We start from the raw sequence: 144,179 nt of genomic DNA, 5'->3' as shown, positions 1-144,179 counted from the left end.
TTGTATTCGCTTATTTTTCAGTTTCTGTATGTCTCCTTTCCTCCCTTCTCTTAGATTGAGCAACTGTTTTTTTTAATATTTCACTTAAATTCCTTTCTACTATACCATTCTGTATCTATTTTGTTATTGCTTTTGGGATAATTCTATGCATCCTTAATTTATCAGAGTATAGAGTTGATATTTTAATGCTTTATGCAAAATGTAAGCACCTTGAAACAATAGTACTTCACTCACTTCAAATTTTTTGTGCTACAGCCATATTTTTCACATCTACATATTTTATAAACTTAACCATAAAATGTTATATTTTTACATTAAATTATCAGTTGAATATTAAAGTAATAAGAGAAGAAACACAAAGTTAGTCTCTCTCATTTATCCAATGTATTTATCTATCTAGTGTCTGGGATTCTGTCCTTTGACAAGTTCCATCTGATGTCATATGCCTCTATCTGAATATTTCCCATAGCAGTTTTTGTGGTGCAGGTTTTTTTGGTGACAAATTATTTTACCTTTAATTTTCTGAAAATATTTTCAGTTTACTTTCATTTTTAAAGGCATTTGGCTGAATATAGCATTTTTGTTTTTTGTTTGCTTTTTTGTTTCTCCTATACATGCCTTAAAGACATTGGTCCATTGTGTGCCAGCATTTATTTTTCCTAATTCTTGAGAATTCCACTGTTATTTTAATCATTATTCTTCTATATATAATGTGTCACTTTTTCTTTGGCTGCTTTCAAGATATTTATTTTTATCTCTTCTTAAGAAATTTAATTATAATATGTCTAGGTGTGATTTTACTTTCATTTAGCCCACTTTAGGATTTCTAAGCTACATATATCTGTATATTTGTGTTTTCCTTCATGTCTTGGGCATTGTTGTCATTATTTCTTCAAAAAATATAAACACTTCTTCTCTTTCTCATATTTTCTCTCTCCTCTCCTGGGACTCTAATTACACATATATTAGACCTACTGGTTACTGACATCCAACTTATTCACTTTTTTCAGTCTGTTTTTCTCTCTGTATTTTATATTGGATACTTTCTATTTATCTATTTCCAACGTCATGGAACCTTCTTCTGTCATCTTGTTAGTCACATTCAATAAATTTTAATTTTAATTTCTTAAGCTTCAATTTTGTTGTTTTAAATATTTCTTTTTTTTTTTTTTAACTTATTAAGATTTTCTTTTCTTTTGGGTGTTTGAACATTTTTACAATAATTGCTTTAAAATCTTTCCTGCTAATTTCTATCTCTGGTTTATACTAAGACCTGCATTTATTTATTTCCTACTGTCTATGAGTCATATTTTCCTATTCCATCACATATCCAGTCATTTTTATGGCTTACTGGACATTTTGGATGATATATTGCTGACTCTTGGTTGTTCTATCTTCACTGAAGAGAACTGATTTCTGCACAAATAGACAGCAAGACTTTTGGTTGTTCACCTTTAACTTGTAGTCTTAAATTTAGAGCTTTAGAGTGAGTCTGTTTCAGTTTTGCCCTTACTCTTCCATTGAACCATAGATTTGTAATTCAGTCTTCACTTGTTAAGTAAAGTTCTTCACTGGAAAGACTGATGTTTCCCAAGAACCTCTATGTTGACGATATTCAAACTGCTAAATGTATCCCTCATGTTAAGTAGCTGCTAAATTTCTATTCGACTTATTTATGCTTTGAGATGTGGCTTTCCACTGAGCTCCATGACATCTCATTTAGGAATTAGCCAAAGATATGATGGGAGGTTATAAATAGGTTTGGATCGTTCCTTAATTTTTGGTGAACTAAGCTATTCAAAAAGAAGATTGATTAGACTTTAACATATGGTTTTTAAGGATTTGTTTTATAAGAATTTCAGGGAATATTTTCCCCTTATATGCAGAAAAGTATATATGTATATATAACATATTATTTATAAATAGTTCCTACACACTTATGTCATTGTCTAAAATATTCATCATATTTGAAGAAAATCCTGTGGAAATTCAATTTCTAATTTTTTAATAAAAATGACTATTAATAAATAAGGAAATATAATTGCAAGAGTGTATGGATATTTTGTATATGTAAAATAATCTAAAATGTCTATATGTAAAATAATACATCTATAAGAATATTGTTTTTATTTTTCAAGTTCTTGTTTCGATATTGTATATTTCCAACCAGTAACCTTGGACTGTTTGGTAGCTAAAATGTTGATACTGATTGACTCCCCACATTCAAATGGCTTACCTCAAGTATCCTTTCCTTTTTTTTTTTTTTTTCATTTTAAAGCTCTTTATTGGAATATAATTGCTTTACATTGTTGTGCCAGTTTTTGCTGTACAACAAAGATAATCATCTGTTTTTATACATATATCCCCATATCCCCTCCCTCCTGTGACTCCCTCCCAACCTCCCTACCCCATTCCTTTAAGTCATCACCCATCATCTAGTTGATCTTCCTGTTTTATGCAGCAGTTTCCTACTAGCTATCTGTTTTACATTTCTCAATAGACGCTGTGGAGGTCAGATGCATTTTCCTATTAACACAGACACACACACACACACAGAATTTTTATTCTTATAGTCCTAGATAAAACCACAATTTTTTCCATCTGTAATTAGATATTAGTTCAAATAGTGCTATGAAGACTGGTAAGCTTCCTGGGAAGGCCCCATTTAACCTCTAAACTATAGCACCTTGAATGCATTTCTGCATCCCTGGTCTGGGAAAGCAGTTCTCACATTTATGATATTCATGAGCATCCCCTGGTCTGGGTAGGTCATCTTTAAGAAGAGAGGAAAAATGTTGCAGACTTTCATTGGTAATAAAGGCTATTAATTACTTGCATGTCCCAGGCTCCCTATTTTTCTTCTGTTTCCATTAAATAATATACCCTTTTCCTTTCTGCTGTATTAATCTGTTTATTCTTTTAAAAGTTAATCTAATTTCTCAGAGAGTATTTCTTTTTTGGCCTTTCTGCCTCTAAGGTGTGAAACTCTTTTGAATTTCTCTAAAGGTTTTTATTTGTTATGAGGTAGTGTTAGGTTAAAAAAAAGAAAGGAGGAGAGAGGGAGAGAGAGAAAAATAAAAGAAGAGAATGAAGCATTTGCTACAGAAGTAATAGTATGGGAAATCTAAACTCCAGAAGTATTGAGAAGGAGAGGCATCTCTTTGACTACTTGCTTTTGTGGCTACTAATGATGTGTAAGAAAGTTATATAATGGTGCCCAAAGGTATTCCAAAAAACAAAAGTCAAGACTAATCCACTTTTCTAAAATATTTAAATTATTTTACAACATCCATTTTGGTTATGTTCTCTCTTAAGGTCCTACAATAATTACTGTTAGCAAAGCCCAAAAAGCTGGTAAATTTTTGAAGCCTCCAGACAAGATATATTTTATTTTAAAAATTAACAAAAGCAAGATATGGTAGAAATAAGAAAATAAAGAGAGCTATGTAATAGCAACAAGATGAAATCAGGAAACATAAAAAATAAATAAAAATAACACTAGTAATAATAATAAAGATAATTAGCAGAGCCAATGTAAATGGTGCATTGTAAAAGAAACCTCCCTTCAAACTGTATGAATAGAAAATAAAAAGCTGAAAAGTTAGGCAAATCACCAATTTCAAAAGGAGATTTACCAGCTCATGAAATTACAACAAACTAACCAACCAAAGCCAATTAATAAAGTCTATTAAGATTTGTTTCAGGCAAATAATTTTAATGATTTTTATAAACTCATGATACATATGTAATGTTTCCTCACTCCCTAAATATGGAACAATTTCTAATGCTCTGATTCTTACATTCAGACATCATTTCTACTTGTGTGAACTTGCATTTATAAACTTTTCTTAGAGAAGTCTGTTAGTCATAAATATTTATTTTATTATCTTTTCTTTAAAAATTACTTAATATCTATGGCATTAGACTCTTTATATTCTATGATAGACTTGAGCCAGTGAAGAATTAGATAGTGTTCAAATTATATTATAGTACGTATTTATTTATCACCTTGGTTCTTTAAAGCACAAAATAATGAAAATATTTCTTAGATATCACTTTCTAATGTATACAACAGTTTTTGTTTATTATTTCTCCTTGGAGTTCTGGATAGTTATATCAATTAATATATATCTGTAAATGGATAACTCAAGTTATGGAAAGAAAAAGATTCCCTGAAGTATTGAATAAATACATTTTCAATATTCTCCTGTAAATTTTCTCCATTTTGGCTTCAGCTCATCTCTACACTCATTTCTGGAAGTCCCTCACATATGCCCTTTTTTCCTCTTGTGTGTTTAATAGAACACAGTCAGAGGAGAATGTACTTGAATTTCATTAGAAGATGATTGATCAATAATTCTCTCTTTCTGCAGTATAATCTATTTAAAAACAGATACATGAGTTTGGTTTTGGGTGTATCCAATTCTTTACATGAACTAAATACCTAAACTTTAAGTAAGTGCAGTCCTCCTCCCCTGGGTAACCAAATGCTGCAAATAAATATTTTGAATTAAAACTTGGGCCACAATCAGAATAAAAAAAAGGCAATAACTATCATACAGAATTGATTTTTAGTTTAGGTAATATATAGTATGTACAGTAATGAATATAACTTCTGGATATTTAATAAATGCTATTTTTCTCATACCAGCATCCCCCACTATCTCTTAGAGTATTTTAAATTCATAATCTATAAACATAACCACCGAGCTTCCTTACATGAGAGGCTTTGTGAAAATCATGACTGTATAATCCACACTCTTAGTTTTTTAGCCAACTTTTTCCCATTATATACAAATCATTCTTTTTACTGCATTTCTGCCTGAATTGTCTTATATTTTTAGATAGTGGGATTTTTATTTCCATAATCCCATTATACTGACACTTTTTAATTGATTTTAAATCTGATTATAATGTGCTTTTTCAAAAACACAAGAAAACAATTGTTTCCTCAAAATTATTGATGCAAGACTAAGAGTAATCAAATAATGGAATTAATGACATCACTCCAATGACTTTAAGATAATCATTTGAAATATCATGCATTCAATGTTTAAAAGCTATGATAGAAGATAAAATTGACTACCAAATTAGAAAAGCTTTTGCACAGGGAAGGAAATCATCAATAAAAAAAAAGCCAGCTAAATGAGACAAGATATTTGCAGATGATATATCCAATAACAGTTAATATCCAAAATATATAAAGAACTCACACAACTCATAAAAAAAATCTGATTGAAATATGACCAGAGGGCCTAAATAAACATTTTTCTAAGGAAGACAAACAGATAATCAACAGACACATGTAAAGATGCTCAGTACCTCTGATCATCAGGGAAATGCAAATCAAAACCACAAAGAGATATCACCTCACATCTGTCAGAATGGCTATTATCAAAAAGACAGCAAATGACAAGCGTTGCCCAGGATGTGGAGAAAAGGGAACACTCATACACTGTTGGTGGGGATGTAAATTGGTGCAGCTGCTATGGAAAACAGTATGGAGTTTCCTTAAAAGACTAAAAGAACTAGCATATGATCCAGCAATTCCACTTCTGAGTGCTTTTCTGAAGAAAATAAAAACACCAATTTAAAAAGATACATGTACCCCTATGTTCATTGTAGCATTATTTACAATAGCCAATATATAGCTACAACTTAAGTGTTCATTGATAGATGAATTGGTAAAGATGATATGGTATATATATACAATGGAATATTACTCAGCCTTAAAAAGAAGAAATCTTGTCATCTGCAACAAGGAGGGGCCTAGAGGGTATTATGCTAAGTGAAATACTTCAGACAAAGAAAGACAAATGCCATACAATTTCACTTACATGTGGAAACTTAAAGCAAACAAACAAGTGATCAACAAAACAAAATAGGAATATAGAAATAGACTCACAGATACAGAAGCCAAACTGGTGGTTGCCAGAGAGGATGGGAGTGGAGGGTTGGGCTAAATAGGTGAAGGAGATTAAGAGTTACAAATTTCCTGTTATAAAATAAATGCCATGGGTATGTAATGTACACTATAGGGAATATAGTTGATAATATTGCAATAACTTTGGTGATAGATGGTTACTAGGCTTATCATGGTGAGCAAATTGTAATGTACATAAATGTTGAATCCCTATATTGTACACCTGAAACTGATATATTGTTATGTTCACTATACTTCCATTTAAAAAATGTCCAATGCTTTACAATCAGTTTCTTTCTTGGTTATCCAAACTGAGGCATCTGTATCTAACATAATATCAATCATAGCAAAATATGCAATGAGAATACACTCTTGTGCTTTTTAACTTATAGATTTGTGAGTTCTAGAATGTAGTTATGGGTAAGAGTGGCTGTCTCTGTCTTAAATCAAGCCACTCACATCTATAGCTACAGTCCCTGGGTAACAAGTGTTACCAGCACTAACTGGAGCACTTGCAATAACGGCCTCATCTAAGAGGATTAGTTCACGTGGTTCTCTGTAAGGTACTGTTCAGAAATTCGGTTTCTTGTGTGACAATTAGCATAAGTATACATTATGTGTGATACACAGTGTGGATTTCTCATAGTATGTACCTACACACACCTTGTGTATGCAAATACACAATGTGTGTACCTAGGGAAATACAAGAAATTTTCTGTGAAAGATGTCACACAGGCCCTCACACTCCAGCCCAGATAGCTGAAACTTGTATTTGTCTATTACACTTTTTCTCTTTTTGAATTCATTTGTCATTTAGTTATAGCTATAGACTGAATATTTGTGTTTTTCAAAATTCATAGGTTGAGAACCTTCCCCATGGTGATGTTATTTGGAGGTGGCTTCTAGGGAAGGTGATTAGGTCATGAGAGCAGCTCCCTCCTGAATGGGATTAGTGCCCTTATAAAAGAGCCTGCAGAGAGTTCCTTCCCTGTTTCTGCCATGTGAGGACACAGCCAAAAGACAGCCATCTATTAATCAGGAATTGGGCTGTCATCAGACACCAAATCTTCCCAATGTTTTGACCTAGGACTTCCCAGTCTTAATAACTATGAACAATAAATTTCTACTGTTTATAAGCCACCAAGTCTATTGTATTTCATCAGAGCAGCTCCAATGGACTGAGAGAGTTATGATTAAGATCTAAATGGGGCTTCCCTGGTGGCACAGTGGTTAAGAATTCACCTGCCAATGTAGGGGACACAGGTTTGATCCCTGGGCCAGGAAGATCCCACGTGCCACAGAGCAACTAAACCCAGGTGCTGCAACTACTGAAGCCCGCATGCCTAAAGCCTGTGTTCCACAATAAGAGAAGCCACTGCAATGAGAAATGCATGCACTGCAATGAAGAGTAGACCCTGCTCACCACAACTAGAGAAAGCCTGTGTGCAGCAATGAAGACCCAATGTGGCAAAAAAAATAAAATAAATAAATAATAAAATTTAAAAATACACTAAAATAAAATGCTTAAATGTTAAAAAAAAAAAAAAAGATCTAAATGAAAACAGGCAGCTGAACTTTTCCTTTTGACCCTGTCCCTTATGTGCACGTGTTTTGTTTATTTGTTTTTACCCCCAAATAAATTTCAAATTCAGCTCTGAAGAAAAAATTATTCTTACTTGGTTGTTCATCAATGTTTATTGCAACAAATTCAAACTCTGCTAAATATAGCTCTTTCTTGCTTGCTCCTCTGCATCCACTTTCCCACTTGCCAGCCCTGCTTTTGACCCAGGGCAATGACACACGTTGGTGATATCTATAGGATCCCATGCCATCTGGCTTCTGGTTGAGTTGCACCAACTGTGAGCCCCAGTAGGAAATTTGAAGGATGATAGAAAGATAGACCAGGAAAACTATCCTCAGGCTCTCTCTCAGTAGGGTCAACACAGGTTGGCTGTATTCCTTGACTACAATTGACACATTCTTAAAGCCGCTTCTTTCCTGTATAATCCATAACCCCACCCCTCCTTAATTTTTCCATTTCTGCTAGTACTGGAATCTGGAACATTTACGTTTCCACTACAGCTCACTCATGCCTTTATAACATATCCTTATATAAATAAAACCTCTTTAGATTATCTTAATTTGCATATGTCATCTGCCTGCAGTTGGGAATCTGACTGATACATTTTCAGTCATCAAACACATCTTTTACTTATTATGTTCTTAACAAGCTTGAAATATAAGAGAATTTTAATAGTCACCCAATAACTTTCTCTAAGACACCACCTGTTACTGTGTTAACATTCACAAAGATACAAATAATTCCAGTTCCCAGGAGAAGCCACAGGATAAATCATAGACTACTATAAAAATAACTTGGGTTTATTACTTATAAACAAAGCATTTTTCAAGAAGTAATTTCAAAATTGATAATTTGATTTATGCCACAGAAATACTCTACTGAATGTTAGAAGATGGTTAAGTGTTCTAACTCCACATAAATGCATCATTTAACTCCACATAATTGCATCTAAAAATGTTTAAACAGTTAAAATGTTTCTTATTAATTACTGTTTCCTATATTCAGACAAATGAGGAGGTTGCACTATTTCTAAATTTCTGTTACATTGCTTTCTACATAGTAAGATTAAATTTAGATGTTGTCCTTAAAAATAAACAATGCAGAATAAAGAAAGCAGGAAAACCATGTTTAAAATACATTTTGTTTCATTTTCATGATATGTAACAGTCATTATGGAATTGGAATTAGTAAAACCTGGATGAAAAACTAAATTAATTAGAAAAGAATATTAGTTTTTTAGATGAAACCTGAGTGTATTATTTACTTCACTTTCACTGGGTTATGTTTTCCAAACTGGGACCTGTTTTACTACTTTATCAATTTCCCTTTCCTAGTTCCACCTTGTTAATCACTCAGTTTGTAAAGTGTAAGCTGACTGGGTCTGGGTGTTGATATATTTCCAGGGTTGGTATATTTCCCTAATGAGGCCAAGGATCTATGCCCAGTCCCAATAGGAGCCACTTAAGTCTCACACAGAAAAAAATAACTACATAATGTACCTTTAATATCAATACTAACTGGAAAAAATCAATTTATTCCTATATAAGCTTACCTTCAGGTTTGCTTGAGTAACTAGTCTCCATTCCAATAATAATAATAATGATGATGATGATGATAATTTTAGTTTACCATTTTCCTGAACATAGGACTTCATCCTAAGCTCTCTCAAATGGAGTTTGCTCATTTTCAACATCCCACAAAAGTAGGGGTCAGGAAGAAGTGTAAGCAGCCTCTTTGACCCCTGCTGCCATGATGCTCTTCCTAAATCATGACTTCTTCACACTTATGTAAAGGAATCTGTGAATTTGTGGCTCATGCTAGCATGCTATGCATCATGTTCTCTTCAGGCTTTCTTTTACCTGTTTATTGTGAAATATCTTAAACTTATACTACATTTGAAAAAATGTTAAAAAGAAAATCTTTACAAATTTCATTCATATGCTAATTATGTATTTTACAAAATGTGTGTGTATGTATATACACACAAATACACACACATATGCATGATGGTAAGTTGTAAATGAGTTGCTCCTTTACATCCAAATAATTGTTTGTGTAATCATGTGCTTTTTTAAAAGGGCATACTCTTCAATAATCACAGTTCTATAACACATATCACAAAATGAACCTTGATAAAACAGTATGTAACATACAGATTTTATTTAACTTTCACCAGTTGTCCCACTAATGTTCTTTTTATCTGGTTCAGAATCACATAATACCATTCTTTGTCATCTTTCTTTAGACTTCTTTAAGAAGATAAAGACTCTCAATCTTTTTTTTTTTTGCTTGTTTTTCTGCATGATCTTCATACTTTTATTGAGATCCACTTTACTCATTCTCACTTATTAAGTCAGTGAGTACTGGGCTCAGACCTTCTTTGTTTGTACTGGCATCAAGCTGGGTAACTTGAGCATGACTAGACATCATCTCTAGTGCTCTTCACCTTCCTTAATTCACCCCCTTTAGCATGGCTACAGCATGGACCCAGTCAGCACCCAGAGTGTTCCCACTTGTAAAATACTAATGCTGTTATTCCATTCCTGAAGAGCAACGTTTTTGCTGCTATACTTATTGTCAAATGCCCAAAGAACTCAAATCTCTCTTGTGTTCTGCTAATCAGATTCTTCCTGTCTTCACTTTCTTCCATGTTCGATGAATATTTCATAGTATATCAATCCACCTATATCTTGTCAGTAGTCTAAGTTCCTTTGACTCATTCATTTCAGTGATCTCATTTGACATAAACACCCATTCAAGATTAACGAAATGTTTTTCGTCATGTTGCCTCTGTGATCAAAGCAGGCAGAATTGTGACACTGTAAATTTATGATCTCCAGATCGATTAAGTGATTAGTGCTTCCAGCCAGTCCTTCTTTCTCTTTTCCTTTTGAAGGAAATAGAAACTGGCCCCTGTGGGCAACCCAATATGAAAATTGGCCTGGCACAGTCAGAATCAGCAAAAGACCCTCCCCTTCCAATGCATACCACCCTCATTATTAACTGATCCCTGCTTCTTTGCCAGTGAAAAAAATTGCCATGCTTTAACATCCTTGCCCTTGGATAAAGGTGATTGAGATATCCAGTTATCAAAATAACATTGCTTCAAATGCAGAAATGATCACCTCTTTTTAAATCCTTTCTTAAGCCCTTCCCAACTTCTCTTTACTAAAATATTCCTTGTTCTTCCACGGAGTGTGTTTCACTTTACTGTAACAAACTAAGCAACCTAGACTTGTTTCAGTGCAAATCTGTTCTGAATGAGTTTCAGTTAGGGGGTTGTTGACACGTCCTTTACTCATTTTCTCTCCTACTTTTTTTTTCAACCTCCTTTGCTCATTTTAAACCTTCTTGCTTCTTTTCATTCCTGCCCTGTCACTTTTCCCTTCACTTTTGTCCAAAAGATGCCCTCCTACTACCCAAAGAAAATATAAAAGTCATTAGATAGTTATTTTTCCCTGGATGTGTCATGGAGAATGAGTTCAAGGGAGTTAAATTCGAGGTAAGAAAACTGGTTTACAGTTTCAAGCAGGAGGTGACAATAGTCTGGAGTAGGTCCCTAAGTGGATTGCAGAGAAATGGACAGAATTCAGGGATGGTGAGGAGGTACATTCATGAGACTGAAAGGCAATTGCTGCTTCCCTTAACTTTACTAAAGATTCACAGGTTTGAGATGGCTTGGAAGAGGCAATAAGTGTTAAAGTGAACAAGAGTATAGAGTTATATGACTACGACCCTGGAATGGACATTTGTTAACAAAGTAGACCCTTCTCATGGATGAAAGTGATGCTACTTTATGCAAAAATTGTGAGGCCTCCTAAGGCCTCTTTCCATAGTTGTGAAGAAGAAATAATCTACAAAGTATGTAGAAAGAGACAGAAAAAGAAAATATATAGTTTTTCTTCCCCTAAGTTGCACTAAATTGAATTTAGCTCATTCAGTGTGTTCCCAATGTATGTTATTTTACTATTTCCTGATTTTTGCATTTTAGATAATATACATTGTTTTCCTGTTGTGTAATATCATGTCTGTTTCCATTACCTACCCCCCTCCCCCACCACACACACACTTAACAGATAACAGAAATATACACAAAAATCCAAAGACTTTTCTGTGTGCAACTTTCAGTGGAAAAGTGTCTGTGAAAAGTGTGTCAAGCCTTGGATAATAAGTTACTCCTCCAGCATGGATAGGTGTTTGCATCTTTCAGGCACTGGGATACCATTAGTCCAAGACCATTTCAATTAAATTCATGGCTTGGTATTGTTTTGTCTTGTTTTTGAATAACATAGATAATATACATTTGTGTTGCAAATCCACATGAGGGCATGTTCATGAGGATAACTACACAAGGATAATTAATTTTACTCCATGACTATGTAGTAACATTTTCTTTGCCAATTCACTTAAGATCAGAGGTATGACTTTACTTCCAGAGGGGATACATCTGTGGGATCTCAGTTATAAGGGGGTTGTCTCCTATTTGACCTTCCTTTGGTTTGGAGACTTGCTCTTTATTCTCAGAAGCCTGTAAAGCAAAGAAAACCAGAGCCCAAACCAGGTTCTGTAACTTACCTGAAAGCAAACTTGGCTCTGGTGCTCTGCCCAACCTCTGTGGGTTTCCCATCCTATGAGGATTTCCCTCTATCCTTCTGAGTTTTTGGCTGATACCCCTATAACAGAAAGACAGATTAACAGAGAAAAACAGTTTATTAATGCATGCAGCCCACACCATGCAAAAGAAACCTGAACCAGAAATGATTCAAATGGTGGCTTAGAATTTCAGCTTATATAGCACCTTCAACAAAGAACAATAAATTTTAGAGAAATGGCAGGATAGAAGTGTTTGGCGTAAAGATAATAAATTGTGGATAGGTAACTAGGAAGATAAAGGTTAGTTTAACAGATTTTTTTGGAACAAATTTCTCAGCCCCAATACCCCATCTTTAGCAATGACAATATCTTCCTTTTCTTAGTACAAGTGAGACACTTTTCATATGGGAGTTTTATCTTTTACTTTCAGGAAGAAAAGGAGGGTCTTATGTTTGCAACTTTTAAGTGCCTTTAAATCAAAATAATCAATATGTCAAATTGGCATACTATGGGGGTGACATGCTCTGAACACCTGGACCATTTTACGTTATATTTTAGGCAAGCAAATACTCACCATCATGGAAAGTTTTCAATGTCTTTACAAAGAAATATGTGTATTCTTATTAATTTATATTGCTTTTTAGAAATATTGTGAGCAAGTATGTTTCTTCAAAATACATGTAAGTATATCCCTAGGCAGTTGTATATTAGAAATGGCAACCTCAATAGCACACTGATATTGTTGGAAAATAAATGAGACTTAGCCTTCAATAAATAGTGTAAATACTAGTTTTTCAGAATATATAATGCACAAATATTATAAAATTTAAAATATATTTATGTGTGTATATGTATACACATATGAAAAATATATACATATATTGTAGTAGTAATTCCAACTTACAAACAAATATTATATTCCAAAAAATAACTATACTGTGCACTTATTATTCATGATAATCATGCAATAGAGACATCAGTAAAATGTTGGTCCTAAATTATAAGCAAATCTTTCCAGAAAAGTCATCATTTTTGATAGCACAGCTATCTTTTAAATTGAATGTTTCTTGAATTAAAACTTAAAGAGTTTGTTTTCCTCATAAATGTTTAAAAATAATATTTTTGTTGTCACAATTTCTTCATAAGTATAAATCATGATATATACATAAAAATGAAATTGAGACATATAACCATATAACCCTGGTTTTATGGATTTATTTTGTTATTAAATGAAACCCTCTCTTTAGAATGTAATGGTCTGTGAATTCAGTCAATACAACACATTTATTCAAAGCAACACAATAAAGTTGATTCTCCAGATGACTGAAGAACTGACTCTTCTGGATGCTTTTAGCAAGTATTTAGGATCAATCATATAGGGCTGGGCTCAAAGGACTTTATATATATAAAAAATAAAAGTCAACCTGTTTGCAATATTAGTCACAAACCCATTTGTTTATTTGTTCACTTTATTTCACAATTATCATTTCATTCTTTCATAATTTCATTATATTTCAAACTCTTCTCATAAGTAAAAATTATCTGTCAACAAGTAAAACCTACCTTCTATATTCCTGGGTTTTAGATTATATTATGGAACTTATTGAGCAATTTAACTCCTTTGGATATTTATCTGTCAATGCTTAAATCAATACCAGAGATTATTTTTCCCAGTAGAAGCAAACCTTTTATTTATTCAGGGTATATAATTTTAAAAATAAAAATAAAAACAGTCTAGCTCCAGTATGTATTTTATACAGAATTTTTAAAAAATCTGCTAACCAATGGATAGAAAAATCCAATTTTTTAGCAATACATATCAGGTACATATCCTCTCTTAAAAAATAACAAAGTAGAAAAAAGGAAGGAAGGAAGAGGAGAGAAGGAGAGAAGGAAGGAAGCAGAAAAAAAAAAAGAAGTAAGGGTTTTATTTCTGGGGAAATGAACGCACAATTTGATGAAGAGTTTCTTACAAAATATGATTGCCCATAGAAAGTATTTTTATATTATAATTTTAAGATTTGAGGACTATATTAGAAAATTAAAATGAGGCACAAAGAGTTGAATACTTGAGTTTGTCATCTACTGTGTATTCACAGTTTCAATACTAAGAGAGAAAGATGTGGGGGATGAGGCAAATTTGAAACACTTTTCCATCCCTCAAAAGTATAGCAGAGGATATTTTTATATGTAGCCAGCAGTGAATAAAAATGACATGATGTACAAAACCCCTAAAAGAAAAATATTTCCAGTCCCATCTCCTACCACCCTGCCAGTCTTTGGCAAAAAATCAAAATAAATCCAACTATTTATTTGGAAATAGTTCCCCATGTCCCTTTAGAAACATGCTTTTGCCATGCTTTTTTGCATTACTTTAAGCAGTTTTCTGTACAGTTTTGGGAGGAATCAGTGAAGCTCAATATAAAACATAAATGAATATTTGTTGAACAAATGAATGAACAGCAAAGTTTTCAAAAATGTTTGTCTAATTTGAATAATGAATACTTAACCAGATAGAAGACGATGGGGGTAAAACATTTAAAGTAGAGAAAAATCATCCCCAGTTGAGCCATGCTTTCTTCTCTTCTTTGCACGCGTCAGGCACTCTCTTGTTTTGGAGATTTTGGACATGCTATACCTACTAACTGGAAAGGTTAAAAAACAGCATTTCCTCTTGGCTAATTTCAAGCATTTTTCAAATGTTACTGAGTGAGGCCACCTATCTGACACTATAACATTCTATCACAACATTCCTTATTTTGCTTGCTTGCTTTAGTTTTTCTCCTCAGCTCTTATCACCATTAAATTCTTATACAATTCACTTTTTTTCATTTGGTTTGATATTTGTTCTTCATCTCTGCAAGGCAAATATTTCTCTGTTTCTGTCTCTGTCTCTGTCTCTGTCTCTGTTACTGTCACTGTCTCTATCTCTGGCTCTCTTTTTTTACTGCTCCAGACACAGTCCCCTAAAAGAGAACCTAGACTCTGAATAAAAACTCAGTAGATGAAAGAACACATTTATTTTAGTAAAATATAAAACATAGAAAGCTCTCCATGTGATTATTGCATTTATGTCACTCAGGATATGCTAAGTTTTGCTGAATTAGCAAACAAATCCAAAATCTCATTTAATTAGCAAAATTAAGATCTGTATTAAATATCCAATACAGGTCTATGGGAAGTTCTGTCAACATAGTCACATAAGGCCTTAGACTAAAAGGAGTTTTATCAATACATTATCTTGGGCATGTTGGGGTGTTTGCTCCAAAATTAAGAACCAGTTGCTACACTATATACCCTGTAACATAAAAAATAAATAAATAAGTAAATAAATAAATAAATAAATAGGCATAGTTGTTCATTGGTACCTTTTGATAGAAGAAGTGACAAAACCAAATATACGTGTGCTATTTCCTCAGCCTGAGATGTCCTTTCCCAGATTTAACCAATTTACCAAGCGAACTGTTAGGCTTTCAGTTTTTGAATGGGATTCAGGAAAAAAAAAAGATTCCCATCAGTTTCAGAATGTAGCATGAGCTATTCTGCTGCTTTGACCAAATGATCCAGTGTATCTGATTCTATTTCAAGTTCCTCTGGAAGATAGGAAAGCTTTCTGAAACTTCTTACTGAAAGCAGTATCACAGCATAAGCCCAGAGAGCTTTAGAGAAGATTCTTGTTCTATTCTTGAGTAAAATATTCCCTTTTCTAAAAAGAGAAGTCAATTTACCACCAAGCCCTATGGAAACTGAGTGCTTTACAAGACCCATGAACCTGAACTACCTATCATTGTATGGATACAATCCCAAGTTTACAATAAATTTATGACATGTAGCAGGACTCTCTTTGATAGGAGGTTGGATTCTCAATGGTCCTGAAGGAACAAGTAGTTGCTTAAATGAGTGGTTAAGATTCCTATGAACTCTGCTTCAATTCTCCCTTTTTTTCAATATTTCCCATGATCTCATAGAAAGTTTGCTATAAGCAGCCTAACAAAAAACTAAAGAAAACAAAAACAAAAGCAAGTATATGTTTGTATATACTAACTGACCCCTCCCCCATCCCATCCTTTTACTTAACATTTGTCAGCAATATTTAACTTTGTGTTTTAGTATTTAGACAAAATATCAAAGGGATATTGAGACTGAGTTTAGTAAAGTAAAACACTGTTCAGATATGGGTAGAGGGACTTAAGGAACTATGTGCCCATGATTTTAGAGAGACAGTAAGCATATTGTCACTTGTACTAGGAATGAGCTGATAGTGTTAGGTAGAGGAATGACAGGGTTGTTGATGTTTAATAGCTTTAATATAGATAGACGTTTGTATGGGTTGACAAAGGGTCCAGCCATGCTACATAAAATGTTGGCAATTCAACATTATTTCTGTCACCTTTACCTTCTTTCCTGTATCATATGAGAGCAGTTTGAAAATGCATTTCCCAAAATCCCTTTCCAATATGTTCCCAAAATAGGAGCTGACAATGAAAAATTTAGAAGATAGAAGAGAAGGAAATCTTATTCTCTGGCAATAGCTATACACAGGCAGTTGAAATCCTAGGCTGTGGCTTCCAGAAGTTCTGAGGTTAATCCATTTTGGTGGTGCAAACATATAGAATCATTTTGACAGTTTCCCTGCAATTCTTATGAAATATCTTTTGCCAAAGAAGAATTAAGATGAGTGCTGATTTATATAACATTAGTTGTATAGTGATTATTGAAAAATCAGAAATGAAAATATCATATTATATGAATAATTTCTAAGTTCAGATAATTGAAAATAATTTTCACTCTAGTACCAAAACTAACTAAAAACAAGGAATATTTTACTATTGCAAACACATCTGTGTAGTCATATTAAAATCAGAATTTCATCTAATGTTTGTAAACATAAAAACACAATGAACACATCTGTTAATTAGGCTGAAGTCTGTAGTACTATCATTCAAGATTATTGTCCATAAAGTAATTAAAATCCCATAGATTCACCAGAACGGAAAGAAAAACAACATAAGAGTGGATTGACTCCAGGTATCTAAGGTAGGGAACTTATGAAGTGTGTAATACTAACATATTTGTGAAGTTTATAAACACTGTCCCTGAAAGAAATAAATATAATGGTAATTTTTCAAAAATTTCCAAAAACATTAAGCAATAATTTATATTAGATAGTTAAAAATATAACAGAAAATAATTTAAAGAGCTTATCTCTTTTTATTGACTTTACTGGCATTCTGTATAAAAATATCAATGTATATGCCAATTCATATGCATGCATATGTCTGGATCTATATTTATATTCACTATGTATACTCATTAAGAAAAAGAAAATCTATCATTTATTTTGGAGTATTTGGACTCTTTCTTTTTTTGTCTTAATTTAAAGCAAGACATTTAAATTTTTATTTAATATATGAGATATTTAGAACACAGAAATATACAACATACCAGGTTATTAAATACATTTACTTAGAAAAATAAGTAAATAAAATTGGTGAAAATACATAAAAATGATGCCATGCAATCTGTAAATACATTGGACCATTGGACAGATAGGCAAATGCAGGGAATCTCAGCTTACCAGGAGGACACTTTTCAGCAGAAACTACCATGGAGCCAGTGGCTGGGTAGGAAAACCTGAACTATAATTGACAAATTGCTGGAGGTTCACCATGGACAGTCTAAGAGATAAAAACTTCATGGGGGGCTTCCTAGGTGGCACAGTGGTTAAGAATCCGCCTGCCAATGCAGGGGACACGAGTTCGATCCCTGCTCCAGGAAGATCCCACATGCCGTGGAGCAACTAAGCCCATGTGCCACAATTATTGAGCCTGTGCTTTAGAGCCCGTGAGCCACAACTATTGAGCCTATGTGCCACAACTACTGAAGCCCATGCGCCTAGAGCCAACACTCCACAACAAGAGAAGCCACGGCAATGAGGACCCCGTGCACCACAACAAAGAGTAGCCCCCGCTCGCTGCAACTAGAGAAAGCCCGAGTGTAGCAATGAAGACCCAACACAGACAATAAAAATAAATAAAATAAAAATAAAATAAATTAAAAAAAAAAAAAAAAAAACTTCACGGGGACCCAGTCATGGCAGGGGAGCCTGCAATATTGTGAAATTTATCTCTGGCAGCTCAACCAGATTACCACGATAAATATTGGGGTCATATCTCCCAGGGCTTCCTGCAAGAGGAGGCAAAAAACCATTTTTAAGTACTCCAGTGCACTATGTTCTTAACAAGCCCTGCCCTCATGTAAAACTAGTTATTCAGAGCCCAACCTGCTTCAGGTATTATCAGAGCCTAACTGAACTGGGGATGGGAAATACCCAACTACAGCCCACTCTAGTCATCTTGTCCCAGCTAAGCAGGGAGAAAAAACCTGAGAAACACCTATGAAGTTCATGGTCCAGTGGCAGTTCACTAAAAGACTGAGATCTAATAATAGGATTAAAGAATGCTTCCCTGTCCCCATACCTCATCATCCCATACCTAAAGGCCTATTCATAGCAGTTCCTTTTACCTGGTACATCATTTCCAGCTATCAAGAAAAAAATTACAAGGCATACCAAAAGGCAAAAACCACAATTTGAAAAGACAAAGCAAGCATCAGAAACAGACATGGCAGAGTTGTTGGAATTATCAGATTGAGAATTTAAGACATCTATGATACTACACTAAGAGTTCTAATGGATAAAGTGGGAAGTATGCAAGAACAGTTGCACAATGTAAGCAGAGAGATGGAAATCCTAAGAAAAAAACAAACAGAAATGCTAGAGATAAAAAACACTGACAAAAACAAAGGATGCCATCAATGGGCATATTAGTAGACTGAACACCTGCTGAGGAAAGAATCTCTGAGCTAAAGAAATATATCAACAGAATCCTTAAAAATCAAAAAGCAATGAAAAGAGATTAGAAATTAAATAAATGTAATATGATGCATAAACATTAGTTATAAACTGGATATCATCATTGAAATACAAGATTTGGCAAGGGTTGGGAAGGTAGAAAGAGTTCTTGTAAATTAACTATGAAAAGGAGAAACAGAAATAATAGAATACTCTTAGAAGAAATTATAAATATTTTCAATATTTTCCTATAAAAAAGCTATGGTCCTTTCATAGGTAAATTCTTTCAAAATATTTATGGTATAAAAATTTCAGTGTCATTAAATTATTTCAGATTTTATAGACTTCCTATTGATTTTATGAAGCCAATGTAGAATAAACAATGACAAAGCTAATACATGGTTACGTTTATTATCAATACAATTCAATAATATCAATGAATGAATATGAAATAAAATATTAAAATAAATAGTAAATAAAAATAAAAATTCTAGGAGTAGAATCCAGCAGATTTTTTAAAGAAAAATACTTTATAATCAATAAGGATTTATTCCAGCCATGGGAAGAATTTTCATTAGTAAAAATAAAATGAATATCCTTGTCTATATAAATATTTGAATGTGGAAAACAATATGCTATGTCAAAAGACATTTATAAGGTATTTTGGCACTTTTTAGTACTAATTTCTAATTACTATATTACTGTAGCATACGGTGATAAAGAGTAAATTTTCTTGGCATTATATATCTATCCAGCTACCATCTTTCTATAAATTTTCTAGTGGCTGTAGGCATTGAGTTCAATAACAAAATAACAAGATGCCTGAGTTTCAGGAACAAAATTAGATACCTATTTCAAACATTATTGTTTAATATTCTCAGAGAATGTTGAACTACCCTGTAGAAATTATTGGAATTAATAAGAAAGCTTAAGTAAAGGCTGATTAACATCTAATTATTTAATTAACCACTGATAATTATTGGTTTAATATATAACTGAAGAAAACATATTCACTATAATTATCAAAATCATTTAAAAAATCTAGGAATAATGTATCACATTTGTGAAGAGGAACAGACAGAACTTTTCCTAAGGCATATAAAAAGGTATTGAGGGTAAAGGCAGCACCTTGCCCTATAAAGGGGAGCATCAGTATGTAAATATGACAATTTTGCACTTGATTTGTGCTCAAATACACTTATAATTAAAGACAAGTGTTTTTAAATGGGAAAGGTAATCCCAAAGTTTATTTTGAAGAATGAACTAGAGACATTTCATTGTAAGTATTTACTAAGGGGGGGGGGTCAAATTTCTTCTTTATTTGAAGTAACAGATGAGATTTAAAATTTTTTCTTGAAGTGCAAAATCCTATATTTGTCACACAACTTTGAAAAGAAAAAAAATTTGAAAGACATACTACCTAACCTCAAGATTCATTATAAAACTGTAATAAATAAGGCAGTTTGGTATTAGTGTCAATATAGAAAAATAAATCAATGGAACAGAAAAGATAGTCCAGAAATACAGCCTCATATAAAAGCTCAATTGACTTTTGCTAAACATGCAAAGTCATTTCAGTGGACAAATGATATTCTTTCAAATAAATAGTGCTAGACTCTTTGGATACACGTACACAGAAAAACTTCAACCTATACCCCATAAAATGTTAAAAAATCAAATCAAATTGATTATAAACTAAAAAGGTAAAACCTAACTTTATAAAATTTCTAGAATACAATATGATGAGGAGATCTCTGTAAAGTTAGAATAGCCAAAAATTTCTCAGCTAGAATATCAAAGCATGATCTATCAAAGAAAAATATGATAAATTGAACTTCATTACAAGTAAGAACTTCTGCTCCTTGACAGACACTATTGAGAGAATGAAATACCAAGTGATAGACTGGGAAAAATATTTACAGATCAAATACCTGATAAATAAAACATGAATGCAGCATATATAAAGAACTCTCAATAATAATGACTCAACAACCCAATTTAAAAGATTTGCAAAATTTGGGTACATACAAGTCACCAAAGAAGATAGACAATTGGCAAATAAGCACATCTACAGATGCTTAACATTGTTAATCATTATAAAATGCAAACTAAACTCATTTAAAAGCATTAAAATCCTATTAAAGTGTCTAAATTTAAGATTGATAATATCAAATGCCAATGATGATATGGAGCAACTGGAACTATCAAAAACTGCAGGTTGAACTTTGAAAGGGAATAACCACTTTGAAAAACAGTTTAGCAGTTTCTTAAATAGGTAAATATCCCCTACCATGTGACCTAGCTGTTCTATTATTCCTTACTTATCTAAGAGGAAGAAAAGCTAACGTCCATACTCAGATTTGTAAACAAATGTTCATAATAGCTTTATTCATAATAGCCCCAAACTAGAAACAATACAATTGTCTACCAATAGGTGAATGCACATTATAATATTAAAATAAAATGCTACTCTGTAAAAACAATAAAAAAATAATTAACTACCTAGGTGAGCGTGGATAAATCTCAATGATACTGAGTGAAAAAAAAAAAAAAAAAAGCAAAAATTACATACTGTGATCTCTCTTACATAAAATTTCAGAAAATACAAGCTAATCTATTGTGACAGAAAGGAGATGAATGGTTTCCAGTGGGTTGGTGGGGCAATTAGGGGTAAGAGAAAAGATTGTAAAGGGCCATGAGAAATATTTGGAGCTGTTGAATAGGCTAATTTGATAATTGTGGTAATGGTTTTGCAGGCCAACACTTAACAAATTTTATATTTTAAATACACAAAATGTATCATTATATCTCAAAAAACTATTAATAGTAGTAACAATAAAAATAAAATTATTATTACTACTATTATCATTATGTAATATACATACGCCTTCCTAAAACAGCACCAATCTAAAACTCATGAAAAATGAGATTGAGAAATTTGACTTCATAAAATTTAAAACTTTGGTGGTTCTCATATTTCTCCCCAGTGAAGGCTCTATAGATGGAGTCACCCAGGGATGATTGCCAAGTGATGGAGAAGGAAACTCGGGGACATGATCCCTTTTATGTTTGACAGTTATAACTGAAGCCTCTGGGAATAACGATGTGTGCTCTCACACATACACACACACACTCACATACATGCACACACAGAGATGCACTTCAAACCCAAAAGCCAAATTTTAAAATACTTACGCACTTCATTACAGCTAATTTAGTTGGTGTGAAAGAGAACTTAAAAATCAACTTAAAAAATGAAAAAGCCAGGAGACATTGTTAAAGCACATTAAGTGGGAAGTGCTCAGGAACTTAACATAAATGACCTTTAAGTGTATACATGTGTTTTTAGATTTAAAATATAAAGAGCCTGGAAGTTATTATTCTCATCCTTAAAACAAAATAAAAACTGAACCAACTAAAAGTCAGTGAATTTTCTTAGATTCATCAGAGGTTTGAAGTTTCAAGGCAAAATTCCACTACAAAATCTGGAGAGACAAGTGAATCCTGAGAGTCACAGCTGAGATGATCTTACCTGAATCAGAAGTTGCTAGAGACATAAACTGATAGGACCACTTACATGGTGATTTAATGACTTGCTGGAGGCTGAGTGTGGACTAATTTTACAATAAGAAACTCTTGGTCCCAAGCTAGGGTTCCCCTAACACTATCTTGGATTTTTACCTTCAAGAATCCCACCAGATTCTCACATTGAAGGTCTGAGAAAACTTCCCTCACATTTCCAGCAAGTGGAGGGCAAAAGTAATCATTTTGAAACAGTCCTAGAACATTATCCATAACAAATGACAACACTCCTAGGCAACTACTTTATCAGAACAATATCTAATATATTGAATATCTGAATATCTGAATTAGTAGAAGGACAGCTAGCCAATTCCCATCCCTCTAGCATTGCTGTCTCAGCTGAGAGGAGGGAAAATAAGTTAAAAAAACATTTCTGATGGTTTCCAGTCCAGCATGTAAAGAACTTAAAAGTCTTCACTCCCATTCACCAAAGAGAAAAGTTGAAAAACTGAAAATCAACATTTTTATGATTCTTCAGGAAATGGAGATCACAATGCAACCCTCCACCCCAAATTGGAGAGACAACAGGCAGATACAGGGAATGATAATTTACCAGAGAAGAATCCCCAGCACAGAAATCTCCATGGAAACCAGTATGGAGCAGGAATACCTAATCTATAATTGATGAATTGTTGGAGGTCCAATGTGAATAAATTTGAGAGGTACAAACTCTATAGGGCATTCAGTTTTAGATGGGTTCCTCAGACTTTTGTGAGTTTTACCTCCAGGAGCCCTACCAGGTTCTTATAGTGAAGATCAGAGAAAAATGCCCTTTTGCTTCCAGCATAGGGAGGAGGAAAGTAGCCATTTTGATGTAAGTCTGGAGCATTTTGTTCTTTTCTTAAGAAGACCTGCCTTCAAAAGAAGTTATTTTATCAGAATCCAAGCAACTGGGTTTTTTCCAGAGCCTAAACAACCTGGAGGAAGGGCAATACACAACTCCAGCCCCATCTAGCCTTCTTATCTCAAAGAAGGAGGGGAAGTACTTCTAAAGATCAAAGCCCAAGGGCACAAGCTCTTTAAAAGGAGAGACCTAATCAGAGGACTATAGTGTGCTTTCCCTCCCCTACAAAATACCACCACATCAACAGTGCTCCCATATAACAACAGGGGGATACAACTGAAAGAACTGCACATTTCAGACCTTATTTGAGAAGAACTCTCTAGGGAAACCCAAATATGACAGGGGAGACAAAGATAAGGGCACAAGAGGAAATTTTAGCCTCTGACAGCTGCACTATAACAAAGGATAAAAACAGCTAACCTCTAGCTAAGTAAACACAAACCTCACACTAAAGTCCTATGTACCTTGTTCCTTTTACACAATATGTCACATTTAAATTTCAACTAAAATTTACGAGGCAGGCTAAAGACAAACAAAGTACACTTTGAAGAGACAGAGCAAGCATGAGAACCAGATATAGATGTGACAGAAATGTTAGAATTATCAGACCAAGGATTTAAAATAACTTTTATTAATATCTAAGTGCTCTAATGATAAAAGTGGACACCACATGAGAAAGGATGGGTATGTGAGCAGAGCGGAGACACTAAGAAAGAATCTAAAGGAAAGGTTCTGAGTCAAAAAAAAAAAAAATGCAACAGAAATGAAGAATTGTAATTACTACTTCAGTTACCTAACAGGCTTTGTGTAATGCCTTTTGTATGAAATTTTGTCTGATCTGAGAATTTCATATTCATTCTACACATCACTTTTGTTTTGGAGTAAAATCAAAGAGTTGTAGAGATTTCAATATTATTTTACTTTGTTTACAAGTCTTAGGGTTACTAGTTAACATTCTAACATAAAATAACATAAAACTAAAATAAAATTTAGAATTCTCTTCATACATATATACATTTTCTCTATGTCAAGTGTTAATAGTTTACATTGGCTCTAATTTTGAGTCAGAGACTTTATCTGGCTCTGTGACTACAAGAAAAAGGTCTCCATGCCAAAGTTGTGATCAACTTTATAGATGCAAGAGAATTATGGAAATGCATCATGCAAAATGCCTACTTGCAAAAATTATTCCATGACCTTGTGCTTAGACTGAGTTTTAAATAATTCAGTGATGTATTGAATGAATAAATTTGTATTGCTTGTTACTCTAAACAGTCATGCATTCACTTTTCCTTGCCATTTTTAATAATGCCTAGTTTTCTAATATTCGTGAAATATTGCATTTCAATTAAATTACATAGGTTTTGAGAAAATAGTTTGCCCTAAGCTGTTTAGTGTTGACACCAACTGTCATTTGCTTTTTCTTTGGTACAATGCCCAAGGAGGCTTTGAGTACAACTAATGCAAAGCGCTGTCACTCTTTAATGAGATACTTTTTGATCATGTATAACACAATGCTGTCTGAGGAATAGAATAATAAACTCAAACAATACTTTGTTTATGAGGGATAAGATATATCAAAATATGCAGAGAGGTTCAAAATAAACTTTTGCTACTGTAGTGGAAATTATAAGTGTGTACTGTTCTAACTCTCCTGAATTCCAAATGTATGTATGCAAACACATGACATTCTCTCAAACTCTTCCTTTGTCTCTTACATTGCCTATCTTCATGGCACATAAATAAATAGACAAGGAGAACAAGTGGATTTTGGGATGACTAGGTTAATTTAGTTTTTAAAATCTATAGGCTCACATGCAGCTTTTATCTTTTACTAACCTGTTGAATCTGCTCTGTATTTCATAACATTAAAGCTTCAAATAGTTTTGTGGTTCTCTGGCCATTTCTTAGTGAATCAGGACATTAGTTCTGGGGGAGAAAAACATTCTATAACTAGAAATAGCAGAAATAATCATTTTGGTTATTAGGGTTGGTACTTTTAACCTGTTATCCTATTTTAATTATATTACACATATTTAATAACAGCTTATTTTGGTAGTAGCATATTTTGGTCAGTTTTTGTCATAATGAAATGGTAATTGCCTTCCCTTTAAAAAGAGCAATATAAAATTGAAATATGTGATGCTTTACACTTGGAATAGCATGAATTAACAGTATATACATATTAATAAGCACTTTCAGGTTGTCTTTTTAATTTGTTTCATATGTTCTATATGATACCATTGGGTTGATAGCTTTGGATCATTTCACATTAAAATTATTGGCATTTTCATAACAAAACATTCCTTTCAGGTATCCTCTCATTCACCTAAGCTCTCTTCTTCTATAAAGGCAGGTGGTTTCAGGCAGCTGGGATTTGATGCCACAAAAGAATTTTAAATCTACTCCATTACAGAAGGCTTAGAAAAAGACACAGTCAGAATCTGCCACAGGAATTTTGGAAAGCATTTTCATTTTTACAAAAAGCAAGGGAAAATAATCCTATTCATCTTTTCTCTTGAATTCACTTGATCTGCACTGTCGAAGCCATGAAAAATAAGGTAAATTCAAGCAGCCCAAACTACCAACTATCACTCACTATCTTTTGTGTAAATGATTAATAGACTAATGTACAATAGTATAGCCAAATATAGTACAAAATAGTATCTATAAAATGCTTAGAATTTTTTTCAAGGAGATTTTTTAAAGATTATTTCATTAATGTAAGATTTTCCTCAGCTTCTATGCAAAAAGACGTCTCTAGCCCATAAGTAGGCAGACTTCTAAGGTGGCCTCTGGGACTCCTCTCCTCTGGGGTAGCTGCTCTGCATAATTTCCTCTTCTTGAGGATGAAGGCAACCTATGACTATAATGGGATAAAAGTTCCTTTGATTACTATCACTTATGGCAAAAACGATGGTATAGTAACCCCCATTAATACATCACAGACTCCTGTCCATTACACCAGACAGGAGACAGATTATTCTGTCTTTAAAGAAGTAAGCCACCATGTGGTGAGAGAGTCAAGTAGCTAGGTTTAGGAACTTTCATCAGGTTGTTAGAAAAAAAAAAAAAAAATGGAAACTTCATTCCTACAAGTGTAGAGAAATGATTTTGCCAAAAACTAAATGAACTTGAGGAACACAAACATTAAATGAGATCACAGCCCCAGCCAACACTTTGATGTACTTCTGGAAAGACTTTCAGCAAAGCACCAGCTAACCCATGCCCCATTTCCTTACCTTCCAGAGTAGTGAGATAAATATGTGTTGTTTTAAGTGCTGTGTTTGTAGTGATTTGCTAGTCTGTAATAGAAAATTAATACAGCATACAAGGATTTTACATTTGAACAGATTTCAAAAATCATTACAAATATCTTTGAGAGTATTTTTCAATTTAAGCATGTGTATACATGCATATATATATGCATATATAAATGCACATATATACATGCTTACACTAACACACATGCATGTACACACACACACCATGAATATATGTCTCTAAATGATATGGGGAGATATATAGCCCTAATGAAATGAAAGTTTGAAACTGCTCAATACTATATAGCTCATTCAAAATCAAGGTAGAATACAAAATAGGAAGAATTGTGTACATAAGGAGTTCATTACCAACTTCTAACGCAGAAAATCAGTGTTGCTGATTATATATCTTTAAATTTCCATTTTAACACAGAAATGAGATACTTAATTGAATAAAACATAATTGTCTTAGAACAATGTGATTTTTTAATTTCAAATTTAAAATATTTTTGAAAAGCCAAATAATTATATTAAGTTCTAAAATGTAAAAAAATACATTAAAATAAAAACTATCATTTTGGAACATTAATAAACAGGGATAAACATTGTAGTGCATTAAAATTAGTTTCTAAAAATCTGTTTCTAGTATCTTTATTATTTTATGCAGAGTTCTTTACTATCTTTTCTATAGTAATTTTTTTACACTTTTAATATAACGATGAGATATAACTTAAATGCACATAATGTTACTTAGTTTAAATCTATATTTTAATGTACACAAATCCATTGAAATATAAAGGTCTATTTACATTTATATACATATTTTTCCAAGTCCCCTAAATCATGAGATAAGATTTGGGAGAAGGAAAGCAATTAAGTATAACTAGAGTCTCTTTTTGATAGGAATGATATTTTGAGACAACAACAAAAAAAATAAAGCACTGAAACAGAGATCAAAGGTGTCTATGATAATACCTTATTATAATAAATATTCAGTTGAAAACAAAAGTAGTTTAAATATACAAAACTTCTAAGTAGTGTCTTTTTTTCTTAGAACAGCTTTATGTGTGATTACAATGTACAACTAGCCAAACATTTCTTAGTATTATTTCTCAGTTATTATGCTGTTTCCTTTTCACAGGCCTCCAAATTGTGGATAAAGACCAGTATAGATGGGTCATTCCACTATCATAAGAAAAACGTAAATATTCTGATGCATATATATTAAGTTTGCCTAATAAAACTGTAAGAACATATCTTATTCTTGTGTACTTTTTTATAATAATGTGAATTCCAAAATGAGTTTCTAATAAAATGTGTTTTACATGTATCACCAATATCATTGATTCTTATATTCTCAGTTAAAAATAATAGTGTTCTCTTCCACTAGTGTCAGGTTAAAGTATATTGTTCTCCCTATTTATGAGCCAATAAAAACTAATCTAAGGTATTGTTTACCATGCATTTGGAGGTTCCAAGGAGAAAATGCAAACAGATTTTGTTTGTCAATTCTAAAACTTGCACCAAAGTTTAGCATTGGGTGAATTTCTTCAACTAAAGATTTGGGTTTATTCTGTAAATGGGCTAAAATAAAATGATCTGTAAATTGGGCTAAAAGGAAAGGATCTGAAATGTTAATTATAGGTTTAGGTTGGATATTCTTAATGGATCCATTTCTTATTAGGAAAGATTCTGGTATAAATTATTCCTTTAATAAAATACATGTTTTCCAACCAAAGAACATAAAGGAATTTAAAATAAATATAGGGAAAGCAACTGATTTAAATATCAGGTTATATAGAAAAAGTAAAACTTTATTTAAGATGAGTTCAATTTAAAAGCCCTACTTCTTGGCCTAACCTTTGTTTCTGGAACAACCATAGTTACTAAATAGAAGCCAAAATTCAATAACAGGGCAATTCTAAACTAATTTGAAATTAAGCATTTTATGATTTAAAATTTCAATGGTCAAAGAGAATAGAATAATTTCCACAGATGTTTGTATTTGTTATCAATTTCACTTGATATACGTGGTGAGCTTTTAGTGCCTCATTTTACCTACATCACATCATTTGATAGTATTTTGCAGAGAACTTTGCTTAAGAGAGTCTTGGTCTGTTATAGATAAGATTCTCTAAAATACATTTTTACCAACATGCCTCAAAATTGAGGAATAGTAAGCCGATGGCTAAACTCTTACTAATTCTTATTTATTAGACTTTTGGTTTTACCATAGGAAAGAAATTATTAGATGCCATTTTATTAAATTCTTTAAGAAAATCTAAAATTCACAGACTGTCAAAATATGTTTTTGGTATTATTGCTAACAATTTGCTTAAATACACATAATGATACTTAGTTTAAATCTATATTTTATGGATACCTCCAATTCTGGTTGGAGCATAGAGAATTCTTAGGTCAGTGGAAATACTTTGCATTATACCATAATGATGCAAATATGTCATTATACATTTGTCCAAATCCATAGAATGTACAACACCAAGACTGAACCTCAATGCAAACTATGGACTTTGGGTGATTACAAGGAGTCAACGTAGGTGCACCAATTATAAGAAATGTACCATTCTGGTAGGAGATGTCAATAATGGCAGAGGCTATGCATGTGTGGGAGCACAAGGTATATGGGAAATCTCTTAACTTTGCTGTGAACCTAAAACTGCTCTAAAAAATAAAGTCTTAAATTAAAAAAATATGTAATCACTGTATATAATTGTATTTTGCAGTAGATCATTGCTCTAGATAGAGCAGAGTGTTTTCAATATCAGCATATGATTAGTTGTGGAATAGGTTGCAGTCTGTGTTCTCTAGAAAAGGCTATTGATGACCATTTGATTTTGAAACAGCTTATAAAATAGTCTTGTGTACATCCAGAAACATACTAAGAAACATGCGCACACACATTCCTGACATATATAAGCATATAATTACTCTCATCAGGTAAATTCACTAATCACACACATTAAGAGCAAATAATTAATATGCTGATCTCATTACCATTCATGGGTTAAACACCAAAGAGAAACGTTGGTGAATGAATTTGTGTTACTTAAATATATTTTGTTAAATATACTCATTTGTGTGTAACAGATTTCATCACTTGTTATGAGGACTGGTAATGTCCAAAAGAAATTAGAAATATGAAATTCTACAACTAATTCTCAAATTTAGTGTTTATTTCATTTCACAGAAATCACTGTTTTTGGCCAAAACTATTACAGATTGAAAGGCGGTACTTTATAGACATAGATTATGAACAGAAAATATTTTAAGTATTTTACTGTTTACTATTTTAAAATTAACAATCAGGTTTATTTCCTGGATAATTATGTTTTATACTTTTATTATACAGTAATTTGTGGCAAATGTTAGAAGTACAATTTTGATTTCTCTCTCATGTTATATCTCACTTTACATACAACAATACCAAAGAGTATTAAGTAACATTGATTGTTAATTTTAAAACGACATAAGATTTTCCTATCCACACATATTTTACCATCAATAATGAATGATCCTTGGCAATTACCCACAATTTACCCTGTACTTGACTTTAAAATTTTCAGGTCTAAAAGCAAAAGCTATTTACCTTCAAATATATAGGATATGATCATGTGGAAATATAAATTATATTATGCCATAATTTTCTTTCTTTAAATATTATCAGATGATGTGAAACTAAACTAGAACAACAAAGTATGGGCCAACTTAACATTTAATTTAGAAGTGAGAAATTTAACCTAAAGTAACAAATAAAAGATAGTCTAATAAAATTGGCCTTAACGGGTTTTGAATTTCTCATCTGTCCAAAGAGAATTTTTAATAAAGCAAAGACAGAATAATATAAACTGTACTACAAAGACTAAATGAACCTTCTGATTATATTCATGTTCTATCTTGCCTTTATTTGAGGTAGCTAGTGTATTTTTCTTCATGTTAAAAACACCAATGATTATTCAGATTTTTAGAGTTTTGAAAGTGCCTGGCTAATCTTATATTCTTTTAGAGCTGAGCTTATCTTACATCTTTTCATGTGTTTGTTGGCCATCTGTATGTCTTCTTTGGAGAAATGTCTATTTAGGTTTTCCCCTCAGTTTTTGATTGGGTTGTTTGTTTTTTTGATAGTGAGCTGCATGAGATGTTTGTATATTTTGCAGATTAGTCCTTTGTCAGTTGCCTCATTTGCAAATATTTTCTCACAATTTGAGGGTTGTCTTTTCATCTCATTTATGGTTTCCTTTGCTGTGCAAAAGCTTTCAAGTTTAATTAGGTCCCATTTGTTTATTTTTGTTTTTATTATCATTACTCTAGGAGGTGGGTCAAAAAAGATCTTGCTGTGATGTATGTCAAAGAGTGTTCTGCCTATGTTTTCCTCTGAGTTTTACAGTTTCTTGCTTTATATCCAGGTCTTTAATCCATTTTTGAGTTTATTTTTCTGTATGGGGTTAGGAAGTGTTCTAATTCCATTCTTTTACATGTAGCTGTCCAGTTTTCCCAACACCACTTATTGAAGAGGCTGTTTTTTCTCCATTGTGTATTCTTGCCTCCTTCATCATAGAGTAGGTGACCATAGGTTTGTGGGTTTATCTCTGGGCCCTCTATCCTGTTCCATTGGTCTATATTTCTGTTCTTGTTCCAATACCATACTGTCTTGGTTTTTGTAGCTTTGTGGTATAGTCTGAAGTCAGGCAGTCTGATTCCTCCAGCTCCATTTTTCTTTCTCAAGATTGCTTTGGCTATTCAGGGTCTTTTGTGTTTCCATACAAGTTGTAGAATTTTACGTTCTAGTTCTGTGAAAAATGCCATTGGTAATTTGATAGGGATTGCATCAAATCTGTAAATTGTTTTGGGTAGTATAGTCATTTTCACAATGTTGATTCCTCCAATCCAAGAACATGGTATATCTCTCCATCTGTTTATGTCATCTTTGATTTCTTTCATTAGTGTCTTATAATTTTCTGCATGCAAGTATTTTTCCTCCTTAGGTTAGTTTTATTCCTAAGTATTTTTTTTCTTTTTGTTGCAATAGTGAATGGGATTGTTTCCTTAATTTCTCTTTCTGATCTTTCATTGTTAGTGCATAGGAATGCAAGATATTTCTGTGTATTAATTTTGTATCCTGAGACTTTACTAAATTCGTTGATTAACCCTAGTAGTTTTCTGGTGGCATCTTTAGAATTTTCTATGTATAGTATCATCTCATCTGCAAACAGTGAGAGTTTTACTTATTTTCCAATTTGTATTTCTTTTATTTCTTTTTCTTCTCTGATTTCCATGGCTATGATGAGGTTCTCATGCCATCAGAATTCAGTGTGAGTAAAAATATATAGTAACTATGATTAGCTATTTAGTACTTATGAAAACTATCAAACTAGTTAAAATTCTGAAATGGCTTTCGGCAGCCAAGTATTAGAGGGTCCCAAATTCAGATGCTTTGCTCCCATCTCTCCTCACCACACTGCTCAGAATTATCGTACAAAACTCACCTTAAATCTTTCCTTTAAATAACACTTCTTCTGAATACCACTGCCCAAGACCTGCCCCAGAGCTGATCACTCCCTCTTGTTTTCCACACTTTAGTTTATAGCCCTGCTGTTCTCTTATAAAAGTTATTACAAAGAATTCTATCTTTTCAAGCATATCTGCTTCTTTTATTAAGCACTGCTCTATTAAGAACAGGAATGGTGTTTTATTTAATTCTATATCCTTGGCAAATCTCTCATTTTGCCAAGTTGAGATTTCACTACTATGTGTTTTGAGGAAACAAACAAAAAAAAAGAGGTTATATAGATCAATTTATGAGGCAAAACATGACTATAATTACCATTTTATTTATCAGCATGCTTTTGGATTTCATAATTTACTGTTAATGGTGGTAACTTATCTTACAATTCAATTACAGTGAAATGCAGTATGTTTTCGATGTTTATATTCATGCCCCTGTTTGACAATAATATGACCCTTATTCAAGCATTTTAATTTAATTTTGACTGCCATATCTCAGTAATTCTAACAGTAAACCATTAAATGGATGAGCCTTTGTAGAGTAACATAATGAAGAACACAATCTAGACTTAAATAAACAGCTTTCTTGACAGGGGTTGGAGTGATGAGTTTTCATCTCCTACAATTTCTCAGATAGTAACCTTACTTCCTATTTACCAAGTTCTTAGCCTGCAAATAACAGAGCTTTGTCAATAGAAAGCTAGCATATAATGAAAAAAGATGGAAACAAAGGAATAATATATAGCAAATAAAAGAATGCCTTCTAATTATACTGGATGTCAGGACACTAAAACTGCCTTTATCAGCAGGCTTCTCCCCATTACATATTAAGTTGACAGCTCTGTATTTCATTAAACATGGCAACCTACTCTCTAGGTTTTATTGTTCCTTCTATGCAGCTTATGTGCAGGTCTCTGTTCAGGATCTTCTCTGCTATCCTTTAAACAGCAGTGTTCCCACAGAAGCATCTTTCTAGGTTAAAATTAAAAGAATACACCAATTTTACTGATATTATCTAATAGTTTATTTTAGTGCTTTTGATTTGTGTAATAATGGAATTTCTTTGAAAATCTTCACAATAATTTCATTTTCAATTCATGACATATTTAGTTCAACTATATAAATGAAATAATTTTATAACATTCATGTATGATTTAAGTATACATGAACATCAATTCTTATTTTAAAAGTGAATTTTGCCATTTTCTTTTACACCAATAAATTTAATAAAAGATTATTGTCTGTTCATGTTTCAAATTTCTATTAATGACATATATTTAGTAATGTAAGAAAATATTTGTATTTGTTTGGGATATTCTTTCATCTTTATTTACGGATTTGAGAAAACAAATAGCTTGCTTAAAATATTTCTCAAAAACTGTTTTTTAAACAATGCAATGAGATAAATTTCTAATGTAACTGTATATAGCTTATTTGAGAAACTTGGGAAAAAATAACAGGAAGTCTACATCAATTTTTTATTCATGACATCATCCAATATGTCGACTGCCATTCACTGATAATGTCACTAATAACTCTGTTACCTACCATTGGCTTCCATTCAGGCTGTTATTACTTATTCTCACATTCTGCAACCACTTATTATATAATTCAGTGGAGGGTAACCAACACATTTGAAAGCTTTCCCTTTCACCCCACCCCTTGATTGACAGAATTCCTGGTTTCTATTAGGAGTGTACTCATTTGAATGTAAAGTATTCTGTAACATCCAATTACTTGCATAAAAAATTTAAAACAAACAAGAATCAATGCAATTTTGTCCTAGTTTCAACTGACAAGTGCTGGATGTTGCACACATTGAGGAAATTCTCAGAGGACTTTTTGCAAGTGTGACTATTTTTAAAGTATTTAGAAATATGCATCATCAACAAAAAACCAAAAGAAATATTTTAAAAGAAGTATCAATAACAGTGGCATCTTGGATTATTTGATTTTAAGGCTTGAAGGTAAACATAATTCAAATGATAGACAGATGAATTTATGCCTCCAGCTCTACCTCTGAACACTGAACTGCATTTTTTTGAACATGGCAGAAAAGTGTTAGATGCCTACTGGTTATACAGTTAAATAACATAATCTATATTCACAGCTTGCAGATAGGAGAGCTAGATCATAGAAACCATTCACTTTCTAGTATTTTGTTTTTGCAGTTCTTTTACGTTGCAGTTTATGAAATATGCAGCACTTTTCATTCTAGCAAGCAAGGGGTTCATTGAAAATAACTGCAACCTATGCTGTATTGCTAAAACAACAAAGGGCAAATCTTAAATGTTAAAATAATGTACATATTCACAATTTTTGTATGGTTGCAGAAGGAACTAAAGATTGTTACAGCTCCTTTTGTCAAAATTATATTAACTAAAATGTTAGAATTGGACCCTCAATAGCAGTAGATTGTATGGTTTTTAAAGCTCAGAAATGTAATGAAAATAAGCTGAAAATTTTTTGGTTTGGGAAGAACATAGTCAATAAAGTAGTATAATTCTCTACACGAGCTGTGTTTGAACATAGGATTTATTACACATTTAACCATTTGGACAGTCTTCAAAAATCTGGTGGTACATTGGGTGAAGCAGCAGTGACTGAGTTTCATAACTGATTAATTGAACTGCAGAAAATGACCAAGGCTTAACTTCCAATGTAGTTTGCCAATGGGGTATGAGGTAACACAAAGAACAATTGGATATATTACAAAAATATTATTAAAGAAAATATACCCAGAGTCCTTAAGTATTTCAATTGGTGCCTTCGAGACCATAACTTGGGGAACTCCCTGGTGGTCCAGTGGTTAGGACTCCACGCTCTCATTGCCAAGGGCTGGGGCTCAATCCTTGGTGTGGGAACTAAGATCGCACAAGCTGTGTGGTGTGGCCAAAAATAAATAAGTTAATGAACCATAACTTGCCTGATTTCAGATTATTGAAATAGGTTATTTTCATGTTGGTTAAACCACAGACCCCTCTCTAGCCACGTGTGTGCTTGTTTCTGTGTGTATAAAACAATGAAGGACAACTGTGATAAAGTCATCACACCCTTTAACTAGTAATTAATACTCTGAAGAAGGAACTAAAACTGAATTCTTTCATCTGTGGAAGTAGAAAGGCATACTTAATTATCACTGACCCGTTACCATCTAGGTTGTCTATGAGTTGCCGGAGTTCACTATGTTGTCCAGAAATGTTTGTGAAATTCCTCTCTCTGTGCTCCTTATTTGGAGAGCCCTCTAGTCACCATGATCATCATGGAAAAAGAGCTCAGATTTATAATTCTATCAATTTCCACTGTTAGGTAGAGCTAGGTTGTCAAGTGCCAATTCCTTCCTACTTAGGTATCAAATCGTAATTTGTGAACAGTTTATTTTCAAACCTTGAAACCTTAATTAGTCAAAAGATCTAAATGTGGAATACATGAAAAACAGAATTGGGAGCTCATAATTTTGTTTATTTCTTATCGTTTTGCTAGGATATCCTCCTTACCAATGAGGTTCTCTCTGCCAGGCACAGAATAATTGGAAATTAGCTTTTGCCGTTTGTTTATTCATCCTGAATTTTTAAAGAAGTTCAAAATGACATAAAATATATACATATTGTGCTCAAGTCATGTGCCAGTTGTGAAGCAAGGTGATTATGCAACAAAGTTAGAGGAAAGAAATAGTAGTGATATGTAACTTAATTTATACACAAATTATTTGAATATTTAAATTATTTAAAGTAAAGCTTTGGGTAAGTAAATAGTCACTGTTAAAAAATATTTTAGTTTAAAAAAATGAATATAATACAATTAGTTGATTTCTAAGTGCATTTACCTTGGAGAAAGAAAATCATAAGCTCAGTGCTTCAAACTTCCAGATTAAAGGGTTGAGTAAAGAACAAGAAAGCCTTTATGATCTGCTAAATAATCATTATTTCCTATAGCCCCAGGGCTGCTATTTCTGAAAACCAAACCCAGAATCTAATCCTGTGAGTGGCTGAATTACAACACCAATCAAATTTATAACTTCACGGGGTCTATTATTATAAAGATAGGACATCTATTGGGAAATAATGGGACCCTGGAAATTGGAATGGAGGCATATGGGCAGAATCTCATAAAGCTGGAGACACTGAATTCCCAAATTCCTTCTGATTCTTTGAGGAATGTAGTCTCTCTTTGTCTGAAAAATCTTTAACTGCCTTCCCTGAGGCAACCTGGTCATCTTCAAGATCTGTTCCTATGATTTATTACTGTCTCCAGACCTAGAACAGACTCAAGTACTACCATCTCCCAGAGAGAAAGGTAAATCATGACCTAGGAGAAGGCTTAATACATGCCCAAAATGGCAAGATTGTGTCAAATTACATCAGTGGAAGTGTGGAACAAATGTTTTGGAATGGATCCTAAGAGTATTGAGTTTGAATGAAAGAAATACAATCTTCCATCAGGATGTAGTCATTGACAGGGATACACTAAAGGCATTCTAGGTTTAATATGTTACCTAGGGCAAATGGGAATGGCTTTACCAGTTTGGTTTTTTGAGTGAAACCTATACTCAAAGGTAACTTATATTAAATGAAATTAAAGTGCTGGAAGTTCCTTGGTATACAATAAAGGATGTTATCCAGAGGATTAGAGATATTTGAATGTTAGAGTAGATTTATCATGCAACACCTCCAAACTATGTCTCTTGGAAAGGTCCAGAGACTATTGCTTTATGAAGTTTTTGGCAAATATATTTGTATTTGTTCTTGTCTGTTAGCCAGAAATCATAGTGAAAAACTCTTGTCATTGAACTATCTGACTCCTTGAATTCAATTCAGGATCAACACCAAGATGGCAAGGGCCAAGAGGCAGTGCTTAATTGTTAAAGATAAGGTGGTCATGGTTACTTTAATGGTAAGTATGTACCCATAATAATTTGACCTACAGAAGTGGACATTAGGTAACAGATCATGATATCCTTAGAATGGAAACAGATGGGTATCTTACTGAACTTTCTTTGATTTATGTAAGTGGAAAAGCTCTAGAGCTGTTGAACAGAAGTGTAACTATGTCAACACAATGAAAGTCATAATCCCTCAAAATACTCCCAGACTGAAGGCAGTTCACAGCACAGAGATTCTTGAATGAATAGGAAGTCTAGTCCTCTTGAGGAAGTACCCAACTACACTGACAAAAATTTCTAAATCTTTTTTCAGCCTTTCCCTGAGGGATCTGACATAACTTACCAGTATATTTGTGTACTGGGGAAGGGAAAATAATCAGAATATTTGGGGATACCCGATGCTGGTTCTAAACTGAATTCCCAAACGTCACTGTAGTCTCTCAGTTAGAGTAGAGGTTTACAGAAGTCAGGCAATCAAAAAAGTTTGGTTTGGGTCCAGCTTACTGTGGGACCCTGAATGCAATCTGTGGTTATTTCTCAATTTTGTAATGCATAATTGAAATAAATATACCCAGAAACTGACAGAGTTCCCTGATCCACCAAGTGAAAACTATTGTCAGTAAAGGCCAGTTAGAAGTCTCGTACCTTCCTCTATTAATGAAAACAGTCAATCAAAGGTAATACTGTGCTGCTGTAGGGATTACAAAGGTTGTGCTACAATCAAGATGCAGAGGAGGGCTTGTGCAGAAATCAGATGGACTTGGAGAATGAGAGTTTCAGGATTGGACCAAATTACACTTTATGAGGCAGGCTTTTTTACTTCCTGCTTTCTAGTTCTGTAAAGCTGTTTCATTTATGACAAACTTCCAAGGTGGTTTTTTATTTTTGCATAGATGTGAACTCACCATATGATTTTGCTGAAAACAACTGCGGTTGGAACCGTTGACTGCAATTAAAAGAACCCCACTTAAAGAACATTCTAACAGAAAGTACTTCTTTGCTCCCTTATGAACCTTCTCCATGTTCTCATGACAGGATCAAATGATAACCCCTTTGCTTAACGATGTGGATACCTTCTCTATTTGTGTGTCAGATTGTATTGCCTCTGAGATTTAATTTTTATCCTTGAGATATGTGTACATTTTCATAGAGACACATATAAACACATACACACAAAAACAAATGCAAAATTGTTTGTGGTTTCTCTCAAGAAGATACTAGAATGTGGTGGGAAGGACAAGCGAGCATTTCATCATCTCAAACTGATGGAGCATTCTCAAAGGTGACGACAAGTACTAGGTCATATGTCAGAGTGGACTACTGAAGCTCAACTCCCTATGATCCCAAAGGTGATATTCTTATTTGCGTTTTTTTCACATGGCTAAAAACATTTGGTTCACAGTTGTTAAGAGTTAAACAAAGGAAAGGAGGTTAAAAAGCAGTCTCTCCTGAGAGAGAAGGAAAGAAAGAGTAAAGAACATCTTGGCAAAGTGTAATGAGGAAGTGGGAGCCCAGGGGAAAAACTAGCTTCCCCAAATGAGACAGCAAGAAAACCTGCCAGAGACACACAGGGAAAACATGCCAAGATAACATATTTTCTCTGAGGGAAACAGAGTCTGTGAGGAAAAACAAATTGAAATTGGGGAAATAACTAAAAATAAAATCTGAAGAAGTAAGAATACAACAGGTAATGAGCACAAGACAGAGGAGAGCAAAAAAGGTAAGATTTCATTTATATACAAAACAGGTGGTTGCCTTTATTTGAACACATGTGATAAGGATTTTTCTTCTAAAAAATATTGTTAACAAAAAGATTTAACTATTCATGTGTATAATTTCAGTATTCTCATTACATAATGAGTTACTGATGATGAGGATAACAAAATATCTATTATTAATCATAAATCTGCATTAGACTTAAGATTCAGATAGCAGCAACAAAAAGTCCCATTAGTGATTTGCCTGTTGCAATGCACTTTTTGTGTGTGGAATATGGTCTTAACATTATGAGATCAGTTTATTTCTGATTATTTAACAAGATCATCTCATTACTTTAAAGCAAACTATAGAAACAAATTAATAATTCGAGAAAAAAGAAACTTATTCCCACATTATACAGGATAAAATATAGTGTGAAAACTCTAATATCCAGCATTTTTTAAAAAAATGCAAAGTTGTACATAGAGTTGTGCTTTCAAAATGACAAAACTAAATTCCTACAAAATATGGGAACTTTTTCTTAAAACACAATAGAACAATCAACCAAGACAGTGGAGACCACAGTTGTTTCCCCCAAATGAATTATTACTCTTGTAGATTCTTTATAACTGAATAGATAATTTCACCAAAATATATTTTATTAATACAGGGCAATAGTAATTTTTCACTTCACTTTTATGAGAATTGGCAAAGTCATGTAAGCTCCATTAAAATGTTTAGAGGAATAGGTTTTATAAAGACAATTTTACTATGATTTTCCTACAGAATCTAATGATTAATGCAGCATTTAAAAATGATAACCCAATAAACATTTAGAAAGATACAGAGAAGTGATCTTGCTGAAATTTAAGTTACAAGCTAATAAATATGTAATAAAATCTGAAAATTATACATTTTTCTATTTAATAAAAATTATATTGATTTTAAAATATTAAATAGTAACATATTTTCATATTTATTAGAAAATGAGCAACTTTTTTCAGCTGAAACTCAAAAATATGTCTATATTTTATATTTATGTATAACCACAACAGTGGGAGAAACATGAAGCATTCAAGTATGAACTCATTTCAATAATGTTCAGGCTATTGATTAAATAAATAGAGGATTACTGCTGAAACATATCAAAAAGCGACCATCCTTTAAAAATTATACTTCTTTTCCAATATATTATCTGAAATGACAAAGTGCTTTTGAAATACTAACATCCTTATGCATTATGATCCGGGTTAGGTCAAGCAATGTAACAGGCAACAAATGTATCACTGCAATGCCACATTGAAAAATGTGTGAAAAGAAATATGACAAAAGTTATTCAGCAACTTCTTTTTTTCCAGTTTCTGGGTCATTTATTTGTTCTCTGACAATATCAGGGGTAAGACAAATATTCATCACTTCTTTTTTTTTTTGTTTGAAAAAATATAATGTTGAAAAGCTTTCTTTCCTAACAATTTAATTTATATCACAAGTAGCTGTGGAAATTCCAAAGCCCTTATCATTTTCTACAGCCTTTACATTTCTGCCACTGAGCTGAATGTAATTAATGATACACCAGCATTTTCAGGTTAAAAGTTTTAGAAAATGGGTCAATGTTATAAGCTTTTTATTTCTGGACTAGATTTCTTATTGCCATACATACCTGCTGGTTTTTTAACATAAAAAATTTAAGAAAATAAAACTAACATAGATTTAAAATAGCCTGGATAAAATTAGCTAACGTTGTACATTTTATCTTTACTATGCAAGATATATTTTTTCTCATACATATTATGAAGAACAGTCTTACTGGTTGTTATGAACTGAACTGTGTCCCCAAAATTCATATGGTGAAACCCCAAGCTCCAGTAAAAAGGTAATTAAGCTAAAGTGAGACCTTTAGTCTGGGTCTAATTCAATATGACTTGTGTCCTTATAAGAAGAGGAAATGAGGATGTGCAGATAGAGACAGCAGGCTGTGAACCACAGAGAAGAGGCCATGTGAGTACACAGCTAGAGGGAGTGCATCTACAAGCCAAGGAGGGGGTCTCAGGGGAAACCAAAGGTGCTGTCACCTTGATCTCAGTTGTTTAGCCTCCAGAACTGTGAGGAAATAAATTTCTATTTTTTTAAGCCACCCAGACTGTGGTATTTTGTTGTGACAGCCCTGTTAAGCTAATATACCTGTGGAAGCAGTTTATTTTTTATTTATCCATTTTAATTTGCCTTCCTCAGCCAGCAGAAGAAGTTTTTCCTACAATGAATCACTTTAAGGTAAACTTACTCATCACATTTGATACATTGAGAGTGAGTGAGTGAGTGAGTGAGTAAGTTAGTTGACAAACTCTAGGCTATAACATTGCATTAAACTGGGAAAAATAATAGTCTTACTTAGGTTCAGCATGGGAAAAGCAGAGCCTACATAATGGTTTCCGATGACTATCTTCTTCAACCAGTTAAGTTCTAAAGAATCACTGTCTAACCTAGTAAACTTTAGGGAGCAATAGATGTAATAAAGATACTTAGTTTTTTTGTTAAATTATCCTTAATTTTAGAGCTTTCAATCTCTTTGTAACAGAATGATAGAATGGCATAGGAACAAACATAATACAATTGAAATGCATGCAATCACATTGTACTAAATTGATACCCACTATTGTGCCCTACTGTAATTTTTATATATTGATACATAATTTGTTAGGCAAATCTAGTTTATTTATGATGTTAGAAATGTTTGGGTGCAATTCAATTATAGAAAATAAAATAAGAGCAATGCATCACTTGGTGCTACAAAAAAGATTTGGTGTTAAAATATTATTCATCAGGTGCTCTGTGATGACCTCGATGGATGGGATGGGAGCGGGTTGGGAGAAAGGTCTTAAGAAGGAGGGGATGTATGTATACATTTAGCTGTTTTACTTTGTGTACAGCAGAAACTAACACAATTTTGTAAAGCAATATTTATTTAAAAAAAAAAAAAAGGAGAGAGACCCAAGAGATCTGGGTCAAAGATTATTTTCTAATGAGCTATGTGACCTCGAGGAATTCACTTAATCTTATTGGCTTTGTATCTATAGAAATGAGGTAATTAGCAATAATTATTCTCAAATCCATACAGCCTTAAGATGCTATGATCATCAGATGTGGAATATTAAAGTTAGATGAATTTTTTCATGTATAGATATAAAATTTCAAGGTTTTTTTTTTCTTAACTAGAATTTTAAAACCACGTGTTTATGTTGTTTGTATTGTTCAAATATTAAATATATTCACTGGTTTCTTAGGACATGTTTCAAAAGGAACCTGTGAAGATTTTGACCATCACTGTCTTCTAGCATTGGAGGAGACCATCGGGAGAGCAATAGCAGTAACTGATGCTAAGCTTATGCCAGACTGGAAATTAAGTAGAGAATGATGTTAATAATTAATAACTTCCTAGGGATGTGTGCTGAATAAGATCATCTATGACAACACTAGTATACCTGTCACAGTTTAAATGCAGTAACTAAAAAAAATGTGTTAGACACCTACTATGTAGGGGTTGAGGTTCACTATTGGTGTACACTCTATGGGTTTTGACAATTACATAATATACACATAACCACTATTATAATGTCATACAGAAGACTTTCATTGCCCTAATAATCTTCTGTATTATTCCAATTAATCTCTCCTTTCCCCCTAAATATTTTCAACCACTGATATTTTTACTGTCTTCATAATTTTAGTTTTTTGATAATGTTATATCAGTGGAATCATACAGTATTTAGCCTTTTCAATTGGCTTCTTTCACTTAGTATTATTAACATGCATTTAAGGTTCTTCCATGTCTTTTCATGGCTTGGTAGCTCATTTCTTTTAGCATTGAATAATATTGCATTGTCTGGGTGTATATTTATCTATTCACCTACTGAAGGCCATGTTGGCTGTTTCCAAGTTTTGGCAATTATGAATAAGACTATTATAAATAATCATGCAGATTTTTGATGGTCATAAGTTTCCAAGTCACCTAAATACCAAAGATTATGATTGATGGATCATACAGTAAAGATATGTTTGGTTTGTAAGAAACTACCAAATGGTGTTCCAAAATAGCTGTACTATTTTGCATTTCCATCAGCAATTTAGGAGAGTTCCTGTTGTTCCATGTCCTCTCCATCATTTGGTGTTATCAGTGCCCAGGTTTTGGCCATTCTAATTGGTGTATAGTAGTAGTATGTCACTGTGGTTTTATTTTGCAACATTTCTGATGAAGTGGAGAATATTTCCAAATGATTTTTTGCCATTTGTATATCATTTTTCATTGGTGCCTGTTCAGATTTTGGGGCCATTTTGAATTGGGTTATTTTCTTACTGTTGACTTTTTTTTTTAAGAACTTTTATTGAGATACAGTTAACAGACAATAAACAGCATATATTTAGAGTGTACAATTTGGAATCCCAATCTCCCAATTCATTCCCCCCCAACCTTCCCCGCTTTCCCCACGTGGTGTCCATATGTTTGTTCTCTATATCTGTGTCTCTATTTCTGCCTTGCATTTCCTCTTTCATAGTTGTTAGCATTTGCCTTATGTATTGGAGGTGCTCCTATATTGGGTGCATATATATTTATAACTGTTATCTCCTCTTCTTGGATGGATCCCTTGATCTTTATGTAATGTCCTTTCTTGTCTCTTGTAACATTTTTTATTTTAAAGTCTATTTTATCTGATATGAGTATTGCTACTCCAGCTTTCTTTTGATTTTCATTTGCATGGAATATCTTTTTCCATCCCCTCACTTTCCATCTGTATGTGTCCCTAGGTCTGAAGTGGGTCTCTTGTAGGCAACATATATATATGGGTCTTGTTTTTGTATCCATTCAGCCAGTCTGTGTCTTTTGGTTGGTGCATTCAGTCCATTTACATTCAAGGTAATTATTGACATGTATGTTCCTATTACCATTTTCTTAATTGTTTTGTTTTTATTTTTGTCTTCTTCATCTCTCATGTTTCCCACTTAGAGAAGTTCCTTTAGCATTTGTTGTAGGGCTGGTTTGGTGGTGCTGAATTCTCTTAGCTGTTGCTTGTCTGGAAAGCTTTTGATTTCTTCATCAAATCTGAATGAGATCCTTGCTGGGTAGAGTATTCTTGGCTGTAGGTTCTTCCCTTTCATCACTTTAAATGTATCATGACACTCCCTTCTGGCTTGCAGAGTTTCTGCTGAGAAATCAGCTGTTACCCTTATGGGAGTTCCCTTGTATGTTATTTGTCGTTTTTCCCTTGTTGCTTTTAATAACATTTCTCTGTCTTTAATTTTTGTCAACTTGACTAATATATGTCTTGGTGGGTTTCTCCTTGGGTTTATCCTGCCTGGGACTCTCTGAACTTCCTGGACTTGGATGGCTATTTCCTTTCCCATGTTAGGGACGTTTTCAACTATACTCTCTTCCAGTATTTTCTCAGGTCCTTTCTCTCTCTTGTCTCCTTCTGGGACCCCTATAATGCGAATGTTGGTGCATTTAACATTGTCTAAGAGGTCTCTTAGGCTGTCTTCAGTTCTTTTCATTCTTTTTTCTTTATTCTTTTCCGCATCAGTGGTTATCACCATTCTGTCTTCCAGGTCACTTATTCACCCTTCTGCCTCCCTTAATCTGCTATTGGTTCCTTCTAGTGTATTTTTCATTTCAGTTATTGTGTTGCATATCTCTGTTTGTTTGCTCTTTAATTCTTCTAGGTCTTTGGTAAACTTTTCAATCTTTGCATCCAGTCTTTTTTCAAAATCCTGGATCATCGTCACCATCATTATTCTGAATTCTTTTTCTGTAAGGGTGCCTATCTCCTCTTCATTTAGTTGTTTTTCTGAGGTTTTATCCTGTCCCTTCATCTGGCACAAAGTCCTCTGCTTTTTCATTTTCTCTGTCTTTCTGTGGCTATGGTTTTCAGTTCCACAAGATGAAATATGACTGATACTGTTTGATACTGCTGTCTGCCCACTTGTGGAGGAAGCTATCTAGGAGGCTCATGCTTGCTTCCTGATGGGAGGGACTGATGGTGGGAAAGGCTCCTTACTGTTGACTTTTAAGTGATCTTTGTATATTTTGGGTAATGGTCCTTTATCATATGTGTCTTTTGTAAATATTTTCTCCCAATATGTGAATTACTTTCTCATTTTGCTGACAGTATCTTTCACAGAGCAGACATTTATCATTTTAATGAAGTCCCACTTATTGGTGATTCCTCTCATGGATTGTGTTGTTGTTATTGTATCTAGAAAATAAATTACCATATCAAAAGTCATCTAAATTTTCTCTTATGTTATCTTCTAGGAGTTATACAGTTTTGTATTTTACATTTAGGTCTATGATCCACTTTAAGCTAATTTTTGTGAAGGCTATGAAGTTTGTATCTAGATTCATTTTTTTGAGTGTGGTTGTTCAATTGTTCCAGCACCATTTACTGAAGAACAATCTTTGTTCCATTGTACTGCCTTTTCTCCTTTGTCAAAGATCAGTTCAGTATATTTATGGAGGGTCTATCTCTGGTGTTTCTATTCTGTTTCATTGATATATCAATTATTTGACAATAACATAGTTTCTTGATTACTGTAGCTTCACATTAAGTCTTGAAGTCAGGTAACATCAGTCATCCAACTTTGCTCTTGTCTTTCAATATCATATTGGCTATCTTGAGTTTTTGCTGCTCCACATAAAATTTAGAATCTGTTTGTTAATATCCACTAAATAACTTTGTAGGATTTTGATTAAGATTGCACTGAATCTATAGATCAAGTTGGAAAGAGCTAATACTTTGACATATTGAATCTTTTGATCCTTAAATATGGAATATCTCTCCATTTATTTAGTTCTCTCATTCATTTAATCAGAGTTTTGTACTTTTCTTTATATACACTTTATACATATTCTGTTATATTTATATTCATTTTTGTGATGTAATGTAAGTCATAATTTGCTTTTAATTTCAAATACCACTTGTTCATTGCTAGTATATAGAAAAGCAGTTAACTTTTATGACCCTTTCATAAACTTTTATTATGCAAACTTAATCACTTTTCAGTTCCAGGAGTTTGTTTTTTGGGGTTTTTTTTTTGTCAATTCTTTCTGATTTTCCATATAGAAACCACATCATCTGTGAACAAAGACAGTTTTATTTCTTTTTTCCCAATGTGTATACTTTCTTCTTTCTTTTTCTTATCTTATTGTATTTGCTATGTCTTTTACAACTTTTTGAAAAGGAGTGGACGAAAGAAACATCCTTGCCTTTTTACTAATTTTTGTATTTTTTAATTTTGAAGAATGACATGAACATACTCCTGAAAAAAGTCTAATATCCATACAAAATACAAATTTTACACAGACTCTCACAATGTTTATGAGCCTGCTATCCAGAGGAAGAGCTTTATCAAGAGTTTATAATCAAAATACTTCAAAATATTGTAAGAGTGACTCTAATTTTGCAGGTTTTTGAAGGAATATTTTTGTCTCCAAAAATGATTTGTTAACTGAAAATTTTAAATACCTGAATAAAAGTAATTGATAATTACAATCACTGTGTTAAAATATAGGAACATGTTCTGATACATTTTATGGATTTAGAGCAACAATCAGCTTTGCATGTGTGTAAAAATGCTTGTGTTGCTATTTGGATGGTGTTACATTTCTAAAGGTGAGTTATTAGAACTAGTAGAACAGAATCTATGTAGACCTAAAGCTTCATTACAATTATCCCATTTTGGTGGAAATTACTTATATTAATATTTTCATTTGTATTATCATAGTGAACTTCATCATTATAGCATTCAATTAAAGAAAATAAAGGGCTGATAAACTATGGAAAAATTTCACCCTTAAAATACAATTTTAAGAAGTTCACATGGCAAAATGCTAGTTAATGAGGAAAAAAAACAGTTTCTATCAATTAGAGAAAATCTGAGGAATACTCTTCTGTCATTTGCTGTGACCTATCTCTACAGACAGTGTCTTATCAATTTAGACTCTCAGAGTGTGAACAATCTTTTTAAAACCTCAATCAACAGCTGGGCATGACCACTGTAAACATAAAACTCAATATTAAAAATTATGTTTATTGAGGTAAGCTCAACTTTATCATTATAATGTTTGAAAATATTTTATTTTGAGGTATTTTAAAAGCTAAATATTTAATATCCTGCCTAATATATATATTTAGTTAATCCAACAGAATTATGAGAAGAGAAATTTTCACCTGGCCCTATGTTGATGTTCAAATTTCTTTATAAGGAAACTCTCCTGCACTGTTGGTGGGAATGTAAATTGGTACAGGCACAATGGAAAACAGTTTGGAGGTTCCTTACAAAACTAAAAATAGAACTACCATATGACCCAGCAATCCCACTACTGAGCATATACCCTGAGAAAACCATGATCCAAAAAGATACATGTAACATAATTGTCATTGCAGCACTATTTACAACAGCCAGGACATGGAAGCAACTAAATGCCCATCAACAGATAACTGGATAAAGAAGATGTGGCACATATATACAATGGAGTATTACTCAACCATAAAAATAAATGAAATTGCGTTATTTGTGGTGAGGTGGATGGACCTAGAGTCTGTCATACAGAGCGAAGTAAGCCAAAAAGAGAAAAACAAATACCATATGCTAATGCATATATATGGAATCTAAAAAAATGGTACTGATGAACCCAGTGGCAGGGCAAGAATAAAGATGCAGGTGTAGAGAACGGACTTGAGGACACTGAGGTGGGGGGGGGGAAGCTGGGGCGAAATGAGAGAGTAGCACTGACATATATACACTACCAAATGTGAAATAGCTAGTGGGAAGCTGCTGTATAACAAAGGGAGATCAACTCAATGATGGGTGATGACCCAGAGAGCTGGGATAGGGAAGGTGGGAGGGAGTCGCAGGAGGGAGGGGATATGGGGATATATGTATAAATACAGCTGATTCCCTTTGTTGTACAGCAGAAACGCACAACAGTGTAAAGCAATTATACTGCAATAAAGATATAAAAAAAAAGAGAAAAATAAAGAAAAAATTAAAAACAATTTCTTTATAGTTTAGCTAAGGTTGCTATAAAATTACTATTGTTTTAATCTGTGCGTATTTCACAAAAATGATTGGGAAACACTGGAGAAATTAAGAGCACTGAAACTGTGCTTACCATTGATATGAGTGATAATGCTAGCACCACCATTATTGTCACATCTTATTTCAACCACTGTAAGTTCATAAACACACATAATCAAAAGGCAGATTAAAATCAATAATAATGTACTTTTAAAAATATATTTTGCATATAATCCTCCAGATTTTAAATAAATTAATATGCTAAGGAAAACTTTTCTTTACACGTTATTTTGTAACTTTTTGTATATAATGTATCATGTTGATATTTTATACCAAAAAATGTACTTATACAAAATAAAGGTAATGGTAACTAAAGTCTACATCTGCATCATATAGATGTGCTAAAGTCCATATGTGATCATTTCCTATTGGATATTATGTCTGTTTCCAGAATTACTTTTGTAAATGATCCTATGAAATATCTTAGATCTATACTTTTATGCACATTCATATTTATTTTGGGGATTAGAGAGTGTGCTAGTTTTTATGACTTTTGACAAAGATTTGGTAATTGCTCTCTGGGCTTTGTAATGTTTTAATTTACTGGAATAATCAGGTTCAACATATGGCTTCGTGCTCACAGATGCACAATAAATGACATTTGTAAGTTCTATTATATCTGAGAAGTCTTAAAGCATAAGTAAGTTGTCATTCCAGAGTCAGTATTCCTATGCACTTTTCATGTAACAGTGATTCCCTATAAATAAAAATTTTCTTATCCTCACAAAAACCTTTTTGTATAAGAAATCACAAATTGATATTGTAACTATAATATTTTGTTCAAGGTTATGAAATTGCAATGTATTTTAAAACACTGATCTCAGGTTTAAGGCTGTAATCAGGAGTTTAGAAAACCAGATGCTCTTTCTGTTCAGTAAGAATATAATTGACAGTTAACTTGGAATCTTGTACTTCTGCTAGATTGTTTTTCAAAATCTACAGGGATAATGAGTACGAGAGAAACAATGCCAATTACCTGCGATTTGCAATATCACTAACAGAGAAAATGTAGCAAGAGTTTGAAAACTTGAAAAAAAAAAAAAAAAGCATACGAACTTACCAGAGGAAATCTTTGCTAAGTGGCCTTCACTTTAAAAAGATCAATGGGAATTGTGAGAGTGTGTGAAGAAAAGATTCTTGAAGCATATCTTTAGGTCAGAATTAACATTAGTTCTCTCTGTGATGACACAGATAATTGGAGAAAAATATTTCAAGCAACAGACCCCTGAAGTTGTGTCATTTTCATTTTCTTTAGAAGACACTTATAAGATATGTGCATCCAGTGAAAACATCTACACATGCTAGAAGGGAAAAATAACTTACCAAAATGATAACTATCTATCATAATGACAGAACCTTATTATCAGGAAGGCATCAGGTGAACTTCCAAGAATGTTTTTAATCCCTATCCCAAAAGGTGAAGGAAATAATTTCATAAGGACATCTTCAAAGGACACTGTAACAATTATCTGGAATCTGCTTTTATTTCCCATCTTTCTGACATGTGTAATTACTCATTTCCACATACATGAAGAGTGTAATTACCTCAACATATTATTTTACACATTTTGCAAGTGAAAATCAAAATAATACAGATATGTTTTATCAGGAGAATGACAAATCAGTAGGTGTCTGTTATTAATTTTGAAGATTAGTTACGAAGAATCAGCAAATAAAACAAAAATAAAAGCAAACTCTTTAAAAGTAACAAAGTTGCTTCAGCAGAAATACCACTCACATGTATTTCAGGCATAAAGTGTCTCTCCTTTAGGAGGGACTAATAGACAAATCAGTCTGCACAAGTCCCAATTAGACCACACATGCTAAAGTGTGGTCCTTTGATTGTCCATGTGCCCAAACTAATTCAAAGTAAATAGGAAATTTGAGCTTATTAACAAATAATAAGAGAAAACAGGACATGAGTTGATATTTACAGCAGACATGCTCGACTTCATTGCAAATATACTTATCACTAAAGTTTTAGTAGCCTTAACATACTGATGAAGCTCCATTCTCAATATTTTATATCATTGCCATGATGAATGAAAAAACATACATCAACTTATCCACAGAAAATATTTTGTTTTACAATGTAGAAAAGCTATTTTAAAGATAGAATCACTTTTACATGATTCCTGTCAATATTCTCAAATTTAAAAGAAACATAGAATGGCTTAAATGTTAAAACTCTTTAGGTGAACAAAACAAATACCAATTTAAAGTGTGAAATGATTATTATAAAAATGATGAGGTGGAGGTGGAGGGATTAAAAAATTATGTCAAATTGGTATTATAATATTTTTTGGTAAAAATAAATAAATAAAATAAAAAAAAATAATTTATGGGAACTTCCCTGGTGGCCCAGGGTTAAGAATCTGCCTGCCAATGCAGGGGACATTGGTTCAAGCCCCAGTCCAGGAAGATCCCACATGCCACAGAGTGACTAAGCCTGTGCACCACAACCACTGAGCCTGTGCTCTAAAGCCCACAAGTGACAACTACTGAGCCCACATGCCACAACTACTGAAGTCCGTGCACCTAGAGCCCATGCTCCACAACAAGAGAAGCCACCACAATGAGAAGCCTGCATACCACAAGGAAGAGTAGCCCTTGCTTACTGTAACTAGAGCAACACCACATGCAGCAACAGAGACCAAACACAACCAAAAATAAAAATAAATAAGTATTAAAAAAAGCATTTATGCCAAAGATACTATTACAATTGAGCAAGAAAAAAGAAAAAGATGATGTAAAGAAAATATCAAGAGGTTTTACAGACTGTTAACATTAGTGATGAGAGATGCCTTAGCTTGAATCTGCATACCAAATATTTAAATATATATATGTATATATATATCACAGGATTAGATATTAAACACATTAAGATGACTCCTAAGTAACTGTAATCTCACTATTTGGTGGTCAAACTTCATGGCATTTTTCATTTATGTGCCAATATTTGTGGTTGTTCTACTTGTCTATATTTTCTTATCTTTCCATACGCAACTTGCTCTGCCTAAACTTCAACTTAAGCCTCACAGATTCCATGAACCTTACTTGACCATTTAAATTCTCATTACCTTTTTGCCAATCTTCATAATGTGTAATCCACCAGCAAAATTTTGCTTTAGTGCTATACTTTCATTTTGCATTGTACATCATATGCATTTGTATCCTAAAATGGATATTTTTACTGAACACTACTTTAAGGAAGTTTAAAGTATATGTAGAAATTGTACCAGGTTGGGTTCTGCAAAAGCAAATATGAAGCTAGTGTTTGGGGTGCAAATTATTTATTAAGGACTCAACACTATCCCAGAGCTGAGCATCAGTTCCTTTCTTGACTGGCAGCTTCATCTACAGGTATAATGCAGAAATGTATACAAATCATAAGAATACTTCTGGCTGCACTGCCTCAAAATAAACACACCATTCCTGTATTTCATCTGACTTTTTCTAGTTGGTTGTGGAGCAAGCATTAGTCAACTTCAAGAGGTTTCAATTCAGTGACTCCAGTCATATATATGTTGGACATGAGAAGGCTGGACATAGATCCCACATTTTCTAAGAAAAATCTCCATTTTGAGTAGGGTGTCAGCTTTAGGATTATGTAAATAAAGAGCTGAGGAATAAAAGATATTCTCACCTAGCTGGAAAAGTTAATTAAATCAACACAGGCAATACCAACTGGATTATATTATATTCTACCCTATGTTTTTATCTTGTACATACCAATTAAATCTAAGTGCCAGGGCCAAAAAAAATCACATCAGAGGCTGAGAGCAATTAATTAGTTGGTATTACTTTAAAATGCCTAAACAGCACAATAAGATCTCTAGATAGTCCTCAAGGAAGCTAACTAATGTTTTATTACACATTAAGCAAGTCAGTAATGAGAGATGTAAGATCCAAAATAATATAGAGCAGACTAAGATTAAAGCATTGGAATAAAGAATTGGGACAAAAATGGTGCCTAGTTGTAAAGTAATTTCCCTTTAGTAACAAAAAAATATATAATATTGGAAGATATTTACTTTTACTTTCATAAATCTATAATGTGTAGAAAATTGCACTAATCACTGAAGGGACATGAACACTGGCTGACCCTCAAGCTGGACCCGGGCAATTGGAGGCATCTCACTCCCTAGGCTCTGTATAAACATTTAAGATTCTGGCGGGCCAGTGCAGGGCTCTTTCTCATTTAGCGGCCACTCAAGTCTGATGTGTAAGTTCCCTTCCTTATTAAAGCTGCCACCTGTGCATGTGGGCTGTTTTCACATTATACCTAGGAAGCTCCCAAGTTTGCCACTGAACTGTCATGAGCAAAACTCATTAACAATTCCCAGGAAATAAAAACAGATGCTGAGTAATAAAGTCTAACCTTTTTTTACCTTTGTGCTTAGTCTAAGTGCACTTGCTCATAGGGTGCCCCTCGCAGAGGCCTTGCAGCCGGCTCCTCAAACCAGTTCCTAGTGCGAAGTGGCTGCACCAACATCTCAGTTCAGTGGGCCGGCCGAGTGCAGAGATGCTGCACCCTTACCGCGGGATCTGGAGCTTGAGCAGCACAGCTGTAGGATCTCGCGAGAATTCTCTCCCCCCACCCCCACCCCCCGACCCGCTGTCGAGACCTTAATAAGCAGCCTGGTCCATGGCCTGTGGGGGAGAGACTGTGCTAGAGCAAGAGCTCGTATCTCTCCACGCTTTCATCAAAGAATAAAGCTGATCATTCTCTGTGAGAACCCTGAGGAAACTTAATTTAGGAAATTTTCCTTAGAGAGCATCTGTGCTTGTTTTTTCATTTTGCCCTAAAAGACCACCGTCTCAGAGCCTCTCATATATTAATTAATGTGTGGATTCCTGGATGACAGAGATCAGGACATTTCTGTCAGGATCCTATGTGAGTGTAACAAAATGGTTATACATTTTGAAAGGAGTTTTCCTCATTTGATGATCAGTTGAAGCGGAAAAATGTTCTCCTTGTCTTCCTTGCTAAGGTAAGTAGATTTTTTTTCTAACTCAGGCTTCCCCTTAAGACGTATCATTTTGGGAATCCTGGCTTTATTTAGGGATCTCGTTTCCAATTCTCCATCGTCAACAGGTCAAGGTCTTATCTATTGTTTCCATATTGCTGTGTAAACCCCAAATTAAATCCTACCCAGCACTCAATTTTATTTACTCTTTATAAATGGCTCATGTGATTTTCCTCAACATTTTTGTAGCTCCAACATATATTTAATATGATATATGTTGCATATTTCCTAGAATTATAGATGTTTTGTAGCAGCACAATTTTCACACCACACAGCTTTTTTTTCTTTTTTTGCTCTGATGCATTTCTTGTTAAATGCAGACTTCTATTTTTAAAAAAGCAAGAAGAAGAAGGAGAAGAAAAAGGAAAAAAAAATGTCCACCTATGAGCTTAATGCCCCACCCCCAAATAATTTGTTCCAAAAGTCACTGTCTGCTGTTCACTAAACAAGTTTGTGTCTCTACTTTTGTTTTTGAATTTCATAGTAAGCAGAAGATTTGAGTTGAGCTTCAGCAAGTCCTCTTATTATGGGAATTTCACCAGTTATTCAATTCTATTTAATGATATGAAACTTCCATTTTATAACATGAAACATAGAATCAAAATGAGACGGATGTTTCTTTATCTTCTAAAATAAACATTTTCCACAGAGAACAAAAACCATTTAGATTACAAAAAATGAAAATATAAGAATTTTCAAGGATAATCTATGTTTCATTAACCAACTCACTCAGAAAGGTATTGCAAAAATAATATATGGATATAAATTCTTCTCTGTGTTTCACTAGAAAAGAAAGATGCCTGCAGGACCTTTTCAATTAATTTCCATATTTGATATCCTATAAATGTAAGATGAATTGCTATAAAAAATGCAAGGTATGTGGGTGAGCTTTTATATAAATGTATCAATGATGGATTAAACAAATCTAATATGAAAATATGACAACTCCTCCAGGCTCACGGTGTGCTGAATTGGATTGTCCAGAGAACAGCTAGAAATGTATATGAAAAATAAAAAATATATCTCAAAGAACTAAATTGAAAGCCATTTTGTTTGAAAAAGAATTATTACACAGAAGTGAAAAAGATTATCACTATAAAGAACTTTCAAGAATGAGCTTCAAGGAGAAGTGACTCTCTTTCAGGGAAAAAAAAAATCAAGGAAAAAGAAAACACAACACTCAGGCTTTCTTCCCTTTTCAATCATAATCCAAAATGCCAAGGATATATATTCTTTTCCTACTGGTTTTATGTATGTATGCTATATCTATTTCTATAACTATATATATACACATAAATGTGTATAAATACATACATACATATGTATACATATATATGCCATTTATATTTCTAAATTTACAAGTAGTTCATAAATATACTGATTTTCTATAAGTGCATATGTAAATGTAAACCGTAAATGTAATATGTCCTTGGATGGTTATATTGATAGCTGTAAAAGCTATTTTTAATGGAAAAGTTTAGTTTTAAAAGGCCAGCTTAGAAAAAAACAGAACTGAGAGGTATAAGAAAAATATGCAGGAACAATTTTATTTCTCTCAGTGGAAGAATTCCTCTTCTGAAATTCATATGCTTTTATCTGTCTCTGGCTCATATTATTCAGAAGTTCTCACTACTGTGTATAAGATTCTCCCTCCAATGCTGTGTACAGTAAACATTATCAATAATAGTTTCTGAAGTTAGAGTGTTATGACTCTCTCTTTCTGCTTCCTGCAGCAGCATCTCAGTCTAAGGAGCTTAAACCTAATGGCAGCATCAGTGCAAGGGGTTGCACCTCCCTGCAGCAGGTGCCGTGATGCCTCACCCCCTGCAGAGGCCAATAGGCTTGGCCTTGCCCTCTGGTTATGAAATGCACAGTCTGCTCTCTCCTCACTCCAACCCTAGATATTTCTTAAAAGTAGAGTACATTTTTAATGAACTCATAGATTTTCTGTTCCAATTGCTGTGTTTTTTGTTCATGTCCTCTGGTCCATTTATTGTACTTTCTAATACAGGGTATAATTTATCTGTAGGTGGAAACACTATTGTCCCTCTTGATTTCTGTCTTCCCTCTGCTTCCATTTGTTCATAACTTCTCCTAAATTCTGAGTGAAATTCTAAAACCTGACCTCGAAATCTTAAACTGGGTTTTTTTTGTATTGTTGGTATTATTCTGTTTCTCTTTTCAATGTACAAACTTCTGCTTCTTTGATATTATGTTTTCATTGATCTCTATTGCAGACTTGGCAACTTTGTATTTCATTATAATATTTCCTTGTCCCAATATAAAGGATGAGTTTCTGTTTCTAAATAGAATATATATTTTAATGTACATTATGTATACAGACATGTTTTCATAATATACATAACATTACGCAATGAACATTGAATTCCTTCTATTTATATTCATTACCTCTGCACACAGTTTATAGCTTTGTATAAAGTATAGAATAACCAACAGATTAAAATAAGTCCTTTTGATAGATATGAATTTTCCATTTATTTTTAAACTTATAATTTCATCAAATCTAGAGTCTAGAAAACTACACTTTGTGACAATTGTGGGAGGTAATGTGGAACAGGTAAACTTGAACAGACTTTGTTGGTTTTTACTAAGTCTTTGAAAGAATTGAAACAAGTATGACTTTTCCTTTTATAAGGTATATGAAAAACAAAATAACTCCATGCTGGTATATTTTGTTACAGTCTGGAGTGATTTTTCTATTTGTATTTTATTATCTACCTATATTATTGGAAAAAGTGTCCCTCTGGTCTTTAAAAGACAACATTAAAGGAAGCTTCCTTCAAGAAAAGTGCTTCTCTTATTCTCTGGGAGTTCTCTGAATTTCTCATTTGATTAGAAAAAAGAATTTGTCCAGTTTGCTTTCATTTGTTCAAAAAAGATGTACTGTAATTTCCATTTATAAGCCTCTCTAAATAAGTCAGGCTGGTTATAGTCAGTGTATGGAAATATATTTGAAAATTACATTAGAAAAAGAAACAAGAAAAGATGTTACAATTCTATGTACCAAAGACTTTTTTTTTTTTTTTTTTGGTCAGCAAAGTGTTTGTTTTAAGTGAAGTATTTCAGTAATTTTATTTTTATAGAAGGATTTATATACTTAAAAAATTTACTCCTTATTTAAAATTATTTTCCAGAACTTTGTATGTGTGTAGAATTTAACATACTCTTTATCATATGACTTTGAATATTATAAATTAATGCTGAAATAGTACAATATTTGGAAGACACATTCAAATTTTTTTCTTATTTTCTTATCACAACAATGAATAATCCTTGATTTCTGAAATATAAAATTATATTATGTTTAATCAAAAACATATCTCTGTTTTCAGTAAAACTGCATACAAAAAAATATAAATTTTCTACCAGTGATTAATTATGTAAGAAAAATAACTTTTGGGACAATGTACTATTATGTGGAATTTACTCTCAAATATAGATAGCAAAATTCAATCAGTGATATTTTTCTCAGTATGAATCTACATTTATAGTCTCTGTGATAAAGTCAAAAAACCACATTACAATAACTAAGGATTTAAGTTAAATGTACACAAACAAATATTAATACATTCTAAATTGCCATGCTAGGATCTTCTGCCTATAATGGTAATTTTATTATTATTATTATTATTTTACTTTTCCCTAGCATATATTTAAGTCACTTTATTTGAGAGGATTGGCTAACATCAAATAAAACTTGCCAAATATTTCTGGTCACATATTTCTCCTCCTCCTTTTGAATTTCATTATACTCCCTAATCCTTTCCCAATGAACCATCAAAACTTTGTTATGTCTATTCTAGTATTTAGTAAATCTATTGAGGTTTTCTTGTATGAGGCAAAGATAAATAAGGGGAGGTAATAATTGAAGTGGCTATTTAAAATTAAACTGGGGTTCCAAATGGTGAGGAAAAATGGTAATTAATATATCATATCTTGGTGTCCAATAAGATATGAAAACAATACCACATTGACTTGCAAATCTTATTCTTCTCTAAGATAGCTTAGCTTCATAATAACATGTGCAATTTTATTGTAAAAAAACTCACTAAGGGTATTTTAGTTCATAAAGAAGTTGATTGAAAAATAACTCAATATAAAATAAAACTATGAAATGGTCATGAATATATACAGGGAGTGTAGTGGAATGTAATTTGATTATTAAATGTTCAATATTTCACTTATATTTAGGTATTAGTTTCAACTGTCACTATTATAAATAAAACTTTTAACTTTATATTTTGGGAGCATGGCGTAGTAAATATCCAAAGGGCTGGAAAGACAGGAAAAGCATCAGTGTCCAAGAATGATCAGAAAACTTCAGTTTAGGAACATAAGTAAACTGCAGCAAATGCTAAACCCTCCCCAGTGGTTTGTTTTATTTAACATAATATCAAAGTTACAAAAAAGTTGTAAGTATATTGCAAAAAAAGTATCTTATGTCCTTTTCCCAGGTACACAAATTGTTTACATCTTAGATTATTTGCAGTATTATACTATCATTTTATTACCTCAAAGTGTATATTCTAAGAGGATATTCTCATAAATAATCACAGAACAATTAACATTAGAAAATTAATATTGATACACCATTATTATCTAATCTATATAGTCCATCAAATGAGGTGAAATTCAGGATTAAAGAAAGGAACAAAGTTAACAACTAATTTGCAGGAAGACGGATTATGAATATCTACAAATGAAATAATCTGGTACCTATAATCTTAAAATATTGTATTTGAAAAAATAAGAAGATTAATAAACAGAAACATAATAATGGTAAAATATTTTAATTCACTCCTCTCAGACAATGACAAGGTTAAAAGAAGAACAACAAAAACAAAAAATATATAGGAAGCGTAAAATAAGAATTTGTGAATTAAAGGTGATTGCTTATGTGTGAATTCTGAGTCCTGAAATTAGAGGATCACTTTCTGTTGAGTGTCCATGGAATATAAACTAAAATTGACTCAAAAAGAACCTAAAAACACACCATACAAAGAGTAGAAATGAGACAAGTACTATTCTCTAATAACAGTGCAAGAAAGAAGAATTGATAAAATCTGAAAATAAAATGTAGTGCAAAACACAGAAAGATTCATAGGAAATTGAGTTGCTACTTGTATCTAAATATATTGACAATTGCAATGAAACATAGTTTTCCATGAAAATATAGTTGCTACAATCTACCCTGGAAATGAAATAATAATATACATGTTGATGCATACAAAAGAATCAGAGAAACCTGTCATTGAGTTATCCCCCAAGAAAACACTTGGTAAACTCAAACAGTTTCATATAGCTATACCAACAGAGTTGTAAAGAACAGATAATTCTAATACTAAACTATTCTAGAACATAGAATAGAAAGGATAATTTTTCAAATGTTTATTAAGTGTATAACATATTGATAATAAAGCCTGACACAAATTGCACCAATAAAATCTACATGCCAATCTGAATTATGAATTTGGCACAAATTTTAAATAAAATGTTAACAAATAGAATCTAAAAATAATTAAGAAGAATAACACACCGTCACAGAAGTTCATTCCTGAAAAGTTAACCATCATTAAATATTAGAGCATATTCATATAATTTATCACATTTATACATCTAGGATAAAAATCATATATATATATATATGTGTGTGTGTGTGTGTGTGTGTGCTGAAATACCATTCAATGAAATTTAAATCCCTATTATAAATTGCAACTTTGAAGCTCTATTTTTCTCCCCCACATATCACCGTATGCTTTTCTTTTTCATTTTTTTGCCATCTTATCTGGCATTGCTGTGATGAGTCCCTGAAAAATAGAGCAATATATATTTATCCATTTAAAATTGGGTCCTGGGGATAGGATTAAGATGGCAGAGTAGGAAGAGGTGAGCTCACTCCCGCTTGCAAGAGCACTGGAATTACAATTAACTGAACAATCATCAACAGAAAGACACTGGAACTCACCAAAAGAGACACCCCACATCCAGGGACAAAGGAGAAGCCACAATGAGATGGTAGGAGGGGTGCAATCGTGTTAAAATGAAATCCCATAAATGCTGGGTGGGTGACTCACAAACTGGAGAACAGTTATACTGCAGAAGACCACCCACTAAACTGAGGGTTCTGAGCTCCACATCAGGCTTCCCAACCTGGGAGTACAGCAACGGGAGGAGGAATCCCCAGAGAATCAGACTTTGAAAGCCAGTGGGATTTGATTGCAGGACCTCCACAGGACTGGGGGAAACAGAGACTCCACTCTTGGAGGACACACAAAAAAGTGTGCTCACCAGGACCCAGGGGGAAGGAGCAGTGACCCCATAGGAGACTGAACCAGACCTACCTGCTGGTGTCGGAGGGTTGCCTGCAGAGGTGGGGGGGGCAGCTGTGGCTCACTGAGGAGACAGGGGCACTGGCAGCAGGGGTTTTGGGAATTGCTTATTGGTGTGAGCCCTCCCAGAGTCTGCCATTAGCCCCACCAAAGAGCCTGTGGGCTCCAGCCCTAGGTGGCCTCAGGCCAAACAACCAACAAGGTGTGAACACAGCCCTACCCATCAGCAGACAAGGAGATTAAAGTGTTACTGAGCTCCACCCACCAAATCAGATTAAAGCCTTACTGAGCTCCACCCACCCAGCCCTGCTCACCATCAGTCCCTCCCATCAGGAAGCACACACGAGGCTCCTAGATAGCTTCCTCCACAAGAGGGCAGACAGCAGTATCAAGCAGTGTCAGCAGTATTTAGTCTTGCAGAACTGAAAACCACAGCCACAGATAGAGAAAATGAAAAAGCAGAGGGCTTTGTGCCAGATGAAGGGACAGGATAAAACCTCAGAAAAACAACTAAATGAAGAGGAGATAGGCACCCTTACAGAAAAAGAATTCAGAATAATGATAGTGAAGAGAATTCAAGACTTTGAAAAAAGATTGGATGCAAAGATTGAAAAGTTTACCAAGACCTAGAAGAATTAAAGAGCAAACAAACAGAGATATGCAACACAATCCTTGAAATGAAAAATACACTAGAAGGAACCAATAGCAGATTAACTGAGGCAGAAGGGAGAATAAGTGACCTGGAAGACAGAATGCTGATAATCCATGATGCGGAAAAGAATAAAGAAAAAAGAATGAAAAGAACTGAAGACAGCCTAAGAGACCTCTTAGACAATGTTAAATGCACCAACATTCGCATTATAGGGGTCCCAGAAGGAGACGAGAGAGAGAAAGGACCTGAGAAAATATTGGAAGAGATTATAGTTGAAAACGTCCCTAACATGGGAAAGGAAATAGCCATCCAAGTCCAGGAAGTTCAGAGAGTCCCAGGCAGGATAAACCCAAGGAGAAACCCACCAAGACATATATTAGTCAAGTTGACAAAAATGAAAGACAGAGAAATGTTATTAAAAGCAGCAAGGGAAAGACGACAAATAGCATACAAGGGAACTCCCATAAGGGTAACAGCTGATTTCTCAGCAGAAACCCTGCAAGCCAGAAGGGAGTGGCATGATATACTTAAAGTGATGAAAGGGAAGAACCTACAGCCAAGAATACTTTACCCAGCAAGGATCTCATTCAGATTTGATGAAGAAATCAAAAGCTTTCCAGACAAGCAACAGCTAAGAGAATTCAGCACCACCAAACCAGCCCTACAACAAATGCTAAAGGAACTTCTCTAAGCAGGAAACATAAGAGAAGAAAAGGACCTACAAAAACAACAACAAAACAATTAAGAAAATGGTAATAGGAACATACATGTCAATAATTACCTTGAATGTAAATGGACTGAATGCACCAACCAAAAGACACAGACTGGCTGAATGGATACAAAAATGAGACCCATATATATGCTGTCTACAAGAGACCCACTTCAGACCTAGGGACACATACAGACTGAAAGTGAGGGGATGAAAAAAGATATTCCATGCAAATGGAAATCAAAAGAAAGCTGGAGTAGCAATACTCATATCAGATAAAATAGACTTTAAAATAAAAAATGTTACAAGAGACAAGAAAAGATATTACATAAAGATCAAGGGATCCATCCAAGAAGAGGAGATAACAGTTATAAATATATATGCACCCAATATAGGAGCACCTCCAATACATAAGGCAAATGCTAACAACTATGAAAGAGGAAATGCAAGGCAGAAATAGAGACACAGGGTTAGAGAACAAACACATGGACACCACGTGGGGAAAGCGGGGAAGGTTGGTGGGGAATGAACTGGGAGATTGGGATACCAAATTGTGTACTCTAAATATATGCTGTTTATTGTCTGTTAACTGTATCTCAATAAAAGTTCTTTAAAAAGTAAAATAAAATTAAAATAAAACAAAAAATAAAATAAAATAAAATAAATAAAATAAAATAAAATAAAATAAAATAATAAAATAAAATAAAATAAAATTGGGTCCTGAATCTGCTTTGAGTTGATTTTTTTAATATAGTGTAAGATAGAATCCAAATTCATGCTTTGGCTTGTGGATATCCAGTTTTCCCAACACCATTTGTTGAAGAGACTGTCCTTTCCCTATTGTGTATTCTTGGAACCCATGTGGAAGATCCTTTGACCATATATGTGTGGGTTTATTCCCAGGATCTCCATTCTGTTCCATTGGTCTATACATCTGTCTTTATGCCAATTCCATACTGTTTTAATTATGGTGGTTTTACAATACTTCTTCAAATCAGGAAATGTAATGTCTCCAGCTTTGTTCTTCTTTTTCAAAATTGCTTTTGTCATTCTGAGTCTTTTGTGGTTCCATAAGAATTTTAGAATTTTTTTTTTCTGTATTTATAAAAGAAAAGGGCATTGGAGTTTTGACAGGCTTAGCACTGAATCTGTAGATCACATTGTCTAAGCATATTTGGGCTGCTATAACAAGATACCATAGATTGGGTGGCTGATAAACAACATATTTACTTCTCACAGTTCTGGAGGCTAGAAGTTCAATATCAGTGTGCATGGTCCAATTCTTGTGAGGGCCCTCGTCAGGCTGCTGGGGTAAGGAAACTACCTTGTGCCATTTTAATAAGGGCATTAATTCCATTCATGAGGGCTCCACCCTCATGACCTAATCACCTCCTAAAGGCCCCATACTATCACTTTGAGGATTAGGTTCCAAAATACGAATTTTGAGGGAACACAAACATTCAGAACATAACACTTGCTAAACAAAATCTAAGGTTGACAAAATAAGGGTTTATGTCAAAATATCTTGTAAATAACAGAAGCACATATTAACATAATTAATTATTTAACACAGAAATATTTATTGTCTGCATACAAAAATACCTATTAATATCCTATACATATTTCTCTACTTTGAGGGAAGATCTACAGTTAATTTGAAAAGCACTTCTGCTTTACTTTTTTTTTTGGAATGCACCCAAAATTGCACTATCATGATTAATTAAATTAGTTCACATTTGCAAGAGCCTCTGAATAGAACTGGTTGTCACACAGATATAATAATATATCAACTGTTTGAAAGACTCAAAGTCAATGTTAACATTCATTTCCTTTCTTCCTTCTGTTAAAAATTTTTTTCACCCTAAGCAACAAAATTGTATAGAGGTACAATTTTATTGGAAATCTTTATATTATATATAAAATTCAAACAAATCAAAGCAAAGTTTTAGTGTTTGTTGTCTGGAGATTATCTCTAATTCTTTTCCTCAAAATAATCAAGATAGTTTTTTCCAGCAGTTTTAATGACAAAATTGTGTTCTAAAGATGTCTATAAAATGTATCTCCTTTTATTAATACATTTGCACATTTTAACATATATTTTAGATCTTTACTTTTTTCCTTTTCTATTCTAAAAATATTTATGATGACAAATTAAAATTGTAATGGAGTAATCATGGTTCAGGCATACAAAAATGGAGTTGGGTGGCCGTTATGGACGGTCTCAGATGTATCTCCACCCCACTGAGAAATCGAACATTCTTTGAACTGTAGGACACCACCAGATGTATTCAGAACCACATCTACCAGCTGCAACATTTTGGTCTCAAATGCTCCATCTACTAACCATGCAACCATTTTGGACCCCAACCAATCCTTACCTAACAAGCACCCTTACTTCTTGCCAGCTCCAATTGTAATTTTGATAACTCATGTGACTAACTGTAATCTTGTGGGTTTTGCCTTTATAAGTCTCCCCCATTTTTCAGCCCAACAGAATACAATTCAAGTGCTTCTTGAATCTGAGTCTCCTGTGCTGCAGTCTTAACAAACTTCCCCAAAACACCTTTTTATTTCTCGCAGGTTTCCCTTTCTAAAATTGTGGTTAATGTTTATATTGTTTCCCCACCTAAATTTTAAGCTTCTGGACCCCAAAATCATCCTTATACTTTTCTAGATCCCCTAATTCATGGAATGGGTATTCATTAAATTCAATATTAGTTTAGAGATGTTCAAATAGCATTCCATCAAAATTAAATATAAAAAGGAAATAACATTATCTCCTGACTTTAAGATGTTCTGATTTGAGCTTCAAAACTTTAAAAATCTTGCTTACATTAAAATAGCATTAAGAATACATTTATCAAGTTGCATTATTAAATTCAAAATGAGAATGAAACAGCTTCTTAAATTTCTTTTAAAAAATCAGTTATCAAATACTGCTTATTCTGTATAATGTCAGATAGCTTGTAGGTTACTAATATTTCCACTAAAGGAAGCCTATCTAAATATGTATGTTTCAGTTTTCCTGTCTGTGATGCTTCCTATCTCATGAGTGTGTGTGTATCAGTGAGTATAGCTGCTCACAGCTGGAAATTTACTGAGCCTTTGATAGCTACCCAGCAACTGAAAGAAGAGAGAGAGAGAACTTGTCAGTTACTTCACTTGTATCCTCAACCAAATGGTCTGTCTCTAGTCATTAAATTATTCTTTATGGCTTCACTACTATATTTATTTCAACCAAGAAAGTTAATCCCAGAATAACTTCTATGTGCTTTATAGCTGTGGAATGAACTCAGCAATTTTGCCGTTTTTTTAAACACAATGCATGAGTATAAAATGTGTTTACTTTTTATTGATAACAGTTATACTGTTAAGTTAAATAGCATAACATTAAACATGCTAATTACCATTTATTTAAAATAATAAAAATCAAATAATTCTTCAAAATTTTATATTTTAAGGACTTTGTAAATTTGTAGTAATGTCCCAGCCCCAACTTAGAAATTCCTTTCACTTATACTAAAAAAATACCATGTCAAAAAAAAAAAGAAAAGAAAAACCCAGCTCCATAATCACTCCTGTGGATATAGAGTCAATAAATAGATACTTCACCCCAGAATTTCATAAACTTTCTCAAGATGACTTATTCTATAGAAATCTTTGTTCATTACCTCATTATGAGTAAGTAAAGAAGTAAGTTCCCTGGCTTAAAACAAATGCAAGCTTATCTAACTGAGAAACCATATTTCTGACCTTCAAAGGAATATCTGTGTTTACACCAAAAAAAGAAAAAGGAGCAATTTTGAGAATAAATGAGAACAAGTACACTAATATCTAAGTGAGAAATGTTTTTTAAAAGCTACAAAACAAGCAAATGACATTTCACCTGTTTGTTTTTGGACTGTAGGTTGAATTTCTCCAGTAATGATATAAAAATGTCAGAGACACTTGATGCCATAGTGAAGCAAGCTAATCAGGACTGTCCTGGAATGATGCAGAGTTATCTCTTGCCTTTGAAAGATCACAAGGTATTCCATATCAATACCAAATTAGCTATTGGGATAACTGGAAAGAATAAAAAAATTAAAACAAATTAATATATATATATATTTTTTCACAATCCCCTGTATTTTCCTAAAAACTTGCATTTTACATTATAATTCTTAGATGCTCAATTAATCCATCTCAACGGTGCAGTATATATGGACTCAAATGTTTTGTGGACATAAAAGGACACTACTGAGTTCCATGCAATACCCGTTGCCATTTTTTCGTGGCCATGTGCTGCCCTTAGCCTACCATAGCTTACTGAAGTGCTTCTCACATCCTGGAAATGTCAGTTTTAATTTTTTGAAGAATTCAACAGTAATCACCAAACAGTAAAATTATGACTGTAAATAGTACCAAAGAAGTTAATAATCAAGTAAACTATCAAGCAATTTGTTTTCACATTTTTTTTGCTGAACAGTTTATGTCAAAACCTTGATCATCTCAATATTACTTAATGAAGCATATGTTGAATATACATATATTATGTGTGCCAGGCTCACTAATCTCATTAAATAGTGACTCTCAAACAGTATTCCCAAGAAGGCCATTTCACTTGGTGCCTTTTACACCAAAAGCAACTCAATCATGATCTAGAAAACAATTAATGATGTGAGTAAATATCTCACCCAGACATATCTTGCAATAATAGCTATACATTTTATCTTGTGGAATTGGGAAATTATATATATATATATATAGTGTGTGGTATTAAAGCAATTTAAAAATTGCATTTCCATCATCAAGAATTTGTCCAAGAATAATGAGAGGAACTGACAAAATTCATCCAGAGGAAGCAAGAAAATGTAAATGAATTAGCAAAACTTTTTTTAAGCCAGATTGACATGAACATGTTAATGACTGTGTTCTGACTATTAGAGATTTCATTATAATTTATATCCTCAATTTGGAATCTTGCAAGCTGAGAGAGCTATAGCATTTTGGTTTAACAGTGAAAGTTCTGTAAGCAGTCTTTCCAGCTTTGTACCCCACACATTTCACATATTGAATGTGTACATATGTACAAGTTAGCTAAGTTTTCTGCACCTCAATAAAATGGATCAATAAAATTGGTCCTAATGCATGCAATAATTTAAGATTCTATCCTAAAACAAATCAAGTGTATTTTATTTAAATAATACATTTTTCCTAATTTATCTTATAGGAGCTTTTTTTTCCTAATTATAAAGGATAATATATTCTTACTGATAAATGTAGGCAGATTGGAGATAATAAAAGGAAGCTAATCTTTTCAGAAAACATCAGCTATACTTTAGATATATTTCATTTGCCCTTTCAAAAAACCTCTAAGATAGATATTAATAATAATTGAAATATTAATTATATTTACTGGCTCTTACTGTGTTTAACTTTACTAAGTATTTATGCATCACTATAAGAAGTCCTTATAACACAACTGTTGGGTAGGTATTATTATTCACATTTAAAGATAAGAAAACTGTGTGTGAGAGGGTTTATATTCTTTGCTGAAGCTAATTCAGCTCATAAGGCATGAATCAAAGATTCCAAGCCCTTTCTGTTTGGATCCAAAACACCCCACGCTAAACACCATGTGCTTTTGAAGAAAATCAGGTTAATTGTCTTGTTCAAAAGTGAACAGCTTGACAGTTACAGAGTTAGAGCTAATATTCTTGGCTCCACATATGGTGATTAAGTATAATTTCATAGAAAAATGAAAACAACCAGTTCTTGTATATTGCTATAAACCAAAACTAGGTAATAAAATACCAAAGGGCAACATGTGAATACTGTTTAAATATAATTTTTGTTTCATCTCTTCTATTTTGGATGTAGGATAAATTGTCTGATTCTTTTTCCATGTGTTTCTGCAGAGGACTTAGGACAGAAAGTCTCTTTTCTTACATGTGTTTCTCTGAACCTTCAGGTGGACTGATTGCACTTTGGTTTTCATGGCTAATAGAGATCCTCCACCCCTTTCCAGAGTTATGACTGTGGTTACAGAAGAAGTTGCTTTCCACCATGCAGTTGGCCAGGAAGTCCAATCTTCTGCTAAATCCCTGTGCTTAGTGCTCTCATCTTCTGCATGTGTGGAAAAAGTATGGTGTTGAGAAGGGTAGACTGGGTGCATGTTTGAGAAATTTCTCAACTTGTTGTCAAGCATTCTTAACTTTGAGGTACTCAATGTTGGACATCTTGTGAGGTTTTCCAAAAGGAAGAGGTAGTAAGTCATTCAGCATTTTGGTAGTGTAACTTAAGTCAGCCATCAACCCTGAGTTCTCAGGCTCCAGTTACTCCATCTCTGAATCCACATGTTCAATAACAAGGAGCTTGAAGACTAATGTTTTTTAATCTCTCTCTCTCCCTTTAAATAACTGTAATAGGTGAAAGACTTTTTTAAAAAATTTGCTGAATTTATTCCAATTTTAAAATACATTTTTTGATTTTCCCATAATCCTATAGCCTTGTTTTCCTGCAGGTACTTAGGCACATACTCTAGCTGCTAAACAGCCTGTATTATAAGAGAAAAATGATCAGACAGTTCGTGTGCAGTTCTGCCAAGGAACTTTGGACAATCCTGTGAAAGAAGTCCAGGAAAGTTGTTGGCCACATGCCACATTACAATGCTTCCTAAATCTATTAATGTATGGCCTTGCTAAACTGTCAGTAACAGAGCAAAATAAAATAAAGCTAATATTGTTCCATTCTCATGGGATCACTTATGTAAGTTATAACAAGGAAAGTGGACAAACCATGAAGTCTGTGGTCTTATATCCCATATAGTATCATGAGAAATTCTTTAGGCTTTATATGTTGTAATATCTTATAAATTAAGAAAAGGGGGGCCTTCCATTTCCAATATTATGAGAGTCGGGAGACTTGAAATTACTCTCTCTTTGACAACTAAAAGGTTTAAATGAAGTGTATTTTTAAATGATAAGCTGGCAAAATAGTAAATACTTTTCAGACAAAATAAATAAAATAGGCAAAACAGTGAAGTCAGGAACTAAGAAAGATTAGCAGCTGATTTGATCTGAAGGCATTTGCAAAATTAGTGAACTTGAAATTATTTATCATAAATGTATGTGCTCAGTGGTGAGTACAGTACTTCACTTAAATTTGGGGACTACAAACATGCCCAAATCACAAAATTAAAGTGGTCTGACAAACTCAAAGCTGATAATTTTATTTAGCAAATTAAAATACAAAAATCCTTTGAAACAAATCCTGTTTGGATTTGAAGTAAATTCAAAGCCTTTTGAAGGATGCACCTCAGAAACATCTGTAAACCAGGCAAATACTAAATTAACAGATAGAGCTATATTGGGAGATGCAGTCTGCCATGGGCTTGAGCATCCCTGCACATCCTTTTAAATGTGCCAGAGTGCATGACATATGTCTTCTTATACCAAGCAGTTTCTGTAGGTACAGAGGCAGCAAGGTAGGTGAAGACAACCACAGCAGGACTTTCCTGTAGCTTCTTACTTCCTGGAGGCAGGGATGGAGAGAAGATACTGGGCTGGGTTGTTTGCAATTTGTAGGATGTTTGCTGTTTGCTCAAAAGGTACTAAGCCCTTGGCTTTGGGTACCAGATCAGTAATGCAAACCACAGCATGTGAAAACATTATATTATCCTAAGTCATGTCACCCTGAAGAAGCTAAGGTTTAAAAAAGTGATCATACCCTCAGATACTGCTGTTGGTATGAGTATTAAATGGTCCTTTATTTCTTACAAGGAGTCTTCTTCCAGCATCCATGAGATTGTGACAGAAAAAAAAAAAAATTGTGGCAGGCTAATTTGTTAGATTGCAGGTAAGGTAAAAATCTCAGACCCCTTCATAGTTCTTAGCAGTCATCTGCATGCTGCTGACAAGAGGTAGAAAGTGTTTTTAAAATAAACTCTATTGTTGTTGTACCAGGGGCACACTGTGATGGTAACAGGTATTCCAATATAGCCCAATCAACTGTGTGTCTTCCTGCACACTTACCTCACTCCACGAATCATGAAGTTGAGTTTTAATTTCGGTTGTGTCAGTGATGGCCTTAATGGCTGGAAACAGAAATTTCATTCTAGTAACTCCAAGGAAGGCATTCAGAAGGTCAGTCAGTTTTCAAATCTTTAATGTGGAAAACCAGCCAACAAGATCTGAGGAACCCCAAGTGCCTTAGGAAAAGACTAAGATGCAAAATAATTGAGGCATGCAGCCTCAACTGAGCTCCCAGAAAATCCAAAGCCAGTACCAACTTCCAGGATGTAAGTGAGTCACCTGAACTGGTTTCTATCAAGTTTTACTGATCCCAGTTTGACTGTTTCCATTAACAGCACTAAGAGCAGAGAAACCATGAATCCATCCATTCCCTAAAAGTAAATCTTATATAAAGATGTATCTATTCCTATGGCATTGTACTCTAAGATAAAACAATATTACTCTAATTTATGTATTTATATTTAATAAACTATTTTAAAGAGTTTTATGATGATAGAAAAAAATGTGTAGAAAGGACAAGGAGTTCCCACAGGCACCCTCTTCCCTTCATAGAGTTTCTCCTGTTGTTAACATCGTGCGTTAGTGTGGCATGTTTGTAACAATTGAAGAACTAATACTGATGTGTTATTATTAACTAAAGATCATAGCTTGCATTAGGATTCACCTTATATGTTGTACAGTTATATGTTTTGACAAATGTGTAATGTCATGTATCTACAATTACAGTATTATTTATAATAGTTTCACTGCTCTAAGAAACCCTGTGTTCCACCTCTCCCTTCAGCCAAAGCCTTGGCAACTGCTGGTTTTTTACTGTCTCTATAGTTTTGCATTTCTAGACTATCATATAGTTGAAATTAAGAGTATGTACCCTTTTCAAACTGGCTCCTTTCACATTGTAATATACATGTAAGTTTCCCTCGTGTCTCCCCATGGTTTGATAGTTCATTTCTGTTTATCACTAAATATTACTCCACTCTATGATTATCACTAAATATTACTCCATTCTATGAATATTTATCTATTCACTTATTAAAGGGCATTTTACATGCTTCCAAATTTTGGCAATTATGAATAAGGCTACTAAAAAGATTTGTGTGCAGGTCACTGCATAGACATTTTTAAACTTATTTGAATAAATATCAATACCTAGTAGTCTTAATCCTGGATTGTATGGTAAGCATCCACCGAGATTTATAAGAGATAGCCAAAGAAGTTTCCAAAGTTGCTGTAACCATTTTTCATTCCCACCAGCAATGGGTGAGAGTTCCTGGTGCTTCTCACCCAAATCCAAAGAGTTGTCTTGCACAAATATAATAAAGAGGAGAAACTCTAGATCTGGGCCCGTGTTTAAGGGGAATAGGAATGAAGGGAAAGGTAAAAACAGCACACAACTCAAGACCAAGTCCTGCAGTAGGGCAGTGGCTTTAATTAGAAAGAGGAGCATTGCATTTTGAGAATATGTAATATCAATTTTAGCAGTGATGTTATGGAAATAAGACACATTGAATAAATCTTGTTATATCAATATACTGGATCAGAAATGTAGTCATATTGTAATCATTCTTTGACATTACTGAGATTCAAGTACGCAGAGCTTAAGAAAAAATAGTTTCTAAAGTTCAGATAACTTTCTCCTGGGACTCGCAAATTATCATCAATAGATGGAGTGAATTAATAGTCTGATATATTTTCACATTTAGATTATTTAAAGAATAAATTTATACTTTCTAGTAAGCAATTTATGTATTATATACCGCCTATAAGAGTTTTTAATAGTTGTTCATGCTCGCATATAATGAATATTAATGGCTACACACAGAAAGTAGTCTATAGGTAGAGTGAACCATTAATTAGTTTAAATGATAAGCTTTTAAATTGAAAAAAAGATTTACCTCCAAAAAATGTGAAAATAATTTTGTTCAGAAGGAAAGTCATTTCTTAAGGTAACATCTATCTTTTTCTCCTTTATTAGATTTCTCTACTTTCAATATCTTTTGAACCAATAAACAATGAATTATTCTAGGATTTATAATTTCAATATAAAAGCAAGTATAGTCAACAGATTTGTTTCATTTGTACTTATTAAGGCAATTGTAACAGTATATTGATGCTGCTAGATAGAAATTTAATACTTCTAATAATGAAGTGCCAAAATTAAGTAGCAGGTAGAAAATTAAGGCAGAAGAATTTGAATTCACAATTGGAAGGTAAATGAGCAAAAGTTTGCAAATCATTAAAGTTTTTAATTTCTTTTCAAATTTATCTCAGTTTTAGTCTTTTTAGATTTCAATGAGTTTCAATTTAATGTGGTATCTATTGAAGTAATGAGATTTATAGAGGAGATGTATTGTCACTTTTCATAGTTGTACTGAAATATATTCCAGTATGAGAATGATTCCTGCTAAACATTAAAACGTTGACCAAATGAACTGTTTGGTTCTCAGAATAAATGACAGTTCACAGATCATTCATTACAATTTCAGGGTGGCAAATAGAAATTAAAATGATTTCAAACTAAGCAATAATTTGAAAGACTTGGAAAAAGTTATTAGCACTATATATTGGAAGAGGAGCAGAAAAAAAATGGTGAATTCAATACAATTTTACAAGTATAATTTCCATAAGCTAGTGCAGTAAAGTTTTATGAAAAAGAAGCATTTACTGATTTTTCTTGCTATTTTATTATTGAGTTATAATATTTACTGTTACATCATGAATTTAGATGAGACCAACAGAAATATGACAAATGGTAATTTTCTCCCATTTAAAAAAATGTACCTGTATTTCTTCCCCTTATTAAACTTGGAATCACTAAAATGATAACTTGCCCATGAATTATCCAATGAGCTCTTTTTTATAATAATATTCCTGGGAATATATTCCTTTTTTCCTCTTCCTTACCTACATTTCATGAGTCATTCTGTCATTTATGTGCAACATTTGGTGTACAGCTATTGCTCCTTTACAAAACCAGTGTTGAATAAATGCAAGAATGAGTTTATGCTGTAAGCTCTACCTTAGATGCTTAATGGGGAAAATAAAATGTAAACTACACCATATACGTAAGTGTGATTTAGAACTAAGTAAGGCTGGTGATCTCCAGACATCCCTCCCACCTATCTCTCATTCCCCCTGAGCCATTAGGCACCTGGCAAAGTTTTCTTATTGGGAAACTACTGCCTCTCAGGCCTGGACTATTGCAGGTGACTTATTCCTGGTCTACTTAACAATATTTTCTTTGTAGAGGTGCAGACTGCATCACCTACTTTCAAAGCCAAATATGTTGAACAATAAATATTGAGATTTCCTGATAAAAATATGCCAGTATTTTCAAAAGATGTATCCATTATTTCCCTTGAGTATAGATAGTTCATTAAGATTCTCCACAATTTCTATACTTGCAAATGCTCAATTAAATCTTGATTGAAGTACAGTTTCCTCTTGCTTTGTATAGAAAAGACTTTGTTCTTCTATGTTCCCTTTTCCTTAAATTTTAAGAGCCTAGTTTATTCAAGCTCTACTCTTCTACTTTGTATCCAAACTAGCTAAGTGAGGAAAATGTCTTTTGATAGTTAGCTTCTACAGAACTCCAAAACTTTTTTCCTCGCTTGCCTGTTTTACACTAGCTTATACATTTGTATTCCATTTTAACTTAATCTTTATACAAGATTCAAAACATTTCTTTTCTGGAATATAATCATTGTATAATTTGTTTCTTCATGGATTGTCAACAATTATATGAAGAGACATTATAACCTTAATTTCTTTGAAATATGATGATTTCCACATTTCTATTATATACCTTGATTACCTTAGGCATTCAATATCAATTACTCTCTCTAAATTTCTAAGTACACATGTTGTAGTTTTCAATCTTTATTAATATCTGGATTGATGAATCTTTGCTTAATTCCATTTACTTGTTCCAATCTTAGATCAATTTTGAAGACCAACAAACCAGTAATTTTGCAGTACCATTAACCAATTACCTCAACTCAAGCTATTTAGTACAATGTAAGTGTAAATAATATTTCTAAAGTATCTCTTTCTATCAATTAAATAAATCCATGTTGCCTAACCAGACAACACTACTGCCTACATGCTTTCTACATGCTCACCCCTCTGTAATACTCTTCCACCTAAGTAAATTTATCTTAAATGTTAAGATTCAGATTACATCCATCTTGTCCATTAATTTTGTATTTCATGAGCATGAAAGTAAATTGTTCCTAGGATAAGAAAATTGAAAGGTAATCATATTTGTATATCAGTATTACAAACTCTCTTTTACTTGTAGGCATTTGTATCTTGCTTTTGTGTATTGTTCCTGGCATAGTCTTTGCCCATTCCTTCACAAGCCTAAATCTTGCTCATCTCTCAAGACAGAGTTTATGTGTTACCTTCCATTCTGTTTAGATTGGAGAGCTTCTCTTTACACTTCCAAGCCATTCTGTGGGTATTTTCCTCTTTGTTTTTACAGTGTTTCATGATGATCTATTTACTGCCTTATCTTTCCCACTAGAATGAATTTCCTACCTACCAAGTACTGTTTGTTGGTACTGTTTGTTGTTGTTGTACTGGGCCTGTTACTCCACATGCATCAAACAAATGTGTGTGGAATAAAGTCATCTCTGGAAATGTCTTAGTGCTTCCATAGCATTTTAAGCTCTCAAAAGAAAAAAAACTCCCTGATATACTAAGATAATATAAAGATGCAAGCTTTGTAGTAAACAGCATGCGGTAGAAACCTGGCTCTGTATTACAAAATGTGTCACCTTTGACAACTAATAGCATATTTGCTATCTTCATAATCCCCATCTTCAAAATAATTATTCTATTTACCCAAATTGCTATAAGCATGAGAAATAATACAAGTAAAAGCATAATACAGTGAACAAATTTTATACTATTAATAGCTACAGTATCTGTAGTAGCAATAATTGGAAATTTTTGTTTCCTACACATTGCCTTAGAAAGTAAAAAAAAAAAAAAATACTGTAAGGTCTAGTAAATAGCTAGACATTTGACATCAGTTTGGGCTAAATGAATAAACAAATTTTATATATTAAGATCAATCCAACCTGAAATAATACAGGTAGGACAGAGATTTATATGGGAAGTATGTAAAATGTTTCAACATAGAGATGGAAAAACTTAAGGCCATTCATGAGCATGTGTTAAATATGTGCTGTGTGACCGGGTCTGAGCTATGTCCTGGAGAATGGGGTGGGTGCAGGAGTGCAGGGGACACATTTACCTCATTGCAGTTACAACACATTAGAAAGATATACGTTCAATAACTGCATTGATGTTATTTAAACATAGTTATGCTTAACAATATAAAAGAAAAGGGAACAGTTTTATAAAAGAGGGAAAAAAGGGAGGTAGCCTCTAGTCAGCAGTCAGGGAAATCTTTTCTCGTGGAACATGAGCTGAAACTTGTGGTGCGATGGGAGTTGGCTCGGTGACTGGAAAAATAGTCTCTGTGTAGTGGAAAGTGCATGGGGAGGCAACCCCACCATCAGAAAAGCAGTTACCCAAGATTTAGTGTGCCTTCCTAAAAATAGTCCAAGTTCTTGGGACCCCTGGGAGCCTGTAGTGTCTCCTGGGTAAGGACTGACTAACATGACTTCCATGTGTCTCTTCCCTGGGGTACTTGTGGATCTTCTTGGTCATGGGTCCTTCCTATGTTCCAAAGAACTCTGGATGTCCTGCTTATGGAGTTAGTTCAGTAGCCTGTGACTGGTCCAGGTACTAGGAGGACTACCTGCTGAACAAATTACTCTGTTCTGTACAGAATTTTTTTACCAGATGGTGTGACAGTGAGGTCCAGACTATACCAATCAGTTGATTTTGGGTAGCTCAAATTGTTTACATAGGAAAGGGTCCCATAAGAAATTGAGCTGGACATATTCTAGGGACAGCCCTGTCTAGAGGTCCAAAGGGAAGATGTAGATTAATGCATTGGAGGAACTAAAGAAGGTGTGGCTGGAACATGGCATTAAAAACATTCAATAATGCATAAGTGAATCGGGTTGAAAAATGTTTAAACTAATTTCTATAATTTTATTTTTTCTGATGGAATATTAAGTTAGACTAAGTGCCCTTTAATTGATTCAGGGCTTACAGGATTCTCACAAAAAGTTAAACATAAAAGTTTACATCTATAGATTCTAAAATAGATGCAGAAAGGCCTAAATTTATTCTTTCACACTGGAAAAAAATACATAATCTTATTAACAGCTAAATCTTTATGAAAAATATACTCAGATACTTTTAATTAAATGAAGAGATGTTTGCTGAAAAAAATGTTGAAAATGGTTTGAAATGACCAAGAAGACCTTAATGGTACTCTAAGTTTGACTACACTTCAAGTAAGCTTCTTCCTTACTCTAGGTCTCTGACCTCCCTTTTCTTAGAGAACTTACAGAAATTGTAATTTCTTTCTCTGCTCTTTAGATATGTAAATCTTCTCCCAGACTCTTGCAAGATTTACAACTCAAGAATATCTTTCTCAAGGACCTGGGAGCTACTCCTTTAAAATGTAGTGATCAAGGAAGATAATGCCCCAAACTTCTATTTTCTGTAGAAGGGTAGAGACCTAACGTTAGCAAACACCTTATTCCCAAGTCATAAAAATACCTCCTGTCATGGAGATATGAAAAAGTTTAGTTTTCTGTTGGGTGAAGCCAAGTAGCAAACACAGCCGGTGATTTCCCTTCCACTCCAGCCTCACTATGGAAAACAGTCTGAATGTTTCTCAAAATTTCAAATTAGAAGTACCATGTGATCCAGCAATTCTTACCAGCTTTTGTTACAACAGGGTCGAGCCTGAGTTCTGCCCCCTCCTCCCCAACTTTTTACAATAGCCTTGAGTGAAGTCTTCCTTACCTCTTTCACATTGTCTGGTACCGCTTTCACATTGACAGGAAGGATGGCATTTTCTAAACATTTTTCAAGAGTTTTCTATTATTGAAAGGTCAAATTGAGTAATTTCAATCGCAAATGACTATGTGGTGGTACTTAATTCAGTACTGAAACTTTCCTAAGAGATTTTATTATCTATTTTTGAAAAATAATTCAATTAAAAAGCTAACATATTTTAGCACCTAATTTTATATGCTTTTATCTTGTATATTTTCCAAAGAAGAGACAGAGATAAAAAGAGAGGATGAGAAATAGAGAGACAGAGAGAGAGAGAGGGATGGGAGGAGGGAGAGAGAGAAGCAATCAATGTATTCTGTCATTCCTATAAATGTGTGCATCAAAGTGTCTTTGACATAGAGTCCTTTACAGTATTAACTTAAAAGTGACATTTTCCCCAATTAAAAAAAATGTGAATGTGCTTATAATAAACATAAGGCCTTTACCATCTCTTTTTTTTTTTTTTTTGGTATCAATTTAGCCTTCTAACGGTGTTACCCTTTTATGAATTCATGATGTGTTATTTACTGCTTCTAATTTTAAATTTTGACAGAAATTGTTGTGAGTTGAGCATGCATATATTTGAAATCAGGGTGTGAACAGTCAGTTGCCAGTTATAAGTTGACCTCAATTTAGAAGGCACATTATTTTTAACTTTAAAATTTCCATGGTGTATGACAGATCACTTACATATATAATTTTATCTGTAAGGCTTGGATACCAATTACGGTAAGGTTGAACATCAATTATATTTTTGTTTTGTGATAACTTGTGGTATAAGATATGAAAAATAGTTTTTTCCCATATTTTAATTTTTAATTGTGTAATTATCCCCAAATTTAAAATATCAAGAATGAAACTAACTCATTCTTAGCACTTCTTTTTTCTTCCATAAATTCAATTGCCTTTCTACTATTCATCATCTTCCTTCTTTAGCAAGAATGTGAAGAAAGAGGGAGAATTTGGAGATTTTCATGTGCATAAATATTAAAGTTAATGTCCTAATACATATAAAATCTTATTTTCACATGAAATTATGTAAGTAAACACATGTTTAATCTACTGAAGGCATTGATTTGCTTCATTTTTTATTTGTTATTTTTTTTCTTCTTCAGATCTTTATTAGAGTATAATTGCTTTACGTTTTACCAGTTTCCACTATACAACAAAGTGAATCAGCTGTATTTATACATATATCCCCATATCCCCTCTGTCTTGAGCCTGCCTCTCACCCTCCCTATCCCACCTCTCTAGGTCATCACCAAGCATCGAGCTGATCTCCCTGTGTTATGCAGCAGCTTCCCACAAGCCATCTATTTTACATTTGGTATAGTATATATGTCAATGTTACCCTCTCACTTTTTCCCAGCTTCCCCTTGCCACCCCTGCTCTGTGTCCTCAAGCCCATTCTCTATGTCTGCATCTTTATTCTTGCCCTGCCACTAGGTTCATCAGCACCTTTTCTTTTCAAGTCCATATATATATATATTAGCGTATGGTTTGCTTCTTTAAAAACAGTATCCAGTATCTGAGAGGGTAAGTAACTTGATCCTTTAATATAGCTTTCTATATTTAAAAATTTTAATTTCTCAAATACTGATTATTATGCTACAAAATGTGTGACTTGGTGAACATAAGTTATTTTGATAGTAATAATTGGCAAATCTCTAAACTTTAGAGTATAGGCAGTATTATTTTTAAACAACATTTAAAAGGCTCAACACATTCAAGTTTAATTGGGTATATTTTCTTTTGACTATTAAAGATTTGCCTACCCTCAGGTTTCTTATTATACTGAATTAAATTCAGATATAATGACCACTCACAGCCATTCATATATGCCTGGGTAAATGCTGCCAGGAATCATACTGCTGTAGTCAGGACTGCACTGCTGGGGCCAGCTGTTCCCAGGACTTTAAAGAAACATTCATAGAAAAAACCTTGTCATACATTCCAAAGAAAGCAGTAAAAATATTTTCATTTGGCTCTAGAGTAAACTTTATTGCCCATAACTAAAGCGAGGCCAGATTATTGCAATGTCTCTGCCTTCAGGAAGCAGGGTCTCTGGTGATTCCTCACTACCAGCTTCCAGTCTTTTATACCAGGTCATTCAAACTGCTGTATGATACCATGGCTCTGCTCCCTTCAGAGTATTTCCAACTTGGGGAGCCAAAGTGTAAGGGAAACAACATGTGAGCTGTCACATTCAAAAGTAAAGGAAAATAATTAGCATGGTTTTACTACTTAAGAGTATAAAATGTAGAACTATAAGAACTGGCTTAAAGTAACATGAAAATGTTAAGAATATGCACATGGCATTAAATAAGTACATTACATTCCCTTGCATGCTGATCATATTTCATTCAATCTCTGAATGTATCATTTTGAATATAATTATATGGGTTATTTTCCATCTTTGCCAAAACTGACATATTTTCTTGATTATCCATTTTAACCTAATAACTTATACAAGCTGTTACATATAAAATTACAGATATAGTCACCTTAGATTTTAAAGTAAAGAAACTATTGATGTTATTAATCATACAACATCATCAGCAGAGGGACACACATTTCACCCTATTGTTAGAACTCTTAATGTAGAATAATAAAGGATGCAAGAGAAATTGGGAGTGGAAAACTTGTTAAACTAAGGAAGTTGGCAGCTGTAGTTGCTGTGACATGTATTTCCTTTCTCTGCCATTCAGGTCACAATTTCTTTTGGCTTAGAATGAGATTAGAGATCTGATGTTATCTGAGATGATTTTAATTTCATTCCGTAGGAGAGTTAGGCATTTTTTTTGAAAGGTTGTTAAATTTGAATCGTTTCAGATGGCAAATCTTTAGATTATGTGTTTCCATAACTTTTGTCCTAATCTGTTAGAGGACTGACATGATATTTTTTATCTACTGCATCAACACACATACTCAGAGTAAAATGCATGGTATTTTAGTTTTTCTATTAAATTTGTGAGGCAAATTTTATTGAAATTTTGGAAATTAAAGACTAGATTTATACACTTTTCAAAATCTATTAAAAATGTGACAAGTTACATTTAAAAGAGAAAGTTACTTAAATTTCCCCATTACATTAAGCATGACTCTTGCATTCACTGTATGTTTCTTGAAAATAAGAGCCACATGTACATAAAGCCCATCAGCAAGTGACATTTCACTATTGGAAAGTATCTTAATATGTTCTGTAAAATTCTATAGCAGCTCTAGAAATATTTATTTTGTACATTATTTTTTCTTGAAGAACTTTTATTGAGATACAATTGACATATGATAAACTGCATATATTTAAAGTGTACAGTTTGATATTTTTTTTCTTATTAGTAATGTATATATGGCAATCCCAATCTCCCAGTTCACCCCCCCAACTCCCCCCACCCCCACTTTCCCCACTTGGTGTCCATATGTTATTTTGCATGTTTTTAAAAATAAATTATTAACTGATGGTCATAGTTTCAGGTAGTTTGTTTGGTATTACATGCTACTGAATCTTGAAACATAGGTAAGTACATAATAAATGGTTTATTGGTATATATTTTTTAAGAGTTCAGGGTGATCCTAAGACTAAAAGAATTGAGAACCTTTTTGTTTTAAAGTGAATCATACAGCAGTTCATTAGGGAGCATAAAAGAAACATCTCAACTAAATGACCATTCATCCACTCTTTTAACAAATAATATGTGTTAGGCCTGGGTACCCAACAGAAAACAAAACAGACAAAAGTTCATGCACTAATATAACTTCATTCCAGTTGGGGGTGATTGGTAATAAGTTACAACATAAGTAAGTGTGTGGTGTGTAAGGAGCAGGGATAAGTAATGCCGAGTGTTGCTGCAACTCGGCCTCTGTTCACCAGTGCTGAATAGAAATGCGGAGACAGAATTTTGGGTGAGATAGAAAAGAATAGCCTTATTGCTGTGCCAGGCAAAGTTGTGTGTCCCATCTTGGAAGGCATATAGTTTTCAAGGAACAGGGCATGGTCAGCTTGTGGACATTTCTTCTGATTTGTTGGTGGTGAGGTCGTCGGGAGTCAGCATCGCCAACTTTCTGGTTCCAACTGGTCTGGATTCTGTGTGCTTGTGGGCAGCACGCAGTTAACTTCTTCCACCTGGTGGAGGTTTCAGTATCTGCAAAACAGCTCAAAGGACATAGGCTCAGAATATTATCTAGAGCCTTTAAGGAAGAACTAAAGGCCCTTGACTTTGTTCAATGGCTAATGTATTATCATCTTGTCTTGCTTATTTTCCTTTCTTTCTGCCTTTTCTCACTTCTCTGAAAAAGCTTATTCTTTGACTAAAGTTTCTCTACAGACAAGAGGCAAGTGGAAGACATGAGTGAGGGGCCTATTCTGGGAAGTCCTCATAGGGTCCTGCTTCGTTAACACATGGGAAATGCAAAGTTATATGGTGTTTAGGAAATTGATGGTGATTTAGGAAAAAACTCATTCAAAGAAGAAGGGGATGTGAGCTCTGTGGCTGTCTGGAGGAAATGACCTGTCAAAAAGAGAAACAACAACAACAATAATTCTTGGGGATAAGAAGGTACTGCCCTCCATTTTTGGGGAAACTCAAAGAGGCCAGGGTAACTTGGCAGAATGCAGAGGGATGAAAGTAGTAGATATAATAAAAGAGATAACAAGTGACAATCCAGTAGTCCTTTTAAGAACTTGCATTTTACTCGGAGATGAGAAATTAATGAATGATATTTAACATAGACGTGACATGATACTACTTGCATTTTAACAGAATTACTCTAGTTGCTAATGTGATAACAGATGATATAGGTCAAAATTTGAAGCAGGCTGACTCAATAAAGAGATATTCAACAAATTGGCAAAAGTATTTGTCAGTTGTAATCAGGGTATAGTAGTGATGGTAGTATGACAAGGACATGGCCAGGGTCTGGCTACATTTTGAAGGTAGAATCAGCAGGAGTATCAATTTGAAAGAAAAAAATGTCAAGAATAGCTCCGTGGCTTTTTAGCTGATTTACAGGGTTGTATCAGTTAGGAAGGTGAAAGCTCCAGAAGATGTGGGTTGGGGGATACAAGAAGTTCAGGTTGGCACAACTTAGTGTGAGATACCTGTTAAATATTCATGGATATATCACACAGACAGGTGTATTTCAGGGAAGAGCTTCAGAGACAAATATTGTGGTTGATATTTAAAACTGAGGAAATAAATTTGATCAACTTACTGTTGATATTTAAAGGCAAAGAACTAAATTTGATCACCTATCAAGAGTGAATAGGAAGAAAAAAGAATTCCATGGACTGAACTCTTGGAAACTTCAATATTAAGATACCAGGGGAATGAAGAAGGACCAATCAATAAGATATACAGAGTGGCCAGTGAAAACCAAGAGAAACTGGTAACTGGAAGCTAAGTGACAGTCTTCTGAACAAGAAGTAGTGAACAACATTCTTTATTGCCTTAGAAAGCAGCTAATCCCATCACCTAAGAAAAGTTGATGAATTCATTTCAGGGCCTTGTTTTAAAGCAGTGGAAGTTTCAAGGATTTTTAGGTTTTCCAAGCCAGTATGTTATTCTTCAGGACATTTCTAATAAAGGAGAAGGGCATCATAATGTCTTTATAATAATTTTAAGATGTAGAAATATTATTCTCTAGTTTAATATCTCATTATAAACCCATGGAGGTTTTAAAGTAAAATTAACATATCCATACAGAAAGTTATCAAAAAGTCATTGCAATCATTGTGAAAAGGATACTGGATGAAACACATAAAATAGTATTAAACCAGAAGCACAAGTACAATACAAAATATTGTTTCTTTTTTATGCTAAAGTTAATGGTAAACCAAAACTATTTTACTATTATTAATATTACTACTGCTAAATACTTGGATTCATTAGCATATATAAGCATGAGTATATTACTTTAAGACAATACTCTTAAAATGTGGTTTTCTTTCTTAGTAAATGCTTTATATGGGAACATCTACTTTAGAGGGCAATCTGTTAGTATAAATTAAAATAAATACATGGATTCCATCATTTGGAATATACCATGGGTAGGTACAATTATAAAATACAGAGGTATATATACTGACGTTATTCACATTAGCAAAAAAGTGGGACCACCCTAAATATCTAGAGACTAGAGATTAATAATGAAAATGATGGCTATATTCATACTTTGGAGTAGTATATAAAGAGAATAAGCTAGCTAGATAAGTTAGTAGATTACTAAGATACCAATTAGTGGGGGAAATGTCTTACAAAATTATAGGTACGTTATATTACAATTTATGTTAAATATTTTTCCTTCAGGTTCATATAACCCTATGTGTGTTTTTGTAAAGATATGCAGATCATTGATAGATTTATTGGCCTTTGAAAGGAAGACTGGACGTTAGTAGTCCATTTTGAATGAGATTTTGAATGATTTTGGTTGAGCGTATGTTTATGCATTGCTAGTATGGTCAAACATTTAAAAATATAATGTACACTATCATATTCTGTATTTTTTTTGATAAATGATAGATTAGGAATTTTTTATTTCTTTGACTCCCCCATAATGACTAACACAGTGCTGTACATTTATTTTTTTTCTTTTTTTTCTTTGCCTCCCTCAACTCCCCCCCACCCTCCCTCGAGTCCCCCCCACCCTCCCCGTCCCAGTCCTCTAAGGCATCTTCCATCCTCGAGTTGGACTCCCTTTGTTGTACAACAACTTCCCACTGACTCTCTATTTTATAATTGATAGTATATATATGTATGTGCTACTCTCTCGCTTTGTCTCAGCTTCCCCTTCACCCCCCGCCCCATATTCTGTATTTTTAAGGGATGAGCAAAACTGTATAATTTCCAATATAAATACATTGATAGGTTTAGCCACAAAATTGAGCAAAACTTATTTATGACTTTGTCGTTATAAACATGCAACATGGAATTTATTTCACTACCAGCTGATCACTTAATCAGATCTCACTTCATTGCAATTATTATTTAAAGATTCTGTTGATTGTTTATTGTAAATGTAATTATAGATATGGTAGATTGGTTAATAAACTCAATCACTGTCTTTCTGTTACAATCTAGTAAGAGTTAATCTTCTCATTTATCCAATAGCCAGAAATCTACTAAGAATACTTAAGAATTAGAAAAAAATTTATTAAAAAATAATACTTGATATCAAGATATACACAATCTTTACCTATAACTATGGAGGTAAAAGTTAAAAGCTTACCTACTGCTTTTTAATATGTAATTATTTATTTTTAAAATACGTGGGATAAGGTGGAATTAATGAATTAATATCTCAAAGTCATATATTTCGCATCTTCACATTTCCTTTATTATGACTAAAGAAAAAAACTAACATAGTTATACAACATTGTGTTCCATGGTGAGAGTAAAGAAAGAAATAGTGGAAATATGGTAGAATTTTAAACAAAAATAGCCTACCACATTGATTCCAATTACAAAATTCAAATATTAAATCCACTGACTTTATGTAAAGTAAACTTTTGCCCTTTTTTTTTTTTTTGAGATATCTGCATCTCCATGGTCATTGCACGATTATTTATTTATTTGTTTGTTTGTTTATAAATTTATTTTACTTATTTATTTATTTATTTTATTGGCTGTGTTGGGTCTTCATTGCTGTGCGTGGGCTTTCTTTCAGTTGCGGTGAGTGGGGGCTACTCTTCGTTGTGGTGTGCGGGCTTATCATTGCCGTGGCTTCTCTTGTTGCAGAGCACAGGCTTTAGGCACGTGGGCTTCAGTAGTTGTAGCCCATGGGCTCAGTAGTTGTGGCTCACGGGCTCTAAAGCACAGGCTCAATAGTTGTGGCACATGGGCTTAGTTGCTCCATGGCATGTGGGATCTTCCTGGAGCAGGGATCGAACCCATGTCCCCTGCATTGGCAGGTGGACTCTTAACGACTTTGCCACCTAGGAAGCCCTTGCCCTTGTTTTTTATATAAATTAACTATATGTTTTATGCAGAGTTTCATGATTATGAATTACAGCCCTAATATCAAATTATTAAATTGAAGCTTGCTCAAAAAGGCAATTCATAATATTAACTTTTAAAAGGAACAATTATTTGAAAAAAATATGCTGAAATAAATTTTATCAAAATAGCTACAGAATTTAAAGGTATATATAACCTTATACATAAGCCCAACTTTATAATACAGTATGTAGAATATGTTCAGCTTGGACCAGAGGATTTGACATTGGACCAAGAGAGAAATATGCAGATTTTCAACATAAATTATTTTGATATAAATATATTTATATTTAATTTTATATTTCAAGGAAGAAGATTGGTGAATTTCAAGAACAATGATTCTCAACTTTTTTTTTCTACAACACCATTTTTTCACAGAGTTCCTCTTCTTCCAGAGCCAGTGTATTTCCTGGGCCATATACTGCTAAAAGTGCATGCCAAAGATAAAATAAAGGCAGAGGGCAAAGCATGGCTGATGTCTGCAATTCTGATATGCACAAACAGAAGTAAAAATTCTTATTGCTTACATGACATTTTTTATATCTAATAGCATCTAAAAAACAATAAAAAGATGCCTTTTTTCTCATTTCCTAAGTGGCAGAGAAAATTAGGAAAATTACATAAAATATGCAGTTTAAACTGACCTTCCAATTATGTATTGATGTACATAAACAAACCAACCAAAGTGAAAATGTATTTCACTATTCACAATCATGATTATAAATATTCTGTATGTATTCTGAATAGTATGAAAATGTGGCTTATTTATTAAGAGTAATCTTGGCAATTTGGCCAATATTTAATTATTAAATATCATGGTAGGCTTCAGAATGCAAAGATTCTGAGGTCTACTGCTGTTGAGGATGCTTCAGTGCTAGGTCAAAATCTTCTAAAGAGCAGAATAAAGTCTTTTTCTGACTGCTAATGTTTTTAGAAAACAGAAGCTGTTGGGGAGTGAATCTGCCTTCAGTGAACTGCTGGACTTCCTCTTAAGATACTTGTAAGATTTTAAACTTGAATTTCATAGAAGGTCGCAGAGTTGGGTAGAATATTTTTAGGGCAAAATTGGATGTTACCCATTGTTTCAGAAGCTTCCTTGAGAATCAGAAACAAAGCGGAGATAACCTGAATCTACTAAAAAGTGAGGCAAGCCTAACTAGCTCAATTCTTGATAGAATTAAATAGCCCTTTTGTGGGAAATGAGACAATTGTCTGGAGCTTCTGTTATTGTTATGTACACAGTTTTCAATTAAAAAAATAAAAAATGATAGGCATTCAGAAAACGAAAAATATGTGTTATAGTCAATAGAAAAAAATGTAATATAAAAAGTGTTAGGAATGATTCAGATGGCTAAGAGATGCAGGTAACAGACACAGAATTTACATAATGCTGATTAATATTTTGTTTTTGTTTTTAAAAAATAAGAACAGATAGATGACACTATTTGGAGTTTCACAAGAGAATCTGGATATATTAAAAACCGTTTAAAATATACTGATTTTTTAGAACTAAATGGATGAGTTTAATAAAGTTTTGGAAATAGAACATCAAATCAAGAAACATGAACATAAATTAGAAAAAGCCAAACTACAGAGAGAAATAATTGGGAAAAAAGTGAGGTGTGGGGCATGCTCACTTGTTCTCATATTTGTATTAGTGGAATTATAAGAGACAAGACAATGGGAAAGAAGAAATATTCAACAGAATAATTATCAAGAATTTTCTAAGCTGGTGAAAAATGTCACAGCGCATATTCAGAATGCTAAGCAAATGCTAGAAAGAATATTTATACATAAAACCACACCTAGCCATATTATAGTGAAACTGATCAAAATCAAAGATGAGAGAATATTAGAAATATCCAAAGGGGGAAATATTACACATTGTCTTTAAAAAAAAACAATTAAGACTTTAGCTGGTTTTCAACAAAAACATAAAAGCCAGATGTCAATGGGCTAATCTTCTTAAAGTCTTGAAAGCATTTTACACTCAAGAAAATTTTATCTAAAAACTGAAAGAAAAATAAGGAAATTTGGACAACCAAAATCAGAAGATGCATTAAAAGATTTGCATTAAAATAAATACTAAAGGGATTAATTTGAACATAATAAACACAATCTCCTAGAGAAACAGGAAACTGTAGATGAAAGGAAAAACCATAGGAAGGATAATTGTAGCCTTCCTGGTGAATTATCTCTTCTGGAAAACAGAACAAAACAGATTATCTTTTGTGCCACTTTTTCTTTATAATTTTAATTTTGTATCCTTACCCAAGAGAATATGTCAAGAGTAGGAACTGACTATGTACCATAGACAGGTAGCTGGATCTTTCAGGAAATGATAGAAATCTGCTCTAAATAGAATTTTACCTTTATGTCAGAATATGTGTTCCTAAACCAGGTGGCAGCCTTTTAGTAGATACATGAAACAAAGTATCAATACTATGGATTTGAAGTTTATACTAAACTTGTTGGTGGTAAGAGTGCTTTTATGAATGTTATAGTGCATGACTAAGTGGAACGTGTTATTTTTAAACACAGAAGCAGAAACTACAGGTGAAAAAAATGAGACTGTGCAGGCATAAGCCTAGGAAAGTGAGAACTAATGATGTATCTGTCCCATCAATGGCTTGAAAGTTAGAAGTTTCATGGAAGGAAGGCACTAAAGACAAGCCTGAAATGGGTATGAATGGAGAGATTAGGAACATCACCTGCCTCTAGCTTTTGGAAAAACTAACAAATTTAGGTTTTTTTACAAAACCATTGGAAGGACTAGAAAATTGATTATTTGGTGAATTTTACTTTTCAGAAATGGAGATGACAGTAGTGATGAAAGAACCATTATGTGTAAGTCTCACTACAATGAAAAATATTCAGACTCTATCATTTTTTAAAAATATAGCTTTCTAAGACCCAAGTCTAAATATTCTGATTTCATCAAGTCTCAAGTAGTGCCGAGAATATTCTATGCTTGTTTAGCAGTGACTGCCCTATTTATCCTGGGTTGGCAATATCCTTCAAAATTGTTTAAGAGAATAACAGTGCTCTAAGAAAATATCACCAAATTGTCATTTTTCACTCAGCTAATATCTAAGTACTATTTTGTGCTGCGTTCCCTTCTGGGTCTTAAGCATACAAAGGTGAATAAGAGGAGGAAGACAAATTTCCCTGAGGTAGTTCACATTCTGTTATGGATTGAAGGTTCATAAATTTCTGTGTTCCTATATTTAGACTCTACCCAGTGTGATGGCATTAGGAAATGAGGCGTTTGATAGGTAATTAGGATTAGATGAGGTCATGAGATTAGAGTCCTTATATGTGGGATCAGTACCCTTATAAGAGTCAAGAGAGAGCTTGCTTCCTCTCTCTGTTCTCTACCACATAAGGATACAAGGAGAGGTCAGCCATCTGCAGCCTAGAGGAGGGTTCTCACCAGAACCTAACAGTGTTGGCACACTCCTCTCAGACTTTCAGCTTCCAGAATTGTGAAAAATACATTTCTGTAGTTTATAAGCCACCTAGGCTATGGTACTTTGTTACAGCATCCCAAACTAAGACATGTTCTTATGTATGTGCTTTATGCATCAGCTAAAGTGATTTCTCTCACAAGATATCTGAAAGTTTGAAATGGTCTGCCCTGTCTCAATCACTTATTGTGTGAGTCTGGGGTTATTTCAACCATGACAGTTATGAAAATCCAACTGAAGAAATCTACCAAATTAAAAAAAAATAATTTGGCCATCATGATTATTATGGTGATTTAGCTCTTTCATTCAATGTTAAATCTACAAACTGTAGATTTTTTTTTATTATTTCTTGACTTTATAATACAAGTCTGATGTCATTTAAATTTAGGAAAAGATAATGAAGAAGCCACAGTGATGTGAGGTAGGATTGCGTACAAGTAGACGGAACAGAGAAAACACAAAAATCTTTTTGCATTGATGAAAGTTTGTGAGGGGAATTCTCTGTACTCACTGCATATCATGCCTACTTAGAGTCTAGCTTCTCCTATTAATTAAAACATATGTGAGAATCATCAGGATTTATTTTCAGGAAACAAAAGCTACTCTAGCTACTTGAAACACAAATGAATTTCAGTTTTTACAAAATCATTGAAATGGATGGGAAATTGGTTCTTGGCAGGTCTCAGCTATTGCTCCCACAACAGCACCATAAACCTGGCCTCCTGTGGGAACTGGCCTAAGGAGGGGAGGTGGGAGTCAAGAGCAACCCCTGGCCCTGCTGACTTCAGGAGCACAGTACAGTAACTGTGATCCCAAGATCTGGAGGCTGCTGTCTTCTGAACTCCTCTCAGTGGTCATAAAACTAAGAATAATTGGACACCGAAACACTGCTGCAGAAAACTCCAGTGACCCCAGAACCTTGATTGCCAGCAGGAAACAGACAAAACCAAAGGAGAAGGCCTCTGTCTCACTTCCACCTTCCAAATCTTTTGCAAATGCATCTAATTGGCAAAACTGAATTTGTATCCAGAACCTGTAACTCTCCAGTGTCTACTGTAAAGAAAGGCTCAGTAACCCAAATTTGAAATAGATGCTTAGTGCCAATTTATCATGTGCTTAATAATCTGAGTGTGGAAAGCAACTAGGAGAAGGTCTCTGTGGAGTAGAAATTAACACAAAAGGTAAAAGGAAATATTCCTGGGGATTATTTACTCTGCCTCCTCACTGCTTAGAACTTTTTGCTGCTAGCAGATAAGCATTTCTAAAATTTTAATTAAATGCATTCACATTAGCATTTGAATAATTGGTAGACAGTCTCCCTTCCAATTTCATCTAGTTGTTTTAAAATGTCTTTCTTAGCATAAATTAATCTCCAATTAGCAGATTGATGTGAGGAAGATATATACATATATATATATACTGATCTGTATTTCTATAAACCTTGACTGTCAGAATTAGAGTAAGAGATTTGGCAACTTACTTCAAATATATGCCAACTGCTTTACAAATACCACAGAAGCTCCAAATCATGTTCCATGAATAATAAAATTCCTGAATGAAGGAAATTAAAATGATGTTCCTAAAATACAATTTATCCAAGTCTTACTATGTTCTTTAGTAAAGTTATGCTAATGAGTACACATCAAGATTACAATTTTCTTTTTTTTAATTAATTTATTTATTTTTGGCTGTATTGAATCTTCATTATTGCACACATGCTTTCTCTAGTTGTGGTGAGTGGGGGCTACACTTCATTGCAGTGAACAGGTTTCTCCTTGTGGAGGCTTCTCTTGTTGTGGAGCGTGGGCCCTAAGTGCAGGGCTTCAGTAGCTGTAGCACATGGGCTCAGTAGTTGTGGCTCACAAGCTCTAGAGCACAGGCTCAGTAGTTGTGGTGCACGGGCTTAGTTGCTCTGCAGCATGTGGAATCTTCCCGGACCAGGGCTTGAACCTGTGTCCCCTGAATTGGTAGGTGGATCCTTAACCAGTGCACCACCAGAGAAGCTCAAGATTATAACTTGCTTAAATGACACAGTGTGAAGTATATGTCCCTGGTCATAATAACAATGATGATTAGACTCTTATTATCAAAATAAAATCTTAGCTATATCTTGTTCCTTGGTTCTAGCTACAGAGATTTTTATGTGTCTTAGCATTTATATATATTGATGTCTCTGTGCTACTTTGCCATTGTCTGTCAGTGGTAAAATTAGACTTTGAAATGCTCTAAAAAATGCTTTATATGAAAAATTTGAAAAAAAAGAATCTCAAATTAATACTTAAGCTTATCCATTCATAGTCAAGGTTTTTTGTTTTGTTTTGTTTTGTTTGTTTGTTCTTTCTCAAGCCAACCATCTAAGAACCACCATATACAATCAGACACCAAACTGTGGTGATCATACCTCCTGAATTCTTTGATACATAGTTAATATGATGGCCTGCATGCTTATTCACTTATATTCTCTGCAACATGTCTCCAGAGCATTTGATGTTAAAATTGTGGCTTATCTAAGTACATCTCAGGGGTTTTATGTTCTGAGAAACATACTTTAATCACTGATGCTCTAAAATTTACAACTAGCTTCATGTACACAGTATGTTTTGTTTTCCTACTTTTAGCCCTGCAGTACTTCTTGAGTTTACGTTTACAATAAAAATATTTTAAAAATATATTCATGTAATTACATTAACAGAAAAAAAGTTTTGATGTTTATGTGTGTGTGTTTGTGTGTATGTAAATATTGCAGCGATTAAGTTTTCAAGATATGATGAGATTTTTATATTGAATAATAAAATATAAATTGACTATGACTATCTTAAATTATACTTTTTGTAATTCATTTGATTAAAGGCCTAATATTTTCCCACATATGTCATGAAATATAAAAAGCTGATATTTGCTACTAGTTAATATAATTTGGTTAAAGATAATCTATATTGTATAATTAATTCACATGCATAAAGATACATACATACATGCCTCTATACATTAAATCTGCCTCGAAAAGCTTTTTAGTTTTTAAGCAATTATGTGCAACATACTGAGCATAAGTAAATCTCTGTTTCCTTATTGTCCTCTGTTTTTTTTTAAACAATTTCATTGACAGATTAAACTAGAAAGTTTCCTGCAAAATAATTCTTAATGGTGTAATTAAAATTTCATTAGTTTCTTAAAGTTGCTGTTTAATTATATTCTGTTCCTTCCTATCATATTGCTAGAAATTGTATTGTGGTTTGGGGAAAAAGTAACATATTTTGTTCATAGAACACTGGATTAAGTATTACACATTCTCATTACACACAAACTATGGAGTATGGCTAATAATAATTAGGTTGAAAAATTGCAGAATCATTAAAAGGAGACAACATTAAAAATATATCTATATAGAATAAATGTTGGCAAAGGCAAACCTCTACTGGATCATAGGATAAGCAAACACAGTTTTTTTTAGCCTCAAAAAGAAGTAAGAAACTTCTATTTCTACTTTACCCTTGAGTCTTATAATGTAGAATATTATTGATAGCCTAGTGGTCCCTTTGTAGAGGCATCACATTAAGCAATCAAATCAACAACATTCATCCTTCACTTTTGCATAAAACATTGTTTTAGATTTTCAGAATATATTTCACAGACACAGGGGAAATAAGAAAGGGCCAATGAAAATGGATTATTTTCTTGGCAGCAGTAATTTTCCGTCTCTTCAGATGAACGAAGAGTGGGAAAAAACATCAACAGCCACCCAAGTGTTTATATAAAGACCAAATTCAGAGTACATATACTGCTAATAATTTCACTGTTATGATTTCAATTTTCATAAATACTTCTTGAATAATTTTAGAATTACTTAGAATGACTAATAATTTAATTAATGAAAATCTCCCTCCAAAGGTTGCAGACTGTATTTCAGAGAAAGGGAATTATGAGTCAGTGGAGTAATTAAATTTTATATATATATTGTGCTTCTGAAAAATGAAAGGAGTCATAAAATGTCTCATTCCACACATTCAAAAGTATGACCAGTTGATCAATATCTTACATAAACTATATGATAACTATTAAATTTTGTAATAGTACAATTATTTTTTCATTCCAAAATTACCTATTATAACTTTTGCTGTAATTAAACTTTCCAATAGTGCTGAAGATATTTAAAGAAAATATTAAAAAAAGAAATATCTATTAAAATGTTGCATGTAAAATTACTTATTAAATTTCAACATAGATGCATAGATTTTGAAAGCTATTTTTTCACTTTAAAAGAAAAACTTTTCAATTTATTTTCCATTATATGTTTTAAAATATTATTCTTCTGTTGTAAAAGTAATATATGTACAGTAGATAACATTTTTTAAATGCAGATATTTACATAAAGTATTAAAATCATGTAATTCCAACACCAGACATAAATATTATAAATATTGTATGTACTTATTCAGGTTTTTAAATAAAAGGCATACACATTTTATTTTATTCTTTTTTATATGTTTTCCATTCCTTTTTATTTTTTATTTTATATCAGACTACAGTTGATTTACAATGTTGTGTTAGTTTCAGTGTACAGCAAAGTGACTCAATTATACATATACATATATCTATTATTTTTCAAATTCCTTTCCCATTTAGACTATCCCAGAATATTGAGTAGAGTTCCCTGTGTTATACAGTAGGTCCTTGTTTGTTATCTACTTTAAATATAGTTTGTTTTCTGTGATTCTATTTCTGCTTGTAAATAAGTTCATTTGTATTTTTTTTTAGATTCCTCATATTAGCAGTATTATATGATAATGTCTTTCTCTGTCTGACTTATTTCACTTAGTAGGATAATCTCCAGGTACATCCATGTTGCTGCAGATGACATTATTTCATTCTTTTAAATGGCTGAGTAATATTCCATTGTATATATGTACCACATCTTCTTTATTCATTCATCTGTCAGTGGACATTTAGGTTGCTTCCATGTCTTGGCTATTGTAAACAGTGCTTCAGTGAACACTGTGGTGCATATGTCCTTTCCAACCATGATTTTCTCTGGATATATGTCCAGGAGTGGGATTGCTGGATCATATAGTAGCTCTATTTTTAGTTTCTTAAGGAACCTCCATACTGTTCTCCATAGTGGCTGTACCAGTTTACATTTCCACCAACAGTGTAGGAGGGTTCCCTTTTCTCCACACCCGCTCCAGCATTTGTTGTTTGTAGACATTTTGATGATAACCATTTTGACTGGTGTGAGATGATAACTCATTGTAGTTTTGATTTGCATTTCTATAGTAACTAGTGATGTTGAGCATCTTTTTATGTGCTTCTTCACCACCTGTATTTCTTCTTTGGAGAAACATCTATACTGCCCATTTTTTGATTAAGATGTTTATTTTGTGATATTGAGCCACATGAACTCTTTGTAAATTTTGGAGATTAATCCCTTGTTGGTCACAGCATTTGCAAATATTTTCTCCCATCCCTTGGATTGTATTTTCAATTTGTTTATGGTTTTCTTTGATGTGCAACAGCTTTTGAATTTAATTAGGTCCCATTTGTTTATTTCTGTTTTTATTTCCATTACTCTAGGAAATGGATTGGAAAAGATATTGGTGCTATTTATGTCAAAGTGTGTTCTGAAAGGCACATGCATTTTAAGTTATCTGAAATCATTTACCACCTTCACTTGTCTCTTTTCCACTATCTTGTTTATTATAGAAATTTTCTGTCATTAATACTGTATATTATTGTTTTAAATAGCTGCTTATTATCTCATAAAAATATACTGTGACATACTTAACAAATTGACTTTTATACTACACTTAATGTGCTTCTATTTTAGTAAAACTGTGCTGAATATCACTGTACATACATCTTTGTTTACACTCTGATTGTTTTTATCATAAGTACATTGAGGTAAAATTATAGGCACATGAAGTTTGAAAGGATTAAAATGTACCATTTATCACATATTACAAAATTAGCACAGATATGTGCATATACATACATAATATATAATGGTATTTGCAGAAAATGAAGAAATATATAATATTACCATTATAATAAATGTAGTAATTAGGTTACTCTCTAAATGTTTCATAAGAAAGAGTCAATGTCTATCTTTGACATTATTAAATCTTCAGCGCACATCAAAACCCCAGAAATATAATAGGGAAGTGTTATATAGTAAGCCTTATCTCCTGAAAGATCAGGGATTTCCTGTTATAATATTTTTGTTTGCCTCATCTAGTATATTACTAGAAGATATTCAAGTAATCTTGATAAAATGGGCTTTCAGAAATTATTGTTTTCCTATTTATGGTATCAATTTTTGTATGAACTCTTGATCTTATACCACCTTAAAGGAACATTTTCTCAATTTAGGAGGAAATATTATCTTAAATTTTTAGAGTAAAATATTTAATTGTTTAGCAGTTTGAATAAAGGACAGGATCCTTAAGACTCCATAAAATATACTCCAGCATGGCTTTAATAATAGCAATGGCTACAGTCAACAAGAGAGAGTAGAGATAATTGGAGAGGTATAAAAGTCTTCAGGTATACCTCCAGGGCCCTTTGACAATGGTAGAGGACACAATTTGTCTTTTGGACAATTACCTACTGAAATATGTGCCACATATCTTAGTTTCAGGAAACCAGGGCACAAATCCACAAAGAAGGCTTTTTTACCTTACTGGTCATACTGCTTAAAGCCAGACCATGTAACTAGTTAAACTAGGTGCAAACCATCAATCTGTACTTCTATAAACAATGTAGATAATCTAGTACAGAGTGTCTCAAGGGAAATTTTGAACATTACACAGCATGTTATAAATCACTGGCTAGCAAATCTTATCCTTATATTCACCAAGAGTGATTCTCAGACTACCAGTCATGTCCAGAGATGAGGATAGCACTGACCCAGGCTTTTTATTAGATAATGGAACTATGGAACAGATTTTGTACACCAAAATAATCATTGTGACATAGGGGTTCCTGATTGCACCATCCCTTAAATCACCTTGAATACGTGAATCAATTGGTAAGTTGACAAAATTTTCAGATAGGTTGTGACCAAATATTAGTAAAATTTCAGATTAAGTTAGAATTGGATACTACATATAGCTTAAATATATGATTGCAAGTAGACTTTTTACCACTTACTTCAATTCTTTGGCTTTGAAAGACACCCTTGGGAGGGGATTTAGTCTGTGAAGTAGTCTTATTTATCAGGAGTCACTACCTCAAACCACAGGATTTTTTGTTTGTTTGTTTTTTGTTTTTGCTTTATTGTTTTTTTGTTTTTGTTTTTATGCCAACCTACTTGTCTCTAAATCAAAAAAGATATTTTCCAGTTCACATCAATCTTCATCCATTGGAACTCTCTGATACTACCTTCCATTTTTTAATGCAAAGTGCTTATCAGCTGGATTTTGTGAAATGTTCAACAATTTTCTTTGAACTCTCTGGACACTTTTTCTTAAAGTTCTTCCTAGTCTTGTCTTCTTTGTCCTAATATGTTCCATCCATATGTTGATGATACACACATTCCTGTTTCCAGACAGACTGTTCTTTCAAGCTCCAGACCTATTGATGTTGGACATTTGTTTGATTTTCAGACAGAAACAAGAAACATAACATTTTCAAAAGTTGAATTCATAAGAATACCCTGTAAATCTGCTCTTCTTGTATTTCCCATCCAAATAAAAGACACCATCCATAAGCAAATACTTTTAGCACCTTTCCATATTCCACCTTCTCCCCTGCTCCTCAAGCTCAGTCACTCAGCAGGTAGAAACAGTCCCCATTTTGTGTGATTCTAATATGTATGAATTTCACTTCCCATGATATAGTCAAATAACATCAGTTCTCCAACAACACAGTTCAAATTCCAGGTACCACCTTATATTAACCATCAAACTAACAAAATACATACTTCACTGCAAACCCCTCAGTCCATAAATCACCACATAAACATGCATATCATGATTAGTGACCAAACATGTCATTTCTTTCAAAGTCTGTTTGTGCCTGGTCACAGCACATCTGTTATTCTGTTCACACACAGACAACAAAAAATGTTCTGGTGTTGCTTCCTTAACTCCCAATGACAAACCTGCATGACATTTTACAAAAATTGATGATCAAAAGAGAGAATTGGATCTTTCCGTCCCAAGGTCTCCTCTCTAATTTTAAACTTCTTCTTATTGGCCATACACTTCATAATTAGGTAGGGGAAGGAAAATGGTCCAGAGAGGAGGGGGAAGAGAGGATATGAAATGAGAGAGCAGAAGAATGAAGGGAGTCTGGTGCTTGGATAGTCTTTTTTAATCCCCTTTATTGCTGGGATGAGCAAACCCTGGAGTCTGGATTCCTCAACCAGAAGTCAAGAGGCTCTGGGGAGGGAGCACTGAGTCCAGGATGCTAGACCACTTGAGAGTCCTCAGCCACAGGGAAGATTAATGACAGGGAATTCTCAGAAAGGCCTCTATCAGAGTCTAAGACCCAGCTTTGCCTGACTGCCTGCAACTGCCAGTGCTGGATACCTCACACCAAACTACAAACAAGACAGGAACACAAACCCACCCATCAGCACACAGACTACCTAAAGCCATATTAAGCTCACAGATACCCTAAAATACACCACCTGACACAGCCCTGCTCATCAGAAGGAAAAGACTCAGATCCACACACCAGAAAACAGGCACCAGACCCTCCCATCAGGAAGCTTACCCAAGACACTGGACCAACACCACCCCAGGGGCAGAGAACAGAAACAAGAGAAATTACTACTAGGCAGTGTAAGAAAAGGAGACATAAAATACCATAAATTAGATAAAATGAGAAAACTAAAAGAACACCTTGCAGTCAAAGGAGCAGGATAAAAACCCACAAGAACAAATAAATGAAGAGGAAATAGGAAAATTGCCTGAAAAATAATTCAAAGTCATGATAGAAAAGATGATCCAAAATCTCAATAACAAAGTACAGAAAATACAAGAAACCATTAATAAGGACTTAGAAGAACTAAAGAGAAAACAAACAGTAATGAACAGCACAATAACTAAAATTAAAAATACTCTAGATGGTATAAACAGCAGAATAACTGAGGTAGAAGAATGACTAAGTAAGTTGGAAGATAGAATGGTGGAAATAACTGCCACAGAGCAGGAAAAACAAAACAGAATAAAAAGAATGGGAGACAGTCTCAGAGACCTTGGGGACAACACTAAGCACACCAACATTTGAATCATAGGTGTCCCAGAAGAAGAAAAAAAGAAAGCGTGTAAGAAAATATTTTAAGAGGTTATAGTGGAAAACTTTCCCAACATGGAAAAGGAAACAGTCAAGTCCAAGAAGCACAGAGAGTCCCATACAGAATAAACCCAAGGAGAAACACACTGAGGCACATATTAATCAAACTAACAAAAATTAAACACAAAGAAAAATATTAAAATCAGCAAGAGAAAAGCAACGAATAACATATAAAGGAAAACCCATAAGGATAACAGCTGATCTTTCTGCAGAAACTCTACAGACCAGAAGGAAGCAGCAGGATATACTTAAATTCTTGAAAGAGAAAAACCTACAGCCAAGAATACCCTACCCAGCAAGAATCTCATTCAGATTCAATGGAGAAATCAAAAGCTTTACAAACAAGCAAAAGTTAAGACAATTCAGCACCACCAAACCAGACTTACAGCAATTGCTGAAGGAACTTCAAGGCAGGAAACACAAGAGAAGGAAAAGACCTACAAAAACACAGCCAAAACAGTTAAGAGAATGATAATAGGAACATACATGTCAATAATTACCTTAAATGTAAATGGATTAAATGCTCCAACCAAAAGACACAGACAGGCTGAATGGATACAAAAACAAGACCCTTCTATATGCTGCCTACAAGAGACCCACTTCAGACCTGGGGACACATGCAGACTGAAAGCAAAGGGATGGAAAAAGATATTCCATGCAAATGGAAGTGAAAAGAAAGCTGGAGTATTAATACTCATATCAGACAAATTAGACTTTAAAGTAAAGACTATTACAAGAGATAAGGAAGGACACTACATAATGATCCAGGGATCCATCCAAGAAGATGTAGCAATTGTAAATATCTATGCACTCAACATAGGATCAACTCAATACATAAGGGAAATGCTAACAGCCATAAAAGAGGAAATCAACAGTAACACAATAATAGTAGGAGACCTTAACACCCCACTTACATCAATGCACAGATCATCCAAACAAAAAATACGGAAACACGAGTTTTAAATGACACATCAGACCATCTTGACTTAATTGATATGTATAGGACATTCCATCCAAAAACTCCAGAATACACTTTCTTCTTAAATGAACATGGAATGTTGTCCAGGATAGATCAGAACTTAGGTCACAAATCCAGCCTCAGAAAGTTCAAGAAAATTGAACAATATCAAGCATCTACTCTGACAACCATGCCATGAGACTAGATATCAATTACAGGAAAAAAAAAAAAAAACTGTAAAAATTAAAAACACATGGAGGCTAAACAACACATTATTAAACAACCAAGAAATCATTGAAGAAATCAAAGAGGAATTCAAAAAATACCTAGAAACAAATGACAATGAAATGCCAATGACCCAAAACCAATGGGATGCAGGAAAAGCAGTTCTAAGAGGGAACTTTATAGCAATACAATCCTACCTCAAGAAACGAGAAAAATCCCAAATAAACAACCTAACCTTACACCTAAAACAACTAGAGAAAGAAGAAGAAGAAGAACAACAACAACAAAACCCAAAGTGAGCTGAAGGAAAGAAATCATAAAGATCAGATCAGAAAGAAACGAAAAATAAATGAAGGAAACAATAACAGAGACTGATAAAACTAAAAGCTTGTTCTTTGAGAAGATAAACAAAATTGATAACCTTTAGCTAGACTTATCAGGAAGAAAAGGGAAAAGATGCAAATCAACAGAATTAGGAATGAAAAATGAGAAGTAACAACCAACACTGTAGAAATACAAAAGATCATGAGAGACTACTGCAAGCAACTGTATGCCAATAAATTGGATAACCTGGAAGAAATGGACAGATTCTTAGAAAAGTACAATCCTCCAAGACTGAACTAGGAAGAAATAGAAAATATGAACAGACCAATCACAAGCACTGAAACTGAGGCTGTGATTAAAAATCTCCCAACAAACAAAAGTCCAGGGAGAGATGGCTTCACAGGCAAATTCTATGAAATGTTTAGAGAAGAGCTAACACCTATCTTTCTCAAACTCTTCCAAAATGTAACAGAAGGAAGAACACTCCCAAAGACATTCTATGAGGTCACAATCACCCTGATACCAAAACCAGACAAAGATGTCATACAGAAAAGAAAATTACAGGCCAATATCACTGATGAATATAGATGCAAAAATCCTCAACAAAATACTAGCAAACAGAATCCAAAAGCACATTAAAAAAATCATATACCATGATCAAGTGGGGTTTATCCCTAGGATGCAAGGATTCTTCAATATACACAAATCAACCAATGTGATATATCATATTAACAAATTGAAGGATAAAAACAATATGATAATCTCAATAGATGCAGAAAAAGCTTTTCACATAATTCAGCATCTGTTTATGATAAAAGCTCTCCAGAAAATGGGCATGGAAGGAAATTACCTCAACATAATAAAAGCCATATATGAGAAAACAAAGGCCAACATCATTCTAAATGATGAAGAACTGAAAGAATTCCCTCTAAGAATAGGAAGAAGACAAGGGTGCCCACTCTCACTGCTAGTATTCAACATAGTTTTGGAAGTTTTAGCCACAGCAATCAGAGAAGAAAAAGAAATAAAAGGAATCCAAATTGGAAAAGAAGAAGTAAAATTGTCAGTGATGTCAGATGACATGATATTATACATAGAAAACCCTAAAGATACTGCCAGAATACTGTTAGCTCTAATCGATGAATTTATTAAAGTAGCAGGATACAAAATTAATGCACAGAAATCTCTTGCATTCTTACACACTGACAATGAAGGAGCAGAAAGAGAAATTAAGGAAACACTCCCATTTACCACTGCAACAAAAAGAATAAAATATCTAGGAATAAACCTGCCTAAGGAGGAAAAAGACCTGTATGCAGAAAACTATAAGACACTGAAAGAAATCAAAGATGATATGAACAGATGGAGGGACATACTATGTTCTTGGATTGGAAGAATCAACATAGTGAAAATGACTATACTACCCAAAGCAGTTTACAGATTCAGCACAGTCCCTATCATATTACCAATGGCATTTTTCACAGAACTAGAACAAGAAATTTTATGATTTGTATGGAAACACAAAAGACCCTGAACACCCAAAGCAAACTTGAGAAGGAAAGACAGAGCTGGTGAAATGAGGCTTTCTGACTTCAAACTATAGTATCAGACTGCAGTGATCAAGACAGTATGGTACTGGCACAAAAACAGAAATATAGATCAATGGAAAAGAATAGAGAGCCCAGAGATAAACCCAAGCACATATGGGTACCTCATCTTTGACAAAACAGGCAAGAATATACAATGGAAAAAAAGACAGCCTCTTCAATAAATGGTGCTGGGAAAACTGGACAGCTACATGTAAAAGAATGAAGTTAGAACACTTCCTAACACAGTACACAGAAATAAGCTCAAGATGGATTAAAAACCTAGTTGTAAAGCCAGACACTGTAAAACTCCTAGAGGAAAACATAGGCAGAATATTCTATGACATACATCAAAGCAAGATCCTTTTTGACCCACCTCCTGGAATAATGGAAATAAAATCAAGAATAAACAAATGGGACCTAATGAAACAAAAGCTTTTGCACAGTAAAAGAACCATAAACAAGACAAGAAAACCCTCAGAATGGGAGAAAATATTTGCCAGTGAAGCAATGGACAAAGGATTAATCTCCAAAATATACAAGCAGCTCATGCAGCTTAATATCATAAAAGCAAATAACCCAATCCAAAAATGGGCAGAAGACCTAAATAGACATTTCTCCAAAGAAGACATACAGATGGCCAAGAAATACATGAAAAGATGTTCAACATCACTAATCATTAGAGAAATGCAAGTCAAAGCCATGAAGAGGTATCACCACACACCGGTCAGAATAGCCATCATGAAAAAATCTAGCAACAGTAAATGCTGGAGAGGGTGTGGAGAAAAAGGAACCCTCCTGCCACTGTTGGTGGGAATGTAAATTGGTACCACCACTATGGAAAACAGTATGGAGTTTCCTTAAAAAAACTAAAAATAGAGCTACCATATGACCCAACATACCCACTGCTGGGCATATACCCTGAGAAAACCATAATCTGAAGAGAAAATGTTCATTGCAGCACTATTTACAATAGCCAGGACATGGAAGCAACTTAAATGCCTCTCAAGAGATGAATGGATAAAGAGGATGTGGTGCATATATACAATGGAATATTACTCAGCCATGAAAAGAAATGAAACTGAGTTATTTGTAGTGAGGTGGATAGACATAGAGACTGTCATACAGAGTGAAGTAAACCAGAAAGAGAAAAACAAATACCATATCCTAACTCATATATATGGAATCTAAAAAAGTGACACTGATGAATCCAGTGACAGGGCAAGCATAAAGATGCAGATGCAGAGAATGGACTTGAAGACACAGGGCAGGGGGGTGCGAAGGGGAAGCTGTGATGAAGTGAGAGAGTAGCATTGACATATATACACTACCAAATGTAAAATAGATAGCTAGTGGGAAGCTGCTGCATAACACAGGGATATCAGCTCGGTGATGGGTGATGACTTAGAGGGCTGGGATAGGGAATGCGGGAAGGAGTTGCGGGAAGGACGGGATATGGGGATATATGTGTAGATGCAGCTGATTCATTCTGTTTTACAGCAAAAAATGGCACAGCAGTGTAAAACAATTATACCCCAATAAAGAGCTTTAAAAAAAAAAAGAAAGAAAGAATTGGTTAACAAAGATGGAAGGTCAGCAAGAAATATTTTTAAATGATAATGCTGGAAGTGAAATTCAACTTGAATGCAAGTGAAGTTATTAGAAGAAATAGTTGGTTGTTAGGTAGACACCTGCCACTGTCAGACTCTAGCTATGCAACACCAGGATCTTAGTAAAGGTGAGCAAATACACATAAATGAGAAAAGTGTTTCACACTGAAAGGATGAAGGTATCCCAAAGAAAGTGCTACCAATAAAACATGTAGCATTAAAGGAACTTTTAGAGACATTTCAATACATTGAATGCACAAAGGACAAATGGTGGAAGCTGACTCAAATTTAGAAAGCAGCATGAGAATTATGTAAGAAATAGGGAAGATATATGTTTGATATTGTATATTATGAAATAAGAAGAAAGCAAGAAGTGCACAAACTAATCTTAGAAGTTTTTATAAAGAAATAATACACTTTAACTCTCAATGTTGCTAATGTTATATATTATGATGCACTACGTAAATAGTATTTTTACTATTTTTTCATTTCCCTATAAATTTATAACTAATAGAATAAACTTTTAAACATTTTGACAAAAATGTTTAAAGGTCAGCAACTATCATTTTTCCCATTGAATACTAAATTGCTACATGTGGTTTCAGCTTTCACAACCATTTTTACAATGCTGCACTGCTACATGAATCAACAATTGTCTTTATACCGGATGCTTCTTTCTCAATTATCTTCCAGTCTAGCCCCTATAGTCCATCCCATTTCTACTATCATTTTCAGAACATAATCATCTATTATGTGCATATTATAATTTATTAAGTTGGTTTTTTCCCCACAATTTAGGTTGAGATTTCTAGAAAGCTATTATTTTTTTTGGCAAGCTCCTACATATAAAATTTCCATATAATTCTCCACTACTATCAGAATAAAGTCCAAATTTCCTTAACATGACAAAAAAGATCATTATTTTCTGATGCCTGAAGTACTCCAGTGACATCTCTAAACTTCTCAAAATATGTACTCTGGTCCTATTTCAATACATTGTTTCCCAACTACTCTATAATTATTTTTGCCTCAGAAGATGTATTTATTCATTTATTCCACTAGTATTTGAGAGTATAGTATATTCCAAGTATGTAAAATTACGTATAATTTTAGATAATATACTATATATATATATATATAATTTTTAGTAAAATTTAGTGAATGATCCTAACCTTTACACTGTGATTTGGAAGTGATTATTAAGCAAATAAATAATATGCAGTTTTATACTTACACAGAAAATATATGCAGCTTTAACAGAGTATAATTAGAAAAGTTTAGGGTTAAGTCAAATAAAACATCTCGGGACTAGTGATTGGTATTGAATTCGTAAAAAATCATTAAAATGATCATGGGCACTAGAGAAAAAGGTGGAAGTTAGCATTCCAGGCAGATAAATAGTACATGCTAGATCTTACATATGGTGTCTTATTCAGGATTACTTGTTCTTGGAAAATGGAGAGACTCAGAAGCAGGTTAGGGTAAGTGGGCAGAAAATGTAAAATTTAAAGTGGTACATAACAAAGGTATAAAGGTCACCCTAAAGGTATAGCTAAAGATGACAGCTAAAAAGAGAAGGCTTTTTAGAATGATAGTAAAATTCAGTGATGCAGGAAACTTTGAAAAAATGACAATATTGGCTGGGGATAGAATGAGAAACAAGAGGATTGTGAAATACTCTAACAGAGTGACTAAGAAGATAGGTTTATACAAAACTCAGACTAGAAAAATATATTTTCATTAGCAATTTGCTATCAGTAAATAGTGAAGTTCTGGTATATTTTACACATTTTTTTAGAGAACAAATGGAAAAGGAGAGAAAAATACCTAGAACCAATGACTGGAACACTCCAATATATTTTTAAGAAATTTTATTGAGATACAATTAACATACAATAAACTGCATATATTTAGAGTGTACAATTTGATATCCCAGTCTCCCAATTCATTCCCCCCAGCCCTCCCTGCTTTCCCCAGTTGGTGTCCATATGTTTGTTCTCTACATCTGTGTCTCTATTTCTTCCTTGCAAACCAGTTGATTTGTACCATTTTTCTATAGTCCGCATATATGTGTTAATATACGATATTTGTTTTTCTCTTTCTGACTCACTTCACTCTGTATGAGAGTCTCTAGGTCCATCCATGTCTCTACAAATGTCCCAGTTCATTCCTTTTTACAGCTGAGTAATATTCCATTGTATATAGGTACCACATCTTTTTTATCCATTCATCTGTTGATGGACATTTAGGTTGCTTCCATGTCCTGGCTGTTGTAAATAGTGCTGAAATGAACATTGGAGTGCATGTGTCTTTTTGAAATATGGTGTTCTCTGGGCATATGCCCAGCAGTGGGATTGCTGGGTCATTATGGTAACTCTATTTTTAGTTCTGCAAGGAACTGCCATACTGTTCTCCATAGGAGCTGTATCAATTTACATTCCCACCAACAGTGCAAGAGTGTTCCCCTTTCTCCACACCCTCTCCAGCATTTACTGTTTGTAGATTTTCTGATGATGCCCATTCTAACTGCTTTGAGGTGATACCTCATTGTAGTTTTGATTTACATTTCTCTAATTATTAGTGATCTTGAGCAGCTTTTCATGTGCCTCTTGGCCATCCGTATGAATTCTTTGGAGAAATGTCTATTTAGGTATTCTGCTCATTTTTTGATTGGGTTGTTTGTTTTTTTGATATTGAGCTGGATGAACTATTTATTTATTTGGGAGATAAGTCCTTTGTCTATTGATTCATTTGCAAATATTTTCTCCCATTCTGAGGGTTGTCTTTTTGTCTTGCTTATACTTTCCTTTGCTGTGGAGAAGCTTTGAAATTTCATTAGGTCCCACTTATTTATTTTTGTTTCTATTTCCATTACTCTAGGGGGTGGATCAAAAAAGCTCTTGCTGCTATTTACATCGAAGAGTGTTCTTCCTATGTTTTCCTCTAGGGGTTTTATAGTGTCTGATCTTACATTTATGTCTTTAATCTATTTTGAGCTTACTTTTTTGTATGGTGTTAAGGAGTGTTCTAATTTCACTCTTTTCCATGTAGCTGTCCAGTTTTCCCAGCACCACTTATTGAAGAGGCTGCCTCTTCTCCATTGTATATCCTTGCCTCCTTTGTCATAGATTAGTTGACCATAGTTTATCTCTGAGCTTTCTATTCTGTTCCATTGATCTATATTTCTATTTTTGTGCCAGTACCATACTGTCTTGATCACTGTAGCCTTGTAGTATAGCCTGAAGTCAGGAAGCTTTGATTCCACCAACTGCATCTTTCCTTCTCAAGATTGCTCTGGCTGTCCAGGGTCTTTTGCATTTCCATACAAATCGTAAAATTTCGTGCTCTACTTCTGTGAAAAACGCCATTGGTAATTTGATAAGGATTGCATTGAATCTGTAAATTGCTTTGGGCAGTATAGTCATTTTCACAATGTTGATTCTTCTTATCCAAGAACATGGTATGTCCCTCCATCTGTTTGTGTCATCTTTGATTTCTTTCATTAGTGTCCTATAGTTTTCTGAGTACAGGTCTTTTACCTCCTTGGTTAGGTTTATTCCTAGGTATTTTACTCTTTTTGTTGCAATGGAGATTGGAATTGTTTCCTTAATTTCTCTTTCTGATCTTTCATTGTTGGTGTATAGAAATGCAAGAGATTTCTGTGTGTTAAGTATGTATCCTGCAACTTTACCAACCTCATTGATTAGCTCAAGTAGTTTTCTGGTGGCATCTTTAGGATTTTCTATGTATAGTATCGTGTTATCTGCGAACAGTAACAGTTTTACTTCTTTTCCAGTTTGGATTCCTTTTATTTCTTTTTCTTCTATGATTGCTGTGGCAAGGATTTCCAAAACTATGTTGAATAGTAGTGGCAAGCATGGACATCGTTGTCTTGTTCCTGATCTTAGAAGGAATGCTTTCAGTTTTTCACTATTGAGAATGATGTTTGCTGTGGGTTTGTTGAATATGGCCTTTATTATGTTGAGGTAGGTTCCCTCTATGCCCACCTTCTGGAGAGTTTTGATCATAAATGGGTGTTGAATTTTGTCAAAAGCTTTTTATGCATCTATTAAGATGATCATGTGGTTTTTATCCTTCAATTTGTTAATATGGTGTATCACATTGATTGATTTGCATGTACTGAAGAATCCGTGCATTCCAGGGATAAACCCCACTTGATCATGGTGTATGATCCTTTTAATGTGTTGTTGGATTCTGTTGGCTAGTATTTTGTTGAGGATTTTGCATCCAAATTCATCAGTGATATTGTGTGTAATTTTCTTTTTTTGTAGTATCTTTATCTGGTTTTGGTATCAGGGTGATGGTGGTCTCAAAAAATGAGTTTAGGAGTGTTCCTTTCTCTGCAATGTTTTGGAAGAGCTTGAGAAGGATGGGTGTTACCTCTTCTCTAAATGTTTGATAAACTTCACCTGTGAATCCATCTGGTCCAGGACTTTTGTTTGTTGGGAGATTTTTAATCACAGTTTCAATTTCATTCCTTGTGATTGGTCTGTTCATATTTTTTTATTTCTTCCTGATTCAGTCTTGGAAAAGTATACTTTTCTAAGAATCTGTCCATTTGATCCTGGTTGTCCATTTTATTGGCATGTAGTTGCTTGTGGTAGTATCTTATGGTGCTTTTTATTTCTGTAGTGTCTGTTGTAACTTCTCCTGTTTCCTTTCTAATTTTATTGATTTGAGTCCTCTCCCTCTTTTTCTTGGTGAGTCTTGCTAGAGATTCATCAGTTTTATTTATCTTCTCAAAGAACCAGCTTTTAATTTTATTGATTTTTGCTGTTGTTTTCTTTGTTTCTATTTCACTTATTTCTACTCTGATCTTAATGATTTATCTCTGTCTACTAACTTTGGGTTTTGTTTGCTCTTGCTTCTCTAGTTTCTTTAGATGTAAGGTTAGATTGCTTATTTGGGATTATTCTGATTTCTTGAGATAGGATTGTTTTGCTATAAACTTCCCTCTTACAACTGCCTTTGCTGCATCCCATAGGTTTTGGATCATTGTGTTTTCATTATCATTTGTCTCTAGGTATTTTTTGATTTCCTCTTTGATTTCTTCAGTGATCTCTTGCTTATTTAGTACCATATTGTTTAGCCTCCATGTGTTTGTGTTTTTTACATTTTTTTTCCAGTAATTGATTTCTAATCTCATAGCATTGTGACTGGAAAAGATGTTTGATATGATTTCAATTTTCTTGAATTTACTAAGGCTTGATTTATGACCCAAAATGTGATCTCTCCTGGAGAATGTTCCATGTGCACTTGAGAAGAATGTGTAATCTGCTGTTTTTGGATGTAATGTCCTATAGATATCTATTAAATCAAGCTGATTTATTGTGTCATTTAAAGCTTGTGTTTCCTTATTAATTCTCTGTCTGGATGATCTGTCCATTGGTGTAAGTGGGGTGTTCAAGTCCCCCACTATGATTGTGTTACTGTCAGTTTCCTCTTTCATATTCGTTAGCATTTGCCTTATGTATTTAGGTGCTCCTATATTGGGTGCATATATATTTATAATTGTTATCTCTTCTTGGATTGACCCTTTGATCTTTATGTAGTGAAACACTCAAATATTTAATGTCCAGAAAGGGAGGGAGAGAACACAAAGTAGATTGAGAAGATAAGAGGGAAATCAGTAGGGTATGGTAATGCAAAATTCAAGAATAGATGGTATTTCCAAAAACAATACAGGACATTAGTGTTAAATGCGCTTTTGAGTTAAATTTAGGAATGGTAAACATATCTTGGCTTTCATGATATTGAGGCTATTGGTCAAAGAATAATTTAGTTGGCATGATCTGAGTAGAAGCATAGAAGTAGATAGAGTTAGGTGTGTTGTAAATGAAGGAGAGCAAAGTGTAGGAGTGTATTTGTGTGTGTGTATGTGTGTGTGTGTATGTGTCTGTGTATTCAAATTTTATTGTAGAGCAGGGATAGTACACAAACAAATCTTATTTTTGTCTTAGGAGAGCATTCCTCTTTTTCTAACAGAAGGGAGGAAGGACATGATAGGTACATATGCCATAGATCTCATTATCTAGTTGTTGAAAGTTGGAGAATCTATGTGATGGCTTCTGTTTCCTCTTGTATAAAAATAATATAGTTAACTTACTGAGAATAGGAAATTGGTTTAAGAATTTAACCACAGGAGCAGATGGATGAGGCAGCATGGAAGAGAGGGTCATAATTTGCCATATTAGGCATATATCACACACATTGGTGGCACATTGTAAAATGGATAGGAAGACTTTAGACCAATTATCGAAATATTTGTTTCAACTCAAGATAGTAACTAGAAATTCAACAGATGACAGCATTAGGAAGGGGAAATGATGACATACATACCCAAATGGCATGAACTGTAAAAGAAAAAGCTTTTTAGTATGATGATGAATGGATGAAGTACTAGAAGTAACAATGGTGATGGTTACTGTAGTTGGAAGAATACTAACCTGATTTTAAAACATCCCTTGATGGGGTTATTTCCTAAAGTACTCCTCAAAAATCCTCCATGAAAATATCAGAGCCTTGGAGATTGTTAACCAGGGAGTACAATATATGGCACCTCTGAGGAGATTAAATGCCCTGTTAAAGTTGAGGCAGCGAGTAAATCTCTTAAATTGAAAATGTGCTTAGGCAAATGGTAAAATTATGTGGTAATTCCATGAAATCTTATATGCTTAAGGTACTTATAGTTAAGTTGAAAGAGTGCCTGGTTGCAATAAAAAAAATATATAGCAGAAGCAAGAATTATGTCTATAAAGAACATATAACATATAATTAGCACATCGAGATAATTTTAATAAAATTAATAAGAAGCTGACTACATTTTTGGTGACAATTGCATTGTGAAAATATCTACAAATTGGAGAAAAAAGACTCTGAATATTTGAGACTTAAAATTACCCTTGTGCCAAATCAGCAATAGGCAAGAAGTCAGCTGGAAAAACTACTCAGCTCCCAAGATGGTCATATTCTCTGATATGTTCATTGCAGTTTTCAAGGAAGATGAGGTGAAAAATATATATCTCCAAGAGTCAGGAGACATGGAGAATAAATGAGAGAAGAGCTGCATTTTGGGGGCCGAATTGAGCAGATTTAAAAAACTCTGTTTAATTCACAAGAATTTCTCTTGTATATGAAATATATTCTAAGTTGCTCTTTACCTGCACTTTTTCTATAAATGAGAGATCTGATTAAAGGGAATATAAGAACACCTTGCATATAGAAAAAAAGAAAAAGAAAATGGGGGGATTGAATGCAGAAGTGAGGAGCTTAGCAGTGTTGCCCTAAACTCAGTCTCTGTGTTTAGAAGACAGCCTACAATGACTCTCAGACTGCCTTCCTTAGGTTCTAATTACTGTCACCTGGTGGATCCCCTTTCTGCTCCTACTTGATACTTCTCTGAATTAGTTAGAGCAGGTGCCGTTTCCCTTAATAGCAGAGTCAGAGCAATCACCCTGTTGTACCCAAATCTGTAGTGATGACTCTCATAATTTGAACTAAAGTTGCACTGTGATTATAGTTGAATCTAGGTAGAATTAAATCAGATTGCATATATATATATGTTTATGCATATATGTATATACATATATAGAGATGTGATTTTTTAAAAAATGGTGCAACTAAAATAAAATACTCTATTGATTTTACTATACCTGGCTATGTTAAGAGTATAAGTTGACAGGGTTGATAGGATTGAAGAAGTTTTTGTGATAGCAGGGATGTTATTAATTGGCTAGTTCATTTCAAAATTCTTTGCAAGTATAATCTAGGTCTTGAGTGTACACAGATGGTAAGAAACAGTCCTTGTCTGCAAGGAGGCTCTGATTTAAATGGACATTTTGTCGACGAGATAGCATGTCCAGCAGCTTGAGGCCACCCTGGAATGTCTCTTCCATCCAGTTAAGTGTCTATTTGCCTGAGGAAACTACAGCCTTCTGGGACAGGTATGTGAACTATCCTGTTGATAAAAGGCAATGTAAAAATTTAGTCAAAGAACAATTCCCCACTTAATTAGAGAAGGGGAAATTCTGAGTTTAATATGATACTTGTCTTGGGGTTTGACTTCTGACTTCATTCAAATGTTTCTCTTTCTTAATTAAAGACTAAATAAAACTTGATGCATGACCAGCCATTCTAAAATGGGTAGTATGTAAAGACAATAGCCGTTGGGCCAAGAAAAAAGAATTTGCCTACTCTTCAGACCATATTATCAAAATTTGAAATGGATAATCAGTCCTGTTACTTCCTGTGATTAATTATAGTTAACAGGCAGTAAAGTACTTATTTTTTTACCTGAATTTGTTACATATAAAAGATTGCCTAGGCAGAAAACTTTTATTGTTAACCTATTAGGTACCAGGCAATTTTCTAAGTACTTTACAGATATTTACTTCACTGTTTAATGGTATTACTTGGATTTTTAAAAACAATTATACTGTTAATTATTATCCCCAAAAATCATGTCTGATTTCTCAGGAATAAAAGATGATAGTGTAAACTTTGTCTTATTAAAACAGAGGCATCTCCTGTGAGAGGCAAGGCATCATATGACAGTGATCCTAATGGCCATCTACTAATTAAGCCATGATCAGAGACTCATTGGTGGCCTTGGCAGAGAAATAAATGTTTTGTTTGTTGGACCAGTATAGTAAAGGCAGTGGAGCCACCCCTGGGTTTAAGTCCCAACTTGGAGAATTAGGAAGTCTGTGACCTGCATAAACTGTCTGAATCTCTCTGTTTCATTCTTAAATACTGGAAGCATAGTACATTTTGGATAACTGGGTGACTAAATATATGAAAGCTTGTAGCATAATCCCTAGATATTCACTGACAGTTAATTTCATTCTTTCAATTGAATAGTTTAAGTTTGAAAGCATTTTTGTATCTTTTTATGTTTATGTGTCTATGCATGCACCCTTGATCATGGTGAGAAGTCCTTTTAGCACATATTTTAGATTGCTTCAGTACATGTTCTAGATTGGTGGTTTTGCCTTTTTTTTTGTTTGTTTTTCTATTGACCACTTTAAGAGTATATTTTATATTATGACCCAGAATTCACAAAACTGTACTTACTTTGGTGGATGCCATCCAATATTTAATTTTGTATTTAATCTAGTCTTATTTTAATTAAAAAATCATTCTGCTATGTGGATTTCACAATCATTAATAAATTACAGTGTGTACTTTGGAAGTACTTTCCTAGAAGTGCCTTGGTAACATTAGCCTGAGTTAAAATAATGATTGTCCTATACCATGTGAAGATACCAGATGCTGCCTAATAGGCAGGTGTCTCCTTAAAACTCTACTCCTCTGTGTAAAGTCTCAGAGTGTAACTAACACATAAAGAGAGGTAATGGAACCTGAGCTTTGTGGAACAGCACTAGAATTGTGACAATCTTAGACTAGTCTATCTGTATCTTAATACTCCTAAGACATTTGTGACTAGAAAAATGGTCAAGATATTGACCAACAAGAGAGAGTGCATTCAAAAAGCAAAAGAGTGAGTGGATTATTGTGGTTGTGACACACATCTTTCCTAAATAATCTGCCATTAGAGATCATTTATTATAGACTATTCACGTATTTCACTCTCCATTTAGAGACAGGAAAATGAGACTTTTCTTGAAATATGTATGATATCTCAGGCATTCTTAAGGCAAACTCTAGAATTTATTTTTAACATTTGATTGATCATAAAATTGAAAATATGGAGTAAATTTTTAATCACTTGAAGGATCATGGTTTTATATTTAAAACTAAGTATATGATCTATAACCATGGCCCCGAAGGAAGCAGAAGATGAAATTTCATGCTTAAAAGCTAATCATGATCAAACGTAATGTGAAAATTGGACACTGATTGCACCAAGAATCTGCTCTGTTTCAACTTCCGTAGGACTTTTGTGACTTCCCTTGACCTCAGCTATTGGCTCGATTGAAAAGCATATATTGATAATTTCAATGTTTATCTGACACTAGTTTTTAAATTAAAGACAGTAAAATTTTAAATTAAAATACATATGTGAAGCCTTTGGAAATAACATATTTAAAGACAATAGCCTTTGGGCAAAGAAAAATTATCCTTTGCCTGCTTACCAAATCATCTTACTGCCAAAACTTGAATGGAGTAAGAGGCCCAATTACTTACTTGTGTTAGCTTACAGACACAATGCAGAAAATTACCTAATTTTTGCCTTTATTCATTACATTTAAAGATTATCATATGAGAAGATAAAGAAGCCTTACTCCTATTGTCTACCTCTTTCCTAAATGCTGTGATTACTTACTTCACTAGTTAATGGGGCTTAGCTTGATTTTTAATTTTTAAAATTTGTATTTTAGTTGTTTAAACTATGTAATATCATACTTAGACTTTTAAAAATAGCTATTTACAAGCTTTTAATAATTAAGAACACACCTCACATATAGTAAGGAGAAGTATTCAGAAAGTTCTATTTTAATTTAAGGAAAATCTATGACAGGTGTTCAAATTTACAAAAACAAGCCACCAGTTATTTCACCATAGTGTCATAAAATCTATCTTTAGTGAGGAAAGTAAAATAATTTTAATAATAATAATAATAACAATAACTATAATAGTAATAGTAGTAATTTAAAGTTTCATGTTTTCATCCTGGCTAAGCCTCAGGTGATGTCATTTTAGTAGAGCAGGTGATCTCACCTGAAATGCTCTGATCATGACTCTTTCTTTGCCCAATAAAAACACCTAGCAAGGACATAGCTACAGGTATGCAAAACATATTGTGCTATTTATTTCTGTGTTGCTTCCTAATTATGAAGACACACAAAAGTACTACAAATGTACTTTTGATGGTTACATTTCAATTTTACTCAGAGTATTGTAGGAAGGATAACTAATACCAATAATGTATGGATTTGTGGATTTGCATGTGAATCACATATTGCTACAGCATAAAATCCTTGGTTTGTAAGTCCTTCCTACCTTCCTTCCACCCTGAAACTGACTTACTCAGTTCAAATTCTATCAAATAATCTTTTGAATTTTTCTGAGTCTGTAGTTAGTTAGTATTACAGGGAAAAAGGATGAATTCATTTCCTTTATGTTAATTTTAATATATGGCTGTTGCCATGCTTATCAGAATATTTTTTGCTCTTTTTATTTTGAGTTTCCTTAAATGATTTTCTTATTTCACTCACTTTCTGACTTATCTCAGCTACATCCCTTGTACCCACTTCTGCATTTCATAGGTACTAGATTTTTAAGCACATTTTTGAGGATACCAAAATTACTGTTTTAGAAAATGTAAGAAATATAATTATGCGAATAACAAAATGCCAGTTACTCTCTTTTAAGGTTGTTATTTTATATTTTTAACTTAATTTCAATGGCATTTGTTACTGACTCAAAGTCTAGACCTGGGTATAACAGGCTCCAGATTTGAGGAAATCATTACGTAGGGAAAAAGGCAATGGAACTCTCAATTATCAATGGGGAAGAATCTCAAGGATTTATGATGGCCTTTGATTTAAATATGGCCAAATATGGGTAAAATGTCATGTCAAAGGGAGACTCGTTTCTTACATAGAAACAGGAAGTTCTTAGAAGTTATGGCAAGGAAAACTTAGATTCAGTTAATGATGTACACAAAACAAATACAAATGTCCCAAATTTTAATCTGCTGAGAATGAAGCTAGTAACTCTCTCCCCATAAGATGGCCACACACCTGGGACAACTGTATGGCTCATTTTTTCCCAGGGAGAGTTGAGAGAGAGAAAATAGAAGGCCCTCTATAAATCTCAGATTTTGGAGTTAAGATTTCCTGGGGAAATTTTCTTTACTTGACACACTTTAATAGGAAAAGAAGACGCCAATATGCAAGATGGAACTTGTGGTATGAGGATATGGAAAGCAAAAGATCATTTTTAAGGATTTTCATGCATGTTTACTGAACTCAGGACCATGGTATCAGTTTCTTCTTTCTGTCTAATATCTCACATATTTATTGTCTATTTGGAAATTATGAAACTAAAGAAAACTATTGCCATTTATAATATTTTAAGTGGGATCCCACTACCGCTACTTTGGGATCCCACTACCACTATCTCTCCTTGTGCTCCATGTTAGAAGGCCCATAGGAATAATAGGAATACCCTGGTAAATAAGGATTCACAAAGTAACACAAATCATCTCAGAATAAGCCGAAAATTCTGTGGTGGTCGACAATCTGTTCACATTTGCAATATTTTTATTTCACATTTTTTAAGTCTTCAAATTTAAAAATCATCTTCAACAATATTACTTTTTTACTGATCAACAATACTGCCTACATTAATAACTTTTGACATACTTTACCTTACATACAGCACGTGTAAGTATAACAGTAATATTTTCCTCTCTTTCTCTTCCCTCCCATCACTTTGAAATACTTTGCTACTGAATAAACTGAAGGAGTGAATGCACCTTATGCTGAGAGGCCTTCCATATCTGTGGCAAAGGCTATTGTTCCTTGAGTGCCCCATCAGATTGGAGACCCACAAGTGTACTGTAGCAGATAGCTTATCACTTCTGCAAGAGTTATTGAAACATACAACTAAATCCTTGCTTGCAGAATTTGACCTTGACATGTCCCTGAATTCTAGCAAATTGAAAATAGATTCTGCTGTAAAAGGTATTATAAAATGGGTATTAGGTCTGAAAACCAGGAAATGGAAAGGAAACAGTGAATTATATTCCAGGAAGAAGCAGATGGTTTCATATTTATAGCTAATATTTCATTGATTTATAAAGCCCAGAAAATATTTATCAATAATGATGAGAGATGAGTTTAATGTGGAAGTAGCACAAATTTAGTTCTCTCAACATATGATTCAATGCTGACATCACTTAATTGGTAGAAAGTGAAGGGTCAACTAGATGTGATACGTCTCACAATTTTTATGAAATTCAGTTGATAAAATTCAAGTGTTTAATGGCACATACAGTATTATATTATGTTTTGGTGGTATTGATTTTGTTTCTTTTAATGGTTTATTTAATAGGATTACAGTATTTAGTGTGTTTGTCTATGTTAAAATATCGAATATATGTATGAGTTCCATGAAAGGGGTTCAGTACCTGCTTATACCTCTTAGCTGTGTACTTTTCCAAAATCAAAGCAAGTAACTGAAAATACAGCTAGTACACTAAAATCATAGTAAAATTTCTATATTAGTAGAGAACACACAATTCACATGAAACAGATAAATTTTCCATGCAAAATTGCCAACATTTTTAAAACTATTTGGACCCCATATAAACCATCACTTGAAAACATCTTAGCATATCTCAACATGAACATATGTTGTCTAAATTATAACTGTGATTTTACTAAAACTTTCTTCCCCTTATAGAATAAAATATAAGAAAAACATGAATTTGTTCTTTTATTTATTCATTTATTCATTCATTCATAGCCCTATCTGTATTTATTTATTTACTTACTGGTTTATTTATTCATATTACTACTTTTTTCACAAGGGAAAAGTATCAATAAATGTTTAACTAGAATCCATACAGTAAGAATAATCCACAAGAAAACACCAAAATATGAGTATTATTTCCACTTAATTTAAATGAAAGAATTCTGAGCCCTCATCCTGTCTATTGTCAGAATGATTTTTACCCCTAATTGAAGGTTTCCCTCCCACTGTACCTCTAGGCACACAGGGAGCATACAGAGGCCAAATATAAATACTAAAAGTTCAATTTGCGTAAGCCAGAAACCCACCTCGATAATCCTTAGAGTCTTTTGCTTTCAGCTCTCAAAGCAACCACATGTTTTGCTCTCTTGGAAACACTACAGATCAAAGTTGCCCTTTTTTTTCCCCTCTCTTTCCTGGGATTCCAGAAGAGGCAATTGATTTTAACATTCCAATGACACTATTCTCTCCATACAAGAGAGTTGGAATGAAGAGATCCACTATATGTGAGACATTCAAAAAGCTTCTTTGAAACTACTGCTCTAATTTGATTGTACCCACTGGCTGGCCATCTGCAGTCACCATATGCAGTAAGGGTGGATGTTCTTTAAAATAATTTTTCTGTCTTGTTAGTTATCCAAATTCATTACTAAAAGAAGAACAAACAATACCATGTCTATTATAACAATCCTCACTTTTAATGCACATAAAATTTGAGTACCTAACTCCTAGAAAAAAATAGCATCCTCTTAATGCACATATACTATGTAGCATTTATATGTAATGGTAAAAAAAAAAAAAACATAAAACAAACAAAAAAAAAAACAACAAATTGTGCAATAGACAAGTGCTACCAAAGGTATTATCTCGTTATTCAAAGTGTTGCTATATTGTATCAAATTCTTAACCAAAACAATCATAAGGGGTTGTAATACTGGATAGGAACCAAAATAATCTGCCTCCTGACAGGTTCTTCAGGCAGAAAGAATATGACACTAAATGGAAATTTGGATCCACATTAAGGAATTAAAAGTTCCCTGAAATGGTCACATGGTAAGTAAATATATCATGAATCACTCTCAATCTCTTTCTCACTCTTTTTCCAAAATAAAACAAAGAGAAAAAAAAAGCAAAAAACTGTCTAAAAAAATTTATAATGAATAATATATTAGTGACAGCACTAATAGCAATGCTTTGTTGGGTTTATAGTAGATATAGAAGTAAAACATATGATATTTTTATTCAGGTGTTTTCTTTGCAGAAAAGGTAATAGTCTACATCAGTGGTTCTCAGCAGAAGTAATTCCTTCCCTCCCAACCCTCCAGGACATTTGGCAATATCTGGAGACATTTTTAGTTGAGTTTTGTTGTCACATTGGTGAGTGTTTACTGGTATTTAGTAGATAAAGGCCAGCACCACTGCTGAACATCCTACAATACACAGGACAGCTCCTCCCAACAAAGACTTAGCCTGCTCAAAATGTCAACAGTGCCACTATGAAGAAACTTGTGTCTAGATAGGAAGTCCTTAGGAATCTACAAAAAGCCATTAAAACCAGTAAGCAATTTTTGCAAGTTTCAGGATTTAAGTAGGTTTATTTTCATTATTTTTTTAATATTTTAATTTTATTTGAGTATAGTTGATTTACAATGTTGTGTTAGTTTCAGTTATACAACAAAGTGATTTGGTTATACATATACATATATTTACCCTTTTTTAGATTCTTTTCTCATATAGGTTTATCACAGAATATTGCCTAGTGTTCTCTGTCCTATATAGTAAGTCCCTGTTGATTATCAATCTTATTTACAGTAGTGTGTATGTGTTTATCCCAAGATCCTGATTGATCCCCTCCTACCCCCATCTTTCCCCTTTGGTAACCATACGTTTGTGTTAAATATCTATAAGTCAGCTTCTGTTTTGCAAATAAGTTCCTTTGTATCTTTTTTTAAAATTAGATTCCACATAAGAGTGATATCATATGATATTTGTCTTTTTTTGTGTGACTTACTTCACTTAGGGTGATAATCCCTAGGTCCATCCATATTGCGGCATATGGCATAATTTCATTCTTTATTTATGGCTGAGTAATATTCTACTATATATATGTACCACATCTTCTTTGTCCATTCCTCTGTCAATGGACATTTAGGTTGCTTCCACATGCTGGCTGTTGTAAATAGTGCCACAATGAACATTGGCGTGCATGTATCCTTTTGGATTATTGTTTCCTCCAAATATATGCCGAAGAGTGGGATTGCTGGATCACACAGAAGCTGTAATTTTAGTTTTTTAAGTAACCTCCATACTGTTCTCCATAGTGTTTGTACCAATTTACATTCTAGCAACACTGTGGGAGAGTTCTCTTTTCTCCACACCCTCTCCAGCATTTATTGTTTGTAGACTTTGATAATGGCCATTCTGACCAGTATGAGATGATACCTCACTGCAGTTTTGATTTGCTTTTCTCTGATAATTAGTGATGTTGAGCATCTTTTCATGTGATTTTTGGCCATCTGTATATCCTGTTTGGAAAACTGTCTATTTAGATCTTCTGTCCATTTTTTAATTGGGTTGTTTGTTTGTTTTTTGATATTGAGCTGCATAAGCTGTTTGTATATTTTGCAGATTAGTCCCTTGTTGGTTGTATCATTTGCAAATTTCTTCCATTATGTGGATTTAAGTAGGTTTAATATACAAAATCAATTATATATCTATATACTGTGAACAAATAGCTGGAAACTGAAAATTAACAAAAGTAATTAACAATAGTATCAAAAACATAAAATGCATAGAAATAAATTTATCAAAGTGTGTCCAAGACATGTATAACCAAAACTACTAATCATTCATGCTAGAATTGGACTATCTAAATCATGTCTTTTTAATATTGTTAAAATAATATTAATATTGTTAAAATGTTACTTCTTGCCAAATATTTGTTTAGATTCAATATGACAGCAATCAAAATTTCAGTAGGACTTTTGTAGAAACCAAAAGCTGATTCTAAAATGTATATAAAGTACAAAGAACTTGAATAGCCAAATACCGTTGACTTATTTCAAGGAATTGAAATTATTTCAAGGATTTAACTTATTTCACCTGATTTTAAGGATTAATTAATTCCACAGAAAACTAGAAATCAGGGCCTTGGTGTAAAATTGTTCATATATATCAATGGAACAGAACTGAGAATCAAGAAATGGGTCCACATACAAATGATCAATAGATTTTGACCAAGGTGCTTAGCTCAAAATTAGTACATGTAGTTCAAGATCAAAGAAATGGCCTTAAAATATATTTTAAAAATTATATATTTCCACCTATAAATAAGAATTGTAGATATTTTAATGTGGGAATGGATAAGATTTAGTACCATGACTTGGAATAAGGAAGGGGTGTCTTTTATTATTTCATCATAACTATTGTTTTTGGTCTCAGTAATGGAGATATAACCAAGGTTTTTCTCAGTTTGTCGCCATGTTGAAACAACATAAAATTTTAAACATTTTATATTCATGATTAGTAAAAATAGCATCCATTTAGAATACTTGAAAAAATACAGAAGGATATAAAAGAAACACAATGTGCCATTGATCCTTTAATTCAAAGATAAACACTATTAATATAAAAGTTAATGCATTTCCAATCTTATAAGCTCAAATTAAATTTAATTTTCCATGGGTGAAAATTAAATACATTCTTAAAACTGGAAAATTAGTTGGAATAATTTTCCCTCTCACTTTGGAACCTGAATACTGTGGAATTAAATTCTGTCTCTAACACTACTGTGTGGCCATGATAAAGTCATTTGGCTTCTCTATGATTCATATTTTGTCTGTAAATTATTATTATATAGCTCTCAGTTGTGGTTGTGAGAATTGTTATAATAGATGTTGAGGGTATGACTGATATTTTTATAGCCATTATGATTTTTAATACATTTGACCCTTGAACAATACTGGTTTGAATTGCTTAGGTCCATTTATTTTTTATTTTTATTTTTTTATAAATTTATGTATTTACTTATTGGCTGCTTTGGGTCTTCATTTTTGTGCACAGGCTTTTCTCTAGTTGTGGCGAGCAGGGTCTGCTCTTCATTGCAGTGTGTGGGCTCCACATTGCAGTGACTTCTATTGTTGCAGAGCATGGGGTTTACACATGTGGGCTTCAGTAGTTGTGGCACATGGGCTCAGTAGTTGTGGCTCACAGGCTCTAGAGCACAGGCTTAATTGTTGTGCTGCACAGGCTTAGTTGCTCCACAGCATATGGGATCTTCTTGGAGCAGGGATCGAACCCATGTCCCCTGCCTTGGCAGGCAGATTCTTAACCACTGCACCACCTAGGAAGTCCTGCTTAAGTCCATTTGTACTTGGATATTTTCACTACATACTATTATAGTACTACACAATCTGCAGTTGGTTGAATCTGTGGATACAGAACCAGGGATAGGAGGGCCCACTCTAAAGTTATACAGGGATTTTCAACTGTGCACTGGTCAGTGTCCTTAACCCCCACTATTAAAGTGTCAACTGTATATATATTAATTATTGTTCTTGGGCCCCAAGGTTCACATCAACCATATCAGTTACTTGGAGTACCCCTTTGAGATGTCCCAGACATTCCCATAATCTGTATTAAAGGTATATTGTCAGCCACAAGAACGTTAGCTCCTGGCTTCTGAATACAAGCAGTATATATTCCAATTGCATGTTGTCCTTCCATATTTGTTAAATATTTTTGTCATCACATCAGTTTTTGTTCAGCAAGAAATTTGGTGCTCTAAATAAAGATACCAAATCTGGAGTATGATTTTCTTACTTTCAGCATTTGGAAATTTTAATACTGCTCTCTCTTTGCCTTCTTTAATTGGAGAATGTTATGTAATGTTAGACTATATGTCTTTCATCTTTCTCCTAAATCAGGATTTCAAATAGGATTCCTGGACTGAGAGGCAGTGCCCTTATTTAGCCAATTTGGCTGTAAAAAGTGTTTTTGTTGGCAACCAATTTGATGGATTGATGTCCAAATCACATTCAATTTGATTGGTTAGTTTCCATGCCATGAAGATTGTTAAATCTATTGAGTATCTCCACCAAGTGTAGATAGGCTACTTTAGGATGTCAGGAAGTCTCTAAGAATAAAGATAAAAAGTATATATTATCTCTGTTGTTTTTCTTTCCTGGAACAAGAGAAAATAATATTTGTTGCCTTCTCAGTGAGTATGATGTTTTGATATATAGGCTTAATTCACTTTGACTTTTCATCTGATCTATTGACACTGGACATGATGGGGAAACTAGGTGATTCAGTTAAAGCCAACCTGTCCAATGAAATGTTACAAGATATCAGCTTAAAAGGGACCAACAGGAAAAGCTTTTATAGATAAATAGCTGTATATTAGGGGCAAAGAAAACTGTGACAGGTTAAATCTTTGCTAATAATGCCTCCATTTTTTTATGATATTTAGAGGAAAATAAAAATGGAAGCACTTAGAGAAAAGTTAAAGCAAAAACCCACCAAATGTCTCTCTTTTAAATAAGTACTCATCAGATTGTATACTTTTGATCCCAATGGAAGACATCAATAGCCTTATTCCTATGGGTCCTGCTTAATATAACATCAGTAAAATCTAAAATTCCTCAATCATTTCAGTTTACTCTCTTTCTTAAAATAATGCATAACTTTATAAAATTCCTGAAATAAGAGTAGGATTTTTGCAATAAAACACAGAAAATTATACAATCAATTTTTTTCCTGGATACACTATTGTTTATGACATAACAACAACTTACAGGGTTTTATATATTCTTCTTCCTTAAACACAGTCAATATTACTGTTTTTTATGAGGAAATTTCCATGCCATAGTGAAAATTATCAAAACATCTATAGGTAAATAAAAAAGATTCAGTGATTTGGTCAGGTGTCATCAAATACATAAAATAATCAACAGTTTTTAAAAGGAATGAAATTGGAAATTTCCACATATTATGATCCCTCTTTCCTTGCCTCCTAGTCACTTTCTCTCATTCCCTAAACTTAACTGGTACAAATAAAAGCACTCAGTCAACCTCATAGGTTCCCACCTTTGTAAGTGAATTAACCATTACATGCAAATGTAGTTCATAGTATTTTTTTAAATAATCCAAAATGTTAAAAATGCAAAAGAAACAAAACTAAATTGAACTGAGGAAATGGTAATTGTTAAATAATAAGAAAGTGATTTCCACTGGGGCCATCTCTTTCACAGAAGAGCATAACTCTTACAATATGTTTAATATATTTGAAAAATTCATTAGCTCTTTAAAGATACTGGATACTAAGCAAATAACTCTACTTGTCTAAAGAATAACTATAATCACTAGAAGAGCTATTATCACTTTAAAAGGTATTTAATTGTTGTAAGAATGAGTTCACAAACTGCTGGAAGCCACATCAAAAAGCCATTCTATGTCTTAAGCTGCACTTACATTGTCATCAAACAAATGATTATAATATACAATTTTCATTAGACCCCAGAGGCAACACAATATTTATTGAACAAGACATAAAAACTGACTTTTTTCCTCTGAAATACTTCACACAATGAATTTTTAAGCTACCTAGTTTAGGACCTTCAGACAGATCATAGATTATTAAAACTAAACTCATCTGAATTCTTCATATTTTAAAACTTATTTCCTATGTTTTCTAGGACCTTATAATAGAGAACTTAATTTGTTACATTGTAATTGTTTGGTTAGGTACTAATCTTCCCTAATAGAACATAAACTACTTTGGAACAAGGCAAATGCTCTAATTATTTTTTTATATGCAAACCAATTCCTAAAAAGAAGGGGAAAGGCTAGAGAAAGAATTTGTGCTGGCTGAATGCCTACTATGTTTACGTAAGTGTACTGAGCACAAAAGATACTAATGCACTTTATTTTTGCAATGTTACCATGTAACATGTGTTATCACCATAATACAGAGATATTAGGATATAATTTGTCCAATATTACTGAAAGGGTATACTTTGTACGGGACTGGGCTTTTTCCAATTCTGGGTGCTACATTTAAAGTACAAATCTCGCCAGTTTAGATAGGATCCAGAGAACATGACCAGGATGTTAAGTGGTCTGACAGTAAGAATGAATGGAAGTTTTCCCAGGGAATAGCAGGATTAATGTGATTTGCCATGTAAAACTTAAATCACTGGAAAGACTGGCATAAAGAGCTTGTGTATTTCTCCTCTATTTGTGCAGACTAGACTATAGTCAGTAAAGTTTGCAAATATCAGAGCTGATTCAAAACATACAAGTTTATTCCAACTAATAGTGTTGTCCATCTATAAAATATGCTGCTCCAGGAGGTACTTTAACTCCCTTCAGTAGGATTATTTAAGCATCACCTAAATGAGCATTTGCAGAAATGGAAAAAAAGACATATTTCTTTGAGTGGGAACTGAACTAAATGCCCTATATAGCCCTTTCCAACCATAACAATTTGTGATTTTATGATAATCATGAAAATTCAAAGGAATTACTATGACCACAACATATTTCAAACAATTTGGGGGAAAGCTAAATTAAGCATAATTATTTATATAATAATTATGACTTAGATCTGGGTCAGCAAACTTTTTCTGTAAAGGACTATTAGTAAATATTTTAGGATTTGCAGGCCATACAGTCTCTGTCACAACTACTCAAAATGTCATTGGAAAGAAAATAAATTCAAAAATGGATATAAACAGGCATAATTATGCTCTAATAAAAATTGTATATACAAATACAGGCAGAGAGTGGGTTTGGTCTATAGGCCACAGTTTGTTAACCCCTGAGTCAGACAATTATTGTGGACCAGTGCAAATTGCCTAAAACTGCCACTTAAGAAACCTTGGTTTAATCTTGTCTCAACTATCTAAACTTTGGCTAATCTGGCATGAGATACTTCTCTGTGTTTAAACAGGAAAACTTTCATTAGAATGCCTCTAAATTTTCTCCCGCACTAACCTCTTATAATTGTGGACTAATACAGATTTCTTAAAATTTATTCATATGATTCTGTCCCTTTCATCTCCTCAAGCTGCCTTTTATTCATAAATAAAGCTTAGACACTATTTAAACCAATGAATTAAGTGCCTGAAGTTCAAATGAACAAATCACTCACAGTCATTAGTATAAAAATGATCCAGAGTTTTGAGACCCATGCTGTGCGTGGTGGACACAGCCAGCAAAACTGAACATCTGGTGCGGCAATAAAATGTCTTCCAGAAACAATGCGTGGTGAGAGCAGTGACACATCTGGCAAAACCTACTAAGAACTTGAAGCCAGAGACATTTAGTCATCTGAAATAGAGCATGAAGATGCACAACTTCTATTGGTCTTATTTTGTCAGTGCTGAGTAAGTCAGATTTCTCTTACACACTTGCAGTTCCCTCTTTGGAACTACAAAATAAAATGGCTGCCCTCCAGGCATTCACTGACACTATTACTTTTGATGGATTTGTGTTGCCTTGGAGATTTTTGGACGATATAAGTGTTGAAAGGATTGAGTTATACTTGACATAAAGCTAAGGTTTCTAATATGCTTCTGACAGCATTTATGAACACCATTTTATTTAATCATGTCTGCATTTATTTGGAAAGAGATCGGTATAGTTGCCTGAAATGGCTTCCAACACTTGAAACTTGTATTATAATTTTATAGTTTCTTTGAGATGACAAGTAGACTAGCTCTCTTCCCAACTCCCAAATCTGTGTCTGGCTGAGGTCTACTCATTCTTTAATTCTCAGCTTAAATACTATTTCTTCAAAGTGGCCTTTCTTGAGTTCCAAAGTGTATTCCTCCTAAATTCATTTGTATATACATATCTAAGTGTATCTATGTATGTGTTGTGTGTTTTGTTTAATACGCATGCTCTTTCTTTATGTATGTACATTTCTGTGTGTATCTCCACTAGACTGTAAGAAAAATTATGGGGTTTTTTTTCAGTTTTTTTTTTTTCAGTTTTTTTGTTTGTTTTTTCAACCACGGCACTTAGCACACACTTCTTGGTACATAGTAGGCTCTCAATCAATAAATGTTTAACATGGAAATTTATGATTGAATAAATGATGACTGAATAAAGAAAATATGTGAGCAGAAATAACTTCATTTTAATATTGTTTAGTAATCACAACTGAAAGTACTTCTACAGTTATTTCAGTGATTCTGGTCAAATAATTACTGAGTGTAACTTGTATGATTAGCAAAACAGTCTTTTTAAAATACATGGTTTTATGTTCAGAAAATGGAGAAAATGTAATTTTCTTGATATTATCATTTCATGATTTAAAATAGATAGAAATTTGAGTTAATATCCTGGTTTCAATCCTGGTTTTCTATTTGTAAATTCGAATGGGAATTACTCCTGAAACCATGTCCGTATGCACACCAACTCTAAACTTGCCAGTTGTGTGTGGGTGTGCAATTGTATGTGGTAAATGGCTTTACGTTGGCTCCTTCACAAATTTGATCCATAGTAAGTTCTTCATCTTTCATTGTTTACTCAGATCCACTATTACTGCCTACCTCCAAAGCCTGTAGACTCTCTGTGGAGAAAGAAATAGCAAGGCATTATGAGAAAAGGAAAGATCTGACATCAAGTTTCTTCTGCAGGATTCCAAGAGTCCCTTGTAACTGTATAATAATGGAGACAGTATAACTTTGAGAGATGAGTTAATTCAGAGAGGAAAGTGATGGTTACACTGTAAGATAAATCAATGAAAATTTTGAACATGATGCTTGTTAAATGTTAAACAAAATCTTACACAAAATATTGTTTAGATCTACCACATCTCAAACCAAATGGATAATAACTGTCTGAAGTCTAGGTAGGTAATCACTAATTCTGATAGAGCCTAATTAATATCTCAGATGCCAGGTAGGCATTGAGTGATGGTGGAGCAAAGGTTAAGTTAGAACAGTCCACCTGCCCTGTATAGAGGAAAAAAAGGTGATTTGTACTATCTGCATTTAAAGATAGTTTACTTTTCTACTATGGTATTCTCCAATAATTTCTAATCTAGTTGTATCAACATTACTCTTATTAAATATATATTTTAAAAAGTAGCAAATGATAATTTATTTCAAATAATGATATTTGAAATAGTAAGAATGGTATAAATAGAAGAATTGTTTCATATATTTTGGAATAATTTTAAAAGTTGATGATACTTATTTTTTTTAAATAATTATTTCCAATAGCATAGTAAAGAAAGAAAATGGCACTTTGTTCTAATCTGTTGATTTTATTCATCCTGTAGTGTTGAGGAGAAATCATGGGGCATTTTTGGTTAGAGTCTGCATGTTTTAGATTCATCTTTTCTTCCCCACCCCCATGAATGCAATATCAATTTTCTACATTAAAAAATCAATTGTGTAGATGTTTGAACACAATTAATCATAGCTTAATGTGCAATCTGAAGCAAATATAGAAATAAAAGTCATCTGAAGCATCAAGGATATCAGTTATCTCTATTATGTTCATGAGTTCTGGAGCATTAAAAAATCAAGTAAAATGCAACTTAAAAGGATATTTATGGTAAATTGTAATACTTTAAGATGTATATTAGAATTATAGGAGGAGGTAGGGAGACAATATCTCCTGTCACATTTAAACCATCTCTGAAATTTAAAATAGTTATATTATGTATTGGGGGAAAATCTTTATATAGTGGTAGCGAAAATATGGATCATCTAAGCACATCAAAGTAAACATTAAAAAATATAGACAGAGCACCTACAGAAATTTTTGTACTATCCTGATTGCTTTTGAAAATATTATCCATATTTAGAACTATTTTAAATATCTATCAAATTGTCACTCATATAGGTTAATCATATATTTTCTAAATATCTAAATATTAGTTTTATATAGATTACATAAAGATGTAAGTATATATTTATTATATATATAATACATTTTAAGTAGTAATTGCTTCTTTGAGGTACAGTATGTTCTAGATATACCTAGGAGATATTGCAAGTGTGTCATTATATTTTAAAACCTGCTGTTCACTACCCTTGAGTTCTCACTTTTTAAAACATTGTTACTGTCATCTAAGCTGCTTCAAATCACTGTTCTTCTCACTTTTTATATAAAAATATATAAGCCAAATGATGTGACTTGTTTCAAAGTTTATTAGTTTTATGAACATTTATTGAGTTCCTAATTTAAGCTAGATATTGTGCTAGACTGTGGATAAGACAGTGGAAACTAACATAAAGATAAGACATGGTCCTTGATCTTGAGAAGTTCACTGTCTGAGGGAGAAAATATATGTATTTTTCAATAAGAAAAATATATATACATGTAAATAGATACATATACATGACATTTATATATTATATATTTTTATTATTGTATATATTTTATAAAATATATACATATATTGTTTATATACTTATATATATTTTCTTATTGTATATATTTATGTACTACATATTATATATGTACAATGAGAAATATATATTATATATAAGTAACATGAATAATTTATATGTATGTACAGATATATAACAGAAATGTAATAGACATACAATATAAATATATATATATACTTTAAGTGAATATTATGTACATAAGTATAGTTTATTCTAGATTTTAAGGAAACTATAACCTAAAAACTTGTACTATATAGGCAAGCTTATGAATAAATATAAAATACATTTTCTAACATACTGATTGTATGACTTTGAAAAGTAAAGTCACTGTCAAATATCAGTATTTTCTAAAAGGTTAAATAAATTGTAATGCTACTGAATTAATGCTGTTGAAAGTTCTTAAAGGTCATCTTTTCATATGGTTTTACTTGCTTACTAACCATATTACTTAACAGAGAACTATAAAATATGCTTCACAGATTGGTGAAAACATTAAGATTTATATGGAAAGGATAATATGTGTTATTTAACACTAAGATCATTACTTAATATAACTTCTAATTTGTATATCACTAAATGATCAAATAAAGTAAACTGACATCAACAAAATTTAAATTTATAAAATACAGATTTGTGTTACAATTGAGTAGTTTCCTCACCCTACACACACATACACACAAAAACGTACACTATCCCCTTGAAAAAGGAAGGTCTACTATGCCAAATGGCTAATTGACCCAAGTCTACCTGTGGTACCAACAACCTCCCTTTGAATTCTATCAATCTCTGGGTAACCTTTTTCACCTTCTAGTCCTACATGAGTAGTGCATTACATTACCTAATATACATTTTATATTTTATCTTTTAAGGGATTTATAGTATTTTAAGTAACCACTCCTAAAAGCTAGAAAGACTTCTAGTCAAGGGAATAAAATTTAATTAGCTTTTATTATGGATTGAAAGTAAAACACTGGGGTTATGAAGAATTGCATGGCCCGTCACCAATTATACCCATTTTTAAAACCCCTTCTTTTACTGCTCATTATTCAGAATTATCCATTATTTATTAGAGCAATCCCCAAAATCTATTAAATAAGTGAATGAATGAAAATATTACCTATTGCTGTCCCACATATCACTGGGATGACTTTTTCAAAAGCTAAACAAAACACTTAAGACCTCAGATAGCCCTTAATTTGTTATTTAAACTGATTTCATAGACCTTGGGCTAAACTCTAAGATTAAAGTAGGAAAAAAGAAAGGAATGACCTGTGACTCATATTGCTAAAAGAAATATATTTCATAATAGACATATTGGCAGTATGATAATATTTCATTCTAAATGTATTTTATCCTGAAAATGCTTTATGAAGAGTATTTCTGTGACCCCATTGCATGTCTCTGTGTATTTTGAGTTAGAGAAATGTGGAGATGCTCAGATACAAAAGTAGTGCTTCTTAGTGGCTTTGCCCTCTCAGTTCTTCTCTTTCCCTCCTCTTACAAATATGTATATACACTCATAAAAAATACTCAATAATAACTGTTACTCTTAGGAGAAAAAAAAATATTATGTAAAAGTGGCAAAGCATCTCAGTTTTAGTCTTCTAAAATAATATGACAAGATATATTTAAATTCAATATAGTTCACTTAAGTGTTCATAATCTGGATTTCTGAGAAACAGTTTGATTAGTTTGACTGATATCCAGTTGCACTGCTAGCATTTCTCAAAATAAAGCTGCTTAAAATTATTGAATAAATCTCCAGAGTCAAATAATTCCACTATTGACTTTTAAAATAATTTTGATTGATTGTTATTTTATTTCCTTCTTTATGACTAAACTTATTTTCTGTTGTAAGATGTTCATATACTTGCTAGTCTCAATACTCATTTCATCTCTTCAAAGATACTACAAATTTGTATTATATGGAGTGAATATTATAAAAGAGAGAAACTTAAAGATGGAAGATGAATGTTAAATTGTTCTATTTATGGCTAAATATGACTAAATATATGAAGCCTTTGAATTGCTAATGGCCTACCTTTTCTTCAGAATTACACAAAGAACTAATTTGTACTCACTCATAACATGAAAAGTAAGGCTATGTCCGTGGGATATGGGATAACTGAAAATGAGACTTAATTCGTTAATTCAGTCAGTACATTCACAATGAATGCTAATATTAAAGGACCCACTTTAAATGATTAGATTTCATGATATTCATGGGTGTTCATAAGGAAACTTATAGTAATCGACTACTTAATTATATAGAGAATTTTATCCATCCACACACACACCATTTTTAATTGAACTCAATAAATATTTATCAGTTTCCTATTATTCTTGTCAAATATTTTAATTTCTCTGAGAGTCTTAGGTTGACTTTCCTCTTTAGCAGACTCTGAGACAAGGATTTATGTAAAAGGAACAGGATATTTTCCAGATTCAACCAGTAGAATAATGGGAAAGTTCCTAGGAATAAGGAATAAGGAAACAGTCAAGCAAGTATATGTGATCAAACATCACAAAGGGAATAATTTCACCTTAATTGCACAGGGAATCTCTGAAGATAATGTGGGTAATATCTGGAATTATCTCAACCAGTTGTAAAGAAGTTAGTGTTAATAGCCTATGAGTTACTGGTTAAGTTCTGTCCTTGGAGGAGTGGTATATCCCTGGGCACTACTGAAATACTGGGAACCAGCACGCAGCACAAAGTGTAAAGAGTTCCAAGAGCATATACTTGACACGGTTTGATATATAGGTTAAGATGAGAGTAATATCATTTTAGCATTCAAAGGGGTTAAAGGCTACTAGGAAAAGTACACAAAACCACAAGTGCTTGGAACAAATACTTCTCCACAACCATAAATGAAACCTGCCTTCAGATCCAGTCACACCTAGTCGGAATGAAATTCAATTTCAGCAAGTAGTGTTAATCCCTTCCCACCCATTGCCTTGTCTTGGTTCTAAGAAGCTTATGTATTCCTGAATGTATAAGAACAGGCCTGAGGTTTAGTCTACAGTGGTTATTACCATACATTTACTGTGCAGGCACGCTGGCTACATAATTTGCTGGACCCAGTGCAAATGCAAGTGTTAAAGTGCTAAAATATAAAACATATTTATCTTTTTCTTTTGTCCACCATCTTTCTCTTGACTTGTCATGGTGGAGTTTTATTTTTTCTATTTAATGTTTTAAGAAAAGAAAAATTTAACTTTAATTTTTTCATCATAAATTTTTTCATCTTTACACAGTGAAATGCCAGTTTTAAATGCAAATATAAGAGCAGTTAAATCATATGTGGAATCACTGAAATTACACAATTTGTATTTTGTAGCTAGTACATGCATATTTATTTTGTTCTTACAAGAAGAGTAGAACATTGTGCAAAATTAACTGAGATGTTTACATTTCACTTCTTGATCCATGCATATTCTACCTACACTGTACATGCTGGTGCTTAAGAAAGAGGAATAACTGAAAGTAAAAGAAATTATGAGTAGACCTATCTTTTTCTTTATTTCATTTTCAACTTAAGAAGTCAGCTAATAGAGGGAAGTTACACAGCTAAAACATAATATGAGATTTCTCGGTTGTTTCATATAACACCATCGACTTCTTTCCATGTTCAAAGAAATTTCTGGTTCAGATAAAAAGTGGATTCTCTAGGGGCTGCCAGCACCCCATTTACTCAGTCATGGACATAACTTGCTTATTTTAGACTTGCTCTGAGACTTACATGAACTCTTATACACTATGGGTTCATTGGAAGTCTGTGCTCATGAAGCATCACTAAGGCTGTTTATGAATAGAATAGCAAGGAACATGCTTCATTGTCCCATCAGACTTCAATTACACATGAGTTCAAAAATACATTTATTAAGAATTCAAGATGGCTCCCATTCCTGTGTTATCCTGCCAGTCCCTGACACTGAGGCCCCATCAAGCTATTTTGCCATTCCCAAACGAAGCCCCACACTCTCTACCTTTCCTCCTTTGCTCACCATATTACTGCTACCTAGATTATTCTGCCTCTTAATCTTTACCAACTGACTCCTATCCAACTTTAAAGATTACTTGAATGAATCCTTTCTTGACCTCGCCCAAACCTAGAACAGAATCTTTCTCCCAAACTTTCATAAAGCTTTGCTTATTCTCTTTTACATGGACTTTTTCCTTACATGATCTCACTTTGCAATCATAAAGGAAGTTCTCTAAACTTCTTCCTCTTCAAATTAATTCTCCTCACATACTAACATTGTGATAAATCTGTCACCATCTCCATATCCTAGTCCATCATACATCTTAAATCACATCAGCTTTCTCCAAGCAAAAATAAGACCTAATTGGAGAACTGCCATCTTATTTCTAGGAAATTCTGTCTCTAGCTCTACAAACAGATGTTCCTATGGAAAAGGAAACAAAACATTAGTTATATTGTTGGGCTCAAGAATCTGAAAACAAAGCTACATTAAAGAAAATAGCATAACATTTAATTTCTTAGTGTATGATCCAAACATACACAACATCACCAGATAAATAAGACATTACAAGAACTTGTCAACAAGGGGAGAAGAGTGATTAGATGACTGTTATGCAAGATTATAAAATAGCTACAGGCTTCAAAGAATAAAGTGATTGAAAAGAGTTCATTTTAGAATTAGAAAGTTTCAGAAACTTGCTTTTTTGAACTATAGAGAAAAGCAATATATTCTCAATGCCAGAATTTAACTACATGGGCTTTCATTTTTATGCAAAGAACAGCAGGTTCACCTAGGTAAACTCACCATAATTGTCATAATGATGATGATGAATCATTTCCTTTTAATGTAACTTACATCTAAATAAGTACAGTGTGTAAATTATCATTCTTTCCTACAGTCGATAAATTTTATACCTTTGCACACTCACCCAAAGACATACTATACAGGGCTTCCTAGGTGGCACAGTGGTTAGGAATCTGCCTGCCAATGCAAAGGACATGGGTTCAATCCCTGCTCCTGGAAGATCCCACATGCCGTGGAGCAAATAAGCCTGTGCACCACAACTATTGAGCCTGTGTTCTAGAGCCTGTAAGCCACAACTATTGAGCCCATGTGCCACAACTACTGAAGCCCATGTGCCTAGAGCCTGTGCTCCACAACAAGAGAAGGCACAGCAAGAGGACCCCGTGCACCACAATGAAGAGTAGCCCCCACTCATTGCAAATAAAGCCTGCGTGCAACAACAAAGACCCAAAACAGCCAATAAATAAATAAATAAATAAATAAATAAATTTATAAAACAAACAAAGACATACTATACAAAACTTTAATTTGTGGAAATAAAAAGTACATTTCAGAAAGACATACATAAGAATGCATTAAAAAATTTGATAATAGACAAGTCCTTATCTCTTCACATTGAAAGGAAGGAGAATTATAATCATTTTTTTTTCACTTTTGATACTGAACTGAACATGGTTATAGTTAAGGTTGTTTGTGACCATCTCCAAAACATATCAGCCATATAATCCAGGTTATTTTTCTAAGAAACAATTTTTGGAAATGAAGTATCACTGTCACTGCAGAATAACACATTTACACTGACTTGGAGGTTCATGTGATTTTTTTTTTTCCACATATGTTTCCTAAAAAGAAATCTGACTATCTTTTAAAAGCAAACTGTAATTTTTAATCTCATTTTCTTTAGTTAAAAGGGAGATTCTATTACTCTATTTCTACTAAAGAATCTATATATTCTCAAGATAATATTTACTTATGGGAGAAATTTATCTGGCAATGCAAAGGGTAAAATACATTTGCAAAAGTTTTCCAAATAAATTGAGAAATGAAAATAAGAAAGCATTTGACCTTGGAGATCAAGAATAAAAGTGAAAGCCAGGACAAGTGAATAACAACTGTAATTAACTTCCAAAAAAATAGATAATGTTATTTTGTAGAAATCTATAAAAATATATATGAAAATAATGTAAAAACATAAAGTAAAATTATCTCTTGTAATTTATCAATATATTGGACTTAAAATCTCTATCAATTTAATGTTTATGATTGGAAGGTAATAAAGTAATATATACTGCACCTCCATAATGACTCAGGTATCATGCACACTGTTTTATATTTCATGATATTTCATTTAATCTTCACAGAAACTTAGCAGGCTTTGATATTCTTCTACATCTTCCTACAAGTGAAGAATTTAGCATCATAAAGCTTAAGTGCTTTCTCCAGAGCACACTGCTAAGCAGTTGTGAATGTGAGATTCGAAAACCAGTTTGTATACAAAATTATTCTCTGAAGACCAAATAAACCCCAGAAGGTGGTTTATTTTACCACCTTCATATTAATAGATCATAGTGATTATATTTAACTATACAAATCTCTCTTTTCTGACTTAAAGTTACCTTTTATAGAATTAAAAATAAACTCTACTTTGATCAACAGGAATATGAAATCATTCAATTATGTAATAGTATAACCATATCTTCCTTCCAAGATTATTTAAATTCTATATAAAGTGAAAGTTAAATATTTCAGATAGAGTATTGCTTAGAGTGGGGATGTATCATGACAGTCTAAAAGATTACACCTGTCACCACAGCTGAACTACTAAGGCTGCCCTATTTTCCTTCCCAAAGAGTACTGGTTTGAATGATAAATCATAAAGTTCCTCTAGGTAAGTGCAAACATGAGTGTGTGAAACAAATTTTTTTAAAAAAATTAAGTGCTTGCAACAGAGGATAAAATGTAAAACACCCAACTGCAATGACAAAACTAACTCAAATCAAATGAGTAATAGATATGAAAAATGACATTAAAACTGTAACTATAATGAAGCTTAGATTTAGTTATTCTTTGACCCAGCAGGATGAAAGACATGGAAAATAAAATGTAACTTTCGGAATGATTCGTTTCTTGCTATTGTGCTGATGCCAAAGCAACAAAACACAGTGCAAACCTGGGAAGTGCTTTGCTAAACAAAGCAAGGAACCTAAATACTCTGGCATGTTAATAGTGGAAATCAACAGAGAAAATGTCTGTAAGTCATCAATAAATGTAAAGAGAAAATTAATATATAGATAATTAATAGCTTACTGGTATATTCAAAGTGTGCTTTCTAACTTTAAATAAAGCTATTAGTTTGTCTTTATTAAAAACACTATTTGTAAAGGTTTTCTAAAAGCTATTGCTTATCAAAACCCCCTCTACAGCAGCCTTCACTTCATTACTTATTCTTAAGTGTTCAACGTAGCTGCTGTTGCTCCAGTCAAATTTTCCTGCCCATAACCTTTTCAGTTTTTCTTATATCTCCCTTTATCATAGCTTTCATCTCATTCCCAAAAAATTGCCTGTGTATTTATCTGCTGCCTTTACTAAACTCTAAGTCCCTTGACAAAAGAGACTGTGTTTAGCATGGAAGAATCATGTAATTAATGCATGATAAATTAACACACACCCTTAAATTAGCTGATAACAGAGAATGAACTTTCATCTGCTTTATCACATATTTACTTCACAGTATTATTTATTTACAGAATGTGATATAGCCTACAATATACCTGGACATATGTAAAATTTAGCTATAAAGGTATGAGTTAATATCATTTTCCTTCCTTTTAACTGTCAGAGATGTATAAAAACAAAAACTTTGTTTAAACGGTAGTTCAATTGTTCCTAAGTCCAGATCAATTAATATTTATTATACAGTTTTAATGACTGAAGGTATTTTTTTCTTTTTTATTAAAGCTATGGTAAGATACCAATCCAGTAAACAAAGATGGGTGCAAGAAAATCCACTACTGTTCTTTTAAAAGTATAAGCAAGTCCCCAGACAAATCTAACTCCATTTGGAAAATTCTAAACAAATAGATAAAATGACATTGATTTTTTAAAATAAAATATTAATTTAACCATGTTTAGAATTCCCATGGCATCGAGGCCAGCAAATTTTGGCCTAAATTTGAACTAACTCCCTGCAGGCCGATAATAATCAAAGCTGTCCATGGCCTAAGAACCAGGACACAGCCCAGCGCAAGACTAGTCATTTCCAGAGTCAGCCTGCATGTCTTTGTGTACGTCCTTAGATTCAGGCCATATTTCACTCATGATCCAAGCTATTCTGAGTGTAGACAACATCAGTGTGTAAATTATAAGGGAAAACAAAATATTTGAAACTCTAGGACGTATACAGAAAATAACTTGTACAGTTTTCAAAAGCTAGTTATTAGTTATCCCTAAAATGGGTCCTAACGATCTCTGCTGAAATACAATTTGTTAAGTGAGCCAATGAGGGTTGTGAAAGACTTTACAGCAGTATTAACAAGGAAAGAAGAGAAATAGAGAAATTTTTGTTCACTTTCCAAGGGAGGAAAGGGGCCAGAGGCATAGAGTGGCATCAGCCCCAAAGGGTGGGGTTTTGAGTCTTATTGGGCTTCAAAGGGCAAGGTGCAGGAAAGAAGGGGGGTGGGTTCATATCTGTTTTGGTCCACAGTTATAAGATTTATCAGATTGATAAGAAAATGTTGGATAATATGTGTCATACTTTTACAAAATGCTTATTCTTTGTAAAGCTTTCAGAAAATATTTAAAATTTAACTTTAAACAGTATTGTATAATTTATATTTGAATAGATTTTCAAATATTTACAAAAGCTTTTTGTAAATGCTTCCTCATAGAAAGGTAGATATCAACATTTTATAGTAACATGTAAAAATTTTCAGATACAATAATATATCATATTTATCTTGTTTGTAACTTCCCTGTATCTTCCATTTTCTCTTGCCTCCTGCATAAATCAATAATAATCTGCACTTGGATATCTGCTTTATATGTGAATCCTTTAATATTGCTTTAATTTCTGGCAATATTCCAATTATCTACACCTCTCTGTGGATAAATCCCAAGACACTGAAATGAGACTTTACCCCCAGCTTCTTTGCATACTAATACATAGCTTTGAGCAAAGTGGAAATGTTCTTTCCCCTGCACTGGCAAAATATCACTCTTTTTAATTTAATTTTCAACAGGTACATTTTTTTTTTTCTTTCATTCTGGATTGCATTATTGGCTATTGGCTTCTGAGTCTTTGGATTGTTTCTCATTTATATCTCTGCTTTTAACATCGCTTCTTCCAAATCTCTCTTGCCAATTACAGTAAAACATTTTAGAAAACAAGCTCACTGATTGAGCCAAATTCAAAGAGACATGCAGTAACACATTCACATTTGTTTAATAACTTTGTCCTCATCCCTAATCCATGAGTTTAATTAAACTCTGTGCTTTTATTTCTAGGCTTACATTTTCAATGTAATCTTCCAGAATTCAAACCGAGTCTCTGCCCCAGTCAAATGATACAAGAGTTTTAAGCAAAAGCATTGAATCAGTGCAAACCATGATGTACAGTGTTCAGAGTCTCATATGAGATATTATTCCAGAAAAAGGAATTGTATGGAACATGTTCTCATTTATGCCATTTAATTGAAAGTATTATGGAAAAGAAATTGGTGTGAGGAGGGCTCTGACAAGAATATTGTGATACAGATATTGACTGAAGACCTGTATATTAAACCACAGTTAAGTATTATGTACTTAACATTTGCTAAGAGTATAGATCTTATGTTAAATATTATTGCACACTTAATAATAATAATAAATAATAGGATCAGGAGGAGACTTAAGAGGCAATGGACATGTTTATGGCCTTACAGTGGTAATTTTCCATGGGTGTATACTTATCTCCACACTCAACAAGCTGTACATATTAAATATGTACAGCATTGAAACAGATGTAAATTTAGCCATCTCTGTACATATTTACATCTTCTACCACATATTACATTCACCTGTGTGTTTTATTGTTAATTGAATAAAGATAAAAAGAAACAAAAGGCCTTACATAACTTAACACATTGCTTTCAAGTACTAAAAAGAAACAAACTTGGATAAAAAAAAATATAAACAAAACCAATAGTAACACAAAATAAAACAAAACACCTTTAAGTAAACCTGTTACTTTAGTGACAGCCTTGAATGTTTGAGATGGACAGTTCTCAGGAAGAACTCAGGGCTCCCCAGCCCTTATGTTTCTTGACAAACACTCATGTCATTCAGCTTCCAATAAAGGCAGGAGTCCTCAACCCCAGGGCCGCGGACCAGGACCAGTTCATGGCCTGTTAGGACCCAGGTGGCACAGCAGGGGGTGAGCAGTGGGCAGCCAAGCCAGTGAGGCTTCATCTGCACCTGCCCATCGCTCCCCGCAGCTCACATTACCTCCTGAACCATCCCCTCCTCCCCAGCCTGTGGAAAAACTGTCTCCCATGAAACCGGTCCCTGGTGCCAAAAAAGCTGGGGACCACAGCAATAAGGTCATTATATCTGATCAATTAGCAAACACTTCTTTATTCTCTAAACTTCAAACTGGCTTATTTTCATGGACATTTACCACAGATTTTGATGAGTCTATAATGGTTGCAATCGATTCTTTTGGTGAATTCAGTCTTCTCCTGAGATCAGGAATTTAATCTCTGCTCCTAGTTACTCAAGGACCCAGGAAATTGATGTTATGTCAGTTTTGATCAAATTCAATTGGGAATAAAACACTTCTATTTTTTTAAACAATAGAGGTAACAAAACTTATGTAGATTTTTAAGTATGGGTTCAATCTATATGCGCTTCATATAGTCTTTAATTGGGGTCCTATTACCTTGTTTTTTCTTATTTCCTAAATTTATTTTCAGTCTGTAGTGGTCATTGGTTCCACATTCATGAGTTTTCTTTTCCCTTCTACTAGAGTTTCCAATTTCACAAGCAGAGTGGGGCCTGTGCCCTTTGGAATTTTAAATGAACTGGTGGATTGAAAGTTATTCTGAAATTTTCTGCCCTACATTACAAAACTTAATTTCTTTACCTTTTGTGCCTACCAGTACCAACAATCTACCCCTTCCCCCAGAGAGTATTTTCCCAGTGTTTTGTTTTTTAGTAACTGCTGCTTTTGAGTTAACATCACAATTCAAGTTATTTTACCCATCTGCAGTACATGAATGAACTAAATGTAACAGAATTTTAAAAATATATAGATACAAAACTAAATAAAAAAGAAACCTACTAGACTTAGAGGGAAACTAGTTGCCAAAAAGTTCATGTATTCATACTGTGTCTATTTTCATCATATTGCTTAAGAAATGTGAAATTTTATGAATGTCAATCAAGACTCAGTACAGGAAATAGAAACCTAGAATGATTTTAAGCAGAGGGTGAATTAATTTTTACCAAAACATTGCAGGAGCTAGAGAAACTACCTCTGAGCTGGGCACCCACACATTACTACCAACACATTGCAGAACTCACTCAGTGAGGAATCAGGGGCTGCCAGTAGCATCCAGATATCACCTTAGTTGAGATACAGCTCTCAGGAAGCTAGAGTCAGGAAAATGCCACGATTGTAACTGCCTAGAATCAAGGTGTCATTACTGGTGCTAACTACCTCTCTCTCAAATGGAAAAATCAGAGACCAGACACTGGATGTCAACTTCAGAAAAAAACAAAAGCAAAAACTACACAAAACGCTGAAGCAATGTCCTCACAGCTTATTCTAGTGCATACAATTGTTTGAGCTTGACCTTTATCCAAAGCAATAGCTGTAAGGGAGTCTTGGATTGTTGAGCTTTTAGATCTTTCCATTGGAGAAAGGCTCATGATAAGGAGATGCGATAGAATGCCAAGTGCTTAATTATCCTGTCTGAGACAATATATAAGGTGAAGATTATTCAGATGATTGGGCAGAACATACAGAATAATAACTTGCTTAAGGAATGTGAGAGACGGTCCCTTAGAAACATGGAATTTCTGAATAAAAGTTGATGGGACATCTAAGAGAAGGGAAAATAAATCTATACAATGCACAGATTCTTAACATTTTAATTTCATGACAGCATTTATAAAATAATGTTTCCATAATCTAGGTGGTCACGAAACTGCAAAAGAATCCTAGGTGTGAGGTCAAGATGGGATTTCAGTTCTTAGGGAGAAGGCATTGCAACATAGATTTTTTTTTTTTTTTTTTTTTTTTTTTTTTTTTTTTTTTTTTTTTTTTTTTTTTTTTTTTTTTTTATTTGCATTTCCCTGATAATTAGTACTGTTCAGCATCTTTTCATGTACCTGTTGGCCATTTGGATGTCTTTTTTTTTTTTTAAAGAACTTTTATTGAGATACAGTTAACAGACAATAAACAGCATATATTTAGAGTGTACAATTTGGTGTCCCAATCTCCCAATTCATTCCCCCCCAACCCTCCCCACTTTCCCCACTTCGTGTCCATGTGTTTGTTCTCTACATCTGTGTCTCTATTTCTGCCTTGCACTTCCTCTTTCATAGTTGTTAGCATTTGCCTTATGTATTGAGGTGTTCCTATATTGGGTACATATATATTTATAATTGTTATCTCCTCTTCTTGGATTGATCCCTTGATCTTTATGTAATATTCTTTCTTGTCTCTTGTAACATTTTTTATTTTAAACTCTATTTTATCTGATATGAGTATCGCTACTCCAGCTTTCTTTTGATTTCCATTTGCATGGAATATCTTTTTCCATCCCCTCACTTTCAGTCTGTATGTGTCCCTAGGTCTGAAGTGGGTCTCTTGTAGACAGCATATATATGGGTCTTGTCTTTGTATCCATTCAGCCAGTTTGTGTCTTTTGGTTGGTGCATTTAGTCCATTTACATTCAAGGTCATTATCAATATGTATGTTCCTATTACCATTTTCTTAATTGTTTTGTTGTTGTTTCTGTAGGTCCTTTTCTTCTCTTATATTTCCCGCTTAGAGAAGTTCCTTGAGCATTTGTTGTAGGGCTGGTTTGGTGGTGCTGAATTCTCTTAGCTGTTGCTTGTCTGGAAAGCTTTTGATTTCTCCATCGAATCTGAATGAGATCCTTGCTGGGTAGAGTATTCTTGGTTGTAGCTTCTTCCCTTTCATCACTTGAAATATATCCTGCCACTCCCTTCTGGCTTGCAGAGTTTCTGCTGAGAAATCAGCTGTTACCCTGATGGGAGTTCCCTTGTATGTTATTTGTTGTTTTTCCCTTGTTGCTTTTAATAACTTTTCTCTGTCTTTAATTTTTGTCACTTTGACTACTATATGTCTTGGCGTGTTTCTCCTTGGGTTTATCCTGCCTGGGACTCTCTGCGCTTCCTGGACTTGGGTGGCTATTTCCTTTCCCATGTAGGGAAGTTTTCAACTATAATCTCTTCCAATATTTTCTTGGGTCCTTTCTCTCTCTCTCCTCCTTCTGGGACCCCTATAATGCGAATGTTGGCGCATTTAAGATTGTCCCAGAGGTCTCTTAGGCTGTCTTCAGTTCTTTTCATTCTTTTTTCTTGATTCTTTTCCACATCAGTGATTATCACCATTCTGTCTTCCAGGTCACTTATTCGCCCTTCTGCCTCAGTTAATCTGCTGTTGGTTCCTTCTAGTGTATCTTTCATTTCAGTTATGGTGTTGCATATCTCTGTTTGTTTGCTCTTTAATTCTTCTAGGTCTTTGGTAAACTTTTCGATCTTTGCATCCAGTCTTTTTTCAAAGTCCTGGATCATCTTCACCATCATTATTCTGAATTCTTTTTCTGTACGGGTTCCTATCTCCTCTTCATTTAGTTGTTTTTCTGGGGCTTTATCCTGTCCCTTCATCTGGTACAAAGTCCTCTGCTTTTTCATTTTCTCTATCTTTCTGTGGCTGTGGTTTTCAGTTCCACAGGATGAAATACTGCTGCTACTGCTTGATCCTGCTGTCTGCCCTCTTGTGGAGGAAGCTATCTAGGAGCCTCCTGTGTGCTTCCTGATGGGAGGGACTGATGGTGCGTAGGGCTGGGCGGGCAGAGCTCAGTAAGACTTTAATCTGATTTGGTGGGTAAAGCTCAGTAAAACTTTGATCTGCTTGTCTGCTAATGGGAGGGGCTGTGTTCACACCTTGTTGGTTGTTTGGCCTGAGGCTACTTAGCACTGGAGCTTACACGCTCTTTGGTGGGGCTAATGGTGGACTCTGGGAGGGTTCATGCCAGTGAGCACTTCCCAGAACCCCTGCTGCCAGTGCCCCGTCTCCTCGGTGAGCCACAGCTGCCCCCCACCTCTGCAGGCAACCCTCCAACACCAGCAGGTAGGTCTGGTTCAGTCTCCTATGGGGTCACTGCTCCTTCCCCCTGGGTCCTGGTGAGCACACTGTTTTCTGTGCCCTCCAAGAGTGGAGTCTCTGTTTCCCCCAGTCCTGTGGAGGTCCTACAATCAAATCCCGCTGGCTTTCAATGTCTGATTCTCTGGGGATTCCTCCTCCCATTGCTGGACTCCCACGTTGGGAAGCCTAACGTGGGGCTCAGAACCCTCACTTTAGTGGGTGGACTTCTGTAGTATAACTGTTCTCCAGTTTGTGAGTCACCCATCCAGCATTTATGGGATTTGATTTTAACGTGATTGCGCCCCTCCTACCGTCTCATTGCAGCTTCTCCTTTGTCCCTGGATGTGGGGTGTCTTCTTTGGTGAGTTCCAGTGTCTTTCTGTCGATGATTGTTCAGCATTTAGTTGTAATTCCGGTGCTCTTGCAAGAGGGAGCGAGCACACGTCCTCCTACTCCGCCATCTTGAATTGTACCTGCAACATAGATTTTTAAAGGTAGTGTTTTTGTTTATGCCAAGATTGAGGAGTAACTATGCAGATCCTTGAAGGAATCTGAAAGAAAAATCCAAAGCCTTCCTTGTTAGAGGGCCACTTATAAGAGAAAGCAAAGCTATTTTAGCTACCAATGATCTCAGTGGCTTTCAGCTACCAATGTTTGAGATCCATCCTTTCAGCCCCAGTCCTTTGCAGATTTTGAATTAGTGGGCATTCAGTAAATGTTTGATGAGCAAATGAATAGCATTTAAAATGACTGATTGAATCAACAAGAAAAGGCTAAATTATATTCACTCTGCTATAAAATGAGTCAGAAAAGTGTGTCCTAAGTTATTGAAATATTTCCAACAGAACAGTTATAATGAAAGTTTCAGTTAGTAACTGGGAGAATTTCATTTGGATAATTCATGTTTGTGAAATAGCTTATTTGCCAATGATGCCAGGTAAATGAAGCAGAATTATTATATTAATTTCAGATAAATATTCTCAACTTAAGAAAAGAAAGTTTATAGTTAGTCTATTTCTTCTGTTTCAGCATCAAAGCTTTACATTTTGTTCACCTTGTTTCTCATAAAAAAGAAAGCTGAAATAAGGTAACAGTATGGAAATTGTCATCTTAACTTATTTATGGTTAAATGAGTAAAAATAAACACTGAACCTCACATTATTTAGAATATTTCATCCTAGAGATGGTAATGTCCAAATGAATGTTTATCATTTGTATAGTCCTGAATTGTACTGCCCCCTGAATGTTGCATGTTACTGCTAAGTCTTAAGCTAGGAATGGTAATGTCAAGTTTAGTTTTTTTCTCACACAATAGACCTCTAAATAGATTTGTGAAATCATTGCAATTTTTTAAACTACTATTGTCTGGAAGTGAAGTCCAATTTGGAGTAATTATCAATGTGTTTTGCATTTTCAGTATATTTCAGAGAAAGGGTGATTTATTTTTGACATTCATAAGGATATAGTGTTAAGTGAAACCTAGAAGCTAGGTTTGGCCATTATATCTAATTTATTACCTTCATTAAATATGACACCCATGTTGATCACATTCTCTTTTGCTAGTGAGTTCACTGAATACTTAACTGTTATATATTATATATGTATATATATAATTTTAATTACTAAAATATGTTATAACTGGAAGGAAATTAAGGATATATTAGAGAACAAGAAACAAAAACAAGTGTGCACAACCCAATGTGTTCTCATAGATATGAGAGTAAATTACTGGTATCAAATTAAAAAAAAATAATGCTAGAAACCAGGTTTATGGCTCTAGAATTCAGTGTGTTGAACACTATATTTATGATAATATATTATCAGAAACCTCAGTTAACATTAAAATTTCATTGAAATAAATATACAGATATAGTTATTTAACTGGGAAGCCATAATTTTCACATTCCTCATCACTTTTCATTTTAATTTCTTATTGCTAAATTTACAATGAATGAGAAATGCTTAATAGTAGACTAGCTGTGCTAGTTTTAAGTAGGAAAACTATTTTGGGAAAAAAAATTACACTTAGATGAGTAGATGTGTTAGCTAACTTATGCATGGGCATTGCACATATTAACCTTTCCTTTCTTAACATTACCCAGGTTTTCATTAGGCAAAACACCTCCCTCTTATGATACACGGTGATTATGCAACTTTAACCAATAAGCAGCCCTACTCTCTCTCTCCCACTGAGGAGCATCAGTTCTATCAGAGGCACTTGGAATATACTAAGCTCTTGCTATTTAGGTGAATGGCCCTCTATTAAGCCTGTTGTTTTCTTAAGATACATCCCATATATTTCCAGTGAATTGGACAAAGCTGGTTTCTGTGGCTTGCAAGCTAATTAAATTAACTGATACAACTGAAGATTTAGGGAAATGATTGAGGGCCAACAGTCTACATAAATTTTACACAATCACTGATTTCTCTAGTTTATTGTTGATAGGTGGATTTGGGAGTCAGGAAAGTACATTAAAAAGTGATCATGTTCCTTATTGCTACTAGGATTATCCTAACACAATTTTTAAAATAGGGACAGAATATTCCTACTATTATATTTGAAAGCATTCAAGATAATTCTGTTGTATTGCTTTGGTAAATATTGCACATATAAAAATGCATTTCAGAAAAATACAAATAATTAATTAAATTTCTGCTTTGGGGAGTTATCACCGACATTGCTCTCAAACTGTATAAACAAAAGTTGGTTATATACATAGTATTTAGCTAATCCTTTTAAATATGCTTTTACATATTTTTGAACATTACATTTATTGTTCTTATCCTTTAATTGCATGCTATTTAAAAAGTGTATTATTTCAAGTAGAAATAAAATCTCACTCAAAAAATTACAGTGAATCTTACTTTTGCCCTTTTGGTAACTTTTCTATTTTTTTACTGCTTTCTTTTCCATTGGACTTTCCACTTTAGGTTTATATTCATATCAATATAATACAGTCTGTAAAAGCTTTCATATCTTTTACTACCACATAGTGGTTATGAAATTTTTGGCAAGTTAACCTCGCTAAGTCTCAGTTGCCTTATATACAAAATTAAAGTATTTATAGCACCTATTTCTAATTTTTGATGACAAAATTAGACAGTTTATCAAAAGTGTTTATTCCAGCTGACTGATACAAATTAAGAATTCAATAAGCTTTAATTATTCCTCTTATGTGTATTTTTTGGTTGATGATAACTAGTGTGATAAGGGATGTTTTTAAGTGAATGAAAACAGATATCTGAGAGTGGATTGGAATAATTCTCTGGTTACCTGCGGTCCAAATAAAATATATTTTGAGTGCCCAAAACTTTTAAATCTCCCTGTAAGATAATTAAAAAGATAGTAAAGATTATGCATTATATTGGAAAAACTGCTTAAGAAAAAAAGAGTTCTGACCATATACTTAACTTATTTAAGGAAAAATTTACCTGAATGACATTAAGGAGAAATGAGCACTGGATTTAATTTAATGCCATGTATTTCAATAGCATATGTATTCGTGATGGTACACACCTACATAATCTCTTTACAGAATTCTTTCTTCCAATCAGAGTTTGATTTATTTTTAAATAATTGGACTGCTTCAAAGATTAAATTTAGGAATATAAAAGCATCTTCCACTATCAGGGTGTTATAGAATTTAAAATACCTAATTCTCATACCTATGTGCTAAATGTTTACAAAACCCACAAATAGGAAATTTTGGAATTGGTTATATTTATACTTTTAAACACAGTTTTATATTAATTCTTTGATATGTATAAAATTGTAAGAGAAATACAGACCTTACCTTTCACATAGTTCCTATTGTTATCTTTGAATAAAAACAAGCAAATAAACAAAATGAAATTCCATATCCCCCAAAAAAATCCATGAGTAAGAGATGTACATTTTTTAACCTGTGTTTCTTTTTTGGTTACCATTGTCATGCACTAAGCTAACAGCTTAATTTGGAGAAAAGAGAAAAAGATACATAGCCCTCAATTCTGTACTGCTTAATTAGTTCATACAGATGTTCCTAGTTCATTTTCATCACTTCAACTTAGAGATGATCACACACAATTTATCCATATCTTTAGATTCTTTGAAAACTGAACTAGATTAAAATCATAAAGTGATTATAAT

Source organism: Hippopotamus amphibius, chromosome 13 (assembly GCF_030028045.1).
Source record: "Hippopotamus amphibius kiboko isolate mHipAmp2 chromosome 13, mHipAmp2.hap2, whole genome shotgun sequence".
Classification (NCBI taxonomy): domain Eukaryota; kingdom Metazoa; phylum Chordata; class Mammalia; order Artiodactyla; family Hippopotamidae; genus Hippopotamus; species Hippopotamus amphibius.
The sequence above is the reverse complement of the archived record's forward strand: the minus strand, read 5'-3'. Positions refer to the sequence as shown.